General features: G+C 42.2%; 2 protein-coding genes across 11 annotated transcripts; both read left to right on the top strand.

Moving 5' to 3' along the window:
• Positions 1–16,008: 16,008 nt before the first annotated feature.
• On the top strand, positions 16,009–77,832 carry bahcc1a (BAH domain and coiled-coil containing 1a). 10 transcript variants are annotated; one of them, XM_085454323.1, is made up of 29 exons: positions 16,009–16,278; positions 19,246–19,569; positions 45,127–45,309; positions 51,300–51,422; positions 51,575–53,926; positions 54,798–54,912; positions 55,014–55,213; positions 55,423–55,581; positions 57,067–57,341; positions 57,638–57,983; positions 58,827–59,771; positions 61,113–61,282; positions 61,440–61,576; positions 61,776–61,892; positions 64,266–64,377; positions 64,724–64,955; positions 65,094–65,267; positions 66,535–66,708; positions 66,821–67,110; positions 67,271–67,351; positions 68,196–68,319; positions 68,437–68,551; positions 69,029–69,104; positions 71,898–72,006; positions 72,092–72,208; positions 72,307–72,468; positions 73,884–75,124; positions 75,270–75,506; positions 75,659–77,832. In XM_085454323.1, the coding sequence occupies exons 2-29, from the start codon at positions 19,398–19,400 to the stop codon at positions 75,866–75,868; spliced, it is 8,748 nt and encodes a 2,915-aa protein (XP_085310449.1). In that variant the 5' UTR covers positions 16,009–16,278; positions 19,246–19,397; the 3' UTR covers positions 75,869–77,832. The 10 variants fall into 10 exon arrangements, with proteins under 10 accessions (XP_085310449.1, XP_085310448.1, XP_085310443.1 ...); XM_085454322.1 differs by having other exon boundaries at positions 55,420–55,581; positions 61,779–61,892; XM_085454317.1 differs by having other exon boundaries at positions 55,420–55,581; positions 64,721–64,955.
• Positions 77,833–99,444: 21,612 nt separating this feature from the next.
• Positions 99,445–107,734, top strand: fscn2a (fascin actin-bundling protein 2a, retinal). Its single transcript, XM_085454313.1, has 5 exons — positions 99,445–100,507; positions 103,928–104,084; positions 104,954–105,075; positions 105,156–105,323; positions 105,428–107,734. Exons 1-5 carry the CDS (start codon positions 99,685–99,687, stop codon positions 105,631–105,633), a joined length of 1,476 nt encoding a protein of 491 aa, XP_085310439.1. The 5' UTR covers positions 99,445–99,684; the 3' UTR covers positions 105,634–107,734.
• The last annotated feature ends 10,353 nt before the right edge of the window (positions 107,735–118,087 follow it).

Raw genomic sequence — 118,087 nt, 5'->3', positions numbered from 1 at the left:
TGAGTAGTTTCCTCCATCATAACAGCTGTTCGGTTGGAGAATGTTTTGATTTGTGGACTAAAGGGGACGGTCCCTTGATTGATAGCTTTTCTAACATACCTGCTCTAGCTAACGGCCTAAAATCCACTGAATTGTCCACTGTGTGTTTATGCTCTACCTGCCTTTTGGAGCATTTTTAATTGAATGATCTGATACATAATTTAGCTTTCTGTGTGTTTTTTCATCAAAGAAAACAGTGAGTAATCCTTGGACAAAGTATTTTTTTGGCACTGCACATGATTGCTGAAACGCCTAAATGTCACTGTGAATGATGGTGCATAATTGTCTACAACCTGTTCAATCTTCAGTTGTGGTGAGTGAAATTCTAGTGTTTTGTTAGCATGTAAGCATTCATTAACTGATCTGAATGTATTTGCCTTGCACCCATGCAGATTATGAGTACAGCTAGCTAACATTAGCCGATATCTTGGTGCTTCAAAAAACCCCTAAACAATGCTAAAGTTAAGGCTTTAAAAGGGAAGTCTAAAACCAGTGGGTGACATCACAGTGGCTGTGTTCATCTGTACAAAGTCTGTGATTAATCTCCACAGACTCCCATGTTAAAATGTTTTACAACAAACTCTGCTGTTTACATTGTATTAAGGCTTAAAGTTGTGCACTTTTAGAGGGATGGACAGTTATGTGACAAGTGGCACTGACTAGGCCCAGCTGTCTATGAAGTATTGCCTCAGCATGTTTGATTTTCTTAGCTGGACCTCTCAGACATTCACAATATTATTGTATTCTATGCTCAATATTCCATTCAGTTAAAAATATCATCAATTTTACTGTTTTTTTAACAGCAGGAGATCAAAACATATTGACATATTCACTTTGCTATAGATCAAACAAAAATAAGTTAATCCATAGTGCTAGTAAGTGTACTCTGTTCCTTTTAAACACAGCCAGGTTATCCATTTGACCCTGCTTTGAATCTTCATCCTGAGCAAAGTTGTTAGGTCTAGCTTCATATTTTTCACACAAATGTGACAATATAGATTTTTCACATTTAATACTACACCAAAAAAAAAAGAAAGAAAGAAAGAAAGAAAGAAAGAAAGAAAGAAAGAAAGAAAGAAAGAAAGAAAGAAAGAAAGAAGAAGCACATTTCACAAAATGTTGGGTTCTGTGTGTGAACAGCACCCCTTCTTTCTGACAATCCCACATTTCCTGAAATGATAATAGGTGTTCAGACTGTCTAACACTGTTTGAAATAGTTTGCACAACTACATTAAAATCCTCCCTACAGCTTTGTGCATTAATAATTTAGCGCTCCGGAAGGGGCCATTCTTCATAAAGATGACTATTACTTTTGATTCCTAAGTAGTAAATTTTACAGCTGATACTTAAGCGCAACTTCTTCTGTAAGGTTGCACGTGTATTGTCGCAGTAAATTAAATTCCTAGGACTCGAATAGGATCTACCAAGAATGCCAGAAAGAGACATAATACCTTTATTTCTTCAAGTGTGGTCTTTAAAACAGCGCAGTGTCATGCAATGAGCTGTCCGGTTTCTATTTAATGATTTACTCCCGCGAAACTTCAGTGGAAACATAATATTTTACATCCCTCTGAATGTCTTGTGTAGTGCAGCAGAACGTAATGTCGACTTTCATTACTGGAATTAGAGTTTTTCAGAGAGTACAAGCTGGAGTTTGTCCAGACAGGGCTGTTGAAATTTGCTGTGTTGATTAACATAAAAAAAAAAAAAAAGAAGTCACTCACTGTCGCTGTCACTGCCCATAAAAAGTCGAGCCCAAAAGACATTAAGTAGAGGATTTATGGCCCCTATATATTTGAGTGGAGGGCTGCTAAACCTTGTGAAGTCTCTCTTGGCGCGGTAAGGTTTTGCTTTCTCTGTCTCGCTCTGTTGGTTTTTTCCCTGTTGCTTCAGAGTGCCTACAATTTCCCTTTCTTTATTTTCATTGGCATTTAAAGAGCACAGCGCTCTGTTGAATGTACTCATTCAATAGTGAGCTTTTCAACACAGACATACACACAGGAATACATTAGAACACAGACCCGTGTACACACACAAAGAACGAAGCCATGCGCATGCAGAGAGTAGACCCTGACTTTCCTGCTCAATGCCACATGACGTTGGAACCCAGCGAGCATCAAACATGCACCGGCTCTGAAAGCATTTCTACCTGTCTGTGTTCGTTATTGTTGGGGGGGGGGGGCATTAATTGATTGGCTTGCTCTCTGTTCCCGTTTGTGAAGTGGATTTAGTCCTGGCCTTATGAAGGTTGCTGAAATCTATTCAGACCATTCTCTTTGCCTGGTGGAGCAGAGCACAGCGGTGGAGCAGCCGCTGTCTCCAACTTTATTGGTGGAAATTGCCCTTGCACTTTTTAATCTGCCATCTCCCGGGGTCTCATAACACTTTATGGCTTTATATGTCTCATCAGGTTTTATATTCTACGATCATACAAAAGATGACTTTCTGCTTTTTATGTCTTTGATCTCGTTTTTGGTTTTTCAGTCACATCAATTTCTTTTCTTCGATATTTCCAGCTAAACGAGTGGATGATGTTATGGGGCCCTAAGAGAAGTTGAAGTATTGTTTTTACACTTCAGTACAATAGTTTAAAAAAAAAGAGATGTGCATGTACCATTGCGCTAAAATAGAAAGAAACATGCCTTTTATGAATGCTGTACGTGCGTCAGTATGACTGAACTGATGAATAGAAGCAGTCACATGGGGGAGATCAAACTGTGTTTGTACAGCTACAGTTTATGATCTGTTTTTTTATATACACACTTCAAACTATGTTCCAGTAATTAAACATTTAGCTGTTTTTCTCTCCCATAAAACAGCCCACGTGCACCTCGAGGCTATCTGGATCATCCATAATTCTTAGAGGGAATAATTGCAGAGAGAAATTGTCAGGATCAAATCATCAAAAATAGTGACATTACTCAGTTTGACTCATATAAGCTGCAACTTTCTGTGCATGCCTCCCCCCCCCCCCCTCTTCTTCTTTTTTTAACACACACACACACACATGGTAATAGCTCATGCAGATGGTTCTATAGTCACATCTGGCAACAGCTGGAGTTGTGGGCCCATCTGTTCCATCCTAGGTGGAGACAGAGTGGGATTCTGCTGCTTTCATACTGACCCTCCTTTACATATATTCACTTTTCAATCCACTGCAGCAACACAACAGCCAAAATCCTACACCAGCGGGGCTCTCGTACCTTCCCCCTATTCAGACAGAGCAGTCTATTACGTTGTTGTTTCCTTCTCTTTGTTTTCTTCCTCTTGTGACTTCGCTGATTTTTCTTCCTTTTGTTCTTTTATTTTTCTCATTTCTGTCCCCCTCAGTTTTTCCCCTTCCTTTTCATTTTCCTCCCCCACTTTAATAATATGTCCACATATTATCAAAGTGACTCGTAATTAACTGCGTGGAACACGTACAGCTAGATGTGTGTGGGAGACACAAGATCATTTCTAAAGCAGCGAGGGTTTGTGGTCATTTCGTCACCGCCGTTTGATGACATCTTGCCATCGGAGGCTAACTCTGCATCAAACCCCCAAACAAAATAAAAACACCTAAGTTCTGTGCGGTTTTCAAACTAGACTGAAAAGACGCAAATAATTAGATCTGAATAAAAATGTGGAAACTCAAATACAGTTCAAGACACATGGCCTGTCTCTTACTCGTTTAATTTCACTCCCCAATTCTTTTTTCTGGAGAGATCCATGAGACCCATTTCCTTTCTCTTCCATCACCTCCCACTACTCTACATCTTACTTTTTACTTGCCACATTCTGCAATCAATCTGGTGTTCATTTTATCTAATGAGCTCACTAGGTTGTCTTAAGCAATGGTGATTGATAATAATGGCTTAGAAATGTCTCATTGATTCACTCCTGTATCAGACTAGTGAAGTAAAGGCTCTCTCTTCATTAAAATCATAGGTCATCAACTGAACGGTCTCTCCCACAGTATGTTTTGCCTCTATCGGGTTGGCAGATCCTTTGTTTTTGACTGCCCCTCCCCCACTCCAATGCATGATAAGTGAAGATGGTTTGTAGTTAACGCATCTGCATCTCTTGTAATATTCCTTTCTGTAAGGCTTCCCAATCTTATGTTATTGCTTCTTTTTTTTTTGAGAACATACCATCCGCCATGTTTTACAATATTTTGCACCTTTAAACAGACTGTTGAGTGTTAGCAAATGTGTGCAGTAGACATCATTTCATTGCAGCCAATCAAAAAAAAGCAATCGTGTTACAGTTGGTCAGTTTGCTGGAAGTCTTTAATTTTTATGGCTGGGCTTCTTAACAGCCATGACTGATGGAGCCATTTGACTTTAAAGCTGTAAGAGCTCCTGTTTGTTATGCAGGCAAGATTGTGAGGCCACTGGCAATATGTCTCAAAACATATTACTGCTTTATGCATATACCCTTTGTGTGTTTGCACTCGCATGTGTGAGAGGTTGTGCATGAGAGAGGGGGAGTGACAGCGAGAGAAGGAAAAAGAACTTGAGGGGTGGGGGCTTCTTCTAATGATAATTTAGGAATGGGTGTATGTGACAGAATTTGCACCTACATGAACAGTGCACAGTCAGCATGCGAGCTCAAATCACTTCAGTAGTTTCACATCAACCAATTTAATAGCTCAATCCCGGCCAGTGAAGTTTTTATTCCAAATCCTGTCCATAATCTAATGGCCTTTGAAAGTCTGCCACTTCCCCCTGGCTGACAGGTTGTGCATTTGGATCTAATTGAATCCATTTACATCCTGCACAAATGGAAAGCACATGGAGGCCTTCCCACCTGGTTTTGATCAGCTACTGAGTTGGGAGAACCACACTCTTTGGAGTCCGCCGAGTGCCAGCAGGGGTACGCTGCGGAGTGAAAGATGGAGAGTGAAGGAAGAGAGGACACATTTTGATATCACCCTTGGCTCTAATTAAATTCAGTTTGAGTCCTGTTGCCTCTTTACAATTTTGAGTGTCCCTGCCTGTCTGCCAGACTGTAGTCGTTTACAGTTGTATTATTTTGCCACAAGGGGGAGTCTGGCAATACCCACTCATGTATCACTGCTTCTGTAGACCCAAGAATCTTTCATCCTTCTTTTCTGGTTTGATGTTGGATAGAATATAGATTCAATGTTAGATGTACAATCCCTTAGGGGGTAGTTGAAATGTTACAGTAGTTTGAAGGATAATTAAAAACCTTTGCTGTAGCCTTTAAATCCACTTAACAATCAACAGGTTTGAGTTTTTAAAGCAACTTAACGCATCTAAAGACAAACAGAACTCAAAAGAGGTCAAACCATTTGCAGCTGAGGTGCAGGAATCTACGAAATGCCTTTGTTAGGCTCCTCTTTTTTATTTTCGCTTCATTTTACAGTGTTTAAACTAGTATAAAAAAAAGATTTGGGGGCATGCTGGTGTTGTCACTGGGTGCACTTGGTTTTAGGGATGGGTCATAAAAATGTTTAATGTAGTTAGTCAAAAGTTCCATCCGTCTACTTTTTTCCACTAATCCAATTCATGGTTGTGGGGAGGGTGTGCTGGAGCTTATCCCAGCTGTCAGAAGTTAAAACGTTAAATTCATCTCAGGAAGAGTTAGAAGAGAAGCTAAACTTAAAGACCAGACATTAAAAAATATGCTTCATTTTACACATGTTAACCTGTGTACCGCTGTAGTCATCAAGGAGATTTAACAGTCATGCCTTGTTCCCATATAGAACTGCAGTCTTAAAAAATTATGCGTGAAACATATTTTCTCTCTCCCAGGCAGCTCGGTGGTGCAGTGGTTAGCACTGTTGCCTCACAGCATAAAGGTCTTGGGTTGAAATCCAGTCTGGTTCATTTGTGATTCTCACTGTATCAGGACATAGCCTATCTTGGTAGTTGGGATAGGCTCCAGCCTCCCCCATGACCCTGAACTGGATAGACAGATGAAGATGGACGAATATAACGGATGAACAACTGACCTCACAGCTCATTGTTCATTTAGTGGGCAAAGTTCAGTTATTGTGCAAATGTACTGTTTATAAGGTTGGGGAAACCTGCAGTCAGCTGAGACTGAAGAAGTCACTTAGATGAGTGACGAAATGTTTCTTCCACTGAAAGCGCTACATTCAGATGAACAGAATCAACCTTTTTGGGATGGATGACTATATTTTCTCCCAAACCTTCCTTTTTTCAGAGAGAACATATATAGTTATATATAATTATATTATTTACAAGATAATTTTTTTTCACTTTCTTTCAGGAAATAAATCATACTGGTAACCATAACAAAAACAGTTTAGTCTCTAAAATGAGGCCAATGTTGTGAACCCAACATTGGCCTCATCTCCTGAGTGAAAGATCTGCATTTGACCACCCCACCCTCCTCAAAGTATAAACATCTCTAATACCAGGAGCAGGATTACAGCTATTATTACTGGGGGGGAAAAGTATATATATATTAGCTATCAAGAAGACAATCTATTCAAACACAGGCACACTGATGCTGTCTCTCATTCAAAGCATAATTAAGATTTTGTTTTACTTGTGTGGGAAAATAAGAGGTTGTTTGTGTATCACCAGTTGCCAGCAGTAGTTTTGTGTACTGCATGCAGCATGCAAACGTTAAGATTAGTGTCATTATTTCTATCAAGAGAATTTCCTAATGCTGTTCTTTTAATTTAATGACTATAACTTTTTTGTTTGTAATGCTGATGTATTGCGCACATCATGGCTAAAGTATCCCTGCATGCTGAAGGGAAGCATATGAGTGGAAATTGGCATTTGTGTGTCTTTTTCCACACACATCAGAATTCATAGCACGACTGCTGTGCATGGCCTACATCCATGTAGTTCTGCAAACAGATACGGTTATTGGAGCAATGGGTAACATCATGACCTTCATCGGGTCCTGCTCTGTCCATCCAGCCCCACCTCCTGCCGCATCTGGTTTGACCATCTCAACCCCAAACCCCTGCTAGCCACCCCCACCTGCACCTCATCAATCTTGGGTGTCATCATTCCCACACTTCTGGCTATTGCTAAAGTAAGCCACGACATGAAGACGTGAAAATGATGAATGGACTTTTCCGGACAGGAAGCGGCAATGTTTGAAGAGACACCCCACCCCTCCGTCGTCTTTCCGATCCATTTTTCACTTTCTTGCATCTGCCATGTCTCTCAGTTGTCCGTCATCCTTGCATCAATAGAAACCCAGTTCCACAAAAATAGGCCTCAAAAAGACGTTTTGCGTTTCTTTTTTTTTTTTTCATATTCTCTCTACAAAGTTGAATCCTCAAAAACACGTTTGTCTAAATTTAGTCTGTTGGTCATGAGCCACACTGAGAAAATGTATTTTCTGCAAACTGTGACTGCATAAAGGGAGCTTGAGAAAATCACTAAATACTTGTTATACATTCATCCTTTTTCAATACAGTCACTCAAACCCATGCAGTTCCCCACCATTTTAGCAGTTACTTCGCCATAAACAAGACTTAAAGTGAACTTTGACTGTCTGCATGTCATCCATTGTTGCATCTACATACCTATAGTACAGTCATTCATTGCTGTAAAATGCCATCCATTAACAGTTGTAGAAGTTTCTGTATTTTTATGGTTGTTGATGTGAAAAGAACCACTGTGTGTTCCAAAAGAGCCATTATCAATCCAAATCTTCATAACTCTTCTCCATAAAGCTTCTGTCGAACACTTGCATATTGTCGCTGAATGCCACAGAGGTTTTTATAACTGTTCATGACTGAGATATTCATCGTAAATGTTGGTCAGGCATGGTTATTACAATATGAATGACAGTAGTTTTCTCTGTCATGTGATTTTGAAGTTTATCTCAGGATCTATGTTAAGGCTTTAGGCGCATATTTTGTTGAAAAGAGCCAGCTCCTCAAATTCTTCTATAGTCTTTGCTTGCATTTTGCTCCCATGAACTCTAGCTTCCAATATCAGACCAAAGAAACACTCCCTTGTTCCTATGCTCCCTCAGGGCAAAGTGGCAGTGCTAGATATTTAAGAGATTTAAGCCTCCTTTGTCAAGCGGACTGAAGCCACTCCTTCTTTTTTTCCCCTAAAGCGCAGTATAGCAGCTGGGCTTTAATACAATATCGTCATCATCTGTAGATTAAGACAGGCAAGGTATGTTGTTCCCATCAAAATGAGCAGGGGAATAAAACGTCCACTGAAGTTTTCTTGAACTCATTTGTTTTCCAAGCCTTTCGGAAACGATTCTCTGTGGAATTGCGCAATTTGTCTCACATCAATTATTTCTTATAAGACAAAATGCTCCTGTTAAGTCTGCTATGCACAGCAGGACATATGTGAATATTCAATAAAAGATACAAAACTGCAGGTAAACACTCCAGTAAGGCTTTTTTTATTTGACACATATTCCATCACAGCATTTCATTGTGAATACATTGAGAGATACCCTTTCTTGTAATTTGATTAGTGGACCAGAATTACAGCCAGCCCTCTCTCATTTACTATTACTAAGAAGAAAACAATTAAGCTATACATGTTAGCTATCAAGGAGACAACACGCCTGTGCAGAGACACACTACTAGATAAAACATACACTCACACACACACACACACACACAAGTCTCATTTAATCCTTTATGATGCGCCTGGAATTTATAATGATTTTAATTAGAAAAGGTGCGGTAGGAGTCTACTCCATAGCAATGCTGACACTCCAGGGTGCCTCGAGCCAATTAAAAATATGTGCTGATCAAACAGTCTGCCCTCACCGTGTACAACTATCCCCGGAGCCTCTGCTGCAGCAGAGGGATGGACAAGCTCACGGCCTCTTGCTCTCACCGCGCAGGCTACAGAGAAGCCAGCAGCTCCACTCGACACTCTCCACCCTGAGATCTGGTTCAAGGCTCAGTTATTCCCATTAGCCGTATATGACGCAGGGTAACGGAGGCCTAAGCGCTGAGCAGAACCCCCATAAGAGAAATCCATCAGTTCACAATCAAACGTTTGTGAGAAAATGTCACACACCCATTTGATCCCAAAAGAGATCTCCCCCCCTCACAAGGGAACAGGCACAGCCCACTTTGCTCTCACACTCTGAGTGAGAATTATATGACAATTTCGAGTGACAATTAAGCCTGGTATTAATTACATCGTTCTTTTTGTTTCAAGAAATCCCTGCGATGTTGCCAGACCCAGGAGTGCTCAAAATAGATACATTTAAATGAATGTGAAATCTTCTTATATTTTCCAGATGTTAATATTCTTGAGGAATCCTCCATCTCTGTCACATCCTTTTCTCCCCTCTCTCTGTGAAGTCCCTCCTCCCTCTATCATTAGGCATCTCTGTCCCTAGTGATTAATGACACTAATGAGCATGTGCAGCCATTCACTCTGCCACACATTATTCTATTCTCTGGCCTAGGCCATGTGTCATGTCCTCTTGAGGATGAAGAACATAGCTTCCTGGTCATATTCAACTGAACAACAATATTAACCCCTATCTTTTGCAATAAATGCATATCAGGGGTACACTTGATGCACAATCGCACAAACAGAAACAAACAGAGAGACAAATGATCATGCTAAAAGGTTTACATTTAAACCCACCTGAGTATATAATGAAAAATGATTTAGATAGATAATGATTTTCTAGCTCGTGCTCAGGTCAGAAAAATGTGAAAGCACAAACTTTTAAAAAAAGAGGCCAAAGCTTGTAGTGAGATCATCAAAAAAAATAAGATAATTTTTCTCTTTGTGTGTTGCTTTGTGTCACTCTGCTGGTTTGGCAGCTCATAAATCCACATTCAAACTTTCTCTTTCTTAAAAATGAAGGGTTATTGATGATATTAGAGGAGATGTTGCTTATTGAACTGACAGTGCCTGATGCCGTTTCTGCTTTTCTCCGCTCCAGCGTTGCTGTGGTGGATCTGGCGCTGTTAAACTTTTATCTTTGGCAGACGTTGCAGGCTTGTCAGGTGAGCAATAGGAAATCATAACTGCATATTTGAAGATCCATAAAGAAGGCCCCCATATCTTTCAAGACATGTATTAGCCAGGACCCTGAAATACAGCTGCTCACTTTTATGTTGGAACCCCAGTTGGCCATTGGGATTTGAAATTAATATGACAGAAGGGCCATCTGCTATAGGAGACCACAATAACATTCAGGAAAACTGGTTTAGGCCTTGCAGAGGACATTTTTAATTGGATGCGTCACACAAAAATATATACATGTCATATAAACTCATTTGTTGGAATGATGGCTGAGCTGGATTTATAGTAGCCTGCAAAGAGACACAGAGACACAGGACAAGAAGGGGAGATGCTTAGAAGGAAAATAAATCAAAGGCAGACACCCAGCCACTATTATTATATTCTTGTTATTGCTTTACAATCAATGCACCGCATCAGATAGCTGTGAAGGAATGCTTAGTTTTACTCCAATTGTTCTGCTTGTTATCGGAAGTCATGGCATTTTAACATGTCCTGACATCAGTGCCTTTAACTAAAAGCCACATAGTTTCAGTCAGGCCCGCAGCTTGCTGTGCCGCGAGGCTTGAGTCACTGAATCCCTATTGATCATTCATCAGTAACTGGTGGCTCACTCTCAGCATCTTCTTGATTCGGCAGCGGTGTAGTGTTATGCCCTGGTTTCATTTTTTTGCTTTGCTCTGCAGTCTCTGCTACATGTGTTGCAGTAAAGTCACAATACAGCATTGCAGAAGCAGAGCTGTTTTACTATATTCATGAGCAATAAAATGTATTTTGTTTTGTAATTATTTATTTGAGGCTCGTTTGTACCTTGCATCTGCCGTTCAAACACATTTACAGCTTTTGCTAATTATTATCTGGTACCTTGATCATATTATGACATACTTTTTTTTTCCTTTCCAAAGCTGGATTTATCATAAATGTTGCTCATAAATGTTTTGCTCTCCTTTCTTTATACTGAATTTTCAAGACAATCTGGGTTCTTGTCATTTTAAAACTCGTGCAAAGGATTTTAGCAATCATCTTAAAGCAGGATTTGCCACATAATTTCTCTCTGACATTACAAAGCAAGCAGTAAAAGAATTCTTTATTTGAACTATTTCACTGTCAGCAGAAATCCCGCAGTATTGAAACTGGCAATTGAAATCAAAAAATCCTAACAAACCAGTCCTAACAAGGATTCATGGTGTTGTGAGGGGGAGGGAATACACAGTGAGTTCTGTGTTTGAGTGTGTCTGTGTGTGCTCCTGAATGAAAAGCGGAAACCCAAATAGCTGAGCTGATTTGCCACAGACAGACCAGGGTCTGGGGAGACACCAGGCTCGTTTGGGACCCCCCGAACTGATTGTCGTGATCGTTGCCCAGTTTGGTCATGTGACGCTTATGCAATGTTGTCCAACCTGCAGCTGGGGTGGAAATTAGTCACCCAACACACAAACCCTCTTTTCTTTTCCCAGACAAGAGCTTTTTGGTAACAACAGCCATTTTGCTCACATGACCAAAAGAGCATCCTGTCAGTTGAATTCATTACTTGCAACAATTCAGTATGTTTATTTTTTTTTTCAGCACATACATGAGCACGAACACTCACTTAGCCTTTGAGTGCATTTCCTTCATGTTACCGCAGAAGCATGGAATTGTACTAACAACTGGTTATGCACTTTTCACATATTATCATTTCTATTGTGGGCCTGCAGGGCTACAGGCGAAACAATCGCTGCTCCACTATAATCCTCACTGAGGTAATGAGGGTTTTAAAATATGACATGAGGCTCAGTGAACCTAAAGGTAAAGAAGGGCAAACGCAACAGAGCGCTAACTTGGAGAGAAAAAGATTAGATCTTGCATTTAAACAAACAATTGACCCGCGTCATTTAAAACCTTGAGACTTTTAGCTCTGCGATAATTTGACTGAAAAGCTTCATTTTTAAATTTGTACTTATTATTTTTAAAGCAGTCAAAATATACTTCTTTGCCAAACACAGACATTTGATCTACAGCTGATGGATAAGTGTGTGTCTGCGTGGAGGTTTGTGGATGTACATTCTGTGCATTGGCTGTAGACACCTTCAGTAAGCTTTTGTTTACAATCATAGGTAATATGATGGAAATGAGCGTGTTCTTTTGTTTTTTTTGCAAGAATAACATCTATATTTTTTATTAGTGTGGTAAAATCAGAGTTCTCTCCTTGAAGTGAAGACAGGACCACATAGAGGGCAGTTTTAAATAGAGTCCAGTCCTAGTAGGCTTCTGGTTTTGCCATATGCCACTACAATTCACAGTTATTAGCACTAGCACCTTACAAGCACACAAGTATGCAGATACACACACGGCCCCACACACACACTCATAGGTCATAGGTCATTTGTTGTCAACCATCTCTGTATTATTTCAGGCTACATGCTGTTTAAAGGCTTAACTTGGCCAAAGTAGAAACATGAAAGCGACCCCCAGTAATAAATTCATTCAGGGATGAATCTCATTGTTTTAGGTTAAACTCAATACACTACGATTTTGGAATATGTGTCTAAATTGTAAGAAAATTGGATTAAAATTGCCTAGATGACTTTTAATCTCTGATTCATGTAAAGTTTTCTTTCTTTCTTTTTTTCCCCTTCGCCAAATTTACCTGGTACAGATATTCTCTAAACGTGGAATCCATATAACGCTCAAAATACCCCGGATGTACGGCTGCTTGGAATATTGCTGGGTATTTTATTGTGGAACTAAAATCATATGGACATTTTTCCCCTTTCCCTAATATCCAAGGGCCCTTTATCCGTGTATAGATGTGGGTGGGAGGCTACAGACTGTCAATCATTAATGCTTCATTGATCAAGGACAATCCCCGTCGTAAAAACGGTCTCTCTCTTTCGCTCTCTTTTTTTTCTGCAGAAATCTCTCACTCCGCATTAATTATCACTATGTCTGTTGTGTGTGGGCGTGCGTGCACACGCGCGTATTAGCGTGTGTGCTCCTGTGTGCAACTAAGCACCCTTTTGAATATTTCGCATTGCACGCACTCACTTGAGAAGGGCTCATGATGAGATGAAATTCCAGCACCTTCTGCTAAAATACAAGTTAGTATTCAAGCAATGTGGCCGAGCGTTTGTGAAATCTCACACAGGGCAGTGCACACAAAACTCGAAAGAAGAAAGAAAGGGGGGGAAATGCATTAGCCAAGTCCATCTTAACGTAGGGCATATTTTGATTTTTAACAATTGAGGGCTGAGGTATACAGGCTCTCTGAAGTGAAGTGACACCAAACCAGCCTGAGATTTTCTTTTTGCTCAAAAATATATAAATTACTCGCTTTTTCTTTTCTTTTTCTTTTTTTGGCTATCCATTTAAAAATAAGATTCTTAGATGGATGTCTAACACACACACGCGCGCACACATAATTTACCATAAACCTTTATTTTTGCCTTGAATAGCTGTCCCTAAATTCCCTTAAGTCTACCTTTTTAAAACCGCACACACACATTAAAAAAAATTCCAATAAATAAAAGAATAATTACAGTTATTAGTCATCATCCATACATTGCCAAATAAGAAAAAAATAAACTAGGGCAGTTCGCTTTTTTATTATTCAAAATAAATACCACATTAAAAAATAAATAAATAAAATAAAACACGTCTTCAGTAATATTTCAACCCACATTTGCAGCGAGGCAGGCAGGATCAAGAGTATTTTCAGTAAATCCTTGAGTCAACAAGCTATTGCTGGAATAGTAACAAGGGACATGCAGGACCGTCGTTTAAAAAAAAAAAAGTCAAATATTTTGGCTGCACCACATTCACGATCGTCTCTCCAGCCTCTCCACATATCCATCCGCTATCTCGCCTCGCTCTCGTATTTTACACCCCGATCTGAATTTACCGAAAGCCAGACAAACAGCATGCGACGCGATCATCCGATTAACTCCAAGTAAATTTCCTGCAAACAAATCACGCTGGACTTCCCCCCATTTTTATATCAGCAGCAGCAGCAGGAGCACGTTGACCGGACTACGACAAACCTCATGCAGCCACACTTTAAAGCGCTGAAAGACTCCATGCAGGATTTCTTCTCCATTAAAGCGGACCTCGGCGGGGTGATCCACAACCGGAGCTTTTTTTCTGCTTGTTTGCTTTTTTTTTTTTTGGGGGGGGGGGGGGGGGGTGTCTTTTTTTTTTCTTTTAACCCCCTTTTCCAGCGCCCTCACGTGCAGCCTATAACCCGAATCGTTTCGTGGCTCGTTTCACTTGTTTTCATTACTTTTCATAAAGCCCCGGCATCGCTAGTCGGCATTTACACGAAAACTAACCTCCATTATTTTAAATATCCAACACATAATTTCCCCCTCTCTGCAGTATTCCCTTTGATTCACGCTTGACTCATATGGCTTCAGGGCCAATAGGGGTCCGCCTTTGGGGCGCCTTAAAACCGTTCCTTCTTATCCCCCCTTTCATCATCTAACCTGGGACGCCTTGAAACTGCAGGGCCAGTTATTGCCTTTTTTTCCCTCCCGGACAGCCCAATGCGGACTGGCCAACAGCCAATCAGAGTCTTGTTTACATTCTGTGACTGACAATGCTCTGTCCTCGTGCCAGCCAATCAGAAGCAAGCATACAATAGGGGATTCATTTGTAAACATTTAAAATAATGCAGTAACCAATCCATAGTAATAGCACTGCGTGGATAAAATTGGGGAATATATCTTATCTCCATGATTCCGCATGGAGATAAGATAAATTCGTCTTGCGAGCATTGGTCAGAAATGCTGTAATGGCTGTAAAGAAGGGGAAAAGTAGAAGTACACGTGTTTATATGTATCCCCATGGATGAACGCCTTGAATTGCTAACAACATTTTAAAAGATATGGGCTATTAATCTATAATCTATAAGTAGTCTGCTTGTACTTGGTGTTGCAATGTTTTGTTTTCAAAACTGCATTTGTGAATAAAAACGGTATTATTTTATTGATTATTTAAACACTATATATTCTAGCGATGAAAAGACTGCTCAGATGGTTTGTAGGCAAAGATCCCTTGTTTAGCTTTAAATAAGTAATTAAAAAAACAAAAACAATTTAATTTAACATCTTCAATAGGGGGTGTCAAACATAAGGCCTGAGGATCAGATTTAGCTCTGCAAAGACTCCAATCCGGCTCCCTGTACAGCTTTAGAAAGTTGTGCAAAAATTTGGAACGTTTAACTGTATTTTTATAGGTTTGATTATTGATTAAGACCCCCACCCCCCACTGCCATCCACACTAGACCAAAGTAAAAGGACGTTTTCTATGAATGAAAGAAAGCTTTGTGTTCTAAATGTACAATTACAAGACAGTCTGAGCAATGAACACGTATATCCTTCATTTTCACTGGCCCAGCCCAATTCACATCAAAGTTGGATGTATATGGCCCAAAAAGTAAAATGAGATTGACATCCATGCTCTACAGTGTACTCTTTTTTTTTCTTCTTTCTCTCTCTCTCTCTCTTGTTTACACACACACACACACACACACACACACACACACACACACACACACACACACACACACACACACACACGTATATTAAGTGTTTATGCTTTTATGTGGATTATTGCTCATTTGTGGCTTTAGAATTTTGGTAAATGGTTAAAACGACTCTTTTTTTTTATTAGTGTCTCTTCCTTAGAATACTTTGGTGCACTGCTATAAATAATTAAATGCACATGAATGTAATATGTGCCGTTTAATTCTTGATTTTATACTATCATCAAGCCGTTCTCTATCTTAGTTTTATCTGCGATAGATTAAAAGCTGTGCTCGTGGTGCACTGCGCTCTATTGTAGCGATTTGTGCATCCAGTGCTTTTAAATCTGGCGCTTTTCACTCCTTTTATCACTGCCAGTCACCACACTATTGGTCTCTGCTGCCAGCCAATCGGAAACCACCCTGTCCGCGGGCAGGCGGCACGAGCTCATTAACATGCAGGCATCCGACCAATGGAAGGATGTGTTTACCCTGCCCTCGAGACGCGAGGTACGCAGTTGCACCGGGAGAGAAACCGCTGCTCGGAGATCCGAGCCGCAATCCAGCCAGGCCGGAAGCCCCGGTCGCACTGCTTCCATAGAGTGAACCAGCAGGCTACTGCACAGCCTCAGATGGAAATAGTCTACTATAGGATTACACTCTAGCCACATGGTTTATTTCAGATTTTGATTTAAATGGGCGTCGCACTTGGCCTTGCACCTTTCCTCCTTGAATTTTGTGATTTTATAATTTATGGTTATGCAAGGATTTAACATACCAGTAAGTAGTAATTTTATATACCTGATTTTCTTTACTTTTAATAAAACATACCAGGGCCTGTTTCCTCGTTGTAAAATGACAGATGGTGTAGTAAAAATGCAGATTAAAAAAATGCCAGGCTGTATGTGGCATGCTGTGCATTATAGAGTGCCTTGTTATAATTTCTAAAATAACAAAACAGGATGAGCTGTATCTTCCGAGGAATAAATTGTAATTTTATACCCTACATTTACATTTACATGACATAATCAAGGGCCTATTATTATTATTATTATTATTATTATTATTATTATGCAATGTAATATTATAAAATGACTACTAATTAACGACTTTACAGCTCTTTTTTATTATCAAGAAGCTTAGCTGTATTATATTTTATGTGTTTTTATATTTTAGTTTAATTATTTTTTGATTAATTTTAATTTCAGCTATTTAAATAATAATAATAAAATAAAAAATAATATCGTTTGATTAATAGTTTAGAATACTGTGCTTTACCTCTTGGTGTGTCTATATTATGGCTGCCAGACTTATAAATTCCTAGCGGAAAATTTGCATACAAAGAGAACGGGAGGAATGTCTTCACACACCCCGGCCGATGTGCACTCCTTGCCGGCCAGCTCAGTCGCGGAGGGCCGCTTGTCTCGCAGCACTATCCGACCTATACCGCGTGATTTGATTAACTATCTGCTTTCCTGCCGTCGACTCGATCTTACAATTGTAATTGACATTGGCTTAATCAATTGTATTGTGGTGGTCGATCCTTTGATTTTTTTCTCCCGTTATTCGAACGATTGTTTGATGCACGATTTCGCAAATTTTAGGCTAAAATAAAAAACAACAACAACAAATAACCACATGCGATTACACGGCAGCAATTACATGCCCGTGCGTATACTTTCGGAATATTTAGAAAGCTGGTAAATGCTCAGTAGTGTTATTCTTACAGGTCTGTTGGCATACAGGGAAGGCTGAACGTAACAGCATGGCGAGGGGAAGGTAATGGCCGACTGCAAAGCACTTTCTCAGTGTGGAAACAAAGGCAGTCCTCCTGACGGGCGGCCATTCACCTTGGATCGCTTTGCAGCCCAAGAACGCAATCTTCTGCTATCATGAATGCTATAGCAGGGCTTATTTCACGTTTTCGCGTTGAGGATTCACATGCAAGCTCACACATTACCCCAGGAAGGCTCGGTCAATACGATTTTTTTCTTCTTCCCAAGGACCTGCGAATGGAGCGATTTTATTGTTGTTGGTGTGGCATTGGATTGGAGGCTGTAACTGGCAACATGGGGAGATAATGGTGCTGAGAATGAAATAGCTTAAATGATAATATGCCTGCTCTCTATTGGACGTTGTAAAAAAAATAGTTTTAATTTAATTACATTTTATTTTAGTTATTACATTTATGAAACAGATATAGATTATTATCTTGGCAATCCATTTGTAAAAGCTATTGATGACCTCAGATGGAGAATCTATAATATAAAATGAATCTTTCACTTATATTTTGGAAATTACTAGAGTTGTTTTTTAATCCCCCCCACCAACAGCCAGTACTGAAGCACAATATAAGCTTTCCCCTTTTGGGAGACCTATTAAAATTCGTAATATATATATATTTTTTTCTCCTTTTTTTTTTTTTTAACAGTAAAATACAGTTTATTTTCATTTTGAGAATGGGCCACTTTCCCATCCAGACTAAATATTTCTATTTTTGTGGCATGGCAGAGGATGTAGCCTGTAATGTATTTACTACTCCATTTGATTACCTGACCTGAAATAGGTCAAGGCAGACGAAGACAGTGAGAGTGCAGTTATTCACGTGCGCACACACATATACTCACGCGCAGACGCGCGCACGTGCACACACTCGCTCACACACACACTCAGGGAGAGAGGGAGAAAGAGAGGGGGGGGGAGTCCATGCCTTTCAGGAGCTGATGCATCTCTGTTATAAGGCTGTATTCTAAGTATATTATTATTTATTATTATTACTATTAATATTTTCAATACAATTCTTACGATTTGTGTCGAAACTCTGCGAACTGACAGCTCAGACTTCCTCTTCAAATAGTTTCTTTTATTGTCATATTTATTAAGAACTGGGATTTTTGTAGCTTGAAAATGCTGCATGATATATTCGCGATTTATGCCACTTAATATCGTTATAGAGCAAAACGGTGCCATGCGTAATGAGAGGTGGATGGAGATTACAGAGGCACAAAAAACGCCATGCATCAACCCGAGACAATAGGACGAGCTAGAGAAGGCAGGCAGCGTTGTTCACCTTGAGATAGGCTGAGTAGGCGTCCATCATTTTTAACCCTCCGAAACAGGACGACACGTTTCCTCTCCCTATCAAAACTACAAAGCGGGGGTAGGGGGGATTGTCAGATTGCCGCAGAAATCACAGTTGATCTAAATCATTATATTGCATGTCATTGTGCTTTTAGAGATGGTGACATCTGGTGACTGCTGACATGGATGTTGAATAAAATGTTTAGGCTCGACGTAATCTGAGCATTGTAATGCTTTGCATACAAAAGTGAACATATAGAAACCTAAAATGTGTCACCCTGCTCGACGTGTCTGTGAAATCTGAAGTACTCCCCTCCATATTTAGGCCTGTATCCCAGGCTGATCAATAGAGCCGGAGCTGAACCCGGCTCAGTGGGCTTTCGGGCGCCTCGGTGGTCGTTTGTATCTGCCATGTCTTATTTTCTGTAGTCAGTTATAAGTCGTAAGGTTTATTTTTTTATTAGCAATATTTTAAATATATATCCTTAGTGTGACAGGAAGGATATTTGAGCAGAAATAAATGAAGCGGTACTAATGATGTGTTTTCTCCCATTTATTTTATAGTACTAGACTGCAGTAATGTTTTGCATCGTGTTAGGCTTATCTTAAATGAGCTTTCCATTTTTTCCATTTACTGAACATGTCTCTGAATTTCTCCACTGACAGAAAAGATGATCGGGGGCTACGTTTTTGGCTGGAGAAGCCTGCGATCGACTGAATGCAACACATAGATACGAGGGAAAGGATTATTATATGGGTTGCATTTGATTTTCCTGACCTGCCCTATCCGGATTTCGGATTACTAAACATTCTTCGGAATGGAAGGACGGGATTTCGCTGCTCCGGCGCACCTCCTTTCTGAGCGGGGCGCCTTGGTGCACCGAGCCGCCTCTCGGATCGCTCCCTCGGGCCACAGCTCTGTGCAGCATGCCGGCCACTTCCCGCCGGGGAAATACTACCCCTCACACATACCAATGGCTCCCCACTCAGGTTAGTCAAACGTATAATGTGTGTGTGTGTCCCACACAGCAATACTGTTTTTCTTTTTTCTTTTTTTTCTCATTTTGTTGTGCCATAAAGCCAGCTGTGCATTTATCAGCCCGAATACAAGACGGTGTCGGGCATGTATATGGAGTCGTACCAAGCTGATTATTTTTGCACAAAAGAGAATAATAGAGGGGGGGTTTCTGTTATAAATTATGGGCTGCTCAGGTGTGACTGTTTACAGGAATCCGCTATGCAAATATCAGCTAATAAATCAAGAGAGATTTGATTTACACAAGGCCTTAAACCAGGAATTGTGATTAAGCTGAATCAACATTTATCTTAAAGGTAATGACGACATCTTTGTTAAACAAATAGTCACTTGATAAGATGGGTAAATGCCATGTGTTTAAGAGCTGTTTTAGTTTGCACGTAGGAAGCTGGACAGAGCACAACGACACTGATTTCCTGCTGGCTCGCGAGCTGAATTTAAAATGAGATTTTGTCACTTCACGTTAAATTGTAAAGTGTCACAATGATGCCATCGCTTAACCAAAACCCTTGGCCATACCCAGAGCCATAAGCACGGAATGGATGGATGGATGGATGGATGAGCAGGTCTGCATGGGTTATGGCGTATGAAGGTTATAGGAAGGAAAGCAATACTAATCCTCCTTCTATATTGGGCTTTGAAGTGTCGGGGTGCAAATGTGTTCACAGTGAATGCATCAGGTTTAGCAAGTGACTTGGGTTTCATGTGAACCCAAATGTGAATGTTTTACAAACGGAAGTATGCACATTTGTGTCTGCACAGAAGAGTCCAAAATTTACAACCCTGCAGAATTAACTCCAACAGCTCATATGTTTTTTTTTTGTTTGTTTGTTTTTTAAAGGACAATAAAAGAAAATGATGCACAGTCCCTCCACCCCACAAAACCTTGAAAGTGCTCCTCTTTACACATTTACTTGATTTGTGGTCACTTTTTGTGCCCACATTCAGTTTTTTTTAAAATTCTCTTCACACATTATTCTGGATTTAATTAAATATATAATGGCAAGAATTCAGTTCAGACAGGAAAAAAAGGATAATATAATTATATTGCACATCTGTTTTAATGGACTGGATCACAAAATGCGTGTTGGCCCTTTTTAGTTTGTCCACCCATGTAAAACAAAAGAGATTTAAATAAGATAAGTCAAAACAGAGGCGTATTGATTGCATCAAACAGCTCCACTTTTGAAAGAATCTTCTTTGAAAATATGTAAATGCAACCCCTAAAAACACATGTTTATGATGCAGCTGAGCAGTCTTGGGTTATTGGCAAGCAAAAAGGCATATTTAAATATTTAAACCCTTTAAAGTTATTTTATATGCCCAAGCCGCTAAAAGTGTAACAACCCGCTCAGTGTCGGTGGTGAAAATTCAGCATGCATGTCATCCCTGATGATAAAAAAAATCTGAATTGTTATTTTATATACTTGTTTGTTTATTTATGTTTGGGATTTTTTAAATAAAGTGTTCTGCTACAGCAGGGCAGGGTTGTAGTAAGTTAACCAGATCCTAACCAAATTCTGCATTCATTTGCAAAAATCCTACTAAACATGAGGCATAATTAGTCATTCAGGAGAATTCATGGGTGCCGTTCACAATTCATCTCTCATCATTCATGTGTGCTTTTGGCAGTAGTGACACACACACACACACACACACACACACACACACACACACACACACACACACACACACACACACACACACACACAGTGCCTGCATCCATATGTCTTTCATTTTTATTTTTTTATTTTCTTACCATTCATTCTTACAGATGTTTTGCTTGAGAGCACGAAGGCTCAGTGCTGGCTACAGAGCACAGGTGCACCCCTCCACCGCCTGCCCCCCAACCATATTTGGTGTACCTTTCGTAGTATTGTGCTACACACACGAAGGCCTAACCTTCCAAATGTCATCACTGTTCAATGAGCAACACAGGTGGTTTATTGTTCTCCTCAGTCTTGTCAGTAGCGCATGGGCGTGACAGCGGCGCGATCTAATATCCTCGTGATCTGCAAAATGATTTTATTCTTTACATTTCAAGTGTTTGATTGAATTAACATAAAAATAATTTGACATAATTTCCAAATCTTCTCTAGCCTCCACTAGGATGACTTTGTTATTGTGCTCTGCTGACATCCAGCATTTGATTCATTGTTTCAATAATATTTGTAAATGTCAGGCATGCCATGATGCAGATATGTGGATGAGACATCAAGCATAATTTATTTATTTATTATATATATATATATATATATATATATATATATATATATATATATATATATATATATATAATAGCAGCTTGTAAAAATATTGGATTATTTCTGTCAAGACCGCATGTTGCATTTTTTTTAGACATTTAAAAAAAAAGAAATATTTGGTGGCAGAACTAGCTTTTAATACCAGCACATGGATAGAAAGTTCATTAAAACACAATTTAAATGTAAACTCGTGTTGTAAAAGGAAAAAGAAAAAAAGATTTGTACTTATTCTGAATTCTTTTTTTTAGAAAGAACAACATTACTTTGCAATTTAATTGCTTTCATATAGATTTTTTTTTCAGTTTCCCCAAAACATTAAATCAAATCTTACTATGTAAGATTGGTTAAATGCTTGTAGGGTGTCGAACCAAACTGGTTCCAGTTTGTTCATCTTGACAGGGCAGGTCATTAGTGTCCCTTCAAGTGTCCTGTATGCTGGCAACATTAGCACAACTGAGCGTGTTGTTTGCGGAGTGTGTTCAGTTTCTCTTCACTTTACCCCTGGGGACTAACTTGCACACTGGTTCACATGAATACTTTACAAAGAGCATGAATATTTCAGGGTTGATGTAAAAAATGCATTCAAAGGCGGGTTTCTGATGTGGCTCCTTGAAAGGGTTCCTCTGACGTTGCGGAGGTATTTATTGCGAGCGCTCCCTTCACCCATTGCTGCTAAAAAAGAGCGATGGCAGTTGCAGCATTCTCCTCTGGCATTGTTCCTAACAGGCTTTTGGAATTTTGAATTTTTTTTCTGGGAAAAAATTCCTTTGTTTTTGGGGGGGGTTTTCGGCATGCCACATTCACACTTCTACCCTCTTGTCCACTGAACCATGTTACTTAGAGCCAGTAGAGACTCTGTCAGTTTGCATTTGCCTCTGTCCATCTTCACCTACTACAAGCCAGTCATTTGTAATGCATGTCAGGTGGTCGATTTATAGTTTACACTTGCACTGTGTTCTGGGAATCTGACATTGGAGCAACTTCTCTCTGCCTGTACTTGCTGATACAGTTCGACACAGACCTGTAAACTCCTCTAATGCGATTTAATTTGGCCAGTTCATTTACAAGGACTTTGAAATAGTAATTTTATCTTCTTCTGGCTCCAATGCAGAGTTGGAGACGGTCCTCGCTTGGCTGTGAGGCCAAGATTCAGATGTTGGATAGTGTCAGAGCAGGAGACACAGTGGAGCTGTCTTTACTGCTGGCATTTATGGCTGTGGGCTCATCTTTCAGCCATATTGTTCTGATCAGTGTGCTCTGACTGAGGTGTGGCTGTGTGAAAGCAGCGGGGGGTTCACAGCCTGTCCATGGCTGAGCTCTGCTCTAAACATCCCATGTAATCAAAGGTCATATTTATGCCATCTCACTTAGTCTCCTCTTCCTTTGCATCTGCCCGGCCTCCCTTTCCATAGGCTGTCCTCTGTCTCTTTTTCCCTTCCATTTTTCAGTCTCCTTTCTTTCCAGCAGGAAGACTCTTGTGTCTGGGAAGTAGTGGTCTTCCTGCCACTTCTGTTTTAGCCACCCTCCCTTGCCCCTGGGCCATTGTTGTAGACCACAGATTTGTGTGTGTTTTACAGCTGCTGTTAAAGATAAAAAACAGCCCCTTCCACCCCCTTTATTGTTTTCTGGTAGGATGTCCCTGTCATTCCCTTGGTTTTTATGTCCTAGTTGAATATCTGAGCAGCGCCCCCCCCCCCCCCCCCCCCCCCCTCAAAGGTTAGCCATGCTGTCTGGCTTCTCCCATTTTTTTTCCAAAGGAGAATAAATAACTTTACTGGGACTTTTATTGAACGTCTCATTGCTGGACTGTCCCATGGGTCTGTGGATGCTGGGAAGAGGCTTCAAACACAAACACAGGTGTTTGGTGGAGTTAGCAAGGGGCTGGTTACAACCAGGGTCTTTAAAACAATAAACTTCAGCGAGTGAGTGAAGGTTGTTTGTGGGAAAAGAGGTTTCTTCTTCTTGGCCTTGTAGTTCTAGTGTTTTGAACACTCACCGGGTTTGTACCCAGCTCCTGTTTGCCTTTGCCCACTCCCCTTCCTTGTTGACCCCAGACAAGAGCAGCGGCTGGAGTGTGTTTCATGGCCAGTGTAATTATTTAGCAGCACAGCTTCCAGCCTCACTCATCCTGCCACTAGTCTTTTCTCTGGAACTCTAAACCTTTTGGGCTATAGTGACATCTGAGCGAACATACATTTTGAATATAGTGAGCATTGTATTAAAAGGCTACTTGTACACAGGGGCAACTATAGTTGATGTGCAGTGACAGAGCATGGGTCTTAAGCCAAGTTCTATTTGGCTTTATGCTACGGCTCTGCAAAACAGAGTGAGAACCATGGCCTGTTGTTGGGCTCGTTTGTGGATTGTTGTGATATAACACAGTTCAGACATGCTGTCAGTGGAGTCCCCCTGAATAGTGGAGGCGTTGCTTGGCATCCTACACCTGGCTGAAATAGCACCTTGCCCTGTGCAGCTGCCATCTGTCACCTTCCCCTGACACTGCGGCCCCCCCTGGAAATCCAACTGACTGGCAAGGGCAGTCAACTGTCTGTGAAAGGGTAAGCCCCTTACATATTTGCAAATACCTTTGCTTGCAAGAGTAACAAGACTTTAGGTGTATCTGTATCATTAAAAAGAATTTTTTTTACTAATGATTTAAGTGATCATGAAAAAATATTAGCATCTAAATCAGCCACTGAGTGTAATAAATTTAAAGTTCTATTATTTAAATTTTGTTGCTTATCAGCAAAACTGTTCACACAAAGTGAACGCCTTGGGTAGAGAAAAAAAAAGGATCTGACTTTGCAAGAGGATTGTGGTTAACTGGTGGCCATGTTACCTCAGATACAGGCTCTTGACTCAGTCCGCTACCCAAACCACACCATGTGGCATGATGCCACAGAACCCTTGCCTTGAGCTTGGGGCGTGTACACAGGACAAACACAAAGGAGTCCCATGGGTGACAGTGACTACCAGGGTAGTACCTTCCTGTATTGGATTTCAGGGCATTGGATTTCAAAACCCTCTCATGTATTTTTACACTCAATGTGAGGAAGTGAAAAGTTAATTGACGAATCCAACGAAGCCACGATGAACATGCACGCACATATGCATGCACGCAAAAAATAATGAAAATAAAAGTGTTGTTGCCTGCTTAAATAGACTGATAGGTTTGCCCAAAGCCAACCGCTGCTATTTTGTTTGTGATTCAGATCTCTCTCTGCCCCCTTCATGCTCCCTCCCTCTCTCTTCTAGTATCAGGCTGCTTCTCATCAGGCAGCCCCAGGCCCACCTCAGCGCATGGCCGTATTGCATGTGACAGCTGTTAGACATTATTAACGGCTCAAGCAGAAAATCCAGATTACTGTTTTTTTAATTTCAATTTTATTATTGTAATCGTTCAGTGAAAAGAACAAAAAAAAACAAAATAGGGGGGCCCTTTTGTTGTTAGCAGATTTGCGGTCAGTGACAATACTGCAAGCACACGAGTGTTATGAATGTGTGTGTGGTTATGTTTGGGTTGGTGGGTGGGTTTGCGTGTGTGTTTGTGTGTCTTGGGGTAGTGTTCTCCAGACAAACCACCCCACCCCACTAGAGCTGAGGCACCCCGTGGTTGGCTGTGAGGCCTAGACAGGTGCATTGTTAACCCTCTAACGTCTGAGCCTGTCTCTGCTGGATCTGATGTTAGTTCTCTGGCAGAATTGAATGCCACTTGGTGCGGCATGTGTAGCAGTCCCAGTTTGTGCTGCATTCACAGGAAACAGCATGCTGCTCTAATGGCGTGTTCTTTCTCCGCACAAATTAGGAGTTTTGAAAATGACAGTTTTTCGGGGTAGCTGTGCAGGCTTCACTTTCTGCTTCAGCACTAACATGTTGTAATGTCTGGATTTTTATTTTGAAACAACGATATAATTCAGCAACTGCTATGGTTTTTCTCTAGAGTTTGTCTTTATTTCCTTCACTTTCTATTTTCTGGATTCTGAGCTTCCCTTACTCAAATGACTGTAATCTATAAATGATAGTGTGCGGCAAACTGGTAGAAAAACTTTACCCACGTTTCGAAGTCTGCCAGTGAAGAGAAGCAGGTGTTTGTGATGTACAGTACCATTCAATAAGATGTTCCACTTAGTATATGCAAAAAAGAAAATTGCCATTAAATATACAAGCCGTATGCCTCTGAAGAGTGTGTCAGCCCTTTTGTGAGAAAACAAAGATTAGCATCAGGAATTCCATTTTAATAAGTCTCTTGGGAATATCCAACCAGATGCCAAGTCCTCAATCCAAAAGGGACTTGTTGCACTTTCTGTCTCTCTCGCTCTGTTTTTTCCACCCTCTGTCTTGGTCTCTCTCTCTTGCATGAATATCCTGAGCTCTGCCTGACACTGATCAGAACCCCCCCAAAAACTTCTTCCTCCCCTTCTGCTTTCTGTTCAAATCACTCGTTTTGCACCATAAATTCTCTCATGCCTACACGTTTGTTCTTTGATGATCCATGTCATACCCTTTCTGCTCCTCCCTGAAGCTTCCCCACATCCTCCATTTCCCCCACCCTTTTCATATTCACCCCCCCCCCCCCCCACCACCACCACCACCAGTTCCTCAAAATGGATTTGTTTTGTTGCCCTCCACCTCTTTCTGCATATTTTCCCCCTGCCCCCTCTGCCTGATGTGACCACTAGGCTACACTGCCTCCTCTCTCTCTGATACAGTATGCATCCCGTGGATCCGGGGTAAATGACTGGCTTTGCAGCAACAGATGTGCGTACGTCTGCTGTCGCTGCTTTGCAGTAAGGTTTTTCCTCTTGCCATGCGTGCCCACTGACCTCCCCTCTGGTGTTAGCGAGTTAAGGTTACTTTGTTTCCTCAAGAAAGAAAGAAAAAACGGACAGAGAGAGGGATGTGACGGCAAGTCTGGATGCACACTTGTCAAATGCTGTCATACACTTGCTGGTGCATTACAAATACATACGCATAAAAAACAGCATGTATACACACACACACACACACACACACACACACACACACACACACACACACACACACACACACACACACACACATCATAAGCACGTCATGCAGACTCACACATCTTCCTTCCCAGGAGGCCATGGGGCCAGTGGGACAGAGCAAGCTTGAGAGTCTGGTTCATCTGTTTACATCTAATTATAGAAACAGGGCTATTTCTGCAACCACTACTCCAGCTTTTTTCATATTCCAGAGTGAGAGAGAGAAGGAGGGAGGGAGGGAGGGAGACAGTTGGGGAGTAGGAATAAAAGGAAGGTGTGAGAGAGAGACGAAGAGAGAGAGAGAAGAAAGAGGAAAAAAAACAAAGCCTTGACAGCCTTTTCTCACAATGGTGAGCGGTTATCTCATCCCCTCAGCACTGCTACAGTCTGCAGTGTCTCAGTACAGTACAACAGGACAGGGAGGGGGAGAGTGTCTTGTATTGTAAGCCCTCTCATCCTCATGTAACATGAATGTGCAAATTTATGAGAAACAAGCAACAGCAAAACAAAGCAATCGCTGTTTTCTGTTTTTTCTTTCTTTCCTTTCCCCCCTTATCCATTAGCCTTGACAGTCACCCCAATAAAAGAGAATAAATTCTGCACCCGTGCCCTGTAGGCTTTTAGTTTGACCGTCCATCCAAAACAGTCCAAACAAAACGAAGTAAGAGTTGATGTTTGGGATTAACGTTGTATAAAATGTATCTAGTATTAAAGAGACGGGGCCAGTGCTGTAGTTAATCCTCAAGCTTGGTGGCTGACACCCAGCTGAGTGGCTGCAGTTTGCCGGTGGGGCTGGAGCGGGGGAGGCACTGGGCTTCCTGCCTGGGGATGCCAGGTGAGAGCCAGATCAGGCCAGGGATGTGCCTCTTTTTGTTTTTTGGGTTTTTTTTGGGGGGGGGGGGGGCAGGCAGGCTGCAGCCTCTTGCAGGTGTTTTCATTACAAAAAAGAAAAAGAGGAAGAAGAGGAAAAAGAAAAGAGGCTGAATGCACAGCCTGTGGGATGCAACTTGAGACAGGTTCTTCCCATCCCCCCACCCTAATACATAAACTCCTACATAATGGAAATGCTTGCTTGCATACACCAAACTGCCACCACCCACTCCTTTTCCTTTATTCTCAGACGTGGCAGGTAAATTAATTGGCTGCCAGTGTGTAACATATATGCCGAGATAAAGGTGCTCTGTCTGGCCGAGGTGTAGCGTAACGACCGTAATGATAGCTCCATTGTGCTTATGTTTAGGGGGGTAGTTAGCGGCACAGCTAGCAGGGTCGTTGCCGGAGGGCTGGATAGCCTCTGATTAATAGTGGGGAATGCTTTGAAGTGACACCCAAGTGCACCCGCTCACAGGCTAATGGCAATGCCATCGGTATAGGGAGTGCTCCCTCTTCCTCAGTCTTCATTAGCTAAGTTTCCCCAGTACTCTCTCGCCACCCACGCCTTACATGCTTGCCTCTTATATAGACAGCCTTTAGGAACACTTACGTGTTTTATTCTTGCAGTTGTTCCGTGGTTTCGCTGTCATTTCTCATTCACATTTGTGTAAGGAGTTTTTTTTTTAAGGCATCGAACGTCAGCAAAGAAGAGGCCTTTACTCACAGAGTTTCACCACGAAGGTGAACTGTGTCACAGCCTAAAGACTCATGGGATTCATGTGGCACAAGTGGGACATGGCAGGGGACTGTTCCCAGGATCCACTTTGATCTGGCATGCTGACGGACGAGCTACAGCTGTGGATGTGTGTGTGTTGTAGCAGGGAGGCAGGGTTGGGTCTGTCAGCTGTTGCAGTAAAGTAAACTATTAGTGGTGGGAGAAGGCAGCGATTCCAGTGAAGAATTAGAACCAGTTCTAATTGCAGTGAGGTTGGGCTATGATTACATGCTGGCTAATGCACTGACAGACCTCTTACTTGGCTGGCTCTCAGAAAGCTGCTGAAATGGCTCGATGCCTTTTGGTTATACAGCATAATGGGAGGGTGTGTGAACACACTTGTGTGTGTGTGTGTGTTTGGTATGTGTGGGTGGCTGCCTGTGTGTATCTCTGATTAAACTTGCTTTTAAGGAGTGGGGGTTTTTTGTGCTTTTTGCATGTTTTCCCGCAAGTTTTTGCATACTTGTGCGTTTTCTGTTTGATAGCTGTGCTCCGCTTGTTTCTTGAGTGCCTGTCATTATTTGTAGTAGAAGCAACTTTTCTTTCCAAATCAAAACTCAGCTGGCACAACTGTCTCTGAACAGTACAGAAGAAGTGTGTTTTAGTGTGTTTTGAGTTTTTGTGTGTATGCCTCTGTTGTATTTGTGTGTGTGTCTGTGTATGCCCATGGGAAACGGCAATCAAAGGAGCCGTGTGGTGTAGAGATTGTATGAAAGGAGTGAGAGAGGAAACAGAGTGGCAGGCAGCTGAGAGGGCAGCATGTGGGGGTGGACAGGGGGCTGATGCAGGTGCCTAATTCTACCTCATCTCTGGGCATTTTATATTCCATCCATCTCTCTCTTCTCCAGTTCTTTATGGGGCTGCTGGTTGATAAATCCACCTGCTTCAATTACATTGCTGATTAGCGGGTATGTCTGAATAATAGCACACAGATGGATTTATACATTGTAAGCCTGTTGCTGAAGTAATCAGGTAGGACTTTTAAGAAGCTGTGCTTATTTTTCACCTCATAATTTGAATTATAATTAGGATTTTGCGTGTGTGTGTGTGTGTGTTTATTCAGGTGTAAAGGCTTCTTTCCCTTCTACAAGAAGCTCAGCAGTAAAGTGCTTAAAATCACATGATATTCCTTGCATATGGCCTGACAGTTATGGGAAATATCTGCTGTTTCTTCTTCAGACCCTTAGGCCTGTGTTGTCTGTTTTTTTATCTAGGCAGAAAAAATACAGACATCATTGTGGTTTCTCTGAGCTCTGGAGGTCAGAGAAAACATTCAACAGAGTCACAGGAATTTTCTAGTGTGTATCTGTGCTGATTACTTACTGGTTTAGTCGTGGCTCTTACATAGACTGGTGTGTTTCAAGGATTACTCACGGGATCACATGAGAGATCTTCAGGAGGCATTTTCATACAGCAGGGACCCCAAATGCAACCCCAACAACAGTCCACTGATGACTACCAGTCATAAATGTGTCATGTGTATGTTTATTCGTGTGTGGTTGTTAGGAAACAAAATGGGATGAGTTTGAGTTTATTAATTCATGTACAAGATCAGTAACGTGTCGGCTAAGCAGTGAGGTATGAGGAGCGAATTGGTCATCCTTGGTAACAGGGTATTGCGAGACTAGAATAATCTGTACACATGGAAACTGGATGGATAAATACCACGTGTGTAGCGGTAAAGTAGGCAGCTGTGTGGGAAGCAGAGGATTGTTGGGAAGAGTGGAACATGTGAGGGTTGTGCAGATGTCTGTTATTTTAGAGAGCAAATTTTCTTTAAGCTATGAGGTCCACAGTGTATTAACTCTATTGTGTGTGTGTGTGTGTGTGTGTGTGTGTGTGTGTGTGTGTGTGTGTGTGTGTGTGTGTGTGTGTGTGTGTGTGTGTGTGTGTGACTAAATGCGTGTATCCCTGTTTGACAGATCTTATTTCAGAAAGTGGAGCTGCTTTGAGGATCAATACTGACATGCTGACTGCACTCGTGCACATGCACGACGCACATACACACACTTTTTTTGGGCTCAGTGTCTCATCTGTCAGTTGTCAGTTTTCTCCAGCTCCATGGGTTCTCTTTCGAGCTAGGCAGATGGCGAACACTCAGAATGAAAGCAGATCCTAAGTCCTTTTGGATCTCCATCAGTCTCTGGGACCATCCTGCACAGGGCTCAAGTTTCTCAAGCACCGGCTGAGCCTTCCCGGCGCTCCAAACCAGCCGTTTCGTCACCTTGCTTTACCCAGCTCACGTATGTCGAGTGTAACGGCGGTTCTTTTAAGTCTCGCATCCAGCAGCAGTCCACATTAACTCACGCAAGCGCTGAAGCTAAAAAGGCTGCTGACAGTTGCTCCCATTGCTTACTCCACCTCCTCCCTACCAGTTCAACAGATACCTAATCCCAGTAGGGTATCTATGCCCCTCTGCTCTTCCAGCTTCTCACCAAGTGTGTAGCCCTACACTGCATGCATTAACCAAGTTCACCAAAGGGCATATTTCCCCACACTGGTCCATGTCTCTTACCTGAAGGAGCAGCTGCACTTCAGGGTCTACCAGCCTGTATGTTTTTATTTGAGAATGAGCAGGGTTCATTACAGCACGCTTGCTTGGACTTGCTTTTGTTTGAAGGCCGCCCTGCACCTAACTGCAAGAGATTTTTATGAGGCACGGTTCTGAGCCAGTCAGCCAGGCTGCTGTGCCACAACCAGATTGGTGGGGAGCAGTGCCATCCCACCACATACACCATCTGGGAGATTGTGCGGAGAGGAAGGGAGAAAGTTTGTGTTCTTTTGATTATGCACATATGTTTGTGTAGGTTTGTATTTGTGAACATGCAAAGGGAGAATGGTGGTTAGAGCTACTTGTGAAAGGATTTTTTTTTTTTTAAAAAGGGTGAAAAAAGTTAGTCTTTTTTTAAAAGAAATTTAAGGTGGACCTTATACTGCCCCTGCCCACATCTTGTGATGTATGGGCTTGTGAAGGAAATCTCTCATTTGCCACTTTTCGTCTTTTTTTTCATGTCATTTTTTTCTCTCACTCCGTCTCAGTGGAATTCAGTTTTTCTCCAGATCTTTCACTGTTTCCACAAAGCAGCAATAGAATAAGACAGAATAAGGGAGAAAGGGAAGCGAAAAGGACGGCAGCCAGAAGGAAGCCGTAGTCCTTTTTTGCGATTGGTTTAAAACCATGTTGAATAAAAGCCTTGTCGTAGCGGATATGCTTCAAGTAAATATTCATAGGTGTTGACATGCCAGCGTAACGTATTGTGTTTGTGGCAAGCAGGCATGTCGGTATGCAGTGTATACTTTCTGCTTGTAAATAATTCAAAACACTTGTTATGGTGCTGTTCCCGCTGCATTGTGGTTTGAGCATCATTGTTGACACTAATAAATGAAAAAAAAATGTGTTTGCATCTTTTGTGCAACTTTATATGGAGAACACTGCTGGCCACGGGGCTGAATGTAACTGGTTTTTGCTGCTAATATCTGCCGGTGAGCACATTACCACACTGAGGTCGCAGTCGGGTCAACTGAAGTCTGGAGCTTTTAGTGTTGGTGTGCATGTGAATGTACATTTATCATGTCTTTATGTGGACCTTACTCACTCAGGTGCTAGCTATAAATCTAGCTCACCCTTTCCTGGCCTGGTGAGGACACAGCAGGAGCCGATGGGGGTTCACCTTTTTTCTTTTCTTCTCTCTTCTTTTCTTTTCTTTTCTTTTCTTTTCTTTTCTTTTACAAACATTGGAGGGGGGGGGGGGGGGGGGGTATAGGAGGCCAAAGGGTTAGACGGGAAGAGAAGAAGAGAAGAGAGATAAATGAGGGAGGGGGCTTAATGAGAGCCCTGACTCACATGATTATGGGACTGGCTGATAGAAATCAGGATCTTTCTCAAAGAAGTCAATTAACCCCCTCCCCCTACTCTAATTATGCATGGATTGCTCCACTGGCTCTTTACTGATAGGGCTGCTCAGCACAGCTCAATATGCAGACTCATGCTGCCTGAGTCTGTGTTGTGAGAAGCATTTGTCAAGCTTTTTTTTTTCAGTCTGCTAGCAGCCTGCTTTAAACTCAGGGTTTTTCAAAGCCATTTATTACCCCCATTCTACTCCTCTTTACTCACCTGCTCACAGTCAGTACCAGGCAGTGCCAGTAGGGGGCTCCACCCTCAGGAGGATTCTGGTTATTAGCGTATTAGTAACTAGATGATGACTGAACTCTGTGGTCAGAGTAAATAAGCAATGTTGTAGAATGTCAACACGACCAGGCGGCTCCTTCACAGCACCCAGTGTTGACATAACTGCTCTCTTATCTGAGGAGAGCAAAGCCCATCGCCACAATAGAAAGCTATGCCAGATCAAATACAGTAAAGGCTAGAAACCACACTCTCCAAAACACAAATCCATACTCACACAGTGGCTGTGAGGGAATGCGGTGCATGTGGTAATACATACAGCACAAAACAATGGATAAAGCTGCGGTCCCAGCACAGGTTATTCGTTCTGCTAGACTGTCTGGTTTTCATGTTAACCCATTAAAATAATGGGGTGTTTAGGGTGCTGGCAGTCTGCGTAAAGAACCTGGACTCTGCTGTTATTGCTCAGCTTGGTAACGAATCAGTCTGACAGTCATAAAACACGCTTTGCCATTAAGCATCAGTGAATGAGCGGTTTAAGGTGAAGTGACAACTAATAGTTGTCTCAAAAAAAAAAGCAGAAGAAAACAAAGGACGCAGGGGAGAGGACGCAAAAAGAAAGATGTCCGTGTTTTGATTTTCAAAATCTGTGTTTAAGCACCTGTGTCACATTTGTGATCTCTGTGTCAAAACATTTCAGGAGACCTTCTTCCCCTCATTGCCTCACAGCACCCTAATAACTCTTCTTTAGTCTGCTTCCTCGCCGCTTCCCCTCCACACGCCCCTCCTCTCCATTATGGCCTCTGCCAGATCTAGACGGCGCTTGGCTCACACTGGCGTTATGATAACCTGCTGAAAGCTGTTGCTCTCCTGTGAGCATGCAGACTCCCAGCCGAGGTTTCCCTGCATCACTTTTCCCTCGTGTTCTCCGGTCAACCCCACAGCTATGACTTGCTTCATTTGTTTCATACATTCACCAAATCATTGCATGAGTTCAGACCTTTCATATAAATTTTGGCTTTCTGACCCAGCATAGGTGCTGATATATTTTATGGCCACCAATGTTAAGCATAAATTAAAGAAAAATAAGAATAGGTGCACTGTTCAAAGTAACTTTAATAGTTACTCAGGGATACTGAGTTTTTATTTGAAACCTAAAACACTGCTAGTATAGAACTATTAGACATGGCCAGTTGGAAAACATTTTTTTTAACTTGCAGGTTTATAACTTTTCAGTATTTAGTGGTGTTTTTGTGTGACTTGTCAGTAAGTGTGTGTGTGATTGGAAGGATCTGCTAAGGCAAACCAAACAAGCAGCTGCAACACATCTGTTGACTTCGATCAGATGCTGCAAGCCTGTTGTAAGCCCACAAGGTCTGTTCCCTTCTTCTCTGCTATTTCTTTTATATATATATGTGTGTGTGTGTGTGTGTGTCCCAGACAAATACAGAGGGGAGGATAACACATGATGGCCCATAATGCCCCTCCAACATACTAAATGCGATCACTGTAAAAGTAATGGAGGACTGCAGTGGTAGCTGTTCATCCACACAGACAGAAATGAGCAGCTGATCTAGAAAAAACAATCCCCCTTCCTCCTCCGTGGTTTGACCTTGTATTTTTGCCTCTTCCACAATGAGTCGTTAAAGCCGTCAAGATAACCAGCTGGAGAGCAGAGGAGGCTAAGGTAGGTCATGGCAGGTCAGGGAACAGGAGGGGAGACAAGAGGCATTTAAATTTGTGGGGGGTTTTGTCTTTGCTGCTGCCTTGCTCTGTGTTACACTTCATCTGCTGATGTTTGTGCAATGATGAGCTCCGTTCTTTTGTAATGATGACAGGAAATGCTCTTAATTTTACTCATTTCTGCCTTTGTGGCTGCAGATGTTGAGCAGCACCGGCAGCAGCATTCCATAGATGACCGGTGTCAAGAGTTATCGCAAGATATAACTCATCTTTAAAGGCCAGTTTGGCAGCGTGATTTGGCTAAACTGGTGCATTTGAAAGTGCAGATGGATAAAGTGGGAGAGGAAGTGGTTATCTCCATGAGTCGAGAAGAGTTTTGTCATTATGGCTAAGACGTTTGGTAACAAGAGAAGTCAAGGTGATGCATGTGAGATTATACACTGTGTTCTTTACAAGGTGATACTGTATAATGTTTGGCCTTGGCTACCCAGGTGCCTCGCTTCCCCTTGTCTGTAGGTTATCAGAACAAAACTGCTTGCATTTGTCTTAGCCGAACGCTACAAGAATTAAACATTTTTCCTTTGTTCCCCCTGTGAACCAACAGCAAATTACATTCAGGGCTGCAGAAAGACCTTGGACTGGCTGGTGCAGCGGTTCCCGGCTCTGTTATCTGCACTGTTCTGCTCTGTGCCTCTGACAGGCTACATCAAAAAGAGAGAAGCCAGAGCAGGGAGCTGCCTTCTGTTTCTCTCACAGACATCAGACTTTATCATATTACAGGACAATCCAAGAGAACTTGGAGGACAGCAGCAACGTAGTGACTCCAACCAGACCCCTGATGTCCGGGACTGCTCTGCATGACCTAAATGAGGTGCCAGGCTACAGACGGAGGGAGGGAGAAAAGATGGGAAGACTGGGGAGAACAGGACATTCCGACGAGTCCTCGTTGCCGTTTGAATGCTAGGATGTTGATTTATGGGTGACTCTGATATAGGGAGGGGCTAACCCCATAAAACAAGATGTTCATTACACTTTTGGACCTTGTGAACACTGATGGACAAACAAGAGCAGAGAAACGGAGCGCAAATGGGACAAGAGAGTGGGAGGAAAAGTGATTTTTAAAGAGAAAAAAAACTGAAAATGAAGAGAAAGTGTTTCCATTTTGAAGCATGTGGCTGACGCCAACTGAGGGAAGAGACCGAGGTGATGAGGGAGGACAGAAATATGGAACTGAGCAGCAGGGGGATGGAGGGAGAGTGATGTGGGATGATGGAGAGGGTGTGAGGACGGAAAAGGAAAACTGAGAAGGGGAATGAGTGATGGGGCTCGAAGGAGCAAATGGAGAAGAAGGGATGAAAGTGAAAAAGGGAAGACAGCAGGCAAAATTTGCTCCAATGAATTGAGCTGCTTGCAGATTTATGTGGTGTTGTGGTTATCATTGTGCATGAACCAAAGGAGATGGGGAGACTCGAGCAATGCGACGCCCAAGCGTGAGCGTGCGTTTATCTGTGTATGCATTGCAGCGCACTTTTATTCTCCCTCAGCACGTTGCCCATGTCTCCTCCAAAGCAAACTAACTTCTGAATTTGACAGAACCCTCGCCTGTGGTGAGGTAACATCCACCAACATCCACACTACACTTTTCCAAAGTCTATCTACCTAGCACTGCTGGTTGAGAGAAGAGAGGATTAGACCACCCAGGACTGGGTAGTCAAAGCACCGCTTTGATGTGGCACGAGCATATGTGCAGTGCATGGGTACAATCTCTGCTAAAACACACTCGCAAAACACAGTTTTACTGCCTCCTGTGCGGCATCATTACTCCTCGTCAGTGGAGCGGTGGGATGCTCAAAAAGAGAAGGAGAGCGAGAGCGAGAGAGACGCAGCCACCTCCTGTGCCAGGCACTGCCAGGCTGAAATGCTGGAGCCGTATGGTCACCCTGAGGGAGGGGAAACCTGCCCGGTCTAACCACATCTCAATTAACCAATTAAGTTCAAAAGTTAACAGGGTACTAATTAGAGAATAGTGCTGAATCCTTGTTTTAATCTCTCTTTTTTCCCCACTACGAGGCATGTCTGTGTCCGTGACCTGGCTGGCTGAGCTTTGCCTGCGTCGGCTGAAACATGGCACGCAAGCTGCCGTTAGTCACCCATCCATCCCCATGGCCAGAACATAAAACCAATGGATTTAGAAGGATCAGTCATCAGCTGTAAAACAAACCAGATTCAGAGCATTCCATCTGATCTTTCCAGTGAAACAGGAGGACCATGAAAATCCCATTTTTGGATCTAGAGTTTTCAGAGACCTGTGAGTGAATATTCACAAATGAAGGATCGTTTTTAGTCATAGCTAACGTGGCTGTTTCCTGCTCATCCGGCTTGTATTTGTTCCTGCAGATGGGCTTTAATGGATGCCAAATGGGAGGTTTAGTGCCTCACTATTGGCCTGTTGGAGTCTCTTTTTTAACACCATCATATTAAATGACTTGCGTTTAGGACTCAAGGCAACGGCGTGCTCCTGTCGTTGACAATATGCCTCGGGCAGAAAGTGTTTGTAACACACCGCTAAAAGTATAAATTTTATCCCCGCATTAAAGGAGGAGAAGAGGGGCTGCTATATTGGCTGCTACCACCAATAAAAAGATATGTGGGCTGTATGACACAATTGTAGTAAGGCGGCTTTGAGCCCCGGAGCCAAACATGGTGTGTTTAGAATCAGGCTGACAGCTCGATATAGAGAGAGGTGAGAAAGCCTTCTTTGACTCTGCTCTGCTTTCTAACGGGGAATTATTATTTTTTCTGTCTGTTTGTTTTTTGGGATTTGGGGAGTGGTGGTATTTAATGACCCATGCAATTCAAGCTCCTGAATGATTGGTAGGATGATTAGCTGTTTGTATTTCTGAGTGTGTGCGTGTGTGAATGAAGAAGAGGCTGAATAAGTCTTGGATGTCAGAAAGCAGTTTGAGGGGTGAAGGACTCCCTTGTCGTATGCGAGGCCCTAGAGGATTCCTCCCCTCTTCCTCTCTTCCTCCTCCTCCCTTGTTCGCCCCCTGAATCTCATCTCTTCCTCTGTGAGATCCACAATGCTGGGAAGAAATGTGTCATTAACAGGGGAGACCAAAATAATGTTTATGGGCTCAAGCAGCACTGAAATCATTTTCCATATCAGTGCAACTGCATGGGCCCTGTGGGGGAGTAAATCTGATTTTCTCCTCCCTGTGCCAATGGGAAACATCATGGGAAAGAAAACAGATTGGATTGTTAGAGAGATGGCCTGACGCAGCTGTGGGCGGCTCTTTTTGTGTTTGGGTGTGCTGCTGCTGTGTGCGTATATCATAAAGACAGGATCAACCAGAGAAGGGAAGAGAAGGCAAAATAAAAATGTGGATGTTAGCGTGAATCTGTGGATGAGAGAACGAGCCCCACTATGGGAATCGCAATTTCATGCCTCGGGAATAAAGAGCTGGGATGCAACAAATGACCCTCGTGGAACAATGGGTCAGTTAACAAGCACAACCACCAGTTTGGTCTGGACACATCAAATGTCCTGTAGAAGTTACAAGGAGTAAAGTAGTTCCAACTAAATCTGATGCCTTTTATGCCCGTTCCATAAGAAACATTTGCATTTTATCCACGTAGCCAAGAGGGAAAAAAAGGAATAGGTTTAGTAAAGCGTGGAGGGAAGTTTAATAAAGTAAAATGCTGACGGAAATAACTATGTGCTTTGAGAGAAAACACTTCGTAATGAGAAAACTGCTTGAGTAATTTGCACTTCCTGTTACATCATGAACACTTAAGTTCTCACAGAAAGGACAGAAACGAGCAAAAGCAGAATGCGGTGATTTCGTGTTGTGGTTTTCTTGTATGTTCTCTTAAATCTCTGTTGTGGGACTAGGTAAAGAGAGTGTGCATGTGTGGGTGAGTATAAAAGGAAGGTAATGGGCCTTGAGCTCATTTGGCCTGGCCTGGTGCTGTTGCTGTTTCGAATCTGTCCTCCCACCTTCCGAGTCCCGGACCTGGAATGTCTGCTTGTTCTCCACAGATGAGGCCAGTGACTCAGCAAACAACTGCACTTTCACATGGCTCACAGCAAGGGTCTAAGTGATGAGCCCAAACCTTTGCCTGAGGCTATTAATATTTTAATAGCAATAAACAGTGAGTAGCATTAAACCTTAGCACTGCACTTTACCCTTCATCGCCCCGCTCTTACCCCAGTTTTTTACTCCGCTCTAGCTCTCACCTGCAATCTTCACCGCTTAGCACAATCTCACTTTGACAGTCAGATGTCTGATTGTCTCTTAAACAACACTTCCTGGCCCGCTCCCCAGAAAATAGCCATGAAATTTCAGTCTGTCTTCTTTATTTACTTTGCCCATAACACACCTCTTCAGCAGGAACTCTATCAGACATTGATATCTCTTTCTGTTGGCCCCCTCCTGCCCCTCATACCAGTGTTGGCACAGCGGCTATGGAACTGAAGAGGAAGCTCCTTTTTGATAAAAATAAACCTTTCTGAAAAAGAGCTTCATGAATGATTAATTGTGATAAACATGACGTGCTGTACTCCTTGAAATGGCAGCCTGGCCAGGTACCTAGACACATGTGATGCTGGCTTTTGCAGTTTTGCAAACTGCTGTATAAACAGTGAAAAGGTTCGAGGAGTAGAATAGATAAAGAGAGACGCTGGTGGCATGTGTGCACATTTTCTCCCGTTTTCTCTTTAGCGTGGCATGTGTGGCTCCATTGTTATGTTCGGGCTCCCTGCCAAACTTGAGTGAGCCAGTTGGTCTAATTTGTTTAGGATTAGAATCTCTTATCCATATCATGTCGACTTCTATATTGTATAAACAGCTGGGTGAAGTGGCAGGGGTTCTTCAGCTGACCTCTCCAGGCCAATTTTATTTGCATTGTACTCATGCAAAGAATTCCCAGAATCCCTTTTACCCCGTCATCACTTCAGTAGTGAGAGAGTGGCTGACCACGAAACCACTCAGCAAACACAGGCTGTCAACTTGAGCGAGACGACCACCATACGGATGCACAATCGCACACACAAAGGATCACATATGTTCATAAACGCACACACACATACTCCCACACGCTCTCTGCTGATTTCACTTTGAAAGTTTCTCACAGTTCCTCGGTCTCTTATCTACTCTAAACTCTCACCCCTTTCCCCTCCTCTGGATGTTGCATGTAGTAACGAGGCTTTCTCACTCTCTTTCGCCATCCATTCTTATAACTGGTTCTCTTTCTCCCACCCCCACACTGACCACATCCACTAAACTCACTCCACAGGCACGCAGTGTGGAGAGTGTTGGAGGCGTCCGCTGCTGGCACTTTCCCCCACCCCTGCACTGGGCCCAGGTCCAGGACTGGACTGCCTGCTCGCTCTCTCACTCTTTCTCTCCCTCACTTCAGTATACTTCTGATCCTCCTGCAGTAGCCCACTCCCCCAGTCCCACCATCAAGCCTGACATCGACACAGAAAGAAAAAAGTCAGGGAGGTGGGAGTTTGTAAAGCAGGGGGCAAGTTAAGAAGAGGAAGGGGAAAAAAACTTGCTACAGCCATTCTGAAGTGAGGAGGAATTTGGCTACCAGTTGCACTAATGTTTTCAAGATGACTTTGACTGTTTGAAGGAAATCCCCCCACTTTAGTAGCCATTTGAAATTCCATCTGTGTTTTATTGTGAGGAAGTAGGTGCTGGGTTAGTCAGCGGCCCTCCAGGGTAGCAGTGCAGTCTGTCTGGGGCTGCTGATGTGTACAGTTGCCCAATCCAGTCTGTGTTACTGGAGGGTCAAAAACTAAGTCCTGTGTTTGAGTGAATGTGTATGTGTGGAAAGTCTGGCTGGCTTCTTCTTGGGCGTCTGAATTCCTGGGCAGAACATGGAACTACATTAGTAGGAAACTCTGATGAAAAAGACACTGAAGTGGGAGTGAAGTTCGCTTACCAACGAGCATCCTGCTCAGTATGTTTTTACTTGGTAAGTAACTCTTCAAATGTCTGTTTCTTCCTTGCTGTTTCCTACTTTCATAGTGGGTTCTTTCGTAAACAAGTGCTAAAGAAACAAGCTGCTACAATTTACAGCTAAACACAGAAATTCTTAAATGTCTGATATAATATAAAACCTAGCTTACCAGTATATGTTCTGTCGCGTTTCTTTCTGTGTTAAAGCAGTGCCAGTAACTAGCAGCTCCTGGAAGAAGTACATTTATATTTATTTTCCCTTGAATCACCAATCTGATGTTAATTTCATTCATTTAAGACAAGAAGGGGAGTGTGTATTTTCTGTCAGAGGACATGACTGAGAGAGTGAGAGAGAGTACAGCTGCCACATGGCACTGACCGTTCACTGAGCGACCTAAACTGCTCACAGACTCTCTGATACGAGCTCTTATAAACTGGTTGTGTGTCTGTGTGTTTTTATTCTCTGGCATTTCTTCTTCTGCTTCTTCCCTCCACTCTGTGGCACTTGGTGATCACTGAGCTGTGGAGAGCAGGTTGATGCAGTCACATCTGCAATTTTCTTTCCGTCTCTCTTCTCCTCGCGTCACCATCACTCTCACTTCTCATTGTGCGTCTGGCTTCTTTGTCTAGACGACACGTCCATCCGTCCCTTCGGGCTGCGGTCTGTGAATAAGACGGAGGGCTTTAGACTGCCTTGGCTTGTTTTTCAAGAGCAGACAGAGAAATATGATCCAAGGTGAAATAAATGTACTTCTTCTTCTTCTTCTTCTTCTTCTTAGAGGCGTAGTTGTAGATCCCCATGTGCTCCCTCACATGCTCATAAACACAAGCGCATGTGGATGGGCGTCTGCCTCTTCAGGAGAAATTTTTGATCTGATTCCCAGCGTTGAAAAGAACAAGCTGTTGTGGGTGGGTGCTTGTTGTCTTCCTAGCTTTTTTTTTTCCTTTTACCCCATCACTTTGTGGTCCACATGCAGATGAGATTGTATTATGCTTCGTCAAGGCCCCAAATTACCCCGAGTTGTATGATGACATCACATCCTCCCCTCAACTTGACAATTGAAACCTGTTTAAATTCACTGGACGAGTGTGTGTTTGATTGCAACTGTGACCTAAGTGGGGTTTCAAGGTAGACTGGCTGTTCTTGCTGAGCAGCATGCTGACCAACTGCATCTGCCCACTGCTGTTGTAATGGCTCGTATTCAGCCTCCTTGCCTCGAGCGCTGTTTCTCTTTCGTTCCCATGACAACTGGGCCTTCGTTCTCCTAGCTACGCCTCCCTGCCTGCTGCTCACTCCGTGCCGCCCTCAGGGGCCCATGCCTGGGCCCACATTATTGTGTGTGCATGCATGTATATTTTTGTTGTTGCACGCAAACTGGTCTCCTTCACCCTTGCACACCAACGCCGGAGCAAAACAGTAGCACTAGTTAACACTTCCACCTCCGGAGGTTCTGCGGCATTTGTGTTTGTTTCTCTGGATCTATGTGAACACAACTGTGTGAGTTTGAGTGTTGGGATGTGGTGTTGAGATGTCAGGAAGGGAGGTGGGTTTCCCCTTATCCCGGTGTCCCCTTCTCCTTTAATTCCCTAATAGGATTAATCTTCATCTCTGTCAGGGATCGGTGCCGATTAGGATGCACATGACCCGATTTTCTTAAGAGCGCATACAACTGCACTGCTGGCTCCACTTAGGAACTGGAGAAATAAATAAACACAGTTTAGAGAAAACACACAGGCGAAGAAAACATAACTTTTACAAGGAGGCGGTGGAGCAACGGCTAAGTCACTATTTATTACACCACTAAAACTGTAATAGTAAGTCGAGCAGTGGTGCCGTCATGGCTCAGACTTTTATTCCACTTGTTCTGCACTGCTTTAGTTGGCATCCGAAGTGAAAGAAAGGTGAAAAACCAGCCCACTTTTATAACCTATGTGCTTTCTCACCGACACCTCTGATTCATTAGGATTTAAATGGGTTCAGGGAGGGCATTGTATTAACGCAGCGTGAGTGGAGTTTGTGTTTTCTAAACAAGAGTATGAAAATTTGAAGAAAAAAAAAAGAAGCAGGAATTTGTGTGGCGTCATGCACAGCATACTTTCAGTAGGAGGCAACTATAACACTAAGGGAGAGGTTATTTAGTGTGATTGACAGGTTGAGGAGTCTGCCAACCACTAACTCTCACCTGCTACAGTTTACATCAGTCCTTCACCAAGTGAAGATGCCATGGCCAAACTGGACCACTGGAAGGTCTGATTTGGTTGTGCTGTGGGAAGGGCTTGTGGTTTGATTTGATCCAAGACCCTTCTGAGGTTTTCATTCAATCCCTTTCTCCCTGAACACAGGCTTAAACTTCAAAGATCTCCTTGCCCGACATCTACACATCCCCTTTTTAATGTATTGTCCTTCTCCTTTCCTTGTCTTTCTGGCAGAGGCTCTCTCCTCACTGCGTTAAGAGGGGCTTTGCAGCCTCTCTCTGTCACTCTATGTCTCTCTCACCCTTTCTCCCTCTCTCACTCTGAGGCAAGGCTGTTAATAATGCAGGAGGATTAGCTGATTTATGTGAGCCGGAGGCACTGAGGAAAGCTGGGGTTCCTGGGGGCGACAGGCAGAAGAGGGGAGGGGGGCAATGAGTGTGCAGCATGGAGGGCGGTGACATACAGGAGCCCGACGTGTCTGGATGATGAAGGTTGGATGTGTGCCTGGTGAGCATGCTGGCCATAATCCACCCACCCACCCCCCACCTCCACTGGCCCCCGACACCCACTCTGAACTCCGCAGAACCGTGCCAGGAGCCCTCCACAGGGACCAAGTGATAGGAGGTGGCAGCAGAGGGGAATGGGGACTGATACAGAGCAAAAGGAGAACAGCATGGATAGTGTAGCATGTGACCAGGCTACTTGACAGTGTCTCCCATCAACATGTGAAATGTTGCTATAGACAATTGAAATCTGATTAAATAGAAGATTTTTGCTACCATGTGATTTAGGAGATGTAGTCTCATTATTTTGTTCCAATGTTTTGTTATTAGAAGTGGATCTAAATAAAAACCTCCAGCCCAATTTTACAGGCTTAGACTAAGATAACCTGATAATCCAGATAATCTACAGCAAAAGAGAAATGAATCACAACACACTTTGGCTTCATTTCTTTCTGTGATCAAATTTCAGAGACCTCCAAGAGTGTCGCTGCATCCACATGCGCACAAACACACACACACACGCAGGATTGGTTGTAAGGTAGTTTTTCGAGGCAGGGCGCTGTAAGGTTGGGGATCGTGGGGGATTTCCACCTGTCTGGGGCGGTGGTACCAAGTGTGACAGAGGTGCTTTTGTACGTGTTGTGTGTTTGTGCGCGCACGCCTCTGCATGCTTCTGTGCTCTGGCCTATGAGCCATAGGCTATTCGGTGCAAAAGCGAGAAGCAGACTGATGGGTTTATCCCTGCTGTCTGCCCAGAGGATGTGCTCACTCACTGGCTGGCTGATTAAGGCTCCCACACAATTGTTCTCACACTCCCAGAAAAAGAAAAAAAAAAGGATCGATGCATGTTTGGACTGATTCATGCTCCAAGAAAATCAAATCACTCAGCATTCCTTGGGAGATCAGCTTGTCATAAGAGGCTCATAATGAATTTCTACTGTGTCGCTCTCCCCGTGTTTTGGTGTGCGCGATATACGATACACTAATGTGTGTCTGAGCATGTATCTGCATGTGTGCTCTCATACAGGCAACTTCATACATATGCATGAGACTTCACGGTGGTGTGACTTGGGGGAAATGAATGCGCAAAGAGCTGGGCACCCGGGCCCCTCGCTCAAGTGCACTGGCGGGCGCGTAATGGGAATGCAATTTAAGCAGTGGTTAATCAGTGTGTTTTCTCCAGCTTGCCCAGCAATGCATAATAGACAATCAGCCCCCAGTCATACGGGCGTTGCTACAAATGGTCAATTACTCATCATAGTCTTGTTAAACACACAGTTCAGCCAGCCAGGGACAGATTGCTCTGCTGGTGCCATTATTATGGTAAAGAACAAAGCAAAGCAATGCTAGAAACAGGGAAAGAGGGAGGGAAGGAAGAGACAATGAGGATTTGGAAGAGGCATGGTGTATTTCTGCACATCAAAATGGGACAGAGGAGGGGACGAGAAGAGTGAAGACAGCTTTTGTAACAAAGCAGGAGGAAGGAGAAAGGAGTGAAACACCGAAATGGAACCAGAGAAGAAAGAAGAGCACGGGATTGTCAGCGTCACGCAGAGAAAAAGCAAGACTGAAAGAAAACCAGACAGAGAGGAGGTGAAATGGAGCAAAGCAATAAAAGAGATTGAGGGCATGAAAGTGAGAGATGGAGAGCCCAAGATAATGGAGGGAGGGAGAGAAATTGAGAAAGGGACACTGGGGAGCAGGAGCAAAAGTGTGTGAGAGCGAGAGGGAGAGAGCCTGAGAAAGTGTGTACTCAGCTGTGAGATGAGACCTCTGTCTGCCCATGGGGAGAGGTGGTGTGAGGGGAGAGAAGACGAGGGAAGAGGACTCTGCTGACAGTGAGGGGGAGGAGAGTCTCACACTTTCTCTCTGTCACACACATACGCTCTCTCACTCATTCAGCCTCTCCCGAGAGCAGCGATCACATTTGCCTGGCTTAATGATTCTACCAAAAAAAGAGAAGAAAAATATGTATATATGAGTGGGCCTCACACTGAGATGCAAAGCTATTCTTGTTGTTTTTCCTTTTTAGTCACACTCACTGTCCCAGTGTACACACACTCCCAATTCTAACCATTCTTCTCTCTCCTTACCTTTTGTTCCTGTGGGAATGCAGGCAGTGGATTGATGGGCAATTCTTCTGCCTCCTTCATGGGGACCTTTCTGGCCAGTAGTCTGGGTTCCCCTCCTTCCCACCCGTCTCATCCCTCCCGGCCGCCCTCCTCGCCCTCTTCGCCCTCCTTCCGTGGCGGACCCCACTCGAGCGCCTCGCAAATCTGGTTTCCCCATTCGCATGAAGGTACCTCAAATCACACATGTACACAAACACACAGCCCCTCATCTGACCGCACCATCTGGATGAGGTGATATTTATGTCCTGGCATTATTGGAGGCAGCTTTGCACGGTGTATTGTTACTCTGATATTGTATATTTTTGTGTCGCGCTAGGTTTGCACCAAAGTATGGCTTATAATCGTCTGGGCTCCAACCCTTTTATTTATGCACTAAAATAGGCCCACACCCAGCATGTTTGGGATAGAGCACTGTGCCACGGTTTTCTGGATACAGACACAGGGTTAAAGGTTCAGCCACAGAATCTTGCGGTATTCGATTCATGTCAGCAGGAATGTCACTCAGGGCCCTCTGAAGCAGCACATGCGACTGTGTGCCAGTAAAAAAAAAAAAAGTTGCAGTGATTGCAGAGCTTTCAGCCGGTGTCTCCATCACAGTCTTAAAAAGGTTCCCACCAATCAGAATTACTAAACCCTTACTCGACACACACGCACATACACTCACAAACCAACTTCAACACCTCATATTCTGTCTCCATACAGCCAGGAAGTCAGATAACGATAAAGCTGAGGGATTAATGAAGTTGGGTGTTTCAGGAATTAATTGGGGTGACAGATAAACACAAGACAAATCATCTTATTAATATATTAACGTAAGGTCAGCTTTTCTGTGTCTTCACCTTCAGATTTACATCTTGCTAATTACGCACTGTGATGGCCACCTAAAATTACCTGGTGAATCACAATCCTGGATGGACTCTTGTTATTTCAGCCCCCGGTTATAATATATTTATTATCTAAGAATAGCCCAGATGTTATTGGTGGGGAGACCAGTGGGAAGTGTTTCTTTTCTCTTTTTTTTTTTTTTTGAAATTCGTGGTCACTCATCAGCGGCACCCCACCTGCATGTTATGTGTCCAGGGATGATTAAGTGGATTACAGCTGAGATGCTGTATTGTCATGAAGATTGTTAAGTCATATGATATCTCCCAGCAACTTCCTTGCTCTGATGCCCTGGGCACCAGGCCGCTGACTCAGTGGACAGATGCTACACCAGATTAAACTCTAGACTTCTCCAAAATATTAGCTCCGGCGTCAGCCCAATCTCAGACATTTCCCTCCAAACTCATTTTGTAAGCATCAGTGTTTCCTTTATCTTATACTTTCTAGGTTTCATTGTTAAACACTTTCTTCTTGTGGAAAAGTAAAATAATATTAAGAGTGATGAAGATAATGCCAAGCCTAATAAAAGTAATGGAGGTGATTATGACTGGGATTATTACTCAGTTGGCAATGGAGGCCATTATCTCTATTGCAGTTTAATTGCATATAACGCACTAAGAGCATGATTGAATCCAGACTGTTCATCAACCACATTCAGCTGTTCCCTCCTCAAGATAATTGCATATTGTCTTTTTCCTGTTTTGCATAAAAAGCAAGTCATCAAAATGAGCGGCACAATTACCCAGACTCTCGCCTTCTCTCGCCGGGTGTCAGCAGAACCCCACCAGCATCAGAGCAGGCATTGACTTGTGCTTGTGTCGGTGCATTAGTGTTTCGCTTGTAACCTCAAAGAAGTGCTGTGTTTTTATTTTTTTTTCTTCTTCTTCTTTTTCTCTGTTTTTAAAGTGGCTGCTTGCATGCATATCTAAGCAAAGCAGTTCAAATTTGTATTCGAAAACGATTTTACGATTCGCACGTTTCTGGCATATACCTGTCATTGCGCGGAACGTCTTTGTTTCCGCTATTCCTCTGACACATTTTTCTGCAGATTAAAAGCCCGAAATCTAGCACGTAACAAGCAGATGAGAACAATTATCTCCTTTGCTTGCTAACTAGTCACTTAGTGGGGATAAACAATGGACTGTGGCTATATGGAGCAGGCTAATCACATTTATTTTTTATTACTCCTATTTGGTGAGTCAATTAAGAATTAATTCCTCTTTTCAATATAATAAGTTTTGCGGGCATTTGAAATGAGTTGGTGATAAAGAAAAGCCACATAAAATGTAAGATGGATATTATTTTTGCTCCATTAAGCCCAGAGAAAACAGCAAAAATGTTCAGAAATGCAGCATTCTTTCAAGGTTTCAGCACCCAGATGTACCAGCATTACACTTCTTTTACTGATTATGCGGGCTGTTACAAAAATTTGAATATTTTAACCTTACGCATTGACCCTAAACATATCCATGGAAACGCCCCTACTTTGGCTACTAAAGTAACAAAATATCCCATCGCAAACTTTCAACCTCAGTTTCTCAGGTTGGCTAAAATAAGAGGGAAAAAAAGGTCTCTCAACTTCAGCTGCCCTGGCATGGGCAGTAGTCTGGACGTGCTTTCCTGTCAGTTTAGGCTCCTTTAAATGACACTGGCGGTAAGGATAACTTTGGCAAAGGCATTTTTTTTTTCTTTTTTAACACAACAGTCTTTTGTTGACTTTTGGTTAAAGATTTATTGTTTTGGGAAAAGGAAAGTGTACAGCCAGTCTAACAAATTCTAGGATATTTCTGTAAGGTCACAGCAACAAGACCCAAATCATTAGTGGCTTTCATGACGTCAGAGGAGTTAACAGAGATTAAAGGAAGTTTTTGTTTCAGAATCTCTTCTTGCCAGCTACAGCAGCAGCCATTGTATGTTACCACAAGGAATTGTCTGTTTTTTTTCCTTTGCTGAGCTGAGCAGTGCTGTGAGCTCACTGTCACAGAGACGGAGTCTTAGTATACGGCTACGGATGCAAGAAGAAGGGTGGGTCGGCGGTGGGGGGACACAAAAATAGGGGCAGATGCAGTGTAGTGAATGTTTCAGTAAATGTAAAATGTTTTCACAACACCTGTTAAAATAAATTAGGCCCACCGAGCTTTTGAAAGATTTATTTTCATGTCTGGGACTGTTTGAATAAACCCCACTGAATCGACCGAGTGGAAAAATGAAAAAAATAAATAAATAAATAAAAATGACCAAAAGAGGAGAAAAAAGGGTGGGGAGTGGGTAAAGAATAAAAAGAAAACCTGCCGACTCCTCGCAGTCCCGAGGCCAGCTGGCCAGGGTCCAAATGACTTCTTAAGTTATGCCAAAAATAATCGCAGTCTCATATCTTTGTCCACACATATAAACACACGCGTGCACGCACACACAGAGTTGCCTGCACACACCTGTCTAATCCACTTCTGTTTGATACGCCTTTCCAAGCCTATCTTCAGTTGTCCATCTTTCCTTCTGTGAGCAGTTGCTTGCTTTTCCTTTTGTAGGATTTAAGCTGCACCCCCCGCCTCTCCTCTTCCTTACTCCTGCTTCTTTCATTCTCTCTCTCCCTCTCCCTCTCTCTCTCCTGTGCCAGTCTGCATCCCTTCCTTTCAATTAGTCAAACCTGAAGAGATCCACCACAGCACTGCCCCTCCTCCGCCAAACATCTCTCGTCTCCTCTCCTCTTCTCCTCCCTTTCTGTGTCTTGATGGTTCTGTCACTTTTTTCTCAATTAGCGGACCTGACAGGCAGCTCAGGCTGCTCCTCCTCTCCTCTCGGTCTTCCTGTGGCGTGCTCTCTCTCTCTCCGTCCTTCTATCTCCTCGTCTCTGATGCGTTACAGCCACCTCCCTGGAGAAAATCGAATTTTCATTTATGTTATTTTTTTCTTCTATCAAAAGTGGTGAAAGCCTTATCAGTAACTGAATGTCTTCAGAGAAGGTGTAAGAGGACTGGTATTGTGCTAGTGAGAAACCGCCTCTAAAGCAGCAGGAATAATTCTCCTCTGCCTCTAGGTGCTGTTCTATATCTAACCCCCTTCTTTGTCCTCCCTGTTGGCCTGCTTCTCTCAACCCACCATGTTGCGAGAAATACCTTCAGAACTTCTAGAAATCCCTCCTTGGGATGCAGCTCTGTTTGTTCTGCCTCTCACCCCTGCTCTGCCGGTGGAAAGGAGGGCATGCGCTGTGAACTCCCCTCTGCCATTCACTTGCTGATGCTGGCGTGTTTATGTGTGAGTGTGCGGAGGGAGCGAAGGAGAGCGAGGTTGCTGTGCAGTCAGCAGACTGCACTAAGACCCTGCTCACGTCGCCTGCAGCAGCATCGGCAGCGGCAGCAGAAGTAGCAGCTTCCCTTGTCCTGGCCAGATTAATGGCTGAATGAGCTCCGCCGTGCCCAGCAGTCCCCCTCTTGCTGCCCCAGTGGAGAGCATGCTGAAACTGAGCAGGCTGGCATTATCGGGCACAGCCAGACCACACTGTGAAAAGGGATTACGCCATCAATCGTCACGCTCACAAACAACATGCTGCCGCAGAAAAAAAAAAAAAAAGACCCTCTCCCAGCTTGGATAAAGACTGGCAAACAGCTCTCTGCTTTTCCCTCTCCTGAAATCAAAGGAAAAAATGACTTGCTTAAACAAAGCTCCCCCCCCCCCCCAAGCTGTAAATGAATTGGCATAATTTTGCGTTCTTATTAATCATGACAGCAAAGGAGGAGACAGAGACAAAAGAGGGGGGATGGGAAGGGAAAAAAAACAAGGTAGAAACATAGGTGAAAAACGGGAAAAGGGAAAAGTGAGGGTATGTAATTATCACCCCTTTGCCCTCCTCAGAAAGCAGCACCTCCTGTGTTATTGCACGGCTGTTTGCCTCCTCTGTGTATTTCATTAATTAAGATGGGAGGATGCAGAGGCCGCACTGAGAAGAGGTCATTAAGCCCACCACAACACTCCTCCCTCCCCAGAGCTGGGACCAGGCCCCATTGTTCCACCGGCAGAAAGTGAGACATTCAACACTCATAGCTGCTGTAAAAACCATGTGTGTACAAAAACACATGGCCGAATAAAGTGCATCTGCGCTTTCTGGGATCAGGTCGCACGTTTTCCGAAAATTTTTTCCTCTCTTTCGGCCCGTATCCTTTTTACGCCATCCATGAGCTGCACTGGAAAGTAAAGCTACAGCGACAGATGGGTCTAATAGTTGAGCTGAAGAGAAATTAATCACTTAAATTTTACTTTATGACAGTGGGCTGATAGACCTGTCTGTCCTATGAATTAAAAAAGAAACAAAAAAGTGTGTCTCTGTCTTTTTTGGTTTTCCATTTCAACAAAAGTGGTTCACTCATGTGACGGTGTGTGTGTGTGTATATAAATATATATATAGTCTTTTTATTTTCCTTAGTTATTTCTTTAACTTGTATGTAGACTGATGACTTGGATTTAATCATGCTTTTTTAAAGTATTAAACTAAAATTACGCTATAGCGCTGCTGTCACTAAGCAACATCATCGCATTATTGGACATTTTTTGTGTGTCCTTTACAGTACCTCGATTTTATTCCGTTGGTTGGGTGAAATGATTAATTACACGGTAGCATAGATAGGCTAATTTAATTCACATTGATGTGTTTAGATGCTATAGTTACTCAAATGCAGTGAAAGTGGGTTGTCATAGAGATGCTTTTTTTTTTTTTTTTGTATTGATATTGCGATGGGCTTTCATCTCAGTCCATCTTTTCTCTCCTCTACACTCAAAGTCCTTTGTGTTTTCCAGTGTCCCGTTGCAAAATGAGCTTTTTGTTTGGTTGTGGCGTAAACGTCCTCCAGATGGGCTTGGTGTAATAAGCCCAGGTGTACTAGCTTACAGGCCCAACATCCCGATGACCTCTTACCTCTGATGTAGGTCAGTAAAGGTTAGCCGCCCAGCTCTCTGTTCATTGCAAACACAAGCTTCAAATCCATCCTTATCACCCCATTCAGATGGTTCAAGGTGCGGCTGCCACTTCTAAGAGTGAGTTAAAGAAAGCACCATATGTTTCAAAGACAAATTTCATATATTACAGAAATCCCCAGGCTTGTCTGTTATTGTTTTCATTCTAAACTCCAGCAGGAAAGGCAAACATGTGAGGCACAGCCAGCACTTATTTGCGTATGAACACCACCAGCTGCATTGGACCTGAAGGATTACACTGGATAACTGCATCTCTGTGGTTGTTATCCTTTCTTATCAACTCTCTCCCTCTCTGATATCTTAGCAGGTCCAGGGTATCCTCGATTCTCAGGGAGTCTGGCCCACACGTTCCTTCCTATGAGCCACTTGGATCACCATGCCAACAGTGGAGTTCTCTATGGGCAACACCGTTTCTATGACACACAAAAAGGTGGGACGTGAGACTATTAAAATTTTATCACACGGAAATAATATGAATTCAAATGGAAGCGGTATAGTCTGGTGCTGTTGTCTGTGCAATACTGAGAGCATGCTTTTTTTTTCTTTCCGTGACTAATTTGTCTTCTTTTTTCTATTTTATAGAGAACTTCTACCTTCGAGGTCTCCCATCCCAGCCACCTCTCATCTCAGCCAATCATAGTCTGCCACCAATGTCTCGGGCAGGTTCAGGACACACTCAGGGGTCCTGCAGCAGAGACAGAGATCAAGGGGTAGGCACAGGCATACATAAGGGTCTTAAAGAGGGGTCTGTGGAAAGAGGAGTGGTAAATGTCAAGGACAAGGAGAGATCCAGTGGTAAACAAGAGGCTAAGGAAAGACAGCAGCAGCAGCAACAACAGCAGCAGCACCACGCTCACCAGCCACCCCAGCCAACACACCACCACCATTCTCACACTCATCAGCAGCACCCGCACTATCCTCAGCACCCGCTGCCCCTGGAGGAGGTAAACAGCCGGGCCCTGGAGAGGCATAAGGCGTCGCTCACGATGTACAGTAAAGAGCACCCTCAAAGTATGAGCAAGCCCCTCAGTGCCTGTTTGCACAATAGCAAGATGCAAAATGGAGATCCAGGAACTGGAGCAGGGGCTAAGGTGTCCATGTCCAGCTGTGGCGGTGAGGACACAACCCTTCGGGTTATGGGTGGTGGGGGGAGCAGCCAGAACAGACATTTGGGGACTAGTGGCAGTGGCCGCTGCACCAAAGAGGGGGTAAGTGGGGAAATGAGGATCAGTGAACAACCTTCAGACTGTTTGGAAAGGGGTCAGGCACCACTTCACCACTCTCTGCCCTACTCTGTACCCCCACCCTTACATATGAGTTCTGCTACTGGAGGGGCCCATCCACATCCTCATGCTCACCCCCATACACATCCCCATCCAGGGGGCTTCCACTGTCTTCAGCTCCACCCCAGCCACCCACATCATTCCCACCACACACACCACCATCCAGAGTTTTTCTGCCCACCGCCACCTGCTCCTCTAGCCAACCCTGCCTCGCACGAGAGGGGGCCAGTCAATGTGGGGCGAGAACCTAAAGTCACAGGGCCTACATTTGTGCCATCTGTGGCAGACGTAGGCGATAAATCTAATGGGCCATTCCAGCTTAATAACCCTGACTGCCAGGGTGTGGGTAGTGGAGGAGGAGGCAGCAATGCCAAGGACAAGACAATCGAAAAGAATGGTGGCGGTGGGCACCACAGTAATTGGCACAGAAAACAACAACAGCAACAACAGCAGCAGCAGCAGCACCCATACAGAAAGACAGAGAAGGCTCCAGACTGGATGCAATCCCACCATCAACACCTTCAGTCCTCACAGCTTCCTCCACCTCCCCAGCAACAACCACCACATTCTCAACAGCAGCATCAAGTAGTGCGATCGCGGAGTGCTGAGTGTATCAACAGTGGTGTGGAAATGGATGTGTTCAGACCCTCGCTGCCCCAGGGACCCAAGGCAGGGCACTCGGTCCCTCATTCTGTAAACACTTCTCCTTATCGAGACTGTTCCCATCCCGGACCCCCGCCAAACTCTTCCCCACTTGGAAGTAAAAACATGGGGCAGCACAGTGGAACACAACACAGTGGTCCCGGAGGTAGCTGCTCTTTACAGAGAGACGGCCAAAAGGTAGCCAGGATTCGCCACCAGCAGCATGGCCGACCTGGCCCAGAGACACCCACTGAGTTGAACCAGGGGAATAGTCAGGAGCTTAAAAGAAAGATGGACATGTCTCCTTATGGTTACAGCAACAGCAGTGGGCAGCAGCACCACCACCAGCAGCCCCCAGTGCCACCCTGGAATATGAGGCCTCCTCACCACATGTCGCAACCTGAGGAGGAGCAGAGGAAGTCATATATGGAGTTGGGGAGCACTGGTGGGCAACACTCTCAGCAGCAGCAGCAGCAACAACAGCAGCAGCAGCAGCAACAACAACAACAGCAGCAGCAGCAGCAACAACAGCAGCAGCAGCAGCCGGGAATAAGCCTCCCTCCTCCACAGCCCCCCACCGCACCTCCCCTCAGCCAGCAACAGCAGCAACCACAGCAGCAACCTGATCCCCAGGGTCCAACTCAGGGAGAGAGCAGTGCAATGAAAAGCTTACTAAAGTACAGCAACCAGCAACAACCACTGCTCGTCTCCCAAAAGAATCCATTTGGGGGGTTAGGAAATCTCAAATCAGGTCCATCTGGGGGGAGCTGTGCCCTGCAGGGCAACAAACAGACTCTGCCTTCCAGGAAGGGTACGGCTAATGACAGTGAGCGTCCTGATTATAACGGGCGGAGCAGGGAAATGGGGGAGCCAGGTCATGGTGAAAGTGAGGTGCGGCAGCCGCCAGTAGGAATAGCGGTGGCGGTGGCCAGACAGAGGGAACCACCTTGTCGTTCAGCTGAAAATCATCCGAACAGCCGACAGGGCAGGGTCCATCCGTCTGTGAAAGGTAAGCAATCCAGGTCACTGGCTTGTGAGAAGGCCTTATATTTCTTTATCTGTAACTTGCCAACAATATCGCTGCAAACAGAGAAACAGCCATATAGAAAATAAACAAACAGGAAAAAGCACATTTTTAAGCGGATAAAAAGCCAGAAAAATATTGATTTTGTGGTGATACCCTTTGCTGAATGCAGTAAAAATCCAGAATGGTATAATTCTCACACTCATTGCCATCAGGTATACGCTCCAGTCCCCATGATCCATTACAGGATAATATAGGCATAGCTAATTCTATGAATGGAGTTTAATACTTATGGGTTTAAATATAAATTTCCTCTGCAGCAGTCCCAAACAATGCCTTGCTGATTTTAACTTGGTTTTCCCCTCTTTAACTTTCTAGTTGCCCTTAATCAAACATTAGTGAGTCAAACAGGCATCAACCATGATGTTTACAGATGTCAAGTCTGAGTCCATTTAGAGTTGCCAAGATAAAAAGTAATTAATATAAGATTTCTAAGCCTCGCTCTGAGAACAACAGTATATAAATGGAAATAAATAGATATACAAAAAAATACAATATTAAAAAAACAAAACAACTTTGGACAAAATTGACCTACATCAAGTTTCAATTTTATTTCATAAATATCTGAATGTGTTATTATATTATGAAGCAAGTTATTTTTCTTTCCAAATAAGACAGTAATATGTCAACACTGTGCACTATATGGTTTTAGCATGAATTCTGCCAATACAAAAGCATTTAATACTCAAAATGTATTCATTTGCAACTTGCGGCACGGTTCTGACAAGTGGCGAGAGACTTGGGATTTTGTTCTCACTGTGATCCACAATGGTGAAAGTTGATGTTTGCCTCACAGGGCAGCCCCGCTCCATGTATCTGTCAGATCCCACCACTGAGGAAGACAGGAAGAGGCTGAGTGAGGAACAAATAGGTCTCACTTGCTTGGACAGGGAGAGGGATGCATATATCAGGTATGTATTTTTAAAGGTGTTGTTCAATACTTAATAAATTAAAATCTTTACAGAAACATTCTAATTTGTATTTCTTTATCTTTATGTCATTCTGATGTCAGGGATAACAAAGAGAGGGTGGAATTTGCAAGGATCCACCCTTCCAGCAGCTGTCACGGAGACCTTGCCTCTCATCTCATGGTCCCGGGCGGGACGTCCCTCCAGTCTGGCCAGTTGGGAGATCCTGCTGCACATTCTGCTCACCATCATTGGATGCCAAGAACTGGAAGCCCATCTCTCTGGATGACGGGACATTCTTATGGTAAGACGCTTTCTGATGGCAGGATTTTATTGTTATGGTTATGTTTATGTTTATTCATGTGTTATAAAGACATATAGTCCAGCTTTTTTTTGTTTATTGAAAAAAAGGCCAAAACAAAGACGTTTAGAATTGATTTGATCAGCTGATACATATATTTAAAGTTCTTTTGTTTATATGGAATTCTGTAATTTAATTTCTTTATAAAGCAGGTATAGGTCATACAACCCTACACCAGAATCTGCCACCAGCTTTCTCTGCAGCCATGCCAGGCCCTCTGCAGCCAGTCCTGCCTCTGCCTCAAGACCCCTCTGCCCAACTGGTGGTCTTGCCCTCCGAGCCTCCCACCCATCCTGCGACCCATCACCTGGGTAAGCCATGGCATTTTATATGTTAATCTAATCGATCTACAAAGCACAGCAAACTCCACTGGTACAGTATCTGTATACAAAGAGTAAAAATAAGAAAAGCTTGTTTGTTATTATGCTTATGTTTTTGTGATTGTTAACTGTGTGTGTATGGATGAATGAGGACTGACAGGAAGAGAAGCTAAGGGCTAAGGCCGATGCTAATGGGAATCCAAATAAATACAACACAAGCAGCAGAAATGCACCAAATTTAGCTTATGTTCTGTGAAACTAAAACGAGTTATTTCATTGTTAATATTACTTTGGGCTAAGATAAGTTTGCAATCTTATGATAATTGCTACATGCCAACTGCTTGGCCTGGCAACAGTGGCACTCTCAGTAGTTCAGGATGCTCATACAAAGCTATTTTGCCCCTACAATACCACAGCAGAGGAAGAGGAAGTGAATGAGGTGAAAATCACTTCACCAGAGTCATTGTAGATGCGTATTCAGTGAACAGACTGTGAAATTTAATTGGCTCCCAGTCTTTGACGATATGTTTCCTTCTGCGCGCCACAGGAGTTTCAGCTGAGAAGGGAAGTGCATCCACAGAAACTTTCCCACAGGAAATATTTTCATATCCGATTTTATGTGGCGAAATTCTTAGTGTGTCTTGCAAAAGGAGCTGAAAGATCAAATTCATTTGGATAATAAAACCGCTAATGTGGAGTGTGTAGCACAGTGCTAATACAGATATTATGAAGACGCTCATTATGTAGTTCTATATAGTGTGGTCTTAGTACTTTCCAAAAGGCACCTCTGTCATTGTAGATCACCCATATGGAGTTGTGCGTGTCCTTAAATCCACATAATGAGACAGGTTGTACACCCACACACATGGGAACCAGGCTTACTGCTGGGCCCTTTTGCAGAACCCCTACTGTGGTTTGGCCGGGAAGGTGGGACTTTTTGGCATAAAGGCCAAGACGAATGCTCTGACGAGAAAAACATGCATTTCCAGCACAGCATTTTGACCTCTAATCAACCTATGACCATTATATTCTGTTCACATTTCATCATTTTCATAACGTCTTTTTCCAGCATTCCAAAATTCTCAAAGCAGTTCTTAAGAGACAGCTTTTTGTTCAGAGCGGAGGAGAGTGTGGGATTGTTTCTGCCTGGGGAGATGTTGTTCTGTGAAGTCAAAAATCTTTTTTTCCTTAAAGGATACATGTTGTTGCTATAAATGTGAATACAATGATTCTTTAAATGATCCATAATGGTTTCAGTGTTTTGAAATAGTTGTGTGGGAGGCACATAATGATAAATATGGAGAACACAACTGTTCTCTGTTTGCTAATGTATTCTAGTGAGTCGTGCCTACTGTCAATGCGTATGAGCCCAAAGAAAAGTGATGTAGAGTGTGTGTGTGTGTACGTGTATGCATGTGTTTTTGTTCTAAGGTAGCCCCCTCCATCACATTTCTCCTTTTTTTTTTTTCTCATTAGATGTGATGGAGCAGCCAGGGCTGTGGCCCCCTGTGTACGGCGCCCGGGGCCCACCCTCCCACATGCAACATCCTGCTGTGTACTCCCGATCCCAGTTTCTACGGCAACAGGAGCTGTACGCTCTCCAGCAGCATCAACAGCTTCAGCATCAGCATCAGAGTCACCAGTCGCAGCAATCACAACTGCAGTCTCAACCTCAGCAGCAGCAGCAGCCACAGCAGCACAGAGCTGCACATGCCATGAACATGCAGCACCAACCCGCTCACAATGCACAGGTGATTGCAGAGTCAAAATACGCAAGGGAGATTAATACATGCAAAAGTGCAGGCAATACAGCGAAGCGTAAGCGAGTCATGGATCCCGTGACTTTTGAGTCTATTTTCAATTTGCATAATATTCTTTGAAGGATATGCCAACTTTCCTACAGGGGAAAAAAAGTGTATTCCCGAATACAGAAAAGCAAGTAGCATTGGCTGTCAACCAGATTGCAATAAATGTACTATTTGGTTAATGCATAAAATCACTTGTTCACTAAATTTAGATATGCAATAATTTTGTATTAATGCCACAGATACAGAAGAGAGCAGACGAGCCCTCAGTTGAACTGGAAGAACTCATTTCAGAGCCAAGAACATCTAAACCTGCCAAAGCTTACTCTTACAACCCACCGCAGAGAAACACCTCACCCCCTGGGACCTGCACCACTCACCTGTCCCCTTGTTGTCAGTCCCCTTCGCTGCGACAACATCCCAAAAGCACTCCTTCAACACCCTGCCCCGCTCCTAGCCCTGTTGCAGCAGTACCTCATTCACCTGCCATTAGCCCTGCTCCACCTCAAATGTTAAAGGCTCCTGAATCCGAAGACAAGACGGGAGAGGGGCAGCCTCCACAGGAATACCCAGGGTCTCTGGAGCCTGGTAAGTGCAAAGAAGTGTCTAGAAAAAAAATGCAAAAACTGTGCGTAAAAGTTTTCAAACTGTCTTTGAAGCAGTGTGCACAGTGGTTTTTGTACAAACAATAATCATCAAATTAGCGCTTGTGAGATAACATACTCACACTAATCAGGTATAATAACAGAGTCATGTAGAAAACCAGAAAGAGAACAGAAAACTGTTCTAACATATAGTCAAATCTTGTGCATCATACCGATTTATAACTGGAGTTGTCACTGTTCAGTGACCCCATTTTTTTCTGCTGGTGTTGCGGTAATATGTGTGGGTAGCTCTTTTGGCAAAGCCTCTGATTGAATAAACGGTGAAGAAAATGGCTGCCGGCTGTGCTGGGACTTTCCAGAACTGTTACCTTGGTAATGATTGAGAAATACCTTAGTAGCGGCCTTTACATCTCCTCCACCCCCACACGCCTGACACTATCTTCATCATTATTAATGTCTGGCTAACAGCTCCCGCAAGCCAGAGGAATTGTATCAGTTTCTCTGATAAACTAAAGGTCTTGTCCACTTTAAATAACACGCACACACACAGTTACTTGTGGTAACTTCCTAAGGTTGGGGGATCAAGGGAAAGTGCTTTTTCATTTCCTTGCCCTGCTTTTTCACTCCATGGAACCTAGTTAGCAAGAGAGTTTCGTTTATCATGGGTATGATTGGTAATCTGTAACACATCCGCATCACAAAAACAGTGCTTTCTATTAAGGAATCATAATATGTGGGTTTTTTTGGGAGGATGGTTTATCAGAATTTTTGGAATAAATAGACAATTGTTAAATATTAAATTAATAAATATTCTTTTCATCTATAGACTTGCCTCCTGGATACACATACCCTGCTATTGCGATGGACTACAGGAGCGGACCGTCACCTCAGGGTGTTCAGCTGGCTGAGCCAGCTGACCTGGACGCAGTCCAAGTGGAGCCTGCTGAGCATGCTCCCCAGTCTCTGGCCAGCCTAGGGGAGGAGTTAGACTGTCAAGTGGTAGTCAGACCCCTTCCAGAGCCACTCCCACTCAAGGAAGTGGCGCATGAAGAGGAAAACAGAGTGGTTGATGGAGTTCTGGAGCAGAGGGATGAGGTGGAAATAACAGCCGTGACAGAAGCTAACTATGTCCACAGAGAGGAGGAGCAACCAGAGGAGCAGGGACAAACTGCAGGAGAGGTGCTGGTTTGTCCACCTGTTGAGAGTACTGTGTGTGAGGCTCCTTCCTGCCCAGTCTCCATTTCAACAGAAGAACCTGACAGGCAAGACGCTGTCATTACCTTGGAAGAAGAGGAGGATGATGAGATGACGGGTGGGGAGATTCAGGTGGAGTATGCTCAAAAGGTCAGCATGCCTGGAGAGCAAGAGCCAGAGCTGCCCACCATCATCGAGCTTGATCCTGCTTCTCCTGAGTCACAGTCCCCGCCTAATGAGTGCGCAGAGGACAGTGAGCAGAAGCACGACAACAAGATGACCTCTAATGATGCCTCAGTGGATTCTGTGTGTCTTTCCCCGGCCTCAGCTTCTGCCCCTAGCCCAAGCGAGGAATCTTTTGCTGTGGCCCCAAAACCTGTTGTGCCCTGCTACTGGAGTCTGGAGCTGCTGATTGCTGCTGCGTTCTGTACAGATGTGCCTCCATTTCCCTTGTTCTCATATAGTACACCATCAGTTGCCCCATCGCAATGCAACCCACACCAGGGTATCGAGCTTCTGAGTGAACTAGCGGATCTGGAGCTGCAGCAGCAAAAGCGCACTTGTGGAAAAAGCCAGGGTGAGAAACAGTGGCTCCTCCATGACTCTAACACATTCACATTCACACAGCAACACTCACATCAACAGAATGCACTTCTCTCATAGTTTACTCTCCTTTTCCTCTATGTCCATTGAGACAAACTCCCACTCCCCCTCAGGCCTAGCCTCATCGCTCTGTGCTCCCTCCCAGATAGTCCTCTCTTCCTGCCGGTCTCATGAGCCTCTTGTGAATTCTAACACATCCCCAGAGAGGCTGTCTACATGCTTGCTTGCCGTTGCTCTTCTTTGGCATGTTAAAGCCACTTTTATTTCCTATAAGGCTGTTCTAATGATGCAGGGCCTCAGGAGAGGGAGAAAAAGCAGGAGGACAGGGCTGAACTACTAGTGAAGGGTGTACACCTTCCTCTCTCACTCACGCTCCCTTCGAGCTCTCCTCAGGGAACCGTCTGTGTCTCTCCACAACCCTGCAGCTGTTTGATACACTCATGCGCGCGCACCCAAACACGTACAACTGCAAATACACAGAGTTAAACTTAAAGGAGAGACACCAGTTTGTTTCATTCTCTCACTAACATAACACTTCATACTGAAAGTTGGTGTGTAATCACAAAAGCAGTCTTTGTTTTCAGCACCCTGGAGCATTGCCTGGCTAATTAGACCCCATTGTTTTAAAGTGGCTTTAAAAGCTTCCTTGTTTTTCAAAGTACCATGCGTTTTTGTTTTTTTTTATTCATGCAAAAGGATGTTTTGTGTTTACCACAGCATCCTAATGCATTTAACTGCTCCCAAAAGATGGTTCTTTAAAAAGGGTATCATCTGATTCCACAGTCAGTGATGTCTTCGATATGCGATATTGTTGACAGCTCAGGCAAGTAGCAAATGTCGATTTAGAGTCACAACTATGGTTAGTAAGACGATTCAGTATATTTTTATTTATTCATGTTAAGATGTAAGACTGTGTTACTCTTACAAACAAAATGTCATTTTCCTTGTGACTAGGCTACAATCTGCTATTCAGCTTGTGGCTCAGACCATTAATGGCAGATAGACTACTCAGTGTCATAAGCAGATAGGCTACATAGGAAAAGCTCAGTCCAGATGGTCTGTGAGATATCAGCATATGGTGAGTCCAAAATAATGTGACCTCTGAAAAGATATGCTGCTGATTTCTCATACTGTCCTAATCTGCTCAAATTTCTGCAGAAAACAAAACAAAAACAAAAAGACCCATCTTTCTCTCTCACTTTGACATGAGTTTCCTTTCACAAATGTTAAGTAAATAAGCTCTGTCCACTGTGGCATCTGAATCGAAAATGTATAGATGCAATATGAACCCTTCCCCCCCCCCTTCTGTAAACAGAGGAGGAACTGCTCATGTTTGACCTCCAAAGCCTTGCTACCCTGGCCACGGCCCGTGCGCTGGAGCTGGGCTCCGAGGAAAGCAGCAGCGCGAGTTCTGAGCGACAATTTCCAGCCCGCAGGATCCTCAATTTACGAAGGAAATGCACCTGGACACCTCGCAATGAACCAGTAAGGCTATAAAAGTGTGCCCTTCTTGACGCTTCAAAATGTTCCCAGAATTCTAACGATGTTTCAAACAAATAGTAACTAATGAAGTTGTACTTAAAATGTTCCTTGATTGCTTTTGTTACATGTTACATAACCACTAATTATGCGTGTTGTTCAGGTGTGCCCAGCCAAAGTTAGCATGGAAACAATGGATGGTCCTGAGCTTGCAATGCGTGTGAAATTGGCTGAGTTACAACGTCGTTATAAAGAGAAGCAGAAGGAGCTTGCCAAACTTCAGAGGAAGCATGATCATCAGTGAGTATGGCGCGGTCCTCCTTTACCTGTGCCGATTCCCAATCGGTCCATTCCAAAGTAGTAAAAACATAAACGTATTTCATTCACTTATAGTTTCAAAATGGATTTCTTTTAGTGCTTTAGAACCTTCAGAGTTTAGATATAGGTAGCGTCTTAAAGCTCGACCGGCTGCATGTGTGTTTACATCTGCATGTGCCAGCAGGAAGGAAGAAACACCTCGCAGCCCAGCACGGCGAGGACCGGGGCGGCCGAGGAAGCGGAAACCCACCCTCACCACAGGTCCAGTGTCCTCATCCGAGGGCCAAAGAAAAGTCAAGTGAGTATCAGTTAGCCCATCTCCGCTAGCTGGCTGTAGTCCAGTCATGCATGATAAGCCCCTCTGTATCACTGCCATACAGGCGCTGCCTCTCATTGGCATAAGCAGGAAACAGGAGAACCGCTGAACTATTCTAGGAAGTCGAATCAAACCTCTTCTACTCTAATCAACATTGGTGTTATTAATTGCGTAACGGGGCAGTCTGTGTCAGCTGTGTCCTACAGAATACTCATTCAGGGTTAATATATATATAAATAAAAACATTCAACTTTACCGGGCTGAATTGTGCACGTCTGATTCGCAAGGCAATAAGAGTTAAGCTGACTTTTTGAGTCCATGTATATGTTTGTCCGTGTATGTGTTTGAGGAATATGACGAAAGAGGAAAAATTAGCAGAAACGAGCAGGAGAATGTTTTTTTAAATCAACATTGTAAAAATAGGGATGCCTTTCCTGTTTGGAAGTTGTGTTGGAGGGGTTGGTAAAAGGTTTACTCTCAGGCTTCAGTTATCCCCGGCATCTAGGCTCAGAATGCCTTTGGGCACTAAATATTACCTCGCAGCATTCCCTCTCTGTCCATCTTAATCCTTCTTTTCTCACTTCAGTTTCTGGACAACTGTCCACAGCTGCCCCTTTGCAATGTCACTTGCCACTCTTCTTCCACCCGTATCCTCTTGCACCCCCCTCACTAGGGCCCGTGCTGATCAGATGCTAATGCTGAGTGACAATGACACCCAAATATAAGGCCTGGGCCCTCAAGTGAAGTGCAGTGGAGGGAAAGTGGGAGCAGATATGGGGTTACAGTCTCACAGAAGAGTAAACTGAAGTCTGTCTTTTTGTTGTACTTTAAATTCAATCACAGCCAAGACACTTTATTTTTCTTAAAAGCTCCCAGGGTGTACACCCTTTTGTTTGTGATGTGTGCACAACCCAAAAGAGAATGACGTGATACTTGTGAATGAGAAACAAGCAAGCAGACTGAGGACTGTTTAGCCCCATGTTGCGTTATGTGGCAGGGTTCTATAAAAGCGCTGTCCTGCACCTGCCAGTCATGCCGCTACAAAACGCTGATGCTTTTGTGCTGATGGGGGTTAGTGGGTCAGTGGGTCAGTGGATAGCCCACCCAGCCTTTCAGTATCTTTTTCCCTACTTTGCTTTAACCACCGGGGGTGCGTGTGTGTGGTAGTGTTTGAGTGGGAGATACATTCAGGCCTCGTGATCAAGCCTTCCAACTTGCAAATTTTATGCATCTGTTTAGTTAGAGATGGATGCAGCAGTGTGCTTATGAGCACTGAAGCAGGCATTGTTTGTTTCTGTGCACGCTTATGTTATTCCTGTGGGTAGAGCATTGGGGTCCTTTGTGGTGTCGCTTTGATTTGGGGTTGGACGGGGTTGTATGCTAGAGAGAACTCCTGCTTGCCAGCAAACCCTGATAATCAATTCTGTTTAATTAGTCACTGTACACTCAGCTCCACCAGCCCCCTCCACCATAAATGGGAGGGACTCTGTCACATTGTGTTTGTCAGCAGCGGAAAGCAAGCCGTGGTGGGATCTGCCTCACGGGGACAACTCACACTCCACTGGCACCTCTGTCACTCTCCTGTCAGTCAGTGGGCAGAGAGTCCCACTGCCTGACAATTGCTTTCATTCTTCTTGAGTCTTGCAGGTGCATGCTGGAATTATGAGATTTACACACAATCAGCACCTTCATGAGCACTGTGAATTCGCATGCTGCTGATAAATGACATCAAAACAAACATGCAAAAAAAACCCAGCACATGGTTCTTTACTTTAAAAACAGTTTCTGCACCAATATGGAAGCAGAACAAATGCGCAGTATTTTACTTATCTACGTCAGATTTAGTCATTGGAATGGAATGGTTTCCGAGGTTGTATGCATGCTAGGAGAGAGGAAGTTAATCTTTTGTTTGAGCATGGTCTGGCTCATTTCGGTGTGGTCTACGGGCAGTCTTCCAGGGGGAAATTCAAGGGCATTTGGAGTGGTTGGCCTGTGATGCTGCTCAGCATAGGGGAAAGTGTGTGCCACAGTGATATGAAAAAGCAACCAGAGAGGCATGATACTCACTGAATACAATATGACCACATTCAAATTCCAGTGCCTTCTAACCATTCACGGTATCCTTCAAAGCTGTGCAGTAGTGCTTTACAGGGGACAAACATTCTCCCTAGAAGAAGCACCAAATTGCCCTCAAACAATCCCAGTTTTCTTGTTAGAGATTAATTTTCAAGTGGGTGTCTCAGACACTGGACTCTTCTTGTCCTTTTTGTCATTCGGCTCACTTGACAGAAAAGGGAAAGTTACCAGATCCCAGAGAGAGGTGACTCAACTCCCTTCTTTTTTTTCCCCTTGCAGATCGATGGGGGCAGGGCTTGGTTTGCCTGACGACCTGGGAGGGGGCGGAGAAAGCCAGCGAAGGAAGAAGAGGCTGTCCAGTCGAGGCTTTGAGCGACTCAGCAGCACACAGGTCAGGGTCCCCTTGTCCTACTCCCTTCTGTCCCACACATAGCCAGAAATAAAAGAAGCCGCTCTTTGTTTCGTTGCATTTGATATATCCCTTTGTTGCATCCCATTTCTAATTAGGCGCTACCCTCAGGAGTTCATCCTGATCCTCTGCTCTCCATATAAATGTCTGTCTTGTTAGAGCTTCTCCAATCGCTTTTTTAATTCTCTATTCTTGAGAAAACAAGGGCTCTCTTCACAATGTCAGAGGAGATGATGATGTCATGATGATGTCATTGTGATGCTTTTGTGGCTTCTGTAAGGAGTGTAACTGGTTTTCACCAGTCTCATCTGTCTTTCTGTTGCAGCAGGTAAAAGCACAGAGCTGCAGAAAAAGCAGTCTTCACAGCATGCTCAACTCCAAGCTGGCTGGAGATGTGGTTCAGCTCAAGCAAAAGGCCCAGGTTAAAAAGAATCTCTCAGGGACAGGCTCGAGGGACAAGGAAATTTCACTCTGCAGCTCCAACCTTAAGCATGGACACAGAAGCCAGGGCACAAGCAAAGCAGACTCCAGGCGAGAGTCTGGGGGACAAAGCGATACAGGTAGATAGTGGCAATCATTGCACTGATTGTGCTTGTTCCTCCTGTTTTTAGTTTTACTGTGCAGAGTATTGTTGTTTTTCCCCCCATCAGCAGTTACCCTTAGAGTTAAGCAGTGATTTATTTCTTAAACTTTTTCAGCAGCCAGTGGGGACAGTGTCCACCAAGAGAGCTGGACCGGACTGGTGCGTTGTGGACGTAAAAAGGGATCGACCACCCTGAGCCAGCACAGAACAAAGGTTCACCGTGGCCAAAGGCACGAAGCAATGGAGGAGGAAGAAAGCTCGCCTGCAGAGAGCGACTCCTCTGATCAAGGTGGGACAGTAAATACTGAGCCTGGAGACGTAGTTAAGTCAAGTTAATGATTAAGGAGACAAACACTCTACTTTTAAGATTAGGATTAAAACTTTCTGTTTTGATGAAGCTGATAGTTAGGGTTGAATCGGGTGACCCTGAAACATCCCTAAAACATAGGCTGCAGTAGACCCAGGTTGCTGGGCACACTGAGCATTTCTTCTTCACTCATCTCTTTTTGCTCTCTCTGTGTTTATACACCACTGCTATATTTAATCATTCATAATTATTCAACTCTGGCTCTTTCTCCCATAGTGTGTCTTTTGTCCTGTCTTTCTCTCACTGCTCGCTTCTCTTTGCCGTCACCCCCCAACCGGTTGCGGTGGATGGCTTCCCCTCCCTTAGGGTGGTTCTGCTAGAGAGTTCTTCCTGTTAAAAGGGAGCTTTTCCTTCCTACCGTCACCAAGTGCTTGCTCATGATTGTTGGGGTTTCTGTCTAATATCACAGGGTCTTTATCTACAATATAAAATGCCTTAAGGCACCGCCAATTGTGAATTTTTGCTATATAGATAAAATTGAATACCAAAATTGAAAGTTACCTTTAGATATCTAAATAGCTAGCTATGAAAATATGACAGGGATTTTTTGAAACATTTCTATAAATTTCTACAAATAAAATAAAAATGCATATCTGACAAGTACAGCTAATGTACTGAGTCAGTCTATGATCCAAAAGCTCCTTTAAATCTATATTGCCTTTTGCTAATTTCTAAAAAAAAAAAAAATTGAAAACCAATCCATTTTGATGGGCGAGTGAAGAAAGATTGGGATGTATGTCTTGGCAGAGATGTGCATTTACATTCAACAGCTCAGTGGTCAGCTCTGTTGGCTGGTCTGGGCTGGACACAGACACACAACTATAGACACCTGGCTGTGAGAGTTTTGCACACCCCTGGAGACCCGCATACCAGGTCAAAGAGCCGCTGCAAAGAAAAAAAACTGCAGTGACAAACATAAAAACTCCCTCATACTCTCCCTAGCACACACATTCTCAGTAGCATGTGGGTTCACACCAGGAAATACCACTGAAGCAAAGCAGTTCATATATCTTTCCTATGAACCGTTAAACTATTTACTTTAATGCTAATGAAGTGTCTGTGGATTGATTGGGAGTGAGTTAAAGAACTTTACTGGTTGGTAATGACGTGGGGAGATGGATTGGATAAGCTAAGTTTTTTTTTCATGCCTTTACTGAATATATGTTTTATTGTTTCCTAAATCTGCTAGAAGATGAAGAAGAGGAAGGCAGTTGTGATACTGATGAAGTTCAAGATTACAAAGTCCAACCCTCTAGAGATGTCACTTTAAGCTCCTCCATGATTGGGCCTAGTCCATCGTCTGTTGTAAAACTGGAAGCCAACCAGAAAGCCTGGAACAAAAAACAAAGGCAGGAGCTTTATGGTAAGACTGCCCTTTGAAAATAATTGATAATTCAAGAAGCATCTGTTTTACATTTGTCCTCCTTTGTATTGTTAGCTCAGTCTAAATGTCCTTCTGTAATCAAACCATACAGGATCCCAGAGTCTGTCTGGTGCAGAGGGGGAAGTCAAAATCAGGAAGAAGTCCAACTCTAGGATGGGCATGACCACAGCAGTTAAAAATCACCAAGACCACCAAGATCGGCAGCCTGAAGTAGCAAGAAAAACATGTGGGCCCAGGTCTAAGGAACCTCGGTGGGGCAGTCTTGGGACCAGAGGCAACCGCTACAGGAGGAGCATGGGACTAGCTACCTTTCCCACCACAAGTGAGAGGCTGAAGCGGGCAACCCGCAAGAGCACCATGTTGAGAGGAGCAATTAACAAGGTAAAAAAAACATTTTCCAATCGAAATTTTGATCAACCAATTTTATTAAACCACATATACTGAAGATATGACACAACAAAACTGAAGTACAAACTTTGCATATGGTATATCTTCATGTGCCCTTGCTGTGGCAATAATTCCTCTTCTCTCACTTTACCAGAGGAGAAGTTGCTGGCCAATTGGGGGCTCATCTTTGCAGGGCGAAGATGGAAGCAGGGGACAAAGGAGCAAAGACCAACAGGTACCAGCAGGCGAACAGCAAACAAACACTAGCTTTCAATTCTGGTCATATCTTAGGCTACGTTCACACTGCAGGTTTTAATGCTCAATTCCGATTTTTTGATCAAATCCGATTTTTTTTGTCTGCTTGTTCACACTACAAATAAAATGTGGAGCGGTGCTTCAAAGGATAGTTGCAGATTTCTGTCAGAATCTGCAGATATTTCAGTACAAATAAAATGTTCACGTTTCTCCAACATTGTCTTCCCAACAGTTTCACTGACATCTACACTGGATGGCCAGGAAGCGTTCGCGATGTCTTCTCCGGCGCTGATAATTGGCGTCTGTCTTGTGTCAGTGACGTAAAAGACGGATTTAATGCGACGTGACCGTTCAAACAGCAGTCGCTTTCTAAAACATCGGATATGTATCGGATTCAGTACCACATACGAAAGTGACCCAGATCGGATTTGAAGATATCGAATTTGTGCCGTTCACACTGTCATACCATGATGGGTCACATAGGGTCAAAAAAATGGGATTAGATGCACTTTTGCCTGCAGTGTGAACGTAGCCTTACTTTCCAACACATTATTGTGGAACTACTATACGCATTCAGCATGTTTTGCATAGCTCAGCCTCCTGCTGATTAAACTCTGCGGAGAAGACTATGTGTTATGAGGGAGGGAAAAAACAAGTAAAATGAGTGCAGATAGGTAATGGTACAGGTTTTGTCCCCTGTGGTTAACTGCTAGTTTGAAAAGCATTATAAACAATATCTTATCACACTATCTCCACATTTATTATTTATTCATCTTCACAGTCATTTATGCTTCCTTTCATCCCTTCTGATATGTTCTGTATAGCCAAAGGGACGAGCAGTGAGTCGTTTGTTGGAGAGCTTCGCCGCTGATGAGGGTTTTCAGATGGATGGTAGCAGCTTCTCAGAGGAAGAGGAGCACAGCAGCCATTCGCGCAAAAACCCTGAAGGTCTGAGATAAAATTTTATATCTTTTTTTTTAATAGTGTTTTAAGTAGCAGATAGAATGGTTACTTTCACCATTACAAATTTTAACCAGGATACATTGTTTGCTCTTTCTTATGCAGTTCCAAACTGTGTCCTGACCAAAGAGCTGTTAACCGATGGCCTGAAGGTGCTGATTTCCAAGGAGGATGAGCTTCTATATGCTGCCAGGGTCCACACTCTGGAGCTACCAGACATGTAAGTGAACTGTTTTTTTTTTTAAATATACACAACACTTTTTTTAATGTTAGTCTTAATTTAACTCAAGGATGTTAGCTTTCAAATTATATCCTAAAAACTTTAGTCTGACCTTTTGGTCAATGTTAACCTGAAGTAAACTTTGTCAAAGTGGCATTTCTAAGCAGAAGCTGAGGTATGGCAAAAAAGGGCGTCTACAGAAGGTTATTATAGCTGTCAGAGCCATGTTGATAATAAAAAGGATTTTTGCATGCTCGTCATAGAAGTTATCAATAATTTCATGCTTCTTACTTAACAAACGTCACATTATTCCATACTAGGCTCTGAGTATCAATACAGCTCCTCTGGTGCAGGCAGCAAAGAGATGCTATAACAACAGTAGAGTGGGAGTAACACATGACATGGGAGCCAGGCAAGCATAATACAAGCATCTGAAAATAGCTTCATCTTATTTCTCTCTGCTGTGCCTCCCTCTAGCTTTAGTGTTGTTATTGACGGTGAAAGAGGAAACCGCCCAAGAATCTATTCATTGGAGCAACTGCTACAAGAAGCTGTAAGTTCACCTTGTTGCACCTAAACACTCTTTGTTAAAAGAAAGCCATGTCTCATCTTTGGCCACGACAATATATTCTTTCTTTGCACTTTTTTCCACATTGCCTTCCAGCTTTTCTTTAGCCTCTTTTAGTCATTTCGCTTTCTCTCTTTCAACTTCCCTTGTTTCCTCTCAGGGGTCATTGAGAGCATCTAAACTTAAGTGAATATGAACAGATGGGCAGGATCTTTAGGTTTATGTGTGTGAGTATCTTTGAATGTCTGTTAAACTAAGCTCTTTGTGTGGGCTGAATAATCCCACCAAAACCAGGATCCATTCACGGTTTGGAGATTAAATAGGACATGATGCGTACATTACGTCCCCTTTACTGCCAAAATAAGAGCTGTTTAAAGGCTGAAATTAACAAATACACTATATGTGTATGAAGACCTGTTGTGAAGCAAATGTTGGGTTACAGAGCTATTGTAATATTGCCATTTCATTTATTTAACCGCTTCAATACCTTGGCTGGTTCTTTACCTTCTCTGTATTCACAATAGCTTCATACTGTTTACTATAGTGGGACAGATTTGTTCATGCAGGTCTCTTTGCACTAATAACAACTGGGTCACTCAAAGCAGAGCTGTCGTACCCACATCTCCTGAAACTGACTTCATTATTGCCAAACAGGGCACAGGACATTATGCTTGCTCAAAAGGAATATTCCTAAGACGAGGAGAGCTGAAAAGTAGAGCAGAGTTTAACTGGCACGATTGTGGTTTGCAGCTGTTAAGAGGCCATTGTAACTTTGCAGTGACTTCATCCTAAATGCTGTTGTGCTCATAGCTCACTTAAAATTCTTTTAGAAATTAAACGATAAAGTTGTGGGTGTTTTTTAAACTTTGCATGTAACCAAAACTTCCTCATGGTTATGGATACATGCAGCATGCAAACATTTTCAAACACATTCACATTTTAAATGACATAATGCTTTTTATAAAGCTGTTCTAGGTGAATGGATGCAAGAAAAGAGGGTAATTTTAACTCATTGCTATGTGGTTGCTAGGCAACGTGATGACATTATTGTATATAATGTATCATTCAGCTATTGCGGATGAGATGTTGCTGTTGTGAAATTAAAACGATAAAGATGCTTTCAAAAGGTCTTATAGGTCATTTTCACTTGCTGCTAGCTGGTTGCTAGGCAACATGATGTCATCATAATATCTAGTATAAATAAGAGTCTTCACTCGTGAGCCAAGTTTGGCTGGTGTAACTCTGATTGTGTAGAAGGAGTTGGAGGACAAAGAAACGAACGCAGAGAGATTGTGTGTATTATATTTGGTGTATTTCATGAATTTTTTCTGAAAAACTTTTTCATATTTAGTTATTACTTTTTTTTTAACGATAAACCACTTTTAAATGTTTCTAAATGTACTATAGAAATAAAATGTACTTACTAGCTTTAGTAAGATGACTTTATATATTTATTTACATTATTTATTCATTAATTTTTTTATCTTTTAAAGTTCAAACTTCACACCAAAATCACTGATTTTATACTTAGATTGTTTAGGGTGAGTGGTGTAGGTGACCAGTTTTTTTTATACATATATATGTATCTGCATTCTCTTTAATATAATGGAACTACAACATAAATTGCCTTGTGGCTCTTAATAAACAAAACTAAATACATAAATACATTCATTATAAAATGAAAAAAAAAAACCCAAACAGTAGCTATATCTATCTAGAAATCATGACCTAAAATGCTCACAAACAGGTCTCTGATTTTTTTTTATGTCTATGTCAGCCAAACAAGGTGTCCAGCTAACCCACACTGCTGTTCCTTTCATTCATAATTATATATCACATGTTCATATGGTCTCAAAGACAATAATAAAAATAAATCTTACTTTTTAAGTATTCTTTGTATAGTGTAACGCCCTTGCTTTTTTATTCAGGTATAAATGCAGACATAGTCATACAAGAACACAATGTTATTTCAATTATCCTCAAGATGATCTTGCATGCCCATTAGTACACGTTAGCCTACTCTCTACCTTAACACTTACCTCCTCTCATCAATGTCAACTTGTTAATGTGATCAGTTTAGCTTTTTCGTTTCCTTCTTTAACTTTCTTCTCTATTTCCCGCTCGTAGTGTCATTTTCTAACTTTCCTGGCAGTTTTATACCAAGTAGTTCTGGCAAAACTGCTCTTATCTAAACACTCATCACATAGCAGCTGGTTCTAATTGTGCCATACTTCCACTTTGGTGTCTTTAGATTAGTCCAAGAGTGTTAAGGTTCAAAAGAGCCATTCATTTGACTCTGACAGCAGTACCCTGATACCCCCCCCCCCCCCCCCCCCCAACCCCTGACACGCATACACACACAAGCACACACACGTTCACATCTACACCTCATCAGTCAAAGGGTCCCTTGCCATAGCAACAGTAAATGAAAGCAACCTGAAAGAGCCCCCAGTGAGTGGCGGATGCTGGGGCTGCCTGCATTGTTGGAGGGAGGATCTGGCAACCTGCAATCACAAGCCCTCTATTCAGGCCCTCTTTAGTATTACTCAGCAAGTCAGGATTTACTGCATCATGGCTTCCGTTCTTTTCAGCCCTGACTGGCACATTGGCATGAGATAAGTGCCGCTTGGAAACGTGGCACAGTGGCTGCCCAAGCACAATGCTCCATTGCTCTCACACTGTTTGTATGTGTGTGTCAGTGTGTGTATGCAAGCATGTCTGTGTGTGCATTGTGTGGAACCTGTAATGAATCTTAATTATGTTTTGGTCTGACTCCAGGTCCTGGATATACGTCCAGAGTCGGAGGCTATGCTCGCTGAAGGAACCAGAGTGTGCGCTTATTGGAGTGAGCGCTCCCGCTGCTTATACCCAGGCTATGTTCGCCGAGGTGAGGCATCAGTTACAAAGAAAACTGTATATGCATATCGTCCGCTTTTATCACAGCTGATAGAGTGAATTTTTACCACTTGCAGGTGGTTCATCTGATGAGAGGAAGCAAGGCGGGGTGATGGTAGAGTTTGATGATGGGGATCGAGGGAAGATTTCACTCCCCAACATCCGCCTCCTGCCTCCAGGATACCAAATTCACTGTGGGTGCCTCCTCTTGGAGTAACATGGAATTAGACCCTTTTTTGTTGGGGTGTGTGGCATACTGTGTTAACTAAATGCTGATAATGTTCTACTTTAGGTGGAGAGCCATCTCCTTCCCTATTGGTTCCCAGTGGTTCAGCAGCCAAGAGAACCTCCAGTCTGGAGCAGGCACCAATCAGTGAGAGACCTTCAGACAGACTGAGCACTATTAACACTGTAAACACCACCCAGAGTCTGACCGTTATTAAAAGAAGACCAGGTGAGAGTTAACCCCTGAAACCATGTTTACCTCCAGTGTTACATGAGCTGTTAGGAGTTTTATAAATGATTTAGATCATTTTATTACAGATTGAAAGACTTTTATAATCATCTAAACAAAGGTACAACAAACAAAATGATAATTAACAGTTCAAAATAATATAATCATTTTAGACAATCATCATTATGGAAAAGCTAAAAGCAAATTTTAGATAACCTATAGTATTAGCTATACTAAAATAAAGAAGATCCAAAATTTTCATTTTGATATTTAATTTGTGCTATAATTTCAAAACGTATTGATTCATATGCACAAAGAAAACAAAAAAAGAACAATTTTTTTAAATTTATCTGTATTTTATATGAATTTATAAGTTGACGATTTGAGAAAGAATTACTGTAGTTTTAGTAACACTGCAAATAGATACATACTCAGGCTAAAGATCGAAAAGTTGCCAGCAACACAAAGTTTCACCCACTGACCGGTCGCACCCCTAGGCGTGAGTGGCCCATGCTGAGGTTTTTCCATCGTAGCCAAAAGGTTTGCTGGACGAGGATTTGGGCAAAACAGTGCACCGTTTATTTGCAGTTTATTATCAGAAACTGTTCAATAAACAACATTTTCTTCCGACATAGTTTTAAGAAATATTTGCAGACAGTGAAGTTAACATAACAAATATTGGATGTTGGAGGTTCTTCACTGCGTCATTGTTTGGCTATATTTCTGCACAGCTGGGATTCTTAGTCTGCGTCTTCGCTCTGCTTTTGTCGTGTTCCATTGCATGTCTATATTTATCCATCAGTCATGACGACAGCCTGCATATCAAAATGTGTGCAAACAATATGTGCTGCTAGGCAACCAGGCATGCTTCGATTCTATGGAGGTCAAAATGGCCTCTTTGGCGATTCTAGGTATAATTATTTTTTCTTTTTTGTCTCTCATCAAACCCCAGAATTCACTATGTAATAATGAAATTTATTTTAGGAAAAGTCATGAAATAAGAGATAATGGGGTTTTATTTTAAGCGAGGAGTCTAAATGAACCCTTTGGCAATTCTAATGTTAAAGATGAAGACATGTCTTATCTCATAACAAAACATTGTTGATTTTAACAAGAAATTTAGGAGTTCTTGACAATAATTCAATAAATAGACTGCAATGCGATCTAATACAACAGCCTTGACAAAAATACTTTGTAAAGTGTTTATTTTTCAGCTTTGGTTCGCTGTTAGAACAGCTTATTGTTGTGTTTATATTTAGTTATTTTCAGTATCATTCTAGACATATTTTATTGAAAGGTGTTTCCACTGTATGAAAGGTATATCTAATATATATACACGGGTGTGTACAAATACACACCCGTGTTTGCTCATTTGTGATTTATTGTTAAAGCATATTATGTTTTTTTCATTCTAGGGAGACCAAAGGGTTCTGGGAAAAAACAAAAGCAGCAGCAAATTGAGAATGCCAATAAAAATCCTTCGCCTTTCCTGGGCTGGAGCTCATTGACCAACACCAGAAAGAGGACGTCTGATAATCTCTTTCAGTTCAACGGTGCACCCAAGAGGACCTTGAAAGGAAAGGAGGATGACCTGTTCTCTATGACTCATTCCCAGTCACAGGCTTCCGTCCCAACCAAAGGCCTTTTCAGCAGCAGCTCGTTTGAGGTGGATTCCTTTAGAAGCATTGCAAATGGTTACTCTTCCTTCTGTACCCAGTCTACAGGACCAGGTTCGGCTTTATCTTTGGGTTCCAGAAGTGGGCTGTATGGTGAAAAGCGCAAACAAGATGAACAGGTTATGCCAAGGAGCAAAAGGTCTGGACAAGAGTTCCTCATCAAGTTGGATCATGAAGGAGTGACATCCCCCAAGACAAAGAACAGCAAGGCTCTGCTGCTGCGAGGGGCATCTTCCAGTGTAAGTGGCTTACCCAGGACAGAAGCATACTCTCATCCAGTCCTGCTGGTAAAGGATAACAAGAAGGGAGCCTCCAGAGTAGAACTTCTTCTAAAAGGGACCACACCTCAAAGAAAGCCCTCTACTTCTATGCGTCTCGGGGAATATGGTGACTTGGGCTTCAGCTCTCACAGAGACTGTCACAGCTCCTACTCTGATCTGGATGATGAAGAGGAAGAAGAAGAGGAAGAGAGGAGGGCTGCACTGGCTGCAGCCTCAGGAGGACTAAGGACTGCTGGTCGCTTCCTTTCTCGTCTCTCGGTCTCCTCCTCTTCTTCAGGTTCTTCAAGCTCCTCCTCTTCAGGCTCTCTTTCAAGTTCCAGCCTCTGTTCCTCTGAAAATGATTCCTCGTACAGCTCAGAGGATGAGGATAGTTCAACACTGATGCTGCAGAGTTGTCTTTCCTCCCATCGGGGGCTCCTACAACCATCAGAACCCTCTACATCTTCAAGGCCTCGCCAGCATGCCTTTGTGGCCAAAGCTATGGCTGTTTCCAGTGCCAAAGGTGCCACCCTTAACCAGGTCTCTCACAGCAAGTCCTTGAAGAGGAAAGAATGTGCAGGCTCCCTATCTAAACCAACTAAGGATTTTGTCAAGAAACCTAGGATGCTTCCAGATGAGGCTACATTTATTCCAAGGCCCAAGATGTCCGCATTCCTTTCAGGAAGACAAATGTGGAGGTGGTCAGGAAGCCCTACACAGGTGAGAATAGGCTATCAATCGGTTTAGGTTTTCTCTTGCAATATTAGCTCAAATAGTTTACAATACGTGCCCCTTGAGGTCAACAAACATCAGTAATAATCGTCATTATCAAAGAGGATTGGTCAAAGTGTCTGGTTTTTCACAGAGGCGAGGACTTAAGGGCAAGGCCAAGAAGCTTTTCTATAAGGCCATTGTGCGAGGCAGAGAAACGGTGAAAGTGGGAGATTGTGCTGTGTTCCTCTCAGCTGGACGACCTAACCTCCCATATGTGGGTCAAATTGAGAACTTCTGGGAATCATGGACTTCTAGAATGGTAGTCAAAGTCAAATGGTTCTACCACCCTGAAGAGACAAAGCTAGGGAAAAGGCATCGAGATGGCAAGGTAAGCTGGGTTGTTATACGGGATACAGTGCAGACAAATATGCAAAAAAATGAAGAAGCAGGCAAATACATTTCATAACACTGTTTTCGTAGCTATATTTGTAACGTTTTGCTTTGTGAATATCCTGTAACTAATCCCTTGTTTCTGTCCAGCATGCCCTTTATCAGTCGTGCCACGAGGATGAGAATGATGTCCAGACAATCTCTCACAAGTGCCAGGTGGTGAGCAGAGAGGAGTATGAGTGTCTGACTCGCAATCAGAAGCCGAACAGTACCTCTCCAGATCTGTACTACCTGGCTGGGACGTACGATCCGACCACTGGTCAGTTGGTCACTGCTGAAGGCGTTTCCATCATGTGCTGATCCACTAAGGGGACACACTACTGAAGAACTTCTTCGGAGGAAGAATATAACGTCATGATTTCTCCTATTCAACCATTCAGTCCGGCAGAATGGCTAATGTTATTTGGGTTTGCCTCCAGGACCCACAGACAAGATGTCAGCACCAAAACTGGACTGACTGACATTACACACTGGAGTCTGTTGGTGTCTAACATTTGTGAGGCCGTGAGCATAGCTGGTTGATCCAGTCATTAAGAATAGCAGAAAGTCTGTGTCTTTCTGAGCAGAGCAAAATTCAATAAGTGACATTTCAACCATCTAACTAATCTCTTTTAAAAAGGTCCTTTGACAGCTTCACAACTCCTTTTTAAAAACTCACGCTTCCAGCTCCTATCAAAAGGAGAGCTGAAATTGTAGTTGACTGTAAAAAATAACATTAGGCTCAAGAGTCAATGTGGACCAATTCTTTAAAAGGTAGCCTTAGGGAATGGAAACAAAAGTGAGGCACGGGGCTCGACCCAAGCCTCTTCATTCCAGGGAAGTTGAAAACATGTAAAGGATGTAAAGTTGATGTCTGTAAATATTTTTAAATGTTCCTAATGAAGCCATACACTTCAGTACCTCTCACCTGTCTTAACTGTTCAGGTGTATATTGTATAGTTCAGTTATTGTATTGTTGTCTGTTGTCTATATGTACATAAAAGCTATTTTATATAGGAGTTTATTATGTATATATGAAATGTATCTTTCCATGTTTGCAATTGATTTATTTTTATATATGTGTAGAATACATTACATTGTGTGTGCTTTTTCTTTTTTCGTTTGCTGCAGGAAGTTAAGGTTGAAGATGTTAGTGTTGCACTGCATATGCCCTGCTGAGAGAGACTGAGACAGAGCACAGACAAAGACAGAAGGATTTAGTCTACAACAGGACAAGACTCCCTTTCTAAGAGAAAGGTGTCATTCTGTTTAAAAAGAAAAAAAACCCCACATAGGTCAAGTGGCTTTTTGCGTAGTTGTCTGTTCCTTCACATTTTCGTTTGGCTATTTTTTATTTATTTACCTCTCTGATGGTCATCATCACAAAGTCAGATCAGACTTAACCGCAGCCACGGGTCGAAAGTGATTTAAGATGTGATACGAGCGTACCGTTACAGCGCGACGTTTGTGTGCGATGAGTGTCCCGACAATATAATCGTGTCCACACAAATCAATGTTACACAATACTGGATCTTCTAATGAAAATGTGTTAAATGTGCAATGCACTCATCAGTGCATAGTTTAGCATAATATGGCCTACAAAATACCAAAGTGTCTTTAATATCTTAATTTCCTTTATTTAAAAAACAAGCACCTGTACTGAACACAGAAATCACTGGTAACTTATAAAATAATTGTCCTCCACTATGTGCAAATTTACTGGCTTTGCATTGTGACAATGGTTTCTTGCACACGTACCTGCAGTTTTGGTTAGTACATAAATATGTACCAAAATGCCACCTGGAGGTGTGACTGTGAAGGTCAAGGTACTGATAAGGAAAGAAGATGAGTACTGACAATTTGTTGAAATGAGTCCATTTTTAGTTTCATTAGCCGTCTGTGTCTATTTTGTACAGAACACATACATCCTTGATGCTAACTGTGAAGGACAATCAGATTCACAAAGCAATGGACATAGAGCAGGTTTACTCGATCTGGAAATTACTTATGTTATTTAATTTGTGCCAAGTACATTTTCTCTATTTTTGTCTTGTTTGATATGCAATCCTGAGTATTTTTTTGCTCACAAAGTTTTATTTTGTTTGCCAACATTTTATTTATTGTCAATGTTGCTGTTCATGCCAAGAGCGCTTTATGAGAATGTGACATTGTTTTTTTTTTCTTGGTGTGATGTCGCATTTGCATTTCTTAAATAAAACTGGTCTTATAGAGGCCATTTAGTGAAAAAAAAGATTAAAAAATAAAGCAACACTGGATTCTTCTCATCCAAAAACCTCTGTGATTTAATTCTGTTATTTTGACTGTTTCCCACTCATCTTACTGTTCATTTCCTATTACCAAACATTATATCATTATATGGACAAAAGCATTGCCCACACCTCTTAATCTTTAAATTTCACTTTTCAATCAAGCAAAAAAAAAAAAAAAAAAGTCAAGCAACTGGCCACACAGTCTGCTTTTATCTGTAATAGGATGCCACTGTTGTAACAGGTCAGTTTGTGAAATTTCTTGCCCCTAGATATTTCCAAATCTCTGATTGCATTAACATCAGCACGAAAACTGTGCTCCCAGAGCTTCGGGGCATGAGCTCCCATGGCTGAGCGGCTCCTGTGGGTGTAATGTGTCGGTGGCCCAGTACTTTTGTCCATATAGAGTATGTTTAACCCTGTTCTTTTTTTAATATACAGTATATTAGTTAATTTTGTGAAGCAAAAATAAACACTTATTTTATTTCATTTAAGCAGAAAGTTAGAAAACTGCACTCTCTATGCGTGCACACTATACATCTGTGATTCTTTAACAAATGTATTAAACCACCAGTCATAAAAACAAGAAAAGATAAAAAAAATCTGTCAAAAAAATGGTTAAAAAACAAATTTATATAGTTATTTATTAGGCATTTTATTAGGCAAATAATAACCAAATTCATGTTTTTATACTCAAATTTGAGCCGGCACACTGGACTTCTCTAACAAGTCAGAAATTCATTAATCAAGGATAACACTCAGTCACTAAAGCTACCTTTTTCTGTTCATGAATGCAAGTACATTACCTGTGATTTGTCATCTTTATTAAAAAAAAAATGTTTTAAAACATAACATGCTTTTTTTTAAAACAGTAAATTTGAAAATTCACAGAAAACAGCAATAATATTTTATCATTAAAAATATAATTTTGATTAAAGAGATGGTGAATTAACAGTCATTACAGAAACATAAAAATGTCTCTGGTAATTACCAATACTGTTAATTTAGGGCAGCTGTCACACAAACCTTACACTGGGTGGTGGTCTAATAAATTTATCAAGCACTGAATATCAGCAAGACAGAGTGATATAATTCTAGAAAAATGAGTGTGTCAAATGGACACAAAATTGAAGGCAGAAAAAGAAATAATAAAAAGTAAGGCTGTTAATGCAAATGGAGTAACTAGTTCAGGCAAAGCACAGCACACTCTGTATCGTTTGAACTTAACAGTCACCAAAACAGAAATTCGTGAAGTCGGCATACTATCGTCACGGCAAGCTCGTGCTTGCTGCACATTACACTCTTTACTTTTTACTCAACTCACATGACTTATTTCTACTTATCTACCTTCTAATTACAAATTCCCCAGCCTCCACCACTTCTAGATGTTGGAGGGACCTCTTGTCATGTTGCACATTATGTATATCACATGCACCATTTACATGTCTGTGTTGGCTCTTTTCTTTATACCCCTTAGGGAGCTTTAACATGCTCCCCTTAGAATACTGAGGCTACTTGGATTCATTTGCAAAGCACCATCAAGCACAAAGCCCCCTTTTCTGCCAAATTCTTTTATTTATTCCAATAAATCCTTTGATGTAAGTGTCTCTGGCTGAACTAAGTTTATGTGAGCTTTGTGTTCCTTAGTAAATAGAGACAGATCTGTCACAGCATCAAATAAAGCCTAGTGGGTTTAGCTGCCAAGCTCTGTAAATATGATGTTGACTGATTCAGAGATAGATGTGAATTTGAATTTCTGTGATTCAAGATAGAGTGTACAGTGGGGCAAAAAAGTATTTAGTCAGCCACCGATTGTGCAAGTTCCCCCACCTAAAATGATGACAGAGGTCAGTAATTTGCACCAGAGGTACACTTCAACTGTGAGAGACAGAATGTGAAAAAAAAAATCCATGAATTCACATGGTAGGATTTGTAAAGAATTTATTCGTAAATCAGGGTGGAAAATAAGTATTTGGTCAATAACAAAAATACAACTCAATACTTTGTAACATAACCTTTGTTGGCAATAACAGAGGTCAAACGTTTACTATAGGTCTTTACCAGGTTTGCACACACAGTAGCTGGTATTTTGGCCCATTTGACCCAGCCGCATTTCATCTTCAATGTTCTCACTGATGGAAGGAGGTTTTGGCTCAAAATCTCACGATACATGGCCCCATTCATTCTGTCCTTAACACGGATCAGGCGTCCTGTCCCCTTGGCAGAAAAACAGCCCCGCAGCATGATGTTTCCACCCCCATGCTTCACAGTAGGTATGGTGTTCTTGGGATGCAACTCAGTATTCTTCTTCCTCCAAACACGACGAGTTGAGTTTATACCAAAAAGTTCTACTTTGGTTTCATCTGACCACATGACATTCTCCCAATCCTCTGCTGTATCATCCATGTGCTCTCTGGCAAACTTCAGACGGGCCTGGACATGCACTGGCTTCAGCAGCGGAACACGTCTGGCACTGCGGGATTTGATTCCCTGCCGTTGTAGTGTGTTACTGATGGTGACCTTTGTTACTTTGGTCCCAGCTCTCTGCAGGTCATTCACCAGGTCCCCCCGTGTGGTTCTGGGATCTTTGCTCACCGTTCTCATGATCATTTTGACCCCACGGGATGAGATCTTGCGTGGAGCCCCAGATCGAGGGAGATTATCAGTGGTCTTGTATGTCTTCCATTTTCTGATGATTGCTCCCACAGTTGATTTTTTTCACACCAAGCTGCTTGCCTATTGTAGATTCACTCTTCCCAGTCTGGTGCAGGTCTACAATACTTTTCCTGGTGTCCTTCGAAAGCTCTTTGGTCTTGGCCACGGCGGAGTTTGGAGTCTGACTGTTTGAGGCTGTGGACAGGTGTCTTTTATACAGATGATGAGTTCAAACAGGTGCCATTCATACAGGTAACGAGTGGGGGACAGAAAAGCTTCTTACAGAAGACGTTACAGGTCTGTGAGAGCCAGAGATTTTCCTTGTTTGAGGTGACCAAATACTTATTTGCCACCCTGATTTACGGATAAATTCTTTACAAATCCTACCATGTGAATTCATGGATTTTTTTTTCACATTCTGTCTCTCACAGTTGAAGTGTACCTCTGGTGCAAATTACTGACCTCTGTCATCATTTTAAGTGGGGGAACTTGCACAATCGGTGGCTGACTAAATACTTTTTTGCCCCACTGTATTTGTCTATTTTCTTTTAAAAATGAAACGGTTCTTTGACGGTGTGTGTTTGGTGGGGGTGGTGGACAGGCATATGATCACCCCGAAAGGTGAACAAAACTACAATTTTCTCCACCCTCCTCCCAAAAGATCCAAGTCTAGAGTGCTAATCACATCAAAATGTCTGAATGTGTAAATTCAATGTGTAAGTCCTGTGATGTTTATATATAATTCAGTGATATAGATTCTCAAAATAAGAGAAATAACAGAAATGTACAACTGATATTCATATTTGGTTATTTTTTTTATCAAAATAAAGGGATTTCTTCAAACATTTTTCCATATAGGACATGTCAAATAAAGGATATAAGTAAAGAAGAGTGCTCTCTAGTGGAACACAAAGCACGCTGCATATAAAATAAGTTTAAAAATACTTTTTTCTTCACAAGATTTAATCTCAAAACACAGTCTAGTATCATGAATTTTAAATAGAGCATGAAATGCCTGCAGCAATATAAACCCATGCTCATTCAGTGCCTGAAGCAGCAGGTACATTCCTCTGTACACCCACACGATCCGTAACCTACAGCATCTGTCCATTTGCATATATGCATAGCGGCTTTGACAAAGCCAATTTCTGTAACCTGAAACCCGGGAAACAACTACTGACGAGGCCTGAAGGAGACACAATATGGGTTAGTGACCTTTCTCTGCAGGCCCAGGGGTCTTTTTGTCCTGCATGGAGCCTGGGCGCCGCAACCCCGCCCCCTAATGCCCGGGCAGGGACTAATGGGTACATCAGTCATCTCCAACAGCGTCCCAGTGAACACAAACAGTTCTATTTACCACCACAACCTTTTGTGTTGACTATGGCCACTGCCCCGTGTCCAAGCCGTTGCCTTTCCTGCGTCAGCAGGACTCAACTGAAGCAGAGGGTTAAGAGTGGGTGTGCGCACATGTTAAGGTCATTATTATGTTTCGAGATAGTTTTGCTTCATTACTTCTTAGTACACATAAGACTCATTAGCGATCTAATAGGATAATTTGGGGTTTAATTAAAATACTTTTGACAAATTATACTCTCTGAATTAAGCCAACTAAACAACTTGTTTCTATGAGGAAGATAAATACCACTAAAACACTTTGGTACATTCCTCAAAGACTGCCTCAACTCTTCAGCTGCACCCCAACCTAAGTGTGAGATCTCACTCAGACTGGTCTGCCTGCTTTACATTTCAGTGCCTGTCTGGTTCAGCTTGGTGAGCATCCAGACCATGTTGCTCAGTGTCAACAGGAGGAATGCTTTCCTGCACAAATATCTACACCTCATAAATGTCTCGCCTTCTGCTTGACCCTGTCTGGCCTCTGACTGTGACGAGGTTGAACAGGGGACAGACAGCCTGGTTTTCTGTGCGCGCATGCGAGAGAAGGGTTGAGGTGAGGTCTCGGGTCTTAACGAGGTGCTGGGAGAAGAGAGCAGGGCAAACAGATCACTCGGGCTCTAACTGCTTATTTTTAAACGACACCCTGATCATTCTTCTAGAGCAAATCGGTTATGGAGCAGCTAAAGCCATCGTGGAAAAACCTCGACCATATTGTACTGGGGAATTACCATAAATTACATTCGTCAATGGTGAGAAGCAAAAGTCCAGCCACAGTGTGAGAAATAAAAAACATATTTGATATCAAATGACTCATGTTGCAGGGTGCCGGATATATAAAAATGTAAATGCTCAATAAAATGAGTGTTTTGGTGTCTAATCGCAAAGAAACTGTTAATATGTTAGCAGATAAAGTTTAAATATCAGTGGGGATCTGAATGCTTTTAGCAAATGCCCATAGTTCTTCAAAGGGATATGCTGGAATAAAGATATTAGCATATACAGACGAGTGACAAACTAAAGAAAAGAACAGTAAAAAGTTTCCAAATAAGCGACTACGTCACTATGTGCTATCACAACACCTTCAGAGCACCTTAGCATTGATTATAAAAGTCTTTTATAAAAGTCTAAAGGAGGGAAGAACCCCATTTCTTCTAAAGCTTTCCCCTCAGTTGTTGTTCAGTAATTGCATGTGAAGGCCAAAGAACGTGATTCATATAATTTCAAAATCCATCAAACCACTCAGTGACCTCTCTGTCCCTACACGTGGGGAATTTGTCATCCTTGAAAAGACTCCCTCCCACGAGCAGAAAAATATTTCATCATGGGATAAAGGTGATCACAAAGAACACCTTTGTATTGATTTCCTTTCATCTAAAAAAGGGGCAAATGAACTCAATCCAGGTCATGCAACCATGCAAAATGCAAGTAGGTATCCTGGAGGAGATCCAGGGGCTCCTCCTGGAAGGGTCAAGAGTTCAGAGTTTTTCCTTTATTTTGTCACCTGTCTGTATGCCAACATGCAGTAAACTCACTAGCTGTGCTGTGTATTGCCTCCTGTGGCTCAGTTCCAGCCTCGCCGCCCCTAATCCATTTCTCTGTTGCTCATTATTAGTGGCTTGTAAAGATTCTGTATCAGCTATGCTAAAAGAGCTTTTCACAGTATTACATGGGATTACTGTGTCTCCTCACCAAATATGTTGTGTACAAACTCTGCTGTAATATTACCAACATGTTTACATGGTAGAGACAAAATAACTGCTTGACTCATTCCCAGGGTCTCCCCCTCTTTTCGTTTCTGATTTGGGCTGTGTTTTATCTCACATTCATCTCTCTCTTCCTTTTCTTTTCTTCTGCAGCATACGTTTGCGTGTTCATAACGAAGTGAACGATGGTAATGAAAAGAGAACAAATCTCAGGAAAAGGGGGATTTGTATAAGTATATGATGGCTGTCTCACGGGGTTAAGAAAAAAAAGCAAATGCTTAACTACATGGTACGAAACACCATCATGTGTTTCAAACTGCTCAATCATAGTGCAGTAACCCAGCGTGGCAGCAATTGTTGCGGATTTTAAATGTGTGTCTGAATCTAAAATACCAAATCTTTTTCTGACTCTGTTTTTTTGCACATGACCGAGCTATGAAAAAAAGATGTAAAAAAATATGTCAGTAATTCTGCTTTCGGCTGAGCTCCCCTGCATAGTCACAGGAACTACAACAGTGGTCACTTGTCACCCCTAAGTCAACCTCCGCACCAGAATCAGCTCTCTCACATGTATAGATTGCCTTAGAGTGTCCCTTTTGTCACATTATGAAACAATACTGCGCCAAGAGCCGCAGTTGTTCTCTCACTGTCCGCAGTGCTCTGCTGACCTAACAATAGCAGGAAAAATTACAGCCTGTCATGAAAAAAGGGGCCAGGCGCCTTCTTGTGCTATCCTACTTGCAAATGCAGGACAGCTGGAAAAGCTCTATATCCCATAAATAACAAAGGAAGGCCTTTGACCACCTTAAGAGGGAAAAGAGCTATACATTTAATGAGCTGCATATTCAGCCCACAGGTTGTTAGTGTTTAGAGTTCAGATTTGGGAAGATCACAGACCAGCAACTGAATGCATTTAGGTATGCAGACATGGTCAAGATGACCTGCTGAAGTTCAAACCAAGCCTCAGAACGGGGGTGAAAGGTGATTTAAATGACTTTGAAGATGACATGGTTGTTGGTGCCAGATAGGCCGGTCCAAGTATTTCCGAAACTGCTGATCTGCTGGGATTTTCCCACGCAACCCTCTTTTGGATTTACAAAGAATGGTCCTAAATTGAGAAAATATCCAGTGAGCAGCAGTTGTCTGGGTGAAAATGCCAGAGGTTTGGAGTGAATGAACAAATTACTTTGAGATGTTAGAAAGGTAACGGTAAGTCAAATAACCACTTGTTACAACCAAGGTATGTAGAAGAGCATCTCTGAACACAGATACATCAAACCTTGAAGCAGATGAGCTACAACAGCAGAAGACCACACCTACCTACCTTTCACAGTCATCAGAGCTCAATCCAAAAGAGCACCTTTGGAATGCGGTGGAACAGGAGATTCATATCACAGTTGTGCAGCCGACAAATCTGCAGCAACTGTGTGATGCTATCATGTCAATATGAACCAGGAATGTTTCCAGCACGTCGCTGAATCTGTGCCATGAAGAAACAAAGCAGTTTTAAGGCAAATGGTCACGGTGTACCTAAATAAGTGGTTGGTGAATGTATGTCTTGCCTTAAACTCTTATAATTAATCCTTTCCATCAAAATGAAAACATACAGGTCAGAAATGGTATGGGACCTGAGGCCACAATAGAGCATTATGGTTTACTTCTTTCACAATACACGTACACAATACTCCTCTCTTTCCACACCTTCTTGTGTAGTGGTGTTTGTGCATTCCTGTGATGACAACCCCTCCATCTAGTTCTCTTGGGTGTTTACCCTCTTTCACGGTAGCAGAGAAGCAGCTCCCACCATCCCTCCTCTGTTTACTTTGCTCTTCTCCTCTATTTACTCTGTGCTCCAGCGCCCTGGCGCACCGCGCTCCAAACAGCTGTTCCATTATGGAGAGAGCAGGCGCTTCAACCGCACAGTGCTGCCACACAGCTCTCTTTGACAGCCCACCCTGGTCGCTACCACGATGACTGCCTGGCTCCGCTGGCACGCCCGCCATTGTTGCCATAAAGCTCAGTCTCCCTCAATGCCAGAGTGGCTTCTGGGCATAGAGTCAGGCGGGGCAACTGTCAGAGATTGTCTTCAAACCGCAAGACAAAATTTGCCAAGTTCAGCTCTTGATTAAGTGTCTCCGTATGGATGCAGTTCTGTGGTGGTTCAAACAAGCAGAAATCATATCCAGATGATCTAGAATAAACTGGCACAGGCACCTCCAAAGTGAAACAGGGGGTTTTATTAGCGTGACATTACAATAAGATAACTCCTCTGCATTTTCATAATTTTGGCACATTTTCTTCAGATAACCTAAATATAGCATATTCCTACATGATCCACATTATCTATAGTGACCATTCTCCCATATAGTGGACAACAATCCTTCCCTCTGTACACTTTGCCTGGCTTGCTATCAGGTAAAAAGGAAGACCATTGTCTATCTGACTGCCTTAGGGTCATTATAACAGGAATCTCAAGTGAATTATTTTTACCCTTCGCATGTTCGTTTTCCTGCTGATGTGCACAGCTGGTGCTGAATCAGGAGACAGGAAACCTAGGAGAAAGGCCACCAAGCACCCACAGGATCCCAGTGGACCACTGCAGTGCCCCGTGGCTGCAGCGACAGGAGACACTCCATTCATCACAATACAATAGCATCTGTCCAGGGGAATACGAGCTTACCTAGTCTAGCAAGTCTAGTATATACCATCACATGTACAGTAAGGCAGTGGGTGTGTTGATCTCATCTTCTCATGTTGCGTTTATATTTTCTGGGGGTACAAAAAAAAATGGAGACGAAATAGGAAAGAAGGCAAAACAGAAAGGAAAACCTCCCCTATACTGGGATGCAGGGGGTCACGGCAACTGTTACCCTCCTCCACATTCACCACAGATTTCTCAGGGTGACGATGACACATGGGTGCATCAGTTTAAGCTGCTGAACACACACTCCCCTTTTCTCCCACCTAGTCCAGCTCGATAATAGCCTCTACTACGATGAAAAGGGATATCAGTGTGTATAATAGCACAAGTGGTGAGTGAGCATATTAAAGAGAAAGAGAGCCTTGCATGCATGCCTATGTGTATGTATAAAAATGCCTGTCATAGCAGGATATAAAAGAATTCTGCCCAGCTGCCAGGCCTCCAGTGCCGATTGCCAGAGCCCTTAAACACATCCATGTCCTTCACTGGATGGCTCTGCTCCTCTCTCCTCCTCGTTTATATCTAGCACTTTAAAAATATACAATCTGCTTAGATACTACGCACTCATAAGCTCCATGACTGGCACTTGGACATCTTCTCAACATGAGTTGAAGCCCCTGGGCAACTAAGCCAGGCTTTGATCAGACATTTTGGAGACATCTCTCGTTTTCTTCAAACAAATCCAGCGGGGTTGATGTGCTAAATTCGAAACAAACCCTAAGCACTAAATGTACCTTGCGATGGAGGAAACAGAGACATAAGCCATATATGGTCTGTTTAATGAAGAGCAAAAACAATCAGTATGCACATGCGTGAGTGAGGAATGAAAATCAGGAAAAGAAAATGTGTCAAAGAGAGGTAAGAACAAAAAAAAGGGTGAAAAGAAATTCTGTCAGAAAGAAAAGAGAGAAGAACACAGCATGCATGGACCGCAATATGAGATCAGCTGACAAACATCTCTGCAACCTTAGCAGGGGCAAATCAGCATCTATCACCTGAATGACCTGAGACAGTTGTTATGTATAAAGACTCAATTTTATCTTTTTTCTTGAATTTTAGCCACGCTGCATGTCAGTGGGAGAGACACAGAAAGTGGGTGAATGAAAGAAGACGGCAGTGAAGTCGGGTTAGGGTCCGCGGCTGAACGGTGGGAGTGAAGGTGAAAGAAAGGGAGAAAAAGAAAGATGTGGACAAGAAAGAAAATGAAACCTAAATGGACCAATTCAGCTGGCGGAGCCACACAGAGAATTCACCTGAGGGTAGTCTCATGCCCTGTTTGTGTCTCCATGGAGACAGCCCTCCTGAGTGTGTGCTTCTGTACAGACTGACAGTATTTCCACACAATTTCCTCATTAAAATCAGTGACAAAAAAAAGCTAGCCTATCTTCAAGTCTTCTGCACGTGGGGCTGGTTTTGATAACTGCGGAGAACAGCTGTGAGTTTGCTTCAATGTTGAGATTAATTTCTTTATGTATTTTGCATTGATCATTAGAAGCAAACTTGCTTTTTTTCTTTGTTTGTGTGTGTGTGTGTTTTGTAAGAGCCATTATATATGGGTGTGGGTAGCTCTGATCATATAAACAGTGGTGAAATGTAACTATGTGCACTTGTGAGGTACTTGCACTGAGTCTTTTCTCCATGTCACTTTCTACTTCTGTTCTACACCATCTAAGAGGGAAATATTTACTTATTTATATTGATTTGAACTTTTCAGGTCTAAGTGATTTATTAATTAAAACTTTATGATGAACTCAACGAATAAGCACGACTATAAAAGTAGAAGTTTTGGCAGTCGCTGGCTTGGAGCAATCATGTGTGTTAACGCGCTGTCAACAAGGAAACCCAGAGCAATGATGTAAAAGAAGCAATTCTTGCTGCCTATCAAGCTGCGAAGGGTTATGAGGCCATTTCCAAACAGTTTTAAGTCCATCATTCTATAGTAAGAAAGATTATTCGCAAGTGGAAAACACTGAAGACAGCTGCCAATTTTCCCAGGAATGGACGTCCCAGCAAATTCGTCCGAATGTCAAACCAAGCATTGCTCAGAGAAACTGCAAAAATCAAACAAGTAAAGCAAAAACCATCAGCTTGATTTCAGACTCAGGTTACATCCACACGTACATGGGTATTTTTGAAAACGCAGCTTTTTCTATGCGTTTGGGCCTTTCGTCCACACGTAAACTCAGTTTTGAGTAGTGAGATTTTTAAAAACTCCTGCCAAGGTGGAGATGTTCAAAAACATCAAAGGTGTGCGCCTTTTTTGACCTCACGCATTATTGTTTACATGAGATGAATTTCTACAATGGCACATATAGACAAAATACTGTTGCTGTTAATCTTGCTCTCTGCAGTCTTACATATACACACGCAGTTATTTTGTTTACTCTTTCCCTCCCAGGCTTCTAGACTTCTGATTGGCCGACATTTCTACACGGTTAGGATTATATCGCCACCTGTTACTTTGGCATGTTCTTGACAGCGTTTTACTTCATTTTTGCGGTTACATGTGGACGGGATTTTTCTTTAAACAAAAATGGAAAATCTCCATTTACAAAAATACCCATGTATGTGTGGACGTAACCTCAGTTAGGCCTAAGTTAGCATGCTAAGTGCTACATGACGGAGAACAAAGACCGAAGAGGAGATGATTGGCCACAGTGCACAATACCATGTTTGGCGAAAACTAAACACAGCACAAACGCCTCAGACCAACTGTTAAGCATGACGGTGCGATTACAACATTTTAGTAGTCATTAAGTCATAAAAATGTGGATGAAGTTATTGGTGTGAAACACAGATTTTTCTTTTTTGTGTAATAAACCACTCACTGGTAGAATGCAAATACTTAAAGAAGGAAGAAGGAGGCGGTAACGCAACGACAAGGGTTAGGGTTTGCCAACTACTAATAAACAACCATAGAAGAAGAAGCGCCACTTGCTACCAGAGGTCAGAGCATCTGAGTCGCTCTATTTAAAAGATTAAAAGATCCAGAGCAAACTGTACCAGCTAAAGCTAGCATGCGTCATATGCTCCATACCTAGGCAGTCATTTGAGAGTATTCTTTGAAGATCACCGTCTGCGTTGAACCAAGGAAACGCAAAGAAACCTTACCTAAAGTTTGCATATTTTTACTTCATAACATTTTTTAATGTAGGATTCTTAATTGAAAAATCAAATATAAAGATTTCCTCCAGTGCCACTACATAAAAACAAACAAACAAAGCACTATTTTTTCTGGCCTGTGAAATCTACAGCTTTGGATATAGGGTTCAAAGTCCTTTATCATCTTATATTCTGGTGCCTTAAGATATAAATCCATTTATAATATATGACATATCCATTTCTTCTCCTGTATAGTTACAGGCTCTAAGAGGTCATAAAGCACTGGACAAAAATGCCACAAAAACCTTTCAGCATATTTCAATTTAGTTGAGAGGGAGCTAGACTCCTGTACCTCCTCTGGGCTCTGCTTTCAGACCTTAGAGAATCCAAACCCCTGTTGGGAGACTTTGGCCAATCACATGATCCTTTAAGAGCATATCAGGTGTATTGAATAATGAGCAAAAAAATCCTCCTAGGAAGTAAGCTGCAGTGGCACAATCGGTTAAGCGGAGCACTGTAACTTGTAAAAGTGGGATCTGAATCCAGGTGGAGGTCTGTCAGTCTCTTTTCAGGCTACGCCCTTTATTTTTCTGCCAACTGGAGCTTTAATAACAAAGCTTTTTCTGTCATCCCCACCCAGCTTTCCTTCGTTTGCCATCGAGATGCGAAGCAGATCAGAGGTTCAATATGGCCTTTATCTTGGGTCTGTTGGCCAGTGTCAGCTTACAGGCCCCACTCTGTACACACCGCACATTATGGAAGTTTTAATAGGTGATCAGCGCAGCTGTTGCTGGCACAGCGTTGATTTACTGTGGCTAAGAGAGGGCTTAATGACTATAGAGGCAGACAGCTCTTAACCCTTTGATGTGCGGTGGATAATGTAGTTGGATCAGGTAGCCCCCCCTGGGAAAGTTGCATGTACACTCTTGCACTGACATAAGAATGCACTAGCAGAAAACGCTTTAGGAATATAATTACACCGTCTAAAAGCTCCCTAATAAGAGACTGCTAACCTCTCACTGTTAGTAGCTTATTCCTTCTGAAAAGTTAAAACAACACATGAATTAAACTTGTGCTACCAGTTTGGGCGCGCTAAATGGTTTATGAACATATAAATGCACAGAAAAAACAAAACAAAACAGATACGATGGTGGTGCTTGCTTATAGGTGGTCCACACTTGAGGAAATTCAAGCTTACCCAGCACACACAGCTCCGACAGAGAGCAGCTAAAGGACTTACGCAGAAGCTCGTGCTATTCAGAGCATGCACATCCATCTCAAGGGTCAAACGGCACAAATTCTGTTTACACCTCCAAGACACCAATATCCTCTCTTTTATAGTGTTTAATATCACAGCTGGATAAACAACAGGGACTGGGCTTGTCAAACAGTCATGAGATGGATTAAACATCTGGTGACTTATAGCCAAGAGCCTGAAGTAATGCTTTTTAGTTCTCTGAGAATGAACTTAAAATGCAAATGTCACAAGCGGCACAATCAATAGCTATGTCGTTGGCAAGTAAGACTTATGACTGCCTCACAGGGGAGACTTAACTGTCCACACACCTTCTCATATTTTAAAGTAATGACATCACAAGTGCAAAAAGAAGTTTGTCAATTTAAATAAAAAAAAAATTTAAATTGTATTATATCTATTGGCAAATAATTTACTGATGTTTGAGCAAATATTTGTTAATATAAAAACTGCTAACATATAGTACTGAGCATCACTGCGACTCTTTGGACACCACGTGAAACATGTGATCTGTACTGCCAGGTTAATTGATTGTGCAATATACTGAAGTAGAATTTCTGCACATCAATTATGCTGGGGTTTGTTTTTTTTTACAAAATTAAAAAAAGAAGAAACATGAAGGGAAATTTTGCTTTTGTGCCACACTGCTCTCACAATCTGAGCCAAAATACTTTACATCATGTTTTGTATCCGAGAGGGACAGACCATGACCTTGTACCACAAAGCAAGTTCAGCATACCATCTTTTCATTACCTGGATTCACTCATCCTAACATCCACAATCAGGTTAAGCAATCACATGGAGCTATCAACTCTGCAAGTTAACTCGGGGTTTCCTCTGCACAGCATTTGTGGCAATGACCAATCACACACTTAGATAAGTCTACTGGCAGCAGAGGGTTTGATTTTACAAAGGAAGATAAAAGACGGAATATCAGAAAATTTTGAAAAAGGTTACACACATTTAAATAAATCAGCCCTGAGAGAGGAAAAACTCTGTACAGTAGTTCTGCTGTTGAAAGTCAGCATGAATATGTGTGTGCTTTAAAGCTTTTGTGTCAGTAAGACTGGAAAAAAGCTACTATATTTATACAGTAAATGTAGTAGGTATTGCTTATTTAATAGTGTGAAGGAAAACCAGCAAAAAAGCCAACAGTGTAAGTGTAAGACTCATTAATATCACAGTTCTATCATTAAGACACATGAGAATCAGATGAATTAAAGTATTCCATTAACACATCTGGGCGAATAGCAACATTAATGCTTAAGTTTGACTCAGAACGTTATAGTTTTTATTCTTTTTATCCTTCAAACCCTCCAACAAACTGCGCACAGATGCCTGAAGGCTCTTCCAGCAATAGTTACACTATTTTCTGGAGAATTGATTGGTCAGCAGGCGGTCATTTCATCCCTGTTGATCTCTAATCTGAAGCAGGTTAGGATTCCAGCAGAAGTCATCATGTTGATACACTTGGGTAAGAAGTGAAGCACCTTCATAGCACAGAAAACTGAGGGTTAACCTGGATAAGTTCAAAGCCTTCTTTGTAGTAGAGACCTCATATCACGAAGTAGAATGTTTTCTTGGTCCCTCCCCAAGCTGGATTTCAGCAGATTCACTGCTAGAAGTCTTTGTTAGTGAAATTGTCAAAAAGCAAATTTAAAGTTAAAGCCAAATGCCCCTTAAGTCCAGGGATCAACAGACTTAATGTCTTTACAAAACGTTGGAAAATTTGGAGGAAATCAGTGGACTGACTAGCTGACATTCCCATTCTTAAGCCATGTTGCTAGCTTAGCTAGATACACATGTGTACTGCCACACAAACTAACACTTTCACACACTAACCGCATCGCTGTAACAAGTGAAAATCTGTGCCAACCTACTGTTTTGAACCACAACATAAGCCTTCAGCCATTAACCCATCTAGGAATGATAGCTAAATTGTCCAGTAGCTGTCAGAGGAAGGCCAGGATGTAATCAAAAACAGACGGAATAATCAACAAAAATGCTCTCTATTCCGGTAAAGATGTCTCCCAAAAGCACATGAATTACACTGAAGCAGGCTTTGGGGCTGTGAATGATGTTGGGTTACCAGCAGCAGCCAAGTCGCTGTCTCCCAATGCCAAGTGAGAGGATGCCAGGCACTTCCTGCTGTAAACAATCTACCCGCAGACTGAGAAAGAGGGGAGGAAACCTCTGAATGAGAAACAACAGGAGACACAGAGAAGACCCAGTTGCTCAATGAAAATTTCTCCAGTGAACAAATGTGCTCAATTTGTCAGACAAGCTACGGAAGTCTGTTTGAGGGGGAACGTGTGTGTTTGCGTGTGTGTCTGCTAGGGACAAATGGCATCGCTGTGTGCAGATGAACACATAGCAAGTGCTCAGGGCTTACGGAGACAGACGTTGGATATACAGCTTGGCTGAGTTCACGCTACATAATAAGGGCTCTCTCTCCTTTCTTTATCAACCTCTCTCCTCCCACGTTGTCACATCTATTCCCACTGCTGACCTAAACTGCTATATTTTAGCCAGTTTGACTGGCTACTAGGGCCAATACTCACGTCACATGTCACCATGACTAGCCATTGCAGCATTTTTTTAAATCTACACCTGTAATTTGTATGCACACTGGTGTATGCTGGGAATCTAAACAAACGGGCTCCTCTGACCTGCTTAACGTAGGACTAACTAAAGCTTTCAAATCAGCACAGGAGGGGTATAGCGCATGGTATCACCAAGTCATGGCATTCACTCTTGTATAAAACCCTCTCTTTTACAGTCTATGCATGCGAGAATGCAGTAAAAAAAAATAAATGAGGGAAAATGACAAGTACAATGTATGTCTGGGTCTTGTGAAAGGCAGAGCTTGTTTATAAACGTGCGAGTGAACCGACCAGCATGTGGGGACGCTGAAACATATGTGTTTGCACATAAATTACAGCGTATGCATGAGCATGCATATGCAGGCATAAACAAAAAATGCACACAAGCAAAATGAACAGCATTCACTACGCATGCAAGCTCACATCCACCTAGACTGATTCACACACACAGGCATGTTTTTACAGACAGACACGCATACCTGCCTTTCTAATTCACACGATCACTCACGTTCTATGAAAGACACATTGAATTGTCAGAATGGCAGCAGCTGTGGCCTCATATTCGACCTGATGTCAAAGCCAGTGAGCCAAGGATAACATTAACACGAGCCCACTCCTGTCCCTTAAAGCGCACCCAGCCTGCGTCGCAGCGAGAGCCAAGTCTGCGCACAGCTGAACAAAGTCCAACAGTTTAATTAATCAGAAACTTCATTTATTGTTTACCTATTTACAGGCTGCTCTGGCTGAAAGATGAGCCATCTTTGCCAATGATGGTACACGCTGACAGTAAAGTAAGCTCAAGTTTTCATTTTACCACCTATTCTTAAAGCTATAGGCTGCTTCTCTGTCTTTAGGCTTCTACTTTGAGATTTGCGGTAAGGGGTAGGAGATTGGGTGCGTGTGTTTGGGGGATGGGGAGGTGTCACCATAAAAGAAAATGACAGCTTTCAAAACAAGTGCGGAGTTACAGCTAAGTAGTAAAAGGCTTTAAATTCAAGTCTCATTTATATGGCTGTTCGTATTAAATTTAAAAGGCAGTCCCAATTACACTGATCTAGGACCAGAACCTCTTACAGCGGGCAGCAGTGTGAGTGAGAAGCCCATGACAGGGCTGGTTTGGGCTGGGCAAACGCAGTAGGGTGAGCCGTAACGGCCTTTGGAAGGATCTTCCTGTAGATGAATGAATGGATTAATGGGGTCAGTGAGTACCAAGCTGCTGAGAAAGGAGAATCCCAGCCAAGGCAGCCATTTTACATTTTACTTTTACTGCATGTGGACCATTTTCCTCTGCTGGTTTTACAGAAGGCCGGAGGAGGGTCCAAAGGGAGCGCGGGAGAAAAAAGAGAGGACATTTTTGACTGCTTGTATATAGGACATAAAAAGTGGGGCTACAAGTTATACGGTTATGATTTTATGAACTCTCAGCCACTTCAACGACTACACTGTAAAGGAAATTACCAGTGATAGATTTGACGATCACCAGCTGATTCAGATGAATTGGTGAAAGAACCTTCCTCGTGACATTTAACTTTAAAGTTATATCCTGTCTTAACATCCAAAGTGTAGTTTTTCAGATAATTTGAAACATTTTGCACTTTAGTATTTTGGGATGTGACATGTCTAAATTTGCCACAAGGAAAGCTCGACTCATAGCGCTTTACAGTGCAAGCTAAACAGGCAGGGTTCTGGCCCTTTAAATGGAGCTCTGAGTGCTTGGCAGGCTAATAGATGCAGTCTTAAGGTGCTAATGGATGGCAACCTGAAAAATGGTCTTATCTGAAAAGGTCCAGGACAGTTATAAATTAAATAATCATGCTGGCCACATTAATCCATGTTCATGCCCCAGGGCCAGACCTCAACTCCTCATTTGATGTGTGTGAGCTGCATATATGTATATTTGTGGATGTTTGCACTAGCCAGCTGCTTTCATTCACCCCCTTGTTTGATTAATATTTCTTTCTCACTACCGTTTAATTGCAAATTCGAACACATGTTATGGTTAAAGGAGAAGTCAAAGACAACTAAAAGAGACATTTTTGTCTCTTATTGGGGATGTCCACCACAATTTAAATGATGTACAGTTATGGCTCATAAGTTTCCTTGAATACCAGGCAACCACGACTTGCCAGGGGGTAGGGGCATCTGAAGGGCAGGAGACAGACAGTCCTCATTAGTTAAACATTATTCCTATCATCAGAGACTCACGGCACATCACTGACAGCATTGCTTCATAGCACACTGCTTTTCTGGATTTTTGTGTGCAAGCGGAAACAGGAGCGGACAGCTTAAAAACCTCAGTTCATCACTTCTTATACCTAAAATCAATTTGAGGCACTTTGCCATGAATTAATTCAGCTTCTGCTTTGTGTTCAACCAGCCAAGCGACTCATTTCTATTTCACAGTATAACCAAGTGAGCACTAGAATCCAAATTTGGAAGGCATGGGAAACATCTAGCCAACACTGCCATCTACTGGGCATCGATCAATTGAACTTCTCTAGCCAGCGTGTGAAGATAATATACCTATTTTTAAGCATATTTTTCAACCATATTTTTCAGATTATCTAAAATCAAAGGTTTAGTGTTAAAATATTTTTTCCTAATAGCCAGACTGAGTTTGTTGTGTTACTGCATTCATTTACATTTGATATCATATCATCACACAAATGGGACAATGCAGGTTGATATAAATAAATAAAATCAATATCAACAAACCGGTGTGCTTTTGACCCTCGCCGGCCTTTTATGAAGTTTGAAAAATTTTAGCCTATTTTCATTTGAATCATTTATTGTTTCATAAATATTAAACATCAATGAAATACACACAAGAGGCTACATTGTGGTGTCTGTTAACTTAACGAAAAGGAAAAAACAAAACAATGACATGTACAATGTAAATTAAAAACAAAGTAACAAACAAAAAAAACCCCATTAATTTAAAAGACGTTTACTCAAGCGACATGACTGTGGGGATTTTCCTAAATGTAAAGCTGTAGAGTCACTGAATTAAACAGCTGTTTTCACTTTCTAGCATCTTTACTCCACGACCAGTAAACAGATTTTGACATGAGAAATTTGTGCTTTGTCTGCGTCTCTCCTTTAAAATAAACTCTGCAATTGCATCTCCTCTGATGCTATTAATATGTAATCTATTGTTAAAAAGTAAACAACTATGTGCCGGGTGAGGTTATGCTGCCACCCAGTGACCAGAGGGCAAAAACACATGGAAAATTATGTACAGTGAATACATGTGTGTGAATATGGGGATAGACTGAGTGTGAATGTGTGACTGCACAGTTCAAGGCAACTGAGAGCAGAGCAGTCAATATTTTGTCAAGTCTGAAGAATGAAATTCTCAATACAGACAACTGTTTGGTTGTTGTTCTGTGTGTGTGTGTGTGTGTGTGTGTGTGTGTGTGTGTGTGTGTGTGTGTGTGTGTGTGTGGAGATAGGACTTTTCCAGAAAACTCATCAAATAATTAAAATAATTAATTATCAATCAGTAATAATTGCTCCTTTGTGGTTCCACAGGGAATATTGTCCTTTCAACAAATAGGCGTAACATTCAGTGAAAGCATAGCCTTGCTTCTAACAGCCACCAGGAGGTAAAAATTAAGTCCAGTTGTCTACGGGAAAGCAATTTCCTGATAAGTTTACAGTCTCAATCACTAGTTTATTTGGAAATTGTGATCCTGATCACAATCCAAGACAAATAATAGGAAAGGCTTTATTTTTGGGTGTACATACCTTTTGACAATGACCATGTGAGCATGCAGTGAGCATGGAGTGGCTCAGAATCCATGCATTTGACACGACTCTAACATGGTTAGCTGTAGACTGTCTGGTCTTAGCATACCATTGGCAATGTGCAAGTGTGCACCCAAAAAACTGAAATGCAGCCTCTGTATGACTCTGCCAGTCTCTCACGTCATTGTGAAGACATTCTGTCCCACTCTTCTTTACAATACTGCTTCAGTTTATTAAAGTTTGTGGACACTGTTTTTTTTTTCACAAGTCTTTTAAGGTCCCACTGCAGCATTTAAGGCAGGTTGAGGCCTGGACTTTGACTGAGGTCAATGCAATACCTTGATTGTTTTGTTTTTCAGTCATTCTGTTATCAATTTCCTGCTGTGTTTGGGTCATCGTCTTGTGGCATGACCCAGTTTTGGCCAAGCTTTAACTGTCGGACAAGTGGTCTCACATTAGAGTCTACCAGATGAGTTCATGGCAGACTCAATGACTGCAAGGTGCCTTGTTCGTCTGGCTGTAAAACAAACCCAAATCATCACCCGCTCCACCACCGCTTGACAGTTGGTATACGCCGTTTGTGCTGTGCATTATAACCAAATATCCTTACTTTGGTCACATCTGTCCACGGCACTTTGTTCAGAGGCTTTGTGGTTAGCTCAGGCGCAATTTGGAAAACCTAAGCCATGCTGCCATGTTTTTTACCGAGGGAAGAGGATTTCTCCTGGCATGTATTTGCTGAGACATCCGCTCCTGGGAAGATTGTGTCATTGTGTTAACACACACCGAACCGTCCAAAGGAGCGAACTACCAAAACCTTTGCTTTTATAGAGATGATTACAATTGTTGATGATCAGTTAACCAAGATGTTTGATTCTCAGCATGTTTTTACAGGACAGCATAGAGCCCTGTAAATCAATCATTTTCACATGACTGTAAACCTAAATGTTTTAAAGACAACCTTTCACAAATTCTACATAGTTTATATATTTTTCCAAAATGCCTACACTGGAAGGGAGAGTAAAAAGGCAGAGAGGGGAAAGACAGTATGATTTACATATGGATAATGTGTACATTTTTTACACTCTGTTTCTGAGAATGTTTTCATAGTGTTGCACTCAGGATCATTCCTACCACTCATCTTCTCAGTGATTCAATTACTGTAACCCTGTGTGACACTGATTTAATTGCCGAGAATTTAGCTCCAGCAATAAAAAATTATTACTGGAATCACCGTAGCATATTTGTTTGCTCTCTAGGTGCAGTTTCTGTCTAGGTTTGGGCTATTGCCAACCTTTGTCCTAGATTAACATTATACTGGTAACTCCCTAAGGTGGTCTGGGATCACCATGCTAATCACTCTTAATAATAGATGAGAGCAATTACCATTAAAGGTTATTAAGTCGAAATAATACCCTCAGAATTTAGCTTTGCAAAACAATCCTAATCACATAGTTTTGTGGATTTGCAATATTACAGTTCTTTTTGGTATTACCCACAACATCCTTAAAAGAGGGTAAAAGAGGGCGGTAATGCTCTTACTAAAGTAGATATTAGCACGCACTGTTACAAAGGTCACAGTGCGTGCCAGTATATTGAGCTGCGTCCTCTATTATTAATTGTCTGGCGGGATAACAGCGAAGGGTTCAGCAGGATCAAAAAGAAGAAGGTTAAAACACAGCCAATATGAGAGTGAAGAAAAAGGCCAATGTGCATTCAAATGTGTGCTATTCAAATCCCTCTTGGGTGAGCTTACAGACTTTGACTCAGATATTTGAATTTGTGAAGGAAACAAAGGTTCCAAGAAAGTCTCTAGGGACCTGTGTGTAGCAAACTGTTGCTATAAAGATAACATTTACAACTTTACTTTCATTATAGTTCTCTAGGCATTGGGATTCTAAATTAGCCATATACATAAATGCTGGCCCATTGCAATGGAAAAGAGACGCTTCATGAGGAGAATGCTCCTCATAGATAAGTAGTGTTTTTAAAACTGTCAATGCAAAAGTTGCACTTTTAAAACCTGCTTAATCATTGAAAAAAATCTATTTGTAAGGGGACTCAAAGGAGAAGGAAAAAGTGGGGAACATCCAAAAGCACCTTTACTCTCTGGACATTTTGCAATTAGACTGAGGTTCGCCAGCAGGTCAACGCTAGGATAATCCTGGGACTGGATAGCGTGGCTACTAGTATATGGACCTAGACAAGGAGAGGTAAGAACCAATAGGAGTCAGGCTGACAAATGAGTGTGTCAATGTGAGTTACAGGGAAGCAAGACAAGAAGGAAAAGAAGGAGGAGATGGCAGAACAGGAGATACAGAAGAGAGGGGGAACGAAGCTGCGCAGACAACATGCTGGAGAAGAATAGGGAGGAGGGGTGGCTTGTGGTTGGTGCACTGGTTTGTGACGTCAGCAGCTTGTTGGATTGAGGAGCTGTGTCCTGCTGATTTTAATCCTAACTCATTAGGGAACCAAGAGCAAGTGCCTGAGCAAGCCCTCTGGGGAAACAGAGAAAGTGACAAGAGAAGCAAGGACTTCCATCAAGGGAGATAAGTGGAGCTACTTCACAGCTTGAGAGACAGAAGAGGAGAGAAATCAAGTATTTTACTTGTTACTGCTCAGTCTCATGCCTGAGTTTCTTCATTTCTCATTACTCTGTCTGTCCTAACCTTCTCCACACGCAATCTGTAACGTGCATCCTGTCCAAGCATGTCTACAAACGGAATTAACAAAGCTTTGAAGCTGCAGTTTGGCCTCATCAACTATGAGAACCGCTACCTGACGGCTGAGGCTTTTGGATTCAAGGTAAACGCCTCGGCTACTAGCATGAAGAAGAAACAGATCTGGACCTTAGAGCAGGATGAGCAAGATGGGCAAGTAGTCTTCCTCCGCAGCCACCTGGGACGCTATCTGGCCTCTGATAAAGATGGTAAGATCATATGTGGGGCAGAGATGCGTGATCCTGAATGCCGTTTTCTTATCGTGCCCCAAGCTGACGGACGCTGGGCTCTGCAATCAGAACCTTTTCAACGTTACTTTGGAGGCTCGGCAGACTATTTGTCCTGCTTTGCCCAAATCATTGGGGAACAAGAGCTGTGGGCCGTCCATTTGGCTTTACATCCACAGGCCAGCCTTCTCAGTGTGGCACGTAAGCGCTATGCTCATCTCTCTGCTTCAGATGGAGAGATATCTGTGGACAGCAACATTCCCTGGGGAGTGGACTCCCTCGTCACCTTGGTATACCTCGATGGCAAGTACAGCCTGAAGACCTGTGACAGCCGTTTCCTCAGCAACGACGGCAAACTTGTGAAGGAGAATACCAATGCAACTAGCTTCACTCTAGAGCTAAAATCTGGCAAGCTGGCCTTTAAGGACTGTGACGGGAAATACCTGGCCCCGGTGGGACCCACAGGAACGTTGCGGTCAGGCCGATGCTCCAAGCCTGGAAAAGACGAGCTGTTCGATCTGGAAGAGAGTCATCCACAAGTAGTTTTTCAAGCTGCAAATAAAAGATTTGTTTCAGTCAAGCAAGGTAATTTGGATCCAATGCAGTGTAATACAAATAAGTATGTTCTTCGTGTCATTACAGCTCTGCTTTTTTAAATGATGAACGGAAGGCTATACTTACAGTATACTATTCTTAACTGAGTATCAGATTCAAAATCATTAAAGAGGGGATAGCTTTAATGAGCGACAGTCTGAGAGGGTAAACAATTCGATTTAAGCATTTGCAAAGACATAAAATCTTTAGGTAAACATTCATGCATTAATTGTAACAAGCAGACACCAAAAAGAGCATAAACATGTGAGATCAACAGCTAGAATAACTACACGCCAAAGGAAAGAACAAGTTCTATTTCTGATTATATGCAATAATATTTTTATCCAAGTACATTTGATTTCTGATAAGTAGTCTCTTTGCAGCATTATGCCTCTCTTTAAATCAGCAGGGACTTTGCAAAGTAATTCAAGAACTGAGCTATAATGGCTACGTTGATTGTTTTCTAGGTGTAGCTATTGGGGTTATCTGAGAGTTCAGCCAAAGCAAAACAGTTCAAACCAGCAGAATTGAGGTCATGACTTGTCTTCTGAGTAGAACATTGCCTCTGTCTATGATAATGAACTTCACATGGTCTAGGTTTACAAAAATACATCTTTATAGCTATATTGTAGTAACCAGAAAAAAAGCAATGAGTTATCTTTTATCAGTTAGGAATATAAAGCTCTGCCACTTTTGCCTGGATGTTGGAATGGTTGATGGCAACTGTGAAGGCAGTTGCAGTAATGGGCTTTGTCATTTCCACTGTATCCATTGAAGATTAAGTAGTGTGCAAATGACTCCAGGAGAGATCTGTGCCCCAGTGGTGTCAATTACCATCAATGGACTTTAAGCCATACAGCTACACGCTCTTTACCTTTTACCTTTCTCCACATTATGTGGATCTATAGTTAACTACTGTGACAGTGAGGTGTTAGCAGCTATAGCCAGGCCTTAGCAGACAGCTCAAGCACATGATCTTCTTTCAGGTTGGTTGATGTGATCTGCTCTGCCCAGTAATATTATGCAGATGAAGCAGGACAAGGAGAAGATAGTTTTTTCTTCTTCCAAGTTTTACTCAAGCTTTAAGAGTCAATTAAAACAATAATTCAAACAACTATCACTGTAGGACAACTCTGTTGTTAAATTACCTCTATAGTGAAAAGTGGGAAGGGGATTCTCAGACTAATGTTGGGCTGCAGACATTATGCAAGAATAATATTCTGCATTAAAAGAGATTACTATGAGGGAAATCTTTCAGCAATCTGACAGTTCATCTACATAACAGAAGGTTAAGACTAATTTTCGCCAGTACTGGTTTGCCTTGTGGCAGCTCCACGTTTCTTTAAGGAACAAGGCTCTGAAAGCTGCTTACTGGACCCTGCCGTGCAGATTTGCATTTCACCACTCAGGGAATTACAGCAAGCGAATGAACAGGAAGGGTGGAGGGGTGACTGAGGGGGATTAGGGTTGTAACGGGATTAAGAGAGAGGTTAAAGGATATTTCTGTGGCATCTAATTTGAACTACAGCAGACACAGTTCAGTTATACCTGTCTGTGTTACCACCAGAGTTTATGTGACATGCGGATTAGGGGCTGAAACAATAGACTCACTGCAAGTGAGGCGCCTGTGGTTAGAGAACAGGAGAAAAACAGGTCACGTGAGATGAGGTCATGAAATTTGTTTAAGAAAGCAAATGCTGGATATTGGCTGAATAGCTGCAGTGCCGGGAAACTGATTTCTTAGTCAAACCGTATTGAGACCTTAGGGTCTGAAAGACTGATATATGGTTCACTGGTAGGGAAGAAAGGCAAAAGCATGCAACTTACCTTAGAAATTCAACAAATGCAAATCTTAAAAATTCTGCAGTGGCAGGGGTACCCGGACCTGGGATATAGAGTATGTTTGGGGAGTGTGAATGTGTGTACAGTGTCTATTTGTGTCTGTCTCCATGTCGGGTGAGTGCTGAGTATTTATTTATGTATATGGGGGTGGGCATGCACGTTTGCGTCTGCGTGCGCCTGTTCGTCTGTGTCTATATGTCAGCTTGGGTCTTAGACTCTACCTCTCTGGGAACATCTCAGGCTCTCCGAGGTATGGAGGCCTATCTCCCCTCACCACACTCCCTGCCAGTGGCTGATGCCCTCAGACGTTGGTGTGTTGGTGGTTCTTGGTGTCTGGGGCTGGGTGCTCATGTATGTGCCGACTCACTCCTGGTGGCCGATTGGCGGGGCCTGGCACCTGTGGCCCAGCTGGGCCCCTTCCGGAGGGTGGGGTGCCCTCAGGCCTCTGGGCCTGAGGCCCGGTCCTCTCTGGCACAGCTGGCTGCCGGCAGAGCCTGCAGGCACATCACTGCAACCCCCTCTGGCCTCTGCTCCGTGGCTACTGGGTGACCTCTCGTTTGGGGCTCTACATCTTTCTTGGCTGCTACCTCAAAGCACATTGTGCGCTGTCAATCTTGCATACTGCACAATAACATGTAATACTTAGTATGTACTGTTATCTACTGTTAGCTAGTTTATTGTGATGGTGTTGTATTTATTATGTTGCTCTTTTTTGTTTGTTTTCCCTTCTGTGTTTTCTTATCTCCATACAGGTGATCCAGGTGTTTTGTTTGTTTTTCTTTTTTTTTTCTTCCCCCCTTTCTCACCATCTCTTCTCCCCTCTATTTTTCTTTGTCTCTCTTTCTTTCATTCTTTCTCCCTGTCCTATCCCCCAGTCATGTCTGTCCCCTCTGTAACAACCGAAAATCAAATCAAATAAATACATAATTATAATAAAGGTCAATCAAATGGACCAATATGGCAAGGCCATGATGATCCAATTGGTAAAGGGAATCCGCTTGGCATGTTTCTTGGCCTGCAGACAACAATTCTGATGGCTAAAGATCCAAACGGGACAGGGAAAAAAATTAATTAAAAAAAATAATTCTGCAGTGTACCTATTACTCAAAACCAACCAGGCATCAAAAAGACTACAAGGCACATAAGATTCATACTTGAGACTTGTTGTGAGTGTAACATTTAGAATAGGGTAAATGCAAATGTAATATTCATTTTAGCACATATTATTCAACTTGTCCTGTTATCACACATACCTTGGTTAGCAGAGCTGATATATAACAGACTAGAGCAAGCTGGAGTCTTGAAGCAGATGGTAGCATGCACTGGAGTCAACAGCAACAGAAACACTTTTGTTGCTAAAACCTTTGGAGCAACTAAAACGATTGTGGATTACCGTTATGCACAAACAATCTGTTTGGCAATGCTATAGCTTGAGTATCTATCACTCAATAAAAAGCAAAGGGCATTCCGACCAGTAAACCATATAAACCAATAAAAAAAATGATAATAAAAAATCCATTTAACCAAGACACACTTATCAATGTTATCTCTTCCTCCCTTTATTACTAGGAGTGAGTATTTCAGCCAATCAGGACGTGGAGACAGACATGGAGACCTTTCAGATGGAGATAGATAAGGAAAGCAAAAAGTCTATGTTCAGAACCAATGGCGGATCCTACTGGACATTAGTGACTCATGGAGAGATCCAATCCACTGCCACAGAGGTGTAAGTAGCTATTAAAGCTGTGCAGGAGCTATGTATAACCTGTATACTAACGTGAAGAAACAATAAACAGTATCCATGTTACGCTAGACACGTCTTTGCACTGTGTGCTGCAGACATATCTACTGAAATTAGCATGCTAACTACACTGTTTCATCCAATTAAATCATAGCCTCACAGGCCACTGTGAGGTGCTATCGCTTCAAGTTTAACAAACTAGTCTATACATAAGATGGAACATGTGACTTGATATATACGCCTCTCAGTAATTTTAGAACATATGAAGTCTGATTAATGACAATCTGTTCTTTTTGAGTAGTATGGTGTGAAGTCTGCTGTAACTGGCTGGGGTTGAGTGGAGGAAAAAAGGATACAGAAACACAGTTGTTGTGCAAGTCACAACTAAAGTGTGTTCTTCGAGTTACTAAATTCAAGAGTTCTCAAGTGTGCACTTTGTGTGTTTAAGAATTGAATTTAACTCTAAAATGTTACCATTCCTGATGAGTTGTTATTTTAATTAGATTGGGTTTGTTCACAATTGTAACTTAGTTGTAGACACGGGTTATCCTCCCACTGGTTTGGTTGTTAGTGCAGTTGTTATTATTGGTATTATCAATCCAAACTGTTGCCTTTTATAAATCCTGACCAAGTGGTTTTTGTCCTTAAATCTAAGCACATGAAAATCACAGTTAACGGTGAAACTTAACTGCTCCAAGGAAGATTTGCCTCTAGTTGTGGAAAACACTCCAGTGTGTCATTTCAGAACTTCTTGTGGTTTTCAAAAGGCATTTCATAGGTAATCAATGTCGAAATCCTGGTAAGTCTATATCTCACGTCTGATTCTCCTTCTGCCTGTCTATGTCTTTACCCAGTGAGGTCAACACAATGTTTGATATTGAATGGAGGGGACAAAGAGTAGCGCTCAAAGCAAGCAATGGAAAGTACGTGTGTACAAAGAAGAACGGGCAGCTCTCCGCAGTCAGCGATACAGTGGGTACGTGCCTTTAAGCAAGATGCTGGAGAGTCAGCTGTGTCTGTTTGAAATTCCCACCACGTATTTATCCTTCGTTTCAGCTGATGATGAGTTGCTCCTGATGAAACTCATCAACCGCCCTATGCTGATCCTTCGTGGAGAAAATGGCTTTGTGTGTCACCACAAGAACTCCAACACTCTAGATGCGAATCGATCAGTCTACGACATCTTCACACTGATTTTCAACGACGGCGCCTACAATATAAAAAGTCAGTGTGTCCACAACATATTACATTTTAATGAGTACACTTGCATTTTGTTGCCATGTAATAGCTATTAATTGTATTATTAATGGATGTGTATTCTTCTGTAGGTGTGAATGGAAAGTTCTGGTATGTCTCTAGCAGTGGCCTGGTGTGCTCAGATGGAGAAAAGTCAGAGAATTTTTTCCTTGAGTTCCTGGAGCATGGACGTGTCGCCATCAAGGGCTCCAATGACAAGTACCTTCGTGGAGACCAGGGAGGCACACTTATGTGTGATGGCAAATCTGTCGATGCATCTTCTCTCTGGGAGTACTGATTCCCTTCAATGTGGGTCTTCAGTGATGGCCTATAATGCAAGGGCAGGATGTGCTTTTACCAGGTCATATGAAGCAGACTGACTGGAAAATATTTTCCTGCCTTTTTTGTTTTGTTTTGTTTTCCTTTTTTTTTTTTTTGGCTTGATTTTTTTCTTTTGAAATTGGGAAGAAGTGAACACTTTAGAAAGATATGTTTCTTTGATGTTTTGTCTTTCAAAAATGCCAACATCAAACGACACATACTGTGTGAAAAATGTGTCATTTTTTGTAATTTCACAAATGGGGAGACAAGAGATGTTATCACGGTTCTTTCAGTCAGGCTTTGTTCAATATGCAACCTTATATCTTTGAGGACAGCCATACCAACCGGTCACAACACAGGGTGTTACTGCCAAGAATGTAAGCACCTCTCACTGTTTGTTGTTACTTTGACAGATTTTCTGCTTAACCTACCCAGAGAGTTTGTTAATAGATAGCAACAAAAATCATCTTCTGTTGAAGCTGAAGTTTAATAGGTTACATCTCCAAAAGTTTAAAAAAAAAAAAACACACAGATAGTGACAAGTCAGTGTCATTATCCCTGGATCCTTAGGCTTAATTAAAAAAAACATTTACCTATGTATAGAAACACATTTGGTTTGGTTTATGTACAGTGCTATACAGCTAGCATTGTCCATGTTTATGAAAGCCTGACTTGTAAAACCTCTCGGCATTTGCGTAGAGCTTTTAAATGATTTCGAGTTAGGCTCTGACTTTAACACATTCATCAAGAATAGTTCATTGATTGAATCATTCTAATGAAAGGTGATGCACCACTGACTTTAAAAACAGCACATAGTTGGTACCACTATCGCTTTCATTTGTCTTAATGAAACATTTATTGACTTTATTTTTAAAAAATGATAGACCTTAAAATAAGTGGACAGGCTGAAAATGGAAATGCAAAGAACACCAAAACCAGGCTCACTGCAAACATTGAGACATATACAATATGTGCTACACAAAGAAGAAGTTCAGACATCTTTAGGAATAAAGAATGTCGGCAGAAAAATTATTTATGATTTATTCACATCAGGGAATAGTGAGAAAGAAGTCGGAGGAGATTTAAAGTATCGGATGGATCTTTCTAATGTATCTGATGTAAACTCAGAAGTGCTTCTCTGGTGATCTGCCTAGGGGCCTTAATCTACACTGCACTGTATATCCAGTTATGTCCTGTTTTCATGTTGAGAGGCTGGTAGCCACATAAGAAAATATAATGGATTTTGACAACAGATGTTTTTGAAAAACACTGCAAAGATTGATTTCCAGGATGCTTGTTTTCCATCCATTTGCTCAAACTTAGATGAGAATATTTAATCATCTAGAGTAAAGGTGCATGCACTTTGCTTGCCTAGTGGTTGCTGGTTAGACCCAGCTCCTGCAAACTCCTTCAGAAATCTTTATAGTTGTTGGAAAACATGTTGTTCCACCTTTGCGTCCAGTCATTGTGTATAGAAAGGCCAGCAACACCCCACTGAAACCGATTGATCTTCTTAATTAACTTTGGATACAACAGCAAGTTAGTACGTTTAATAAATCAGTAGAATCTTCCTAAAACCTACCTACCCAGTGCTGCTTATGAAGCACTAATAATTGGCTTGAAGTTGACCCTTAGCTGCAAAATCCTTTTCTTTTTTTGGGAAACTCTTCATATTATGACTAAAATCTCTCACAGGACTCACTAAAATGATTACAACAAATCGCTAAGGGTACAAGCTGCCCAGAGTTAATTAGAACAGATGTTGTTGTGCACTAAAGAGGACAACCAAAAAAATGTAAACAATTAATTCTGTAGATTTTTGTTGGATATTTCCCAGAAGGTAATAAAATCTACCATAGTTTCAGCAGAATGTCTAAACGAGTGGTTTTGTGTTGTGTGCAATCTGGATTAGTTTTAGTTATAAAAAAGTTTGGTTACCTATACATCCTGTAACAGCTCTATAGAGAACCTCTGGCCATATTTTAGAATGTATCTAATATATGTATATATAGACATCGTTTTACGATCTTTGCTTTATGATGATGATTTTTGACAAATGTTGACAATAAAAACTTATAATATCACTGTTGTCTTTGAGATTTACAGCTGTGGGTCAGGCTTAGAGGACGTGTGTGAAATTTTTGTGAGCTGATCATCAGTTGGCGTAGAGCTGAGTCCTAATCCTAATGGTAAAAATCTGCCACATCATTGTAATGTATCAGAAGCCAACATTATGCCATCTGACTTTTATGACTACTAATTCATTGTGCGGGGAACTCCAACAAAGAAGTGTGGTGAGCTGTGATTAAAACGTGAAATGACTTCAGTTTAACATTTACCATCAGTGATGATTTCAGATCTGCTTCCAGTAGCATGAAGTAGAGGGATAACCAGTGCCGCTGGCACTGTCAATATTTGTTACATCTGGAAGCCCAGATGTTGCAGTGATGCCAGCTGCCTGTGTCTGATTGTTAGGGCTAAATAATATTTCAGCAAATATTACTTTCAAATGAAAAGCGTTACAGTTTAAATACAGTTGTATTAAGTTTGCTAATTGCTATACTTAATTTACGTGCAATATCTCCTTGATCCTGCCGTAATAAGTCATTTTTCTAATAAGAAGAGGATTTTCCCATTCACCACACTGGATGGCACTGTGTACCTCACTTAGTCCTTTCTATGCAGCAATAATCAGTGAAAATACCATATCCTGCTGCAACAAGCACAAACACCTGGTAGTAAAACAGCACTCTGACATGACCTTCATTAATCATTTTAAGAAACACGGGTTTTAGAGTGGGCTCAGCTGGCATTTACAGATCATTCTCAAGAAAAAGGCGTGTTTTCGCCACAGCCACATTTTCAGGTTACTAGTTGCCATCCTTCTGTCATCTCTTAGCGATTTCAAATATTTATGGTCCACAGCAAAATAATTTTTTCCTGAGAATTTCAGTTCTCTCCTGGTCTGACTCGAGGAAGAAAATTGCACAGACAGAAACGGCACCGAGAAACACACAAAGGCAAACACACATACAGCCGCATCTCTACAAAGCATATTAACTGTGCACTGTGTCTGACATTTCAGTGAAAGTTGCAAAGATCTCTGAAAGCATTTGCAAGGAAAATTTTAAGTAACACTGAAACTAAAAGAAAGGCTTTCACAACAATTGTGTTTGTTCTAGATGCGTGTCGGTGTTCTGGAGGAAAGAAACGGCAACACTACGGTAAACTTATTTGTGCTAGATTACCACGCGCTTGGCTTGCTTCTTTTTTTAATTAGATCTGCTAGAGTATCTCAAAAGTATACACCTTAGACAAGAAAACAAAGTGGTCGTTTTAAGCAGATGGTCGAGACTCTCTAAGCCTTTATGCAAATGAAGTTTAAAGAAAGTTCAGCTAATTCCTTGGATTGGCAGCAGCTTTCCAGTAGAACACACACAACACGCAAATACACACAGTGGCTTTAGGGCAGACACGCTGTGCAGCTGAATGTCTTTTTGTTTCTTTGAATTGGATGTCATCTTGGAGGGGAAGAGGTCAGAGATGACCGGTGTTGAGGGTTTAAATGTGAGGGTTACAAATTCAGACACACAGATTCAGTAAAAGGACTAGATGTTACAATCCCTGACAATGCATGGCTTTAAATGGAGAAAATCTTGAGGGATGGCTGTTATGAAGAAAAGCAGCCCAGAAACATTACCAGCGGCACATATCGTTATCGTTGTGTGCCTCAACTTTTGTTCTTTTACCAAAACTAATCTGCCATTTTTCCTTGGCTAGGTTTAGGGATTAGAGATCTGATAAAAATTATTATACTGAAATTTGGGACACATCGTCAGTAGTGGACCTTGGATTCATTGTGTGTTTCGGCCATTTGTCACTGGACACCCTCATCCAAGGAGGCCCTGCCAGGGTTGATCAGGCCCTGGAGTGTGTCACTGGTTTATGTTAAAATTGTTATTTCTCTTCTTCTTTCTGCTGTTTAGTTTTCTACAGTTTATTCTATCTATTCACTGCAACTGAGAAATACTTACCTCTTTAACATTTATGGAGCCTCATTTCTTCAAAGGGACAGAAAAGGTGATAGAGAGAAGTAAGACAAGTAAGTAAGATAAGATAGGAGAGAGCAGAGAGGAGAGCCGAAAGGGGGGCGCCCGATCTGGCTTCCCACACCTCCCCATCGGATCGGGCTGTACGAATGTGTACAGTGTACAAATGTATTCTTAATGGACCAGTTTCACTTTCTATAACATTGTTGCTTGCAGTGCAAAGTTACGAGATAACAGTTGCTTGTCATAATAATCCACCATGAAGCAAAACACAGTTTATCCGTCATTATGAATGGACCGATTTCACTTTTGCTATAAAGCCATAAAACAAAGACATTCTATAAGCATCTTAGAGCCAGTAAGCCCAACTCCAATCAATTGAAAAGCTTCAAAGAGGAAAAGGTGGAAAGGAGCCCTGTGACCTTAAGCTGAAAGGCTGACAGAGGCAAGCTAAATAAAAGACAGTTTTAACACAGACCCTACAAAAACTAGACCGAGCAAATTTAAGGCAAAGACAAGAAACAAACACATAAACTATTGGATATTCATTTAAATAAATAAAAATGTCATTAAAACCAGAATCAATGCTATTTAGCCTGAAACAGAAAAAGCTGAGCGTCAGATTATTGGATTATTAGGATACCAGAAACTGAAAACAACTTGAAGAACTGAGAAGGATAAGAGTGTCAACAACCTTAAATTGAGAGTGGTAAACACAAAAGACCTGGCAGGGTCAGTTCTCAGAACAACAAGAGAGACAGACAAGATCTAAGGCAGAGAAAGAGAAAGAGGCAGAGGGCATATTGGTTTATTTGTGAAGAGAGAAGAAACTGGACAGGAGAAAGAGGTGCTTCTTTTATTAAAAACAAGGAGGTGTGAATTTTTCTGCTTACCTTTTGAAGCTCTGTTGCTACATTACACTGCCCTCGAAGTCTTTACAGTCGATTACATGTGGTTTAGTCAATTTCACAAACGCTGTTTTTATGAATCTGTAAAGACAGATTAGCAATAGCAGGCTTAAAATATGCACGACAGCAGCCCAAAATCATTCGACTGGGCATCTGTGATTTTCTGTTGGGTTGTATCAAAGCTTATATAGCAAGGCATGCATACCAAAATAAAAGCTAGGAACAATTTCTGCAAGTTGAAAATGAAACACAGTTGTCCACAGTTGTGAAATGGAATGGAGTACATCAGGAAAAGAGCATAAAGAATATTTGAAATGGTTGTTATAAAAGTGAAAACATGATTTGCTCTTACTCTGCACTCAACACAGAGCAATTTTTGTTCTTCTGGATGAAAATACTTCAGTCATTTAGTAGTGGTGTTGTACTACTTAACCCTTGTATGGTGTTCGGGTCTGTGAGACCCGTGTTCAGTTTTTTTCAAAAGAAAAATTAAACAATTAATTATTTTTTCACGTGTAAATGTGTTGTGTCTTTCCACTCACTCCACTTGATTATAACTGATTTATTTATAACATTTTATATAAAAGAAAAACGAGAAGCACATTAATTCATAAATGTGATCTAACAAAGGTAAAGGGAAAAAATTAACCATGTTTGCTGTTCATATGTCTTGTAATTGGGATGAAGTAAACATCTGTTGAGTAATTTAAAATAAAATTGTTTGATAGTGTTAATTTGGAAAGCCAAAACTCTAGCGGGTCCACCAGACCCATGAACACTGGCTGTGTAACAAAAATACGAACACCACACAAGGGTTAAATGAAGCATGAAGAGTTTCACCTAGAATATTCTGTCGGTGGATGTTTGTTCATTTTAAAACAAAAGTTTATTTTTTTTTCAAATTAAAACTCTTAATAGCTTCTCGAAATAAGTGCTTGCAGAGGTTTTGAGCAAATAACTGACAAGTCTCCAGAATAAGAGGCCAACCTGTGCGCGACTGTGTCAACCGCTGCTCAAGACTCCTTCAAATGATTGCATAATTACTGAGTCTCAGGAACTCTGACACATCATGACATTTCATTCCCGCTTTTCACCCAGGATGGCATTTGCATTATTCTCAGGAAAAGAACTAAAAAAGTTATCTTAGGTTTACAGGTGCACATGAGGTCTCTGTGTTCTGTTTGTTTGGAAATGCATTTGTAAAGTACTTTAGCAAAATATCTTCAACCCAGTACAAAGCATGTGCAGAGCAGCCCTGCTTGAACAGTGCGTGCAGCGTGCCTGGACTTGGAAGTTTTAAGAGATGCCAGGGATCAAAGTTGACTTATTGATCAGTTCTGGAGTAAGGCTAGGCTACAAGTATGGACAACCTTTTTTTTTTTTATTCCACCCAGTAAAGACTCAGACATTGTGCAAAAAAGTGGTGCAGCAAATAAAAACAATAGTTAAAAGAAGAAGGGAACAAAAGTCAATAAATCAGGTTAAACACAAACTAGTTGGAATGTCAATTAAATGGAATTTCACTTTTAAAAAATATATTTATATTTAAGACAAATTAGCTCATTAGGAGTGTTCTCCAACAAAAACCCATCCTATAACAGAAATGACAATATTTCTCTAATTAAAGTCCATCCACTCAATAATAATCGTGATGAGTGAAAAATCTATTAAAGATAGATTTGGCGTGTCGCAGAGAGCTCAGCTGCCTTAAACACAATTGATGTATTAGTTTTTTAATAAAGACGCTGACATTGATTTTTATTTGTGGCTCACGCAGAAATTTGTCTGTGTGCTCTGGGCTAAACGCATAACTAAAATTAATTCTGTTTCACTGCATAGTGTTTTTTTATTGAGATGTACCCTTCTGACTCCCCTACGTGTTGGAGTTGGTGCATTCAAGGAGACACAGCTGAAAACCAGTTAAACTACAAAGAGGCCGGACAAGGTTCGATGTCTTTGAAAACTGCACTGATTAAGATTTATTTCCCAGCCCACACAAATCTATCTTTCCCTTAACTGCCTGGGTGTAAATGCAAAAACTAAAGATTTTAAACCAATTTCCAAAATTGAGAAAAACATGCCATATGAGTACTTCTACCTTTCCTTAGCTGTTCTAACTAAAGACAAGGGAGTATTCAATGTGACTAATAATCTTAGAATTAATAGGATGAAAGTCCTTGTTAGAAAAGTGCCTTTTAAAAAAAATGCCGTCCACAGCCTCCCTTAAGCCATAAGAACAGACTTCACATTTCAGTCTTCTTAATTAGAGAGTAGATTTTTTTTTTTTTTTTAAAGAAGCAGTTTGCTTGGATCACTTATTAACCATGAAACACTATTACCCTGAAGTGTGCAATTACACTCGACCGGGTCATTAGAAAGTGTATATGTTACACCACTATTTGGATGACATGAGACTGCAGCCGTGGGTGTGCAATGAGCACGAAAAGCAAGAGCAAAGAAGTCTGATTTTCTTTTGTTTTCTGGTGGAAAACGGGGGAAATCCAGCAGACAACAAGAGAATTTCCCGGTGAGATAGCCCAACATAAAGCAATAAAGCTACACGGTAGTGATGGCCCGCTTGAAGCTGACGCTCCGGAGCGTGTGTCGAAAAAAACAACACACTGGTTCAGAAGCACTGTGTCGAGGCTTGCTTCGTTTGGCAAAAGTCACGTGACCAGTGACGTCCGAAGCTTCATTACGCACGTAACTGCTTCGGTACCTGATTCAAACGGATATAAGGAAGTGAATCATCCACGGGATTCGTGGAGTGTGTTGATGGTGACAGAGAGCGAAGAGGTGATCATTCCACTGACAGATATGGAGCCAGCGAGGAAGAGAGGACGTTCTGGCGTGTGGGAATATTTTGAGTTGATTTTGCTCAATTCATTTTATCTGCCGAAGTGAAAAACTTGAAATGTCCAAAATCATGTTTTCATAATGTAAATATCATTACAGCATATGACTTTAGGAACACTTCCATGTGAATTAAAGCTGATGAAGACTACAACAATGTATTTGACACTATACGTACATTACATTGCTACAGTTTAGAAAATCATTTTGTTTATTGTTTTTAGGTGATAGTCTGCAGGACCCAGGAATACCTGCATATCTACCAGCTTGCAGTGTAGTTCCTGCACTCCACAGCCTCTTCTGTTCCATGCAAGTGGATTTTCTCCAGGGCAGGAGAAACTATTTCTAAGAAAAGAAACAGACTCAGCCAGCGCACAGTAACACTAATCCTCTTTTTAAATGTAAATAACAAAAGGGCTACCTGACATAGAGCATGTTTTTACTTTGCAAGTTCTTGATTAGGGGTGGGTTTTGATTATCGCCTTTCTGATTACAATCCATGCTAAATTGAATAAAGTGATATTGATTCATTAAAATCCCGTGTCGATTTGTAAATTAACGTTATTATGCCTGAAACGCCAGCATCTCAGGTTAAACCTCACAACATGTCGTCAAACACCATGCAGCTAAAACAGTAACTGGGAGCAGGTTTACGGATTCTGCATACAAACGTGAACACAGAGCGCGGACCCGACGCGTCAGAGTCAGATTTTGGTGCGTCGTCGGGTCCGCGCTGTGTTTGCCTCTTTTTTTTCCCGCTGGCTTCTGCAGCTGCAGGTTTCATAACTCTCTGTTTACATCTCTAATTAAGTCTCACATGTGTCAGCTTTCTTTTAATAGATACGAAATTATGGATATATACTGTTAAATGATCAGAATTGTAATATTTCTGACTGAGGCAAAACTTTCCAGATTCCAATCAAATTGAATCGGATCCTGTATCGAATCAAAAATGATTCTACAAATCAGTGACGATGCAGCCCTACTCAGCTTCCTAAGCATTTTCCCTTTCCAGTTCACAATCAATCCCACCCCTAGGTCAAAAATATGTATAGGACAATTGGCCTCATCTAATATTTTGTATGAACCTGTCCAGCTGTCCAGTGATTAAACGACAAGTAGATGGAGGCAGGACTTCACAGCAGGGGCATACTCCATAATGTGCTGTGCATTCTCATATGTATATTATATATATTGCTCACTTATTGTATTTACCAACATCAAGGAGTTATGAGCAAAGAAAGAGTGCAGAGTCCTGTTATCGGCAAAGTCCTTAATGGGCATAATACCTGCACCTTCGTAAAGTGACCATCAGAGTTCAAAGGGGAGGTAGGCAATGAAGCAAAGATGATCTTGACTGGTGTAGAAATCTCTCACAGCTGACACACGGACCCACCTCGTGGCACGGGCTGCACTCATCTGGCATGGGAGCTAGCAAGTAGCCTTCGCTCAGCGACCGAGTTTTCACTGTAGCAGTCCCCCGGACCAAGGAAGAAATAGAGAGAGCCTCGACGGGTGCAGCAATTTTTACTTTGAGATTCATTCAGAATCTAACAGTGCGCCAGGTGCGCCAATGCACCGTGAAAACTAAACAGAAACACAAAATACATTTTCTTAGACGCTTATTACAAATATGAACTCAAATAATGCAGAAAATACAACAAAATATCAGTTAAGCAAACAAATACAACTTAAAACATGTACCTCGCTCCGCATTCCAAGGGCTGCAAATTGTTAATTTCGCTAGAGTCCGGTATCACGCTGCTTCACACTTCATTGAGAGCTGCCTACTGGGACATGTGCGCCACAAAACCGGTCTGAGCTGGAAGTGCAGCTTGCTGCTAACTAAACAACAGAGCCCTCTACTGGACACTACGCGTAGCTGTTCAGGCTTAGATCAATAAACAAAACTGGACATTTACACTCCCACCAAATCATGTATAACAAACAACATTCTTTACATGATTTCCAGCATTAACATACGGACATTACTACAAGAACGAACACAATTTCAAATACATCATCAATAAACGTTCGCAAAAAACACGCCTGATGTGACAGTATTGATTGAAACATCAATTAGTTATTTTCTAATAGAACTACAAGCTTTTGAACAGGTCGCTCAACTACGTGAGGTTTGTGTGCTGTTCCCTGCTTCTTTATTAAGCCTCGATCGCCAACTTGAAGCTTGACTCTGCGGACCAAACCGTCATCTTCTTCTGGAGCTTCAACCACTCGAGCCAGTTGCCACTGATTTCTGGGAAGCATGTCTTCTTTGATAATGACTATGTCATTGACTTTAAGATTTCGACGTGGTAGGTGCCATTTCTGTCTCATAGATATGTTCAGAAGGTACTCTCTTTTCCATCTACTCCAAAACTGCTCAGTGAGATACTGGACTCTGCGCCAACGTTTCCTTGCATATAAGTCCTCTTTCACAAACTTTCCTGGTGGAGGCAGTGCAACCTTTGATTTCATCAATATGAGGTGATTTGGAGTTAGAGGTTCAGGAGATTTAGGATCATTGATTCCATCGACGCTCAGTGGTCGACCATTAACTATAAACATCGCCTCATAGAATAGAGTTCTTAGAGAGCTGTCATCCAGCCTGCCTTGGCATTGAGCAATGGTGGCATTGAGAACATTGCAGATGGTTCGAATCTGTCGTTCCCACACACCTCCGGCATGGCTAGCAGATGGGGCATTGAAGACGAACTCACACTGTTTATTGGCAAGGAATGCTTCTAAGGCATCCATGTCACATTGTTTAAGAGACTCTCTTAGCTCATTTTTGGCTCCAATAAAGTTTGTACCCTGGTCACTGTACAACTTACAAACAGCTCCTCTTAAGCTGATGAAACATCTCAGAGCGTTGATGAAAGAGTCAGTAGAAAGATCCTCAAGCATCTCAATGTGGACTGCACGTGAGGAAAGACATGTAAAGAGGAGTCCGTATCTTTTATGCTCTTTGCGACCTTGTTTTGTGACAAATGGTCCGAAACAGTCCATTCCACAATACATGAAAGGATCTGATATTTCAACTCGTTCCTTTGGAAGTTCAGACATGCGTTGTTCTTCTGGTGAACGTCTTAGTTTTCGACATTGAACACATTTACTTATTAGTTTTGCAACTTCCTTGCTCCCACCAATCACCCAAAACCCATTCGATCTGATTTCCATGAGAGTTTGGCTTCTACCTTGATGACAAATCTGTGCATGAAAATGAGCAATGATCAACTTTGTAATGTGATGGTCTTTCGGGAGGATGATGGGGTGCTTAAGTCCCTGACAGAGTGTTGACTTCTTCAGTCTTCCTCCAACACGGAGAAGTCCTTGATCTAGTACTGGATCTACTCTAAACAGGGGACTTGAACTCGGAAGGTTATCTCCCACCTTCAACACTTCCATCTCTTGAGAAAAGGCCTGCTGCTGAAGGAGCTTTATTACTGTGTCAGCAGCTGTTTTCCGTTCATCTACTGTTACAAAGTTTCCATACTGGGCTTTGCTGGATCTCAATCTTTTTATCCTTGCAACCACTTTAAGGAGCATTGACCAGCTTGAAAACCTTGACAAACGGCTGAGGATATTGTCTTGTTCATTTGTTTGAGTTGTGAGAGCTTTGACTGCTTTGACTTCTGGATCCCCTACTAACAACACAGCTGAGGGGCTGGGTGCATATGAAATGTCATGTTCCCACAGAAACTTTGGACCAGACAACCAACATGTTGACATGATTTCTGATGCACTGAGCCCTCTAGAGGCGTAATCTGCAGGATTCTGAGCTGTGTCAATGTAGTGCCACTGTTTGGGATCTGTAGTTTGCCTAATTAACTGAACACGGTTGGCAACGAAGACGTGGAACCGTCGTGCCTCGTTGTTAATATAAGCTAAGACTACTTGGGAGTCAGTCCAAAAGAACTCTTCATTAATGCACATCTGAAGCTCTGCTTTTAGCATGCTGCTCATTCTGGCTGATGTGACTGCGGCTGAGAGTTCTAATCGTGGGATACTTGTCACCTTGGTAGGTGCGACTCTTGCCTTAGCCATAACAAGACTACAGTGGACCTTCTCGTTGCTGAGGTACCTAATATAGGAGCATGCACCATATCCTAAATCACTAGCATCACAAAAGTGGTGCAGTTCCACCTTTACAATGTCTGTTAGTTCTGGTGGGTGGTAACATCTAGGCACTGCAACCGATTTTAGTCTTTCCAACCCATCTTTCCAGTCCTTCCACCGTGAGCGTAAGTTGTCAGGAAGGGGGTCATCCCATTCAATGCCTCTGCAACACAGTTCCTGTAGGATACCTTTGCCTCTTAAGGTGAAGGGAGCTACGAACCCTAGTGGGTCGTACAGGGATGAGATCACTGACAGTATGCTCCGGCGAGTAGGAGGTTGGTCCTTAGTGTTTATTTTGAAACTGAAAGTGTCATTTTTGATTGACCACTGGATGCCGAGCACATGGCCTTCAGCTGTTGTGTCAGGTTTGAGATCGAGCGGTTCTGTGGTGTCTGCTCTGTCTGAGGGTTCCAGCTGGGAAAGCGCATCACTTTGGTTTGAGTTGAACTTGTGCAGATGTAGACCGCCAAGTCTACAAAGTGCTTGTGTTTCGGTGATGAGT

The sequence above is a fragment of the Copadichromis virginalis genome, linkage group LG4, assembly GCF_057382275.1.
Source record: "Copadichromis virginalis isolate Kocher_CV1m ecotype Utaka linkage group LG4, C_Virginalis_male_GT1.1, whole genome shotgun sequence".
In the NCBI taxonomy this organism is placed as follows: Eukaryota; Metazoa; Chordata; class Actinopteri; order Cichliformes; family Cichlidae; genus Copadichromis; species Copadichromis virginalis.
This window is presented reverse-complemented; position numbering and strand designations above follow the sequence as displayed.

Coding starts and splice junctions, on each gene's coding strand:
- bahcc1a (XM_085454314.1), top strand. CDS start 19,398: ATGGAAGGACGGGATTTCGCTGCTCCGGCGCACCTCCTTTCTGAGCGG. Junction 67,352..68,195: donor AAAGGAGCAAAGACCAACAG/GTACCAGCAGGC, acceptor TGTTCTGTATAG/CCAAAGGGACGAGCAGTGAG. Junction 72,209..72,306: donor TCCAGGATACCAAATTCACT/GTGGGTGCCTCC, acceptor GTTCTACTTTAG/GTGGAGAGCCATCTCCTTCC.
- fscn2a (XM_085454313.1), top strand. CDS start 99,685: ATGTCTACAAACGGAATTAACAAAGCTTTGAAGCTGCAGTTTGGCCTC. Junction 100,508..103,927: donor ATTTGTTTCAGTCAAGCAAG/GTAATTTGGATC, acceptor CTTTATTACTAG/GAGTGAGTATTTCAGCCAAT. Junction 104,085..104,953: donor CAATCCACTGCCACAGAGGT/GTAAGTAGCTAT, acceptor GTCTTTACCCAG/TGAGGTCAACACAATGTTTG.